Genomic DNA, 144,179 nt, shown 5'->3' with positions numbered 1-144,179 from the left:
AACAAGTGCGGTCAGCGGGAGCAGGCAGTTCGAGAACAGCCACCGGGGGCCTTCATCGGGCTGTTTTCGGAACTGCCTGCTCCCGGTGACCGCATTTGTTTTCAGACCGTCTCGCGGCGCAGAAAAGGGCTTACCTGTACTTCGCCGGACTTGTGAAAATAGATGGCAGCCCGCGTATGTTCGCAGGCGAACAATGCGAACTAGCCATCACTGTTCATGAATAACCATGACTCTTCTCAGGTGGCCGTGACTCTTTTCCAGGCGCAGTCTGCAATGATTGTGATGTTGGTTCTCGGCAACCACATGCGGAGACCGGAAGAATGGATCTGTCAAAGCGGCAATTTAATGCCGGATTCGACACTAATACATTTCAATGGAAATTAATGCCAGAGCCGGCATTTCGGAAAGTGTTCAAGATTTTTGGCCGGAGAGAAAAATGCAGCATGCTGCGGTATTTTCTCCGGCCAAAAAAAACATAAGAGGGACTGAACTGATGCATCCTGATACATACTGAACTGATTGCTCTCCATTCAGAATGCATTGGGATAAAACTGATCAGTTTTTTTTACGGTATTGAGCCCCTAGGATGGAACTCAATACCGGAAAATAAAAACGCTAGTGTGAAAGTACCCAAGTGGTGCAATTTGGTGCAGCTTGGTTTTCTACAATTTTTTCCGTCATGATCAATAGATGGGGGGCTTGGTCGAAATGGCGGGACCTAAGGTACTCCATTGTAGAGTATAAACCTGTCTCAAAGTGAGCCAACCAATAGTTGCTATAGATTCAATGGGGGTCATTTATCAAAAACTGGCATACCTGTTGGTGAATTGGCTGGGGATAATGGCCCTGTCTCCGTCACACCCCATCTTTTCTCTCGAATGTGGAGGGCGGTGTAAAAACACGACTTTTTTTCTATACAAGTGGAGTAGGGAGTCATAATGAATGACCCCCAGTGAAAAGTATCCATCCCTGCGCAGCGCTACGTTTATCATCCTGCCTGAGCCCCTGTGATAAATCTGGTGCAGGTCTAGACGGTCTGTAGATTAGTAAATCCGCCTCAGAGTTTCTTGAACAGACCCCAGCAGAACTCTGAGGTTCACCCTTGAATTCTGTGGATTTGGAGTTTGAATGCCATGGATATGACCATGACTTAGGCCCCATTCACACGACCGTAAGGCCGCAATGCCCGTGTTGTGGGTCCGCAAAACACGTGCACTGGCTGTGTGCACTCGGCATAGCGGTGCATACACGTTGACTTCCATGGGTCCACAAGGTGCAGCAAAAGACAGGGCATTCTCTGCCTTTTGTGATGCGGAGGCACGGACCTGGAAGTCAATGGGTCCGCACTGTGAAGCAGAGTGCACGCGGCCAGTGTCCGTGCCATGGACCCACAACATGGGCATAGTGGACCCACTGTCGTGTAAATGGGGCCTAAGAGCTGATCGTATCTGTGGCATTCAAACTCCAAATCCCCGGATTTCTAGGGTGAACCTCAGATTCTGCAGCTAATGCACAATGGCCCAGATTTCTAAATATTCAATGGCTAATCCACATTTGGACACCTCCCTCTGGTTCCCGTGCACATACCGTGCCAATAGGGCTATGTCTCCACGACGACAATAAGTCGCGCAACAGATAGGGCACAACTACACTGCAACTTTTGTAGCGCAACATTTTGTTGCACCAATGTCACGCGACAATTTTTATAATGGCAGTCTATGGTGTCGCACTGCAACATGCAACATGCTGCGACTGCGACGCAACAGTCGCAGAAAAATCCATCTCAAATGGATTTTCTGCGACTTTTGCGTCGCAGTCCTAACATGTTACATGTTGCAGTGCGACACCATAGACTGCCATTATAAAAATTGTTGCGCAACATTGGTGCAACAAAATGTTGTGCGCCAAATGTCGTGTAGACGTAGCCTAAAGGACGCGTCCTTCCTTAATATCTACACTCGTGGATTTGCTGCGGTTTCCTAAGAGGAAATCCATGTATGAACACACCCTAATACATCTGCAACGTAGGTCTGTCTGCCAAAGGGAAAGTAGCTGCTCGTTGGCGGCTTGGCTCAGGCTCATAGGGTGGGTTCTCAAGGGGGTGATGCTCTCCCCCATGACATTCTGGCCCTATTTGACATACAGGCAGGCAGTGTCCTGAAGAGACCACCCGTATTCTGCAGAAGAGAGACGTATCAGTAATAATTCTAGCACTCGTCTATTGGGCAGTATAAACCCTGTGCTTCTTGTCACTGCAGCATCCTGCTGTGTAATACATATACATATCACTCAGTATACTGAAGGGTGATGCGCGCAGAGCTTCCAGCAGAGGGCGCTGAGCAGGAATCGCCTCAGATGCTGCAGCCACAGCTCACTGGTGGTGACGAAGGACGGAAAGCCTAGTGGGTCAGTCCGTGACTGTGTACAGACGGCGTGCATATGGCAGGGCTGGAGGAAAGTGCGGAGATATTGTTCAGGCGTGGAGCTGGTCAGGTAAGTGGAAGTGTAGACTGAGCGGCCAGATACTTACCTCAGAGCCGGGTGGTGGCACAGCGGACTGCTTACAGCAGTGTTCCTCACCTCCAGTCCTCAGGGCCCACCTACCGCTCATGGTTTGAGGATATCCCACAGAATGAATACCTGTGGTAAGTCCTGATGCACTGACACTAATTATAACTGAGGGAATCCTGAAAACCTGACCGGCAGGAGGCGCTGAGGACTGGAGCTGAGGAACACCGGCTGCCTGACATGCTGTAGTCAGCTCAGAGGGAGCTAGTCAGTAGGAAGTCTTTGGGACTTGCTGCGATTTGTAGTTCTCAACATAGCTAAACCATGGCTTCCAATAGCTTTCCTCTATAAGAACTTCACCAAGTAGTCATTTACCATGTAAAGTATAGTGGCCATTTATGGTAATGGATGACGACTAGAGATGAGCGAACTTCTGTTTTAAGTTCGGCGTCTAAAGTTCGGGTTTGGATTAGCGGAGAATCCCGATCTGGATCCGGATATGGATTCCGACTTCCGTTGTGGTCCGTGGTAGCGGAATCAATAATCGGCCATTATTGATTCCGCTACCACGGACCACAACGGAAGTCGGAATCCATATCCGGATCCAGATCGGGATTCTCCGCTAACCGGAAGCCGAACTTTAGACGCCGAACTTAAAACAGAAGTTCGCTCATCACTAATGACGACTGTCGAAAAATGTTAATTTAAAATCCATAGAAGAAAATCCCATTGGTAATAATGCAGATTTCACATGGGTTTCGATGCATATTTTGCATGTAAATACCGTTGTGTGTACACTGTACCTTCAGACCGCTGTCACGCTAACATAAGGGCTCCGTGCCCGTGCTGGGGACCACATACGGCGGTTCCGCAATACATGGGTCATCAGCCGTGTGCATTCCGCATCCATTCACTTGAATGGGTCTGCAAATCCGGAGTTACGGAACCCCACAGAGTGCTTCTGTGGTGTTCCGTGCCGCAAAAAGATGGAACTTGTTCTAGAATGTATTGGATAACACTGACATAATGCTGTCAGTGTTATACAGTACATTCCAGACCTCTAAGGGTTACATATCACCATAAATCAGTATAGTTCTATGCGACCCTGTTAATGCTGGAAAGGCAGAACAGGTCCTCTCCCTGACACACACTGTGAGTCTGCACCTGCTCACAATCACTGATCAAATGCTGACTGTGTGAAAGTGGCTCAAAAGGGTTCTCCAGGATTTTACTATTGATGACCTATCCTCTGGAAGGGTCATCAATATCAGATTGGCGGGGGTCCGACACCCGGCATCCCCGCTGATCAGCTGGTTGAAGAGAAGGCCAAGCTCCTGCCATCGCTGCCTTGCCTTCATAGTTTACCTGCTCGCCGTCAACATCGCAGTCAGCAGTTATTACAAGAAGCCGTTCCATTCACTTCTACAGCCTGCTGTACTTCCTATGCACAGCGGATTTACAGAGAATCCATCATCTGACGGGAGCGCGCATGGTCTCTTTCTCCCTGCTAATAACAGCCCCAGTCTGCAATGTGTTTTACAGCTCCCAATACACATCCCAGACGTCGGCCCTTTGCCATGTCTATTAGGGGCTGTAAAACCGATCCCAGGCCAGTGCTGTCATTATCATATGATAATGACATACAGTGCAGTCACATTGGGGGACTGCTCCCTGCCCCTTGTTCATCCTTCCATTCCTACACAATCAATAAAAGAAGGCCGCCCACTCTACCCCCATGATTCAGAAGCCAGTGCCTGCCACGTGCCGCCAGCTAGAGAACAGTACTAGCTGTCAGCGCGCCATGCTCACCAAGTTCCTGAAAACCAGACGGAGCGGCAGACAGGAGAAGCAGTGAAGAGGAGCGGCACACATCGCTTGCTTTTTCAGTTATGTGCCTGCTGCCTTCGACCCTCTGGCCCATGCCTGCAAATAAGTTTGGGGGCATGAGGAGGAGGTATATTTACAGAGGCTGGGTGTATGTATATGTATATATATATATATTATAATATAATTTTTTTATTAATTAGGGCTGAAACGATTACTCGAATTAATCGATTAACTTGACACAAAAGAATCCTCCAATCGATGATTCGTTTGTGCCATGTGACCACAGAGTGTGAGTGAAGAGCTTGCTATTACTCATGCTCTGTGGTCAACCGCCTGCTCGCACAACGCTGCACTGGATCCTGACATTGTCAGGACATTTTAGTTTAGGAGCTGATGGCAGTGTGGTGGGGGGGGGGGGGGAGCTGATGGCAGTGTGGTGGGGGGGGGGAGCTGATGGCAGTGTGGTGGGGGGGGGGGGGAGCTGATGGCAGTGTGGTGGGGGGGGGGGGAGCTGATGGCAGTGTGGTGGGGGGGGGGGGAGCTGATGGCAGTGTGGTGGGGGGGGGGAGCTGATGGCAGTGTGGTGTGGGGGGTGGTACGCTGATGGTCAGTGTGGATTGGGGGGAGCTGATGGCAGTGTTGGGGGTGGTGGGGGGGGGAGATGCTTGCAGTGTGGGTGTGGTGGGGGGGGGGGAAGCTTGATGGCAGTGTGGTGGGGGGGGGGAGCTGATGGCAGTGTGGTGGGGGGGGAGCTGATGGCAGTGGGGTGGGGGGGGGAAGCTGATGCAGTGTGGGTGGGTGGGGGGAGAGCTGATGGCAGTGTGGGTGGGGGGGGGAGGAGCTGATGGCCAGTGTGGTGGGGGGGGGGGGGAGCTGATGGCAGTGTGGTGGGGGGGTGGGAGCTGATGGCAGTGTGGGTGAGGGGGGGGGGGAGCTGATGGCCGTGTGGTGGGGGGGGTGAGCTGATGGCAGTGTGGTGGGGGGGGGGGGGAGTCTAGATGGTCAGTGTAGGGTGGGGGGGGGGGAGCTGATGGCAGTAGTGGTGGGGGGGGGGAGGCTGATGGCAGTCGTGTGGGGGGGGGGGGACGCTGATGGCAGTGGGGGGGGGGGGGGAGCTGATGGCAGTGTGGGTGGGGGGGGGGAGCTGATGGCAGTGTGGGGGGGGGGGGAGCTGATGGCAGTGTGGGGGGGGGGGGAGCTGATGGCAGTGTGGGGGGGGGGGGGAGCTGATGGCAGTGTGGTGGGGGGGGGGAGCTGATGGCAGTGTGGTGGGGGGGGGGGAGCTGATGGCAGTGTGGTGGGGGGGGGGAGCTGATGGCAGTGTGGTGGGGGGGGGGGAGCTGATGGCAGTGTGGGGGGGGGGGGGAGCTGATGGCAGTGTGGTGGGGGGGGGGAGCTGATGGCAGTGTGGTGGGGGGGGGAGCTGATGGCAGTGTGGTGGGGGGGGGAGCTGATGGCAGTGTGGTGGGGGGGGGGAGCTGATGGCAGTGTGGTGGGGGGGGGGGAGTGATGGCAGTGTGGTGGGGGGGGAGCTGATGGCAGTGTGGTGGGGGGGGGGAGCTGATGGCAGTGTGGGGGGGGGGGGGAGCTGATGGCAGTGTGGTGGGGGGGGGAGCTGATGGCAGTGTGGTGGGGGGGGGGGAGCTGATGGCAGTGTGGTGGGGGGGGGGAGCTGATGGCAGTGTGGTGGGGGGGGGGAGCTGATGGCAGTGTGGTGGGGGGGAGCTGATGGCAGTGTGGTGGGGGGGAGCTGATGGCAGTGTGGTGGGGGGGGGGAGCTGGTGGTGGTGGGGGGGGGAGCTGATGGCAGTGTGGTGGGGGGGGGGGGAGCTGGTGGTGGTGGGGGGGGGGAGCTGATGGCAGTGTGGTGGGGGGGGAGCTGATGGCAGTGTGGTGGGGGGGGGGGAGCTGGTGGTGGTGGGGGGGGGGGGGAGCTGATGGCAGTGTGGTGGGGGGGGGGAGCTGGTGGTGGTGGGGGGGGGGGAGCTGGTGGTGGTGGGGGGGGGGAGCTGATGGTGGTGGGGGGGGGGAGCTGATGGTGGTGGGGGGGGGGAGCTGATGGTGGTGGGGGGGGGGAGCTGATGGCAGGGTGGTGGGGGGGGGGAGCTGATGGCAGTGTGGTGGGGGGGGGGAGCTGATGGCAGTGTGGTGGGGAGCTGATGGCAGTGTGGTGGGGAGCTGATGGCAGTGTGTGTGGAGGGGGGGGGAGCTGATGGCAGTGTGTGTGGAGGGGGGGGGAGCTGATGGCAGTGTGTGTGGAGGGGGGGGAGCTGATGGCAGTGTGTGTGGAGGGGGGGGAGCTGATGGCAGTGTGTGTGGAGGGGGGGGAGCTGATGGCAGTGTGTGTGGAGGGGGGGGGGGAGGGGGAGCTGGATGGCAGTGTGTGTGGAGGGGGGGGGGGAGCTGATGGCAGTGTGTGTGGGGGGGGGGGAGCTGATGGCACTTGGGCTTATCGCACAGGGGGGGTCTGATGAGTTTTTATAAAGGAAAACAGTCTATTAATTCATTTTTTCTTATTAGATTAATCGGTAGAATACTCTATTTCTAAAATATATATATATATATATATATATATATATATATATATACACATATACACACAGAGCTGGGGGTATACAGCTTGGCCACATGGTGCCCACTACACACACAACTCTGCCACATGGTGTCCACTACACACACAGCACTATTAGATGCTTCCCACTGCACACACAGATTTGCTACATTGTGCCCATTGACACACGCCTCTGCCGCACGGTGCCCACTGTACACACACGGCTCTGCCGCACGGTGCCCACTGTACACACACGGCTCTGCCGCACGGTGCCCACTGCTGTACATAGCATTGTGTGTCGTCACACTATATTAATCTGTGTGGGACAAGTGACCGCTCACTGTGCGGACTGCACACAATACTGGTGCCGGTAGTGAGAGCTGTCAGTAATGAGATCTATATCCTGCTTATAACGCCATGGTTCTGACTGTGGATCGCTGGACTAACATTACCAGCAGAAATATCTATTGCAAGCATGTCAAACTCAAAGGCTAACATGGGCCAAAAAAACTAAATTTAAGTTTGTGGGCCGCATAAAAAAAAAAACGCCTGGCCGTGCGGAGGCGTGCGGATCCGTCCAGACTTACAATGGAAGTCAATGGGGACGGATCCGTTTGAAGATGACACAATATGGCTCAATCTTCAAACGGATCCGTCCCCCATTGACTTTCAATGTAAAAGTCTGGACGGATCCGTTCAGGCTACTTTCACAGTTAGAATTTTTTTTACAATATAATGCAGACGGATCCGTTCTGAACAGATCCACCGTCTGCATTATATGAGCGGATCCGTCTCAGACGGATCCGCTCTGAACGCAAGTGTGAACGTAGCCTTAGGGGCGAGAACCTGGGATCTTTCATCCCTTGTCCTATTCAGCTCTATCAGGGTGAATAGGACTTCACACTGTCCCTGCTGCTCTGTGCCTTGTGCACACAGCATCAGGGATGTTACCATGGCAACCAGGGCTTCTGTAGCGTCCTGGCTGCCATGGTAACTGATCGGAGCCCCAGGCTTACACAGCTGGGGCTCCGATCAGAAGCTGCCACTGCACCACCAATGAGGGGAGAGGTCCCTGTGGCCACTGCCACCAATGATTTCAATACTGGGGGGGTTGAGAGGGGCTGGCGCACTGTGCCACCAATGATTTTAATGGGATGGGGGGGGGTTGAGGGGGGGGCACACTGCACCACCAATGATAAATTACCCCTTTATACAGGAGGCGGGTACTGGCAGATCAGCAGTTAACCCCTCAGGTGCGGCACCTAAGGGGTTAACTGCCTCTGATCGCAGCTCCCTGTCAGGGGCAGGGTGTCGGCAATGCGATTCTGCTGCCGGCACCCGCCTCCTGTATTGTGTTAAACTTCTTTCACTATCAGGCCACACAGAGCGGCGCCCAGCGATGTCTCAGCACTCACCATTAGTCCTGGGCACCGCTCGTTCGACTGCAGTTCTCTATTACTGTCTCCTGCTCCACATGCTGTGAGGGCAGCGCAGGGAGAAGGAACGCCCACTAGTGAAGCTGATGTCTCCCCCCATCGCTCCGATAGTAAGCAGCATGTGGAGCAGGAGAGGAGACAGTAATGGGGCACTGCGGGCGAACGGAGCGGCGCCCAGGACTAATGGTGAGTGCTGGGCGCCGCTCTGTGTGGAAATAGTCCAATCATTGGTGGCGCAGTGCGCCCCCCCCCCCCCCTTTATTCTCATTGGTGGCGCAGTGCGCCCGCCCCTCCTCCCCCCCTCTATTCTCATTGGTGGCGCAGTGCGCCCCCCCCCCCCCCCCCCCAAACGAATTTGGAAAGCACACAGAGTGCTGTCTGCATCTTTTGCGGCCCCATCGAAGTGAATTTTATTATGTGCTGCATTACAGTAAGATATGGGGTTATTGATTTTTAGTGCACAAAGGTGTCCATAGCCTTTAAAGCAGGGCTGTGGAGTCGGTAGATAAATACTCAGACTCCTCAGTTTTTGGTACTTCCGACTCCTCTGTATTTAATATGCAAATGTATTGTATACATTCCTTGAAGGAAAGAGAGGCAACATACGGCTGTTCCACCAAGTTCTTCTAAGCTCTTATAGCAGAGAGGTAGTTGGGCAGAAGCTGTTGCCTTCTCCTTTGTGTGCTGATCTTCTGCTGAAGATAGGGCAGTGGGAGGATCTCGCCCGCGTGATCATCAATCTACTGAGGGCAACAGCCTCAAAAGTCTCACTGGGCAAGCGCCGAGCCCAGTGACGTAATCTGAGCGCTGTTGCCTTAGGAGCTTGATGATCGTGCAGGCGGTACTGCGCCTGCGCAAGATTTCTGGTGGCCGACAGGAAGAACAACGGAGCATTTCTTGAAGGTAGAAGATGACGTGGCGAGGGGGCGGAACCGCTTGCCAGGGCTGTGGGAGGTTATTTCAGGATCAGGAGGCGTTCTTGGGCTTCAAATTAAGGCGGGCTGGGCACTGCAGGGAGGCGTCACTGGGCTCCAGAGCGGGGAAAAAACGCCCCTCTGGGCACCTTGGAGCTTCATTAGCATATCAGAAAAATATCTGACAAAACGACAAAACAAAATAAAGTAGGAAGACCACTGCAGGAAATAAGGTACTTTATTGAACATGGCAATGGTGATAGCTTAAAATGCTAAAATCAGGTGACAGATTCCCTTTAATTATAACTTTTTGTGAATTGGGACATTTAACCCCTTAAGGACTTGGGGCGTACCGGTACGCCCTGTTTCCCGAGTCCTTACGGCGGGGGTTAATAGGAACAGGATGCCAGCTGAAATCATTCAGCGGCCATCCTGTCACAACGCCGACAGGATGCCGACCTTCGGTTTGCGGCTTTTACCTTATCCGGCGGGCAGGGGCGGTGCCATCGGGTCCCCATGCGGCTGTGGGGGGGACCCGATGGCATAGAAGGCAGTGCGATGTCTAAGGAAGGCATCGCGCATCGAGCCCCGGAAGCTGTATGAGTAAAACACACAGTATTACTCATACAGCCAATGCATTCCAATACAGATGTATTGGAATGCATTGTAAAGGATTAGACCCCTAAAAGTTCAAGTCCCAAAGTAGAACGAAAAATAAAGTTTTCTACCCCAAAAAATTTAGTTTCAAGTAAAAATAAACAAAAACATCATTTTCCCCAAATAAAGTTAAAAAAAAAAAAATAGGGGGGGGGGGGGGGGGGAGTATACATATTTGGTATCACCGCGTCCGTATCGACCGGCTCTATAAACATATCACATGACCTAACCACTCAGATAAACATCGTAAAAAAAAAAAAAACTGTGCTAAATAAACATCACTAAAAGTACAACAGCAAGCGATCAAAAAGGAGTTTGCCCACCAAAATAGCACCAATCTAACAGTCACCTCATCCTGCAAAAAATGAGCCCCTACCTGAGACAATCGCCCGAAAAAAGAAAAAAAAACTATAGCTCAGAATATGGAGACACTAAAACATAATTTTTTATTTTTTTTATTTTTTTTCAAAAAAAAGCTGTTATCGTATAAAACTTACATAAATAAAAAAAAGTATACATATTTGGTATCGCCGTGTTTGTATCGACCGGCTCTATAAAAATATCACATGACCTTACCCCTCAGACGAACACCGTAAAAAAATTTAAATAAAAACTGTGCTAAATAAACAATTTTTTTGTCACCTTACATCACAGAAAGTGTAATAGCAAGCGATCAAAAAGTCACACGCACCCCAAAATAGTGCCAATAAAAGCATCATCTCATCCCGCAAAAATCATACCCTACCCAAGTTAATCGCCCAAAAACGGAAAAAATTATGGCTCTGACTAAACATGATTTTATTTTGCTTCAAAAAAGAAATCATTGTGTAAAACTTGCATAAATAAAAAAAAAAAGGATACATATTAGGTATCGCCGCATCCGTGACAACCTGGTCTATAAAAATTTCACATGCTCTAACCTGTCAGATGAATGTTATAAATAATAAAAACGGTGCCAAAACAGCTATTTTTTGTTACCTTGCCTCACAAAAAGTGTAATATAGAGCTACAAAAATCATATGTACCCTAAACTAGTACAAACAATACTGCCACCCTATCCCGTAGTTTCTAAAATGGGGTCACTTTATTGGAGTTTCTACTCTAGGGGTGCATCAGGGGGTCTTCAAATGGGACATGGTGTAAAAAAAAAAAAAAAAACAGTCCAGCAAAATCTGCCTTCCAAAAACCGTATGGCATTCCTTTCCTTCTGCGCCCTGCCGTGCGCCCGTACAGCAGTTTACGACCACATATGGGGTGTTTCTGTAAACTACAGAATCAGGGCCATAAATTTGGAAAAAATTATTAAAATGGAAAATCTGCCAAAAAAGTGAAATTTTGAATTTGTATCTCTATTTTCCATTAACTCTTGTGGAACACCAAAACTGATTTTACAAACTTTGTTAACCCTTTAGAATACGTTGAGGGGTGTAGTTTATAGAATGGGGTCATTTTTGGGTAGTTTCTATTATGTAAGCCTCGCAAAGTGACTTCAGACCTGAACTGGTCCCTAAAAATTGGGTTTTTGAAAATTTCTGAAATATTTCAAGATTTGCTTCTAAGCGTTCTAACATCCCCAAAAAAATGTGACGAAAAAACAATCTCAGAATGGCCTGGATAAGTCAAAGCGTTTTAAAGTTATCAGCACTTAAAGTGACACTGGTCAGATTTGCAAAAAGTCCTTAAGGTGAAATAGGACTGAGTCCTTAAGGGGTTAAACTTGCATTTTTTTATTTCTTTTTATTCCAATTCATCCAGTTCATTTTTGCTGACTCCAGGTACCCAAAATTGCCTCCGACTCCACAGCCCTGCTTTAAAGTGTTTTTTTTGCTGGACTCTGCAGGATAGAAAAGTGTAGTTGTTGACTGTGGGACAAATGCATGATGTGGACAGCTCCATACTCGTGCCATCATAAGTGCCTGAACCCTGAATGGAAGCGCTGAACCTCAGTGTGGACAGAGCCCAAATGGCCCTTTACATGGACTATGCAGGCAATTATCAGGGACTAACAGATTGTTCCTGATAATTGCCTGATTCTGAGTGGAGGTAACATTCAGGAATCCTACTACTACTGCGATCACTTGTCTCCATACATTTGCTCATTCATTAGGTGATCATTGGCAACTCTATAGAGGGCAATTATCGTGACTGAGCCTTCTTACAATTCCTTTTTCTGATAATTAGTCCTATTTGTTATGTTTAAATGCAGGAATTTCCTAATTGCTTATTTCTGCTCAATATACAACAAATCGGCCACAACTTTAAAACCACGGACAGGTGAACGGAATAACATTGATGAGAGGTCACATCTATGAAACAGCAGGGAATTTGGACAGACACAAGTAGCAAGTCTGACAAAGACCAAAGTGTGAAGTGTAGACATCTCAGGCCCCTTTCACACGGGCGAGTTTTCCACGCGGGTGCATTGCGTGAGGTGAACACATTGCACCCGCACTGAATCCATTCACTTTAATGGGGCTGTTCAGGTGAGCTGTGATTTTCACGCATCACTTGTGCGTTGCGTGAAAATCGCAGCATGTTCTATATTCTGCGTTTTTTCATGCAACGCAGGCCCTATAGAAAAGAATGGGTCTACGTGAAAATCGAAAGCATCGGCAAGCAAGTGTGGATGCAATGCGATTTTCACGCATGGTTGCTAGGAATTGATGTAAGTAAATTGATAAAAGTCAATTTACTGTATTATTTTACCTTATAACATGGTTATAAGGGAAATAAAATAGCATTCTTAATACAGAATGCTTATTAAAATGTGGCTTTAGAGTAGGGATCGACCGATTATCGGATTTACCGATATTATCGGCCGATATTCAGGATTTTGAACGTTATCGGTATCGGCATTTATTTTGCCGATATTCCGATAACGTCCTGGGAACACAGATCGCGCTGCTGACAGCGCTCTCCGTGTTCCCTCAGCAGCAGCACAGGGGAGAAGGAGCAGTGTCTCCTCCCCCTGTGCTGCTGCTGCCGCTCCAGCCAATGAAAGTACAGGGGACAGGAGGAGGGGAGGAGCTATGGCCACTGCTCCACCAATGAAGCTTAATCTCACATTAATTCATATACAGGAGGCGGGAGCTGCAGGATCACATAGCCGGCTCCCGGCCTCTATGAGCTGTAGCTGCGATCTGCGGTAGTTAACTCCTCAGGTGCCGCGGATCGCAGCTACAGCTCATAGAGGCCGGGAGCCGGCTATGTGATCCTGCAGCCAGCTCCCGCCTCCTGTATATGAATAAATTAGAGATTAAGCTTCATTGGTGGCGCAGTGCGCCCCCCCCAAGCCCCCCAGTATCAGACATTGGTGGCGCAGTGCGCCCCCCCCCCCCAAGCCCCCCAGTATCAGACATTGGTGGCGCAGTGCGCCCCCCCTCCCCCCCAATATTAGGCATTGGTGGCGCAGTGCGCCTCCCCCCCCCCCCCCCAAGCCCCCCCCAGTATTAAGCTTTGGTGGCGCAGTGCGCCCCCCCCTCCCCCCAGTCGCAGTGCGCCCCCCACACAGGATTCCCTCTCCCCTGCTCCTCCGATCGGAGCCCCAGCAGTGTAATGCTGGGGCTCCGATCGGTTACCGTGGCAGCCAGGACGCTATTGAAGCCCTGGCTGCCATGATAAGCTCCATGCTGCTCTGTGAACAAAGCACAGAGCAGCAGGGACAGTGTGAGCTCCTATTCACCCTGATAGATCTCTATCAGGGTGAATAGGACAAGGGTTCTAGTCCCTAAGGGGGCTAAAAGTTAGTTAAAAAAAAAAAAAAAAAGTAATAAAAACACCAAAATATTAAATATAAATGAAAAAGAAAGATTTACAAAAAAAAAATACACATTAACAATAAACATTAATTTTCAGCAGATTTGTGGGAATTTTAATTTTTTTTTCAAAAATGAAAATTCCCAGAATATCGGTATAAATTATCGGCTATCGGCCTGAAAGTTCACAAATTATCGGTATCGGCCCTAAAAAATCAATATCGGTCGATCCCTACTTTAGAGGTTAAAAAATAAAAATTAACTCTTCTCATCCTTTTGTTCGCGCAGCCGGCATTTCTTCTTCTTTCAGGACCTGCAAAAGGACCTTTGATGTAAGGCTACTTTCACACTTGCGTTCGGGGCTCCGCTTGTGAGTTCCGTTTGAAGGCTTTCACAAGCGGCCCCGAACGGATCCGTCCAGCCCTAATGCATTCTGAGTGGATGCGGATCCACTCAGAATGCATCAGTCTGGCACCGTCTGTCCTCCGCTCCGCTCAGCAGGCGGAGACCTGAACGCTGCTTGCAGCGTTCGGGTGTCCGCCTGGCCGTGCGAAGGCAAACGGATCCGTCCAGAGTTACATTGGAAGTCAATGGGGACGGATCCGTTCGAAGGTGACACGATATGGTGCCTTTTTCAAACGGATCCGCCCCCCATTGACTTTCAATGTAAAGTCTGGACGGATCCGTCTGAATACAAATTGTACTTAGACTTTTTTAGTGAAATATATAGCAAACTGTTCCGTCTGAACGGATACCATCGTTTGCATTATAGGAGCCGATCCGTCTGTACAAATACCAGATGGATCCACTCCGAACGCAAGTGTGAAAGTAGTGTAATCGGTCTCACCACATGGTGAGCGCGGTGATGTCAGCGCAGGTCCTGCTGAATGAAGATAGAAAATCTTTCATTCAGCAGGACCTGCGCGGACGTCAACACGCTCACAACGTGGTGAGCGCGATTACATCATCAAAGGTCCTTTTGCAGGTCCTGAAACAAGACTATCCCGGCTGCACGAACAAGAGGATAAGGTGAGTTATTTTTTATTTTTTTTTACCCCCTCAAGCCACATTTTAGTAAGCATTCTCTATTAAGAATGCTATTATTTTCCCTTTATAACCATGTTATAAGGTAAAATAATACAATTAATAGAAAACCTTACCCGAACTTCTGTGAAGAAGTCCTGGTTCGGGAACCACATTCAGTTTTTTCTCACGCCTGTGCAAAACACATTGCACTCGCGCAGAAAAAACTGAACATCGGAACGCAAACGCAATCAAAACTGACTGCAATTGCGTGCCTACTCGCGCGGGGTTCCCGCAATGCACACGCGACGCCTCCGGAGCAAATCCGGGACGCTGTGTGAAAGAGGCCTCCCCAGATCTTGATCAAGCATCGATGGGATGTACTTTCACATTAGTGTTTTTTGCGGATCCGTCATGGATCGGCAAAAAACTGCTTCCGTTACCGTAATACAACCGCATGCATCCGTCATGAACGGATCTGGTTGTATTATGTCTTCTATAGCCATGACGGATCCATCTTAAACACCATTGAAAGTCAATGGCGGACGGATCTGTTTTCTATTGTGTCAAAAACGCTTGCAGTGTCCGCGATGGGCGCGCAACCAAACCGAACGGAATGCATTTTGGTGCATTCCGTTTCGGTCAGTTTTGTCCCCGTTGACAATGAATTGGGACAAAACTGAAGCGTTTTCTTCTGCTATTGAGAACCTATAAAGGATCACAATAGTGGAATTTAAAATGCTAATGTGAAAGTAGTCTTATGGTACTTTCACACTTGTGTTGTTGGATTCCGGCAGGCAGTTCCTTTGACTGTGTCATCTGGAAAACCGGATCCGGTATTTATTTTTTTCGCATTTTTAAAGGTCTGCGCATGCTGCAGTATTTTCTCCGGCCAAATATCGTAAGAGGGACTTTACTGATGCTTCCTGAACGGATTGCTCTCTATTCACAATGCATTAGGCTAAAACGGAAGTTTTTCTCTGGTATTGAGCCCCGAGGATGGAACTCAATACTGGAAAACTCAAGTGTGAAAGTACCCGAGGTCCTAGTGCCCTACTTACATTACATAAAAAATCTGCTAGTAACATTGAGCTGTATTGTCGATACGAGGGGGCAGTATCAGGCAGGTGGTTGACTTGTTGTGGCTGATCAGTGGATAAGTGGATATGCCATTAAAAACTCTCTGGGGGGTCATTTATTAAGACCGAGGTTTTAGCTGCCGTTTCTTTATAACCCCTTGTGCTGGCAGTAGATCTGCCCAAATTTTGTAGAGGTGCTGGATCCACCACCGGTGTAAATGTAAGCCGGCTTCCTTGTTGGCTTAAATTAAGACCATTATCTATGCCTAAAACAGGCGTAGAAATTGATAAATGACGCAGGCCTGTCTCCGCCTACGCAATCTGCGACAGATATACGCCACAAAACTGGTGTATATCACTTAGTAAATGACTCTCTTTGTGCATATTTCTCAATTCTATATTTTTTCATATAAGCATTTTCACTTTTTTTACTTTTCTTAATAGAGTGATGATTCTGATCTCTGGGATGATACAGCGTTGATCAAGGCTTATGACAGGGCAGTGTCATCGTTCAAGGTTTGTGTTGTGCTTATTATGTTTAAAGAGGTTTTCCAGGACTCGGATATTGATGACCTCTCCTGAGGATTAGTGTCCCATGGGTAGGGACTTGACACCCGGCAGCCAGGCTTATTAATTGTTGGGCGAGGACTGCGGCCTCTTCATGGGCACCCATCAGTCACATGGCCATTATACCGGTCAGTCCTATTCAGCTGTGTTATACAAAGAGGGTGCAACAGCAGCCCCTGCAAATAGCTAATCGGTGGGGGTATCGGGAGTCTGATCTTCACCTATAAGATATTGATGACCTATCCTGAGGATGAATCATCAGTATTTGAGTCGCAGAGAGCCCCCTTTGAAGAGTAATTGTATATGTGTTGCTTTAGGTAGAGCATATGTAAATATAAGAGAATCTGTACCATATGCATAACGCATCACTGTCACATTTTATTACACAATAAAATGTAATGTGGTCTTTTTTGCCATATGTATTGTTGGCTATTTCTTTTCTTTTGTTAAAGGGGTTGTCCAGCCAACATTTTTATGTTTTTTTTTTGTTTTTTTTTAAGTTTCAGAATGGCATAGCAACAAAAAAAAATTAAAAAATAAACGGTACTCACTGATCCCTCTGTTCCACTAAGTTGACATTTCCAGCATGTTAAGAGGGAACAGAAAGCAGAGACCAGGGGAGACTTGGTAAGTGTCAGAACAGGAGTGGTGGGGATCGGTGATGGGATTATAACATTCTGACCCCCCTTTTTTTTATAAAAAAAAATAAAAATTATTATTATTCAGACAACCCCTTTTAAAGAGTAGCAATGCTAGTAAATAGACTATATGAAGCCCGCAATATGGCAGCAACACGGTGTGTAACAAGAATGTATGGTGATGTATACTGTACCTTCAGAAAGCCCTGAAGAATGGAGGCGACTGTCCTATGGAGCCCGAGTCACCAGAGCCAAAAAACAAAACGAAAAGGAAAAATAACAAGAAAAACCGGAGCCGGAAGAAAACCAACTCTGCTCCTGTGAAGAAGGTAGTGCGGTTATACTCATATTTCTATACATTAACAGTATGTTTGCTGGTATATTATCAAATATTCTAAACCATCTAACTCCTGATCATATAGGTATGTGTTTGATCACAGAGAGCTGACATTAGCAATGCGCAAATCTGGAAATCTGCTTTGGGGGCACCCATGGCATTTTGGATCAACGTGCACGGTGTGTGTCAAGTGTGGAATAGATAGGAGGTTGAGCTGAAAATCCAAATACATAGACACCGCAGTGTTTCAGACTAAAAAAAATACGTAGTAGCCATTGGCTCCTGAACTGAAAAATTTAGGAGCCAAATTCAATTTTTAGTCGCTAAATCGAAACCTAAAAAAAAAGTATTGTGATACTCAATACCACGCAAAAAAAAAAGTGACAAAAAAATGGCAAATTGTATGGTTTTTATTTATTTGTTACTGCGCTTACCGCATAGGAGATATTTTTTTATAATTTAATAGTTTGGACTTTTCGGACGCAGTGCTATGTAATATGTTTTATTTATTGTTTATATATTTTATATGTTAAATTGGGAAAGGGGGGATTTAAACTTAATATTTTAGGGTACTATTACACTAGCATTTTTCATTTCCGGCATAGCGTTTCGTCCTAGGGGCTCTATACCGGAAAAGAACTGATCAGGCATATCCCCATGCATTCTGAATGGAGAGCAATCCGTTCAGGATGCATCAGGATGTCTTCAGTTCAGTCATTTTGACTGATCAGGCAAAAGATAAAACCGTAGCATGCTACAGTTTTATCTCCGGTGAAAAAAACTGAAGACTTGCCCGAATGCCAGATCCGGCATTCAAAATACCGGAATTCCGGATCCGTCCTTTGGTAAAAATGTAAAAAAAGATACAAGACGGATCCGTCTGTCCGCATGACAAGCGGAGAGACTGATCCGTCCTTGCAATGCATTTGTGAGATGGATCCGCATCCGGATGCGTCTCACAAATGCTTTCAGTCACATCCAGATCGGCGGATCAGGCAGGCAGTTCTGGCGACGGAACTGCTTGCCGGATCACACTGCCGCAAGCTTGAAAGTAGCCTTAGTGGGTTTTTTTTTTTTTTTTTACTTACTATTAGCCCCCTTAGGGGCTGGAACCCTTGTCCTATTCACCCTTAGGCCCCTTTCACATGGGCGAGATTTCTGCAATGCGTGAGGTGAACACATTGAACCCGCACTGAATCCGGACCCATTCATTTTTATGGGGTTGTGCACATGAGCTGTGATTTTCACGCATCACTTGTACGTTGCGTGAAAAACGCAGCCTGCTCTACGTTTTTCACGCCCTGCAGGCCCCATAGAAGTTAATGAGGCTGCATGAAAATCGCAAGCATCCACAAGCAAGTGAGGATGCGGTGTGATTTTTCACGCATGGTTGCTAGGATGAAAGTCTATTCACTGTATTATTTTCCCTTATAACATGGGTATAAGGGAAAATAATAGCATTCTTTAATACAGAATGCTTAGTAGAAGGTCAATTGAGGGATAAAAAATATTTCAATTGATCGCGTAGCTGCCGGTCTCCTGCTCTTTCTTCAGGACCTGTCAAAGGACCTGTGGTGACATAACTGTGTTCATCACATGGTACATCATATGATCTATCACCATGGTAATGGACCATGTGATGAGCTCAGTGACGTCACCACAGGTCCTGAAGAAATAACAGGAGACCGGCAGCTGCGCGATCAATTAGAGGAGGTGAGTTAATTTATTTTCTATTTTTTAACCCTCATTGGCACTGCGCCACCAATGTTTATTATACTGGGGTGTTGGGGGGGGGGGGGCGCACTGCGCCACCAATGAAGATAACTGACCTGTTAATACAAATAATAGGAGGCAGGTGCCGGAATCAAATAGCCGGCACCCGACCTCTGACAGGGAGCTGCGTTCCGCTGCAGTTAACCCCCTCAGGTACCGCAGCTGAAGGGTCAACTGCGGCTGATCGCAGCTCCCTGTCATAGAGGTCGGGCACCCGCCTCCTGTATTTGTATTAACAGGTCAGTTATCTTCATTGGTGGCGCAGTGGCCACAGCCCCTTCTGCTCCAGTCTCTCTTCTTATTGGCGGCAGCACAGGGGGGAGGGAGAGACTCCTCCACTGAGCTGTCAAGAAGAACATCGGCGGCGGGGCAGAGAACTATCAGCTCCTGTGCCCCGCCGATGTATTCAGAGCTGCGGCGGCGGGTCTAGTTGCAAATGAAAAAAGTCTTGTTGCCATTTGTAAATTCTAAATAGCATGTGCCGGATCCTCATCCTAAAGATCGTGCTGAGGATCCGGCACATGTTCTGTGGCTCAAAGATAAAAAAAACAGTGCTGTTCCTTTGGCATGTTAAGCTTGAGGCAATTGGCCGTTTTTAGGGTAAATTCTTCCTAGTCTAGTATGGAAATGTTATATATATATATATAATATATTTTTTAAAGTTTTTAGATGAAGAATTTAAAGGGAGATGTCATCGATATCATATCAGCAGAGGTCCGACTCCTGACAACCCTGCTGATCAGCTGTTTGAAGGGATTGCAGTGTTTGTGTGAGCCTTAATTCCTCTTCAGCATTTACCTGCGCAACATCTACTTTGCAGTGAATGGGATGAGCAGCGGTAATTACACTGTGCCGATGCTGCAAAGGAGACGACACACAGGTAAACTTTGAAGAGGAAGTAGGATTCACACGAGCGCCATGACCCCTTCAAACAGCTAATCAGTGTGGTGCCAAGAGTTGGACTCCCTGTTCTGATATTGGACTTCTCCTAAAGATAGGTCATCAGTATTATGCCACTGTAAAGTCTGACACTGTCCAGTCTGTACTTATAATGTCAGACTGTGAAGGAGCAAACGGTGTTGGAAAATGGTTACATTCGTCAATTTATTTATACATTTCCAGGAGGAATAACAGAGTAATGTTGCGACACAGACTTCTAAGCAAAGGTGCTCCAGAATCTATATTTTATATAGAAAACATATATTTATTAAACCAGATATGTCAGGTGCATTGACAAGTCCTTTTTAGCATTTAGAGGAATCAGACAAGCATGACAAATTCTCTCTGGCTTCCCCTTTAGCCCTTTGAAAATCACAAGCTGTTTTAATAGGATGGGATATACAGGACAGTGAAAGGAATTCCCTGTAGCACTCATATCCTATATAAAGATTGGCTATTTATTCCTTTCCTGGTCTTTTATTACTCAGTTTTAGCCTCTTGTTCTTATATACCTGCTTTATTGTAGTGGCGAGTTGGAGACTCATGTAATGCGATCTGGTCAGAGGATGGCAACCTGTATCCAGCCACCATTGATTCCATTGATGCTAAACGAGGGACTTGTATAGTCACATATACCGGCTATGGGAATAGTGAAGAGCAAAGTCTGGCTGATTTGCGTTTCCCAGACAGTTCAGAAGCAGAAAGTGACCCTAAAGATGTGGTGCAGGTAAGAATTCACATAATACAGGCTTAGGCCTGTTTCACACTAGCTTTACTCGTTACTACAGGCTGTTTCGGCATGGAATGCCACGGTTTTTGTCCGGCCCCCTCTCTGCATATTTGCGGTCCTGCGGCCGGATCTCCGCTGGTCCCCATTATAGTGAAAGGGGCTGGGCGGACTTCGGCCAGCTCACGGCTGTACACGGTAGTACGGATCGGGCATGCTGTTCCCCTGCCGGAGCACGTGACACCAGTGTGCAACAGGCCTTAGTCTGGCACAATGGGAGAGATGTCTTGAAATTTGTGCAAAGAAAAGTGGAGTCTGTGTCAGCAGCAATTGCTTTCATTTGGTAAAGGGGCTTTGAGAAATTACAAGCTGATTGGTTTTCCATTCTCCTTTGCACCAGTTTTGATAATTCTTCCCCACCTTTTTATAAAACCTGATAATAAAACCAAGTTGGTTAATACCAGTCTCTCTACGGATCCTCAAGAGAAAAATCAGAAAATGTTACTGTTAATTTGCCCATCCCAGACATTGATGGCATATCGCTAGGATATGCCATCAATGTCAGATAGGGGCATAACAAGATAATTTTATATGTGAAATTATGGGTTGCAAACATGTATATAGTGAGGAGCATACAAGTCTCTGTGACCCAAATCCCGTCAGTGAAAGCCTTGGTATTTACCGGGGAAATGTCTGTAGTGAAATCTGTCAATGTCTATGGCTAGCTTCTCTCACGTAAGTGTTCTTGTTTAAGGACTTGAATGGGGATGAACATTCAACAGATGAAAGTGACAAGTCCTCCAGAGCTTCTGGCAGCAGAGATCACAGAGCAGCCGCCCCAAAGTCCTCCTCCTGGTATCCTCCCTTCCCGCCAGCTCCACCCCATTTTATGCCTGGGTTTGGACAGGTAAGGATTGAACAGAACCAATCACCATGTTAATAAATGTAAACCAAAACTTTGCACCTTCTTTTTCCAGCACCCCCCCCCCCCCCCATAGCTCTGTGCGATTTAGGATTTTATAAATGGATTACAGGAACACAGACATTTCCAAGCCTTTAGTATCCAATATAATAAACCACCTACAGTTTGTGCATCAGCAATTCTGTGTAATGTATAGTAATATTTCTCCCGTAATCATTCATATTCTACTAGATTCATGATATTTTATGTATTAACAGCACGGGGAGAAATCTAATCAAGCACATCCCTTTCTTCCTGGATGTCCTCCGTCATTTCCACCAGGTCCTCCTGTAAGTCATTATTTTATCACATTACCCTAGAGTATAGTGCAGTATAAATGTGTGTGGTATGCATTGAATGTCTCATACAGCACATGCCTAATGATTAGGACAGGGATCAGCAACCTCTGGCACTCCAGGTGCTCTGAAACTACAACTCCCACAGTGCTCCATTCACTTCTGTGGGAGTTAGAAGAACAGCTGAGCATGTTTGCATGCTGGGAGTTGTAGTTTCACAGCAGCTGGAGTGCCACAGGTTGCTGATCCCGAGATTAGGAGATCTGACACTGAAGGATGCAACTCTCTTGAGATTGCCAGTGATCAAATAAAACTCTTTGTTAGAGGTGCTCCCTATTGAGCAAAGGTCTGGCAGCTCTCTAGAGGATATAGGTGCAAATCTCCCAGTAGACATTATGTGCTGAGTTCACACTTGTGTAATGTCCTTTACACAGAGCATCCACCGCACGAAAAGTGGAGTCTGTACCATTATTCTTGCTTATAAAAAACATTAGAACCCTATCGAACCCCATAAATAGGGTCCCAAAAGGCTTGGTCAGGATCCTTGTGAACACAGATCCTGCAGTGGTGTCATGGCTACTTAATATAACAGAAGCCTTGCATGACATGTGGGAAAATAGTGCTGTACCTAGACATTAGCAAAGAAATAATCAATAACAAAAATGGGGCACAGAAATTAATTGGGAGCGCAGATGAAGAGGAACATGGTACCATGAAGTTGCTATCCTGAGAAGTAGAAGAAGAAAGTTCTAGCAACATTTTGTCGACCTATAGCTTTGCATGTATTTACATGTGATTTTTGCAGGGGTTTTACAGGGGGTATTAGTGCAGTTTCCTGATGGAATACTACAACCCCAATTCCCAAAAAAGTTGGGATGCTGTGTAAAATGTAAATAAAAGAATTACTCATTTAGAACTTGATGGCAGCAACATCTCCAAAAAGTTAGGATAGGGGCACTAAAAGGCTGGAAAAGTGGTACCAAAAACTGAATATAAAGGGTATAAAAAAAAGAATATTTGAAAAAAAAAAAACTGGGTGCCAGCTTCTTTTTCATGTATTCCTCTATTGCCCTTTGCTTTGGGCTATTTCGGACAGCCTATTAGCTAGAGCCACCCACATTATCCATATTGCAATACCAGTGAGCCAATATCCAGAGCATATTAGGGAGGCAGAGTCTGCCTGAAGCAAAGATGGGCAGACGTTCACCAATCTGAGAAAAAACTGAGTCTAAAAATTGTTGACTAGTTTTAGAAAACTGTTCCTCAACGAAAAAGTTTGAAGATTACTGTACGTAATATCATCCAAAGATTTGGAGATTTTGGAGAAATCCATGTGTGCAGGAGAGAAGGCTGGTGATCAATATTGGCTGCTGGTGATCTACAGACCCTCGGGTGGCACTGCATTAAAAACAGACCTGATTCTGTACTGGAAATCACTGCATGGGCTCAGGAACACTTCCAGAAATCATCATGTCTGTGTCATGCAGAGAAGAAGCCATATGTCGGCATGATCCAGAGACTCCATAATATGGGCCAAAGCTCATTTAAAATGGACTGTGGTAAAATGGAAAACTGTTCTGTGGTCAGATGAATCCAGATTTTACATTCTTTGGAAACCATGGATGTCTTCAGACTCTAGGAGAGGGACCTTCCAGATTATTGTTATAGCACAGTTCAAAAGCCTGGTATCTCTGATGGCATGGTTGCATTAGGGTCTATAGTGTGGACAGCTTACACATCTGGAAAGGCTCTATCAATACTAAACAGTATATAGACAACGTCTCTTTCAGAGAAGGCCTTGTGTATTTTAGCAAGACAATGCCAAATGCCAAAACTGCATACTGTGTCCTTCACAGAAGAAGAGTCCAGTGCTGAACTGACCTGTCTGCAGTCCAGACCTTTCACCAATCTGATGGGTGTTCTATGATCTACTGTGAATAAAATATGGCGCTATGAGATTGGCAGATCATTGCAATCTGTTTGATTTACATTTTACAGTGTCCCAACTTTTTTTGACTTGGGGTTGTAATGCAACTATAAAAATACTACGTTCCCATCTATGTCAGAGCTTCTGTTAGGAGCCTCCATCACAGATTCAGTCAAAAATGCCAGAGAAAACTATGATGGAGCCACGATGGAGCTCACTATACTCAATGAGTGTCGTTGATAATATATGGATCTTGCAATGCTTTTGTTTTAGTTTTTTTCTTCTGTCACTATAAACTATTGAAATTACGAAGCAAATGTGAACGTAGCCGAACAGTGAGGCGGTTAAATCTTTTCATATTGCAAATGAACTTATTGCCATTTGGACTTGGATACCACCTGCCAATTGAATTTAATATACAGGAGACATGTTTGTAAAAGGAAATGTTTAGAAGCAATGAAAACAATAGGACATTGACATGATTTGATGTTTTGTGTGTCTAGTTGATCCCTCCTCCACCTCCCATGGGTCCTGATATTGCCGAAGATGATGAGGCCCTAGGAAGCATGTTAATTGCCTGGTACATGAGTGGCTATCATACTGGTTACTACTTGGTAAGTGGAATCAATTTGCTTACTTTACATTACATAAATCTTAAAGGGGTTTTCCAGGGGAATAATTTAAATTGAAAACAGGTTTTAAGCACAAGTAAGAAACCTTTATTACTCGGCTCACTAGTCTCTTACAAACACTCCTATTCCAGCTCCTCTCCACTTCATGGTCTTGGGCTCAACACCCTAGAAATGCTTCAGACTGGCCACTCGACAATTCCAGCCTCGGGGCCCCATAGCACATGGCTATAGTTACGCCCCTGCACAGTGGTAACCCACCTCAGCCAGTGATTGGCTGAGCAGACAGTACAAGCATTTCCTGCATGTCGAGCAAAAACTGGGAAGTGGGGAGATTGGTGAGTAATGGTGGTTTGCTATCTTTAGCCCGCTCAGAACCATGTTTTATTGAAATTATTTCCCTGGAAAACCCCTTTGCATTGACATAGAATACTTTTAGGCTGTGTTCATACCATGTTTTGCTAGGCTTTTTTGTTACTTGAAAAAGAGCATCTAGAAACTCTTATTGTAACATTCTTATTGCTCTCTTTTATACTTTCCTATTTTGAAGCTGTCTGGGTAATTTATACTCTAATTTAAAGGAGTTATCCAGCAATGGATAATCATGAGATATTCTCAGGATAGGGCATCATTATCAGATCAGATGGGATCCAAGTCCTGGCACCCCTGCCGATCAACTGTTTCAGAGAGCAGTGGTGCTCACCTGAGTGCATTGTATAGTGGTTGTGCCAGGTATTGCATCTCAGCCCCATTCACTTGGAAAGGCCATGCGACCAATGTACGATGGAGTCATATTAGCCTAGGAAGAGGCCGCTGTGCCCAGCCTCTTCTAACACCTGTTCCGCGGGGGTTACAGGTGTCTGACCTCTGCCGATCTGATATTGATGACCTATCCTCAGGATAGGTCATCAATACTAATGTCAATCCGCAGCTATAGATTCCGCTTTAGAAATCCAGTTTTATCTGTATTTCTACAACCTAGGGCCTCATGCAAAATGTTTATCTACAAAATACGGATGACTTCTGTGTTGCATCCGTTTTGTTTTATTGTGGATCCAATGACCAATAGATCTGTGGACTGCACTTTTAGGCCAGGTATAGGACATGTTCTGTCTTTTAGTGGAATGGACATACAGAAAGCACACAGATAATCCATGTCCTTTCCACATCAGTATGTAATTTCTGCTAAAAGATAGAACATTTCCTATTCTTGGTCGCAAAATGCGGTCCACTAACCTATTGAAGTCAATGGTTCGGCAAAAAACTGCAAACGACATCTTCTGTATTTTGCAGATGTGTGCTTTGAGGACCACAAAATACATATGGTTGTGTGCATAAGGTCTTCTATATACTTTGCATAGAGTGTATAGATTTAGCTCGAGCGAGAGATATAATAAAGTCAAAGCTCTGGTTATTTCAAGTGTCATTGTCTTTTAGGGATTAAAGCAGAGTCGAATGGAATCCTCATTTGGAAAGTTTTCACATCCCAAATAAATGTAATAAACTACAGCATGTAAGTATTACAGTATTCAGAATTTATATAAATTGAATTATCTGTAGTTTTCTTATGCTTCTCAGATGGTTTACCAGTCTCTAAATTTAACAGATGTAATTCAACAAAATTCAGCTAAGGCTACTTTCACACTGGCGTTTCTGGGTCCCCTTGTGAGATCCGTTTCAGGGCTCTCTCAAGCGGCCCAAAACGGATCAGTTAAGTCCCAATGCATTCTAAATGGATAAGGATCCGTTCAGATTGCATTAATTTGGCTGCGTTTGGTCTCCGTTGCGTTTTTGAGACTGTCACTAAAACACAGCTTGCAGCGTTTTGGTGACCGTCTGACAATGCAGAGCCAAATGGATCCGTCCTTACTTACAATGTAAGTCAATGGGAACTGATCCGCAATATGGTGCAATTGAAAACAAATCCGTTCCCAATTGACTTTCAATGTAAGTCAAGACGGATCCAGACTTTTTTTTTGAATGAATAATGCAAACGGATCCGTTATTAACAGATACAATCGTTTGCATATACAAGACGGATCCGCACAAAACGCGAGTGTGAAAGTAGCTGTAAAACCAAGAAAGGTCATCACTATATGATCAGCAGGGGTCCGACTCCCTGCACCCCCATCCAGTAGACTATGAAGATTTATATAAAGAGGCTCAGACACACCACTTATAATATACACTGACTACTTTATTAACTGTAAGGTATCAAATGTACAGTAGATGTTCTCATTAGAAATCAGGGCACTGATGTTAAATGTGGCCCTGTTGATGATGGGCCTTTGACTCATGAAGAGTCGGGTCTTCAGCACTAAGGAGAGGAAAAAACCCCAGCGGAGGAAACTGCCAGGGAACCATGGCTGAAGGACTGCCCTTCCCCTAGGCGGTGGAGGAAAATGATGGCACGTGACAAGGACGGTAGATTTTTTTTTTTTTTCCTTGAATCAATGGTGAATGTCTTGCACACAGCAGCAAAATTGAACAGTCAATACTGCAGTGTAAAGCATGAGGGGAGATACAGAACAGCAGACCAAGTTTATATGGAGACGGGACCTATACACAATGCAGCTAAGCTGCAGTCACTGATCATCAGGTTGTCTGATGAAGGCAGTCACTTTTTAAGTAGAAGCTAGACATCTAACCCAGAGTGATCAGCTGATCACCAAATATTTCATATGCGGCCGCTGATTGAGTCTGTTTGAATGGAGCTGTTGTCACACATTCACACTGCTGTCCATTCATTCTCTATGGGATTGCTGGAGATAGCCGATCATTCCACACAGCTACCTCCGGGAGTCCCGTAGGGAATGAATTTAGCAGCAGTGCTTGTATGGCCATTGCTACATCCAAATGGGGGACGAGATGCTCATTCTTGTGCTCAGCGGGGTCAAGCATATTTGTGGGAGGGGAAAAGGCTTTCAATTTTTTGGGCTGTGGTTTCCTTAGGTTTTTAAAGTTGCCAGCATTTCTTCAATATTGTCAGACTCCTGAATGATGGTGCACATTTATTATTGCTGGTTCCTTTGTGTCCATCCTGTACCTTGCAAAATAATTTGGTGGCTGCCTGTGAAACTGAAATGTAAATACAAATTTGCACAGTTGATTATGACACTAAAAATATTTTTTTAGTTAAAGGGGCTGTCTGGGTCAGGAAAAAAGAAACACATTTTCATATTCCCTGTTAGGTAATTCTGAGCCATAGCAGAGCTCATTTACTGCAGGAGTGAAGGAGCTAGAGCGTCTCTCACTGTGGAAGAGACACATGCATTGTATGGTCCAGTGGAGCCTGTGAAATACTTCAATTCTGCTTGGGTACCAAACAAAATCACAGAAATATAGTGGCAAATATGGGGGAACTGCTCAAACCCCAAACACTGTAGCGTGTTTCTCATTGGGGGAGCAGTCCCACCGCATGTGGACCACAGCAAACGACCATCCCCAGCAAATAATGCGTACAATGGAGGATGCCGGCGCGGTCCACATGCACCACAAAGGCATCCTACACAAAACGGAGCATTGTGTGGATGAAAATATAATTATAGAAATCACAGAAAAAAATGCACCAAACGGATATGCCACTGACTATACTAGCTAGTCATGCAAGCAGATATTAAAAGCTGAGACTTTTGCCAATATATTCCTGTCAGGAACACATCGGAAACCATCATGCACCACGTCATGGTCTCTCAGCATGGCAAGGGTCCTACCATTACACTAACTATGGTGTGAACACGATCTGAAGGTGATGAAATCCAGCTCACAGCCAAGCTTCTACACAACCGCATAGCAGGACAACTAATGCAATGTGAATAAAGCAAGACTGTAAGCCACACCCATATCAGACCGTGTGATGGAGGTTACCAGGTGCAAAAGAATGTTTAAATGCCAGGTAAAGGCACATTCAATACATATTGGGTACCACCATCGGGGAATAGAACCCTTGGTGCTATGGTCCCCCATAAATTGCATCACTTTATGATCAGCTTATTGAAGACTGTTCTGGGTTGTCGACGATTTTATTTTTATTTAATCAAATATATGTTTTTTAATATAAAGACATGCACATATAAAAAAATATATAGAAACTAAAAACGGAAGGATTGGTCAATCAATGCAATAAGGCACACATGCACAATAAGATGTTACTTGCAGTTTAAAAAAATAACAAAAGTAGCATAGATAATGCCGAGCATGCCATATATATAAAGGTGTCCACAGAACCCAGAGGCACCACAAGCGATCGATCTATAGCAGGAAAGAGGTGGAGGACAGCCTAAAGGGGAGGGAAGGACCCAGAAAAAACTGAAGGGAACTACTAAGGCATGGATCTTTTGAAGTGCAACCAAGCCATGAACGTTCAAAACTGTCATGAGTGCCACTGATCCATGCAGTGAGTTTCTCGAATCTAAAGATTTGATCAACCCTGTCCATTCACTGACGTTTGGTCGGTGGTTTAGAACTCCACCATTTATCTGGTATCAGTAACCTGGCCACAGTGATAAGGTGAGTTGGAAGGAAGCTTCTGTGGGGCCTAAAGTAATGAGAATCCATCCACAAAAGAATAATCTCCTTAGATAGACTTAGTGACAGTCCACAGACCTGATGTATAGTATCCTCCACCTCTCTTCAGAAATTCCTGATCCCATCGCACTCCCAGCAAATATGCAAAATAGTCCCTCAGTCTGTATCACATCTCCAGCAGCGAGCCATGGGACTTATAGGAATTATTTTTATGAATGGACACACCGGGAGAATCTGTGTGAGCGAAGCAAGATTTGTTTACCTCTGTGTTTGGAAAAAGTCCTACCTAATTCCTCTTCCCACCTCAATATAAAAGGCGTTGGGTCAGAGTTATCAGAGGAAGACAATGCTCTATAAATCTTCGAGATTCCTTTTCAGAGCGGCTTACCAGCTACCACGGCTTGTTCAAACCAAATGAGGGGACGAAAGGAGGGGATAATGCATAAAAAATTTGTAGCAAATTAACCTAAATTGATTATAGGGTAGGAAACTAAGAAGTACCTAAGAGAGCTCCTAGTGCTGGTTGGGAAGGTATCTCGCCCTCGCCTAAAAGTGTAGAGATGGGCAGGTCCAGCCTGAGCCAAAACTCTGCTGGATCCCCAGGTCTTATACCTGGGATTAGATAGGTAAGGTATTTAGCAGGAGTCAGAGACAAGGGGAAGGAACCAAAGGGAGGGGATCTGCACTGCTTTTGCCAAACACTAAACATTACAGAGGATTACAGATAGTACATAGGTTATGCATGGAGTCGGTGACCCATAACAGGTAATTGAGTGAGGAGTCTAATAGCCTTAACGGCCAACTACGCATTTGAATTGCAGTATAGTACCTCTGGAGGTCCAGGAGGCCAGTGCCTCCAGAACCCCTAAGAGTAGACAAATAGCAATATGCATAGGACAGGATCTGCCCCAAAGAAAATAAGAAAAGATCCATCTTACCGTAACGAAAAAAGTGTTAGGAAGATGAATAGGCACCATCTGCATGAGAGATAAAAACTTTGGCATTTTTTAATGGTGTTCAACTGAGTAGAAACTGAAGTTAGCAGGGGTTGATAATAGAGGGAGGAGAGGTTTCGGGAGAGCCGGACTCCGAAGTATGTAATGTGTGGAAGCCAGACAAAGGGTGCCAGAGATTGAGCAATAGCTGCATCAGAAGGTGACAAAGAATCGAGAACAGTGGATTTGGCCTAATTAATCTTGAAATTAGAAGGCTATCCAAACTAGTCCATTAGAGAGCGAACATGAGGGAAAACTTCAGTGGGGTTAGTAAGGAATATAAGTAAATCCTCTGCATACGCAGCAGAAGTTCTTTGAGGAGTAGAGAGCCCTTTTATATGCTCATGTTGGCGGATAGCTTAAATCGGAGGTTCCATGCAGAAAACAAACAAGCTGGGCAAAAAATCCCTGCCTTGTACATTAGTGATAGAGAATGGTTGCGATAATAAGCCATTAAATTGAGGGGGAATTCAAATTGTTGTAATACTGCTTTGATATACAGCCAGTCAATCCCATCAAATGCCTTCTCGGCATCAGTACTGAGAAGGATAATGGCAGATTGTGGCGTTTAGCGTAATGAACAGCATGCATAACTTTAGTAGAATTGTCTTTGCCCACTCTGCTGGGCACAAAGCCAGCTTGTTCAATGTTTATCAAAGAGGGAAGCAGCAGTTGAACCCGTTTCGCCCAAATTTTGGCTGAAAGCTTGTTCGGGAGTGAGATATCTTGGTAACTGCTACATAAAGTCTGATCCTTGCCCTTCTTTGCCAACACTGAAATACGGGCCTCAAGTCCTAATAACAGACTGCAGTGGTCCTCTTCCCCAACCGTTCCAAAGCTGCAATGTGAGACAGCAAAGGGTTCAGCTGCTTGCTTCTATTTTTTTTTTTTTTTTTTGCTGAGACTCCAAAGCAATAAACTCTCCATTGGGTATAAGCCTTATAAGCTTCCCAAACTATGGGGAAGGGGACCTCCCCTGTATCATTATCCTGATGGTAAAAAGCAAGTTTGGAGCAAAAGTCTTTCATTACCTCATCACTCCCTAGCAGAGTCTCATTTAATCTCCAGAAGTAACCCTTCCTCTCCGCACCTGATAGATTACAATGTATCTTTACTGGGACATGGTCAGACACAGTAATACAACCTGTATCAATACAAACTTGTACAGGAATAATGCCTCAAAAGGCTTATACCAGTAATAGGAAATTAGAAAGAATAGGAGACTAGAGTCCCTAATAGTCCAACCTAAAAGATAAGTAAATACGCGTGGTAGGGCAAACCACTAGGCAATAAAAAAAACTAGCGATACTGGACCGCCAGGTCTCGCCCATAACTGGCATGGAGCAGTGCAGCAGAGAAGAAATGGGTCCAACACAAAAATCTGGGAGCATCAGTCTCCAAAATCAGCCTCTGTAGACTGGGGGAACGTCGCTTGTAAGTGACCAACTGCTACTTGCCTGCTTCAGGTAGTGGGGGAAGGTCATCTTCTATGGGGATGTAGAGCCAGGAAGGGACGTCTGTCAGCGGTAGGCCAAATTTACTCAAGGCCGCCTTGAGATCTCCCAGGGCCCGAATCGTTACAGGTTTGTTATCCTTCATAACTGTAATCCCATATGGAAACAGCCATTGGTAGGGCTAGTTACGAGCCCGGGGAGGTGATCTAGTAAAGGACAATAACACCAAACGAAAAATTCAAGATAGGGAAAATTACTTCCTACAGTCTAACTGAATATATCAAAGAATCCTTGCCCGGGCCGAAAATGAAGTTTAAGCTAAGGTATAACTTTTATTGTGATCATTATAAAGTCTGGGAGCACCAGCTATCAAAGGACAAACATACAAAAACAACTAAAATACTCAAGTCCCAGGGGGGACAAAATCGTACCAGAGGTTCCAATCAAGAACAGATAAGACTATACACAATTCTAGAAAAAAGGAACAGTCTTACCATTGATGCGATTGGGGACCATTCGGTAACTGTACAGCCCGAGGGGTGACTGGCAATTGATAGTGAGTCACTCTGTGCAGGGCAGCTGTGGTGAGTATCTATTCCTAAAATAGACCCTGACCAACGAGGACCAGGGGAGGTAAACTGCAAGGGCCCTGCCTTACTGCACAAACAAATGCCCCAAATAGGGTGACCTTATCTAGCTGTCTAAACCTATTGGGTGCAAAATCCCACAACAATGCCCTATAACCTAGTTTACAGTCACATGATCTAGTAAAGGCTTTATAGTGCGTCGCTTTGCCAGTGTAGTGGCAGACAAATCCTGATAGAGAGCAATGGCTCCATCACGTGTAATCCGATTTTAGAGCTGCAGTATCGCTCTAATTGATGAGCTGACTGACATCTTGTGGTGGGTCTCTGGAGCGAGGTTTAGGGTGTAGGGCTCTGGATGCGCTCGATAACAAAGTTCTGGACACAGTTTCGACCCAGGAGAGATCCAAAGATGGAGGCCGCAGATTGGAGTAAGGAGTCGGGAGCGACTTCTTCCAGCAGGCCCACGATACGGAGATTCTGGCGCCGGCTTTGATTCTCCTAGTCCTCAATATAATTAAAGGCTATGTTCAGCTGTCATTGCTATTCCATGAACTTCTGGCGGACCACTTTGTCAAAGGTAAGCAAAGATGTTTTGTACCGACTCCTCGTGGTTACCCTGTAAAGCATATCTCTAAATGCTGATAACAGTAGCTCAGGCAAGATGGCTGCCCAGTAATCATGTACAGAGTATTAAAAAACAAACCAACACTAGAATGAGAAAATAAATGAGAAAAAAGGGAATATATTACACTATCTGATTAGAATTAATTTTAAAAAAAGTGAGACGTTACCTTTTTAAAGGTTATAATTATCTTGAAGGTAAGTTTTATTTCTTGTTGTGTTAACAAGGTTATTATAACAGTATTCCCTTTTTTATTTTATGTCCTTGCAGCTGGCATCTCTCCCAGGGAGAGCACGGGGCTATCAGCGACAAGAAGACTGCCATTTCTTTTTTCCTTTTTGTATTGGTTGTCACGAGATGTGTATGATTAGTTTGACATCTTGTGTAATTGAACTTTCCATTCTAGAACAATTCTGTACACTTTTAAGATGCTGCAAATATAATGTATAATACTGCATAATAACTAGAAATCACGTGAATCCAGCAGAGCTGAAGAAATAAAAAAGTAATTGCAAATGCCATGGGAGGGATGTCCAAAGGCAAGAACCTCTTCAATTGTTTTCTACATGTTTCCAAAGCAAAAGAAACTCGTTACTTGACAAAAAAAAAAAAGTAAAGACTTCTGATTGTGTCCCCAGCTGACAGTCGGAGCCATGTACAGTCATATCTTACCCTCATAGGGTATAATATAAAGATATAACAGATGTCAGGTGAGTGTAGTCATAACCGAACTCCTCTCTTGTATGGATCATATGTAGATGAAATTCTCATTTAAAGGGATTCTGTCACCAGATTTAACCCTATTAAGCTAGCTGATAATTAGCATTGTGCTAATGTCAGCTAAACCTAACTAGCCTATTCCTTCTTTTATCTATGCCCCCATTACGCCAGAAATCTAACATTTATAATATGCTAATTAGCCTCTAGGGGGGAGGGGGCTGCCAGCTTCCTCACCGCGCCTGCGCCGGAGATTTCACCAGAGCACAGGGCTGGCAGACAGATGTGAGTGCTGCTTGGCCCTGTCAATCAGGACTTGGAGGGAGGCGACAAAGGTGGGAGAACAGGGCATCTAGCAGCAGGAACAGCGCCCCCCCCCCCCCCCCCCCCCCCGCTCCTAGAGGCTAATTAGCATTTCTGGCGTAATGGGGATAGGCTAGTTAGGTTTAGCTGACATTAGCACATCGCCAATGTTAGCTAGCTTAATAGGGTTAAATCTGGTGACAGAATCTCTTAAAACAGATCGATGCACTTATACCATATTTTCAGACTCTTTCAGGATCCTACCTTGTGTGCAGTGTTTGCCGTATATAGCTTTTGTTCTGTGGGAGGGCTCCATTTGGACGTCTTGCCACATAAACTTTTTTGATTAAGCACTGTAAAGATCTTAACATTTCTTTAAAATGAAAGTTTTCTAATAAAGTGAAGACACTTGTCTGTTTGTAATTTGTCTTATTTCTGTTCTGGTATTTTTTTATTTATTTTTTTCAGTACAATTAGGTCTCATGCACACAAATGTTTCTGTTTTGATTTCCGCAAACTGTGGCTCTGCAAAGTATGGATACCATCCATGTTGCATATGCATTTTTTGCAGACCCATTGAGTTCAATCGGTCCGTGGTGCGCATTTTGCAGCCAAGTATATCCTTTTTCTATATCCTTGTTCTATCCTTTTGTGGAAAACACATGGATAATCCATGTGCTTTCTGCATCCGTATGTCTGTTTTGCTGAAAGATAGAATGTGTCCGCATAATGCAGACCACAGACCCATTGAAGTGAGCAGGTCTACAAAAAAAAAATGCAGAAGGCACACAGACTGCATCCGTATTTTGCAGATACAAAATTTGTAGGCCTCTAAACAGATACAGTTGTGTCCATTAGGCCTAAAACAGAACATTCCACTAAACCAGGCATGCTCAACCTGCGGCCCTCCAGCTGTTGCAAAACTACAACTCCCAGCATGCCAGAACAGCCTGCAACAGGGCATTGTGGGAGTTGTAGTTTTGCAACAGCTGGAGGGCTGCAGGTTGCGCATGCCTGCACTAAACATACCCCCTGCATTTTATCAATGCTCTTTATGGAGTGATTCAGGGAATCTGTCAGCAGTTTTATGTTGTCCTGTCTGAGGGCAGCATAAAAAGCCCTCAGATTGAGCTGTTTTGCTCTGCAAATTCTAAGTTAGCTGAGAAAAAAATTCTGTAGTTCACAGGAAATCAACCACACAGGAGAGACTGTCCACCTGTCTATGGGAGAGAGAGTGCAGGACTTGTGGTCACATGACTTAACTGGCGATAAAAGGGTTCAGCACATATAGATGTTTCATCCTCAGCTCAATTACAAGTTACACTTCTAGAATATTGCTTGCAGTGCTTCTTCAAAGTGATTCTGTCACGCATTGATAAGCATGGAGCTCTCACAGAATTGTCGCATTTCTTCAACTTTTTAGAATTCAAATGTATAAAAGGTTAATATCCCATGAAATGTTCTTCAACAGTTCTGAGAATGAAGTATTATCTCCCAATATACACATTTTTATCATTAAAGAAGAACCAATTATAGTCAGGTCCATAAATATTGGGACAACGACACAATTGTAAAATGTTTGGCTCTATACACCACCACAATGGATTTGAAATGAACAAGATCTGCTTTAACTGCAGACTGTCAGCTTTAATTTAAAGGTATTTACATCCAAATAAGGTGAACGGTGTAGGATTTACAGCAGTTTGCATATGTGCCTCCCACTTGTTAAGGAACCAAAAGTAATGGGACAATTCATTCATGGGAGTTCATTCCCAGTGTGCTATTTGCATATGTTGCTGTCAACTCTCAAGATGAGATCCAAAGAGCTGTCACTATCAGTGAAGCAAGCCATCATTAGTCTGAAAAAAACAAAACAAACCCTTCATAGAGAGAGCAAAAACATTAGGCGCACCGGTGAGCTCAGCAACACCAAAAGACCCGGAACAACTGTGGTGGATGGCTGAAGAATTAGTTGCCTGGTGAGGAAAACACCCTTGACAACAGTTGCCCAGATCCAGGAGGTAGGTGTGTGTCAAAATCAACAATCAAGAGAAGACTTCACCAGAGTGAATATAGAGGGTTCACCACAAGATGTAAACCATTGGTGAGCCTCAAAAACAGGAAGGCCAGATTAGAGTTTGCCAAACGACATCTAAAAAAGGCTTCACAGTTCTGGAACAACATCCTATGGACAGATGAGACCAAGATCAACTTGTACCAGAGTGATGGGAAGAGAAGAGTATGGAGAAGGAAATGCTCATGATCCTAAGCATACCACCTGATCAGTGAAGCATGGTGGTGGTAGTTTCATGGTGTGGGCATGTATGGCTGCCAATGGAACTGGTTCTCTTGTATTTATTGATGATGTGACTGCTGACAAAAGCAGCAGGATGAATTCTGAAGTGTTCCGGGCAATATTATCTGCTCATATTTAGCCAAATGCTTCAGAACTCATTGGACGGCGCTTCACAGTGCAGATGGACAATGACCCAAAGCATACTGCAAAAGCAACCAAAGAGTTTTTTAAGGGAAAGAAGTGGAATGTTATGCAATGGCCAAGTCAATCACCTGACCTGAATCCGATTGTGCATGCATTTCGCTTGCTGAAGGGAAAATGCCCCAAGAACAAGCAGGAACTGAAGACAGTTGCAGTAGAGGCCTGGCAGAGCATCACCAGGGATGAAACCCAGCGTCTGCTGATGTCTATGCGTTCCAGACTTCAGGCTGTAATTGACTGCAAAGGATTTGCAACCAAGTATTAAAAAGTGAAAGTTTGATTTATGATTATTGTTCTGTCCCATTACTTTTGGTTCCTTAACAAGTGGGAGGCACATATGCAAACTGTTGTAATTCCTACACCGTTCACCTGATGTGGATGTAAATACCCTCAAATTAAAGCTGACAGTCTGTAGTTAAAGCACATCTATTTCATTTCAAATCTATTGTGATGGTGTATAGAGCCAAAAATTTTACAATTGTGTCGGTGTCCCAATATTTATGGACCTGACTATATGCCAAAACGAGGGGATTATAATTTCCTGGGGCACTACGAGGACGTGTTATAAGTACTGGGCCACTATAGGAGACGTTGTATAAGTACTGGTGGCATTAATAACTATTAGGAGCACTATGGGGTCGGGATAAATACTTGCCTACTATAGGGGACATTATATTAGTGCTTGGGATGTTATATTATGTACTGTATATATTAATATTCTAACTATATTAACTATTAGGAGCACTATGGGGGGGGGGGATTATAAGAACGGGCCACTATAGGGGATATAAGAAGTACTGGGGCCATAATAGCAGAATTATAACTATTGGGAGCACTGGGGGGGCAGCTATAAGCATGTAACCACTATAGGTTACATTATAAGTATTGGGGAAACTATAACTACTGGAGGCATTTCGAGGGGCATAATAAATACTACAAAAGGGGGTCATTATAACTACTGGGCCGCTATAGGGGGGCATACCTACTCGGGCACTTTGGGAAAAGTTATTTCTATTACGGGTACATTGTTATTGGGCACAGTATGGAGTGCACTACTAATAATGGGGCACTCTAGGGGTGCATTGTCACTATTGTGGCACTGTTACTAATGAAGGCACTCTGGGAGAGAATTATAACTATTGGTGGGGCTTTTGGGTTTGTTATTATGGGAGGAACTATCTGTATAGCACTATTTCTGCACTATAGTATTTGGCAGCATGTGGACAAAATAATGGGGGTAGAAGGAGGATTATTGAAAAGTGAAAAACCCAAGAAGTCTGTGTGACAAACTCTGCAGGGATGAGACATGCCTGAGAGAAGTCATAATGGCAGAAGATGAGGAAGGAGAATATGTATAATCAGAGGAGATATCACTGGATGTAATAGGTATGCGGTGCTGTATTGGCCTACATGCACACAAATGTTTGTGTTTTGCGGTCCGTAAAAAAAAAAAGGTCAGTATGGCATCCTTTTTTTGTGTGGATCCATTGTAACAATGCCTATCTTTGTCCGCAAAACAGACAAGAATAGGACATGTTCTATTTTTTTTTTTTTTTGCAGAACGGAGCAACGGATGCGGACAGCACACTGAGCGCTGTCCGCATCTTTTGTGGCCCTATTGAAGTGAATGGGTCTGCACCTGAGCTGCAAAAAATGCGGCGCGGATGCGAGAGAAATTTTACCTAGAAACTGCACTGACCAGGACTATCTAGCTGCATGTCAGGAGGTGGCCTTCTCACTTCTGTCTCCACAGACTCCTGACTATGACCTAACCCCTCCCTGTCTGGGCCTGGATATTTATACTAGGGGCTCCCTATCTCTCTCTAGTGTCTGGAATGTTTAATTACACCCAACTAGGCCTGATAAGCATATAACAGGGAAACCATACACGTAAGAACACACAGAAAATACATTACAATGCATGGATAAATACAATATCACTGTCCCTAGTGGGACACTACACATTCACCGTTGAGTAGGGAACCTGTTAAAAATTTGAATCCCACCCCTGACCACAACCCCATCAGACAGCTACATAGCAGGGCTCCCATAAAATCTGAGGATCAGCTATCAATATTCACAACACTGAAAACCCATTTAATAATAATAATTACATGATATGATACATGCCACACTCAATGTTTATTGCACTGCATCAATGTACACAATACAAGCAGTATAACCGACCATTAAATCACTGACTAGTGGAGGAAAAATATCATACTGTACTGTTTGATGTGCCAGGTCCTATTGCAAGCCCCTTAGGTGTCAGGCCTCATTACATCTTTAATGAATCTCACTGGAAACTATAATTACTGCTTACAACCTATTAATGAAATGTGTAGGATACTGGGAGGGTACCCAAAGTATTGCATAAAGTCATTGTTTTTTTAAATTAAGGCGTGAATAACCTTTTAACAAACTTTGCATTAATCAGTAGTACAGTGTCTGTACATAATGAATAACATTATTGTGGCTACTCCCTATCTATTTATTGTGTGGCATTCTATTAGTATCGAGCCTCCTGACGAAGAGAATTACAGCGAAACACGTGTTGAGTTACCTGTTGTGTTGGTTTCCCATTATTTTTATTAATATTATATCACATCACAAAAAGGAGGTAATGGTACTAAACCAGAATCACAAGCTGCCTCTCTGAGGTCATGTTTTTTTCCATTCTATTGGGGGATGTGTGGTTTACCAATCAAACCTTTTTATTCTGTATCATCTGTGCTATTTGTACGATCTTGCCCCCTGATGTATATTAATGATAGAATTATTTATTGATTTTTTTTAGTGTTCGTATTTTTGGGTATTTATCAATAAACTTTCATATAGTTTTAGTATTAATGCAGACTTTGCCTCTTTCCCTGGTCGGATGGATTATTATATATATATTTTTTTGCAGTATATAACTTGTATCTGGCATTTTATTTAGCAGTTTTCCCATGTGCATGCTGAATATCTGATTTTTAGTTCTCTGACATGGTAGGTGGACACTAGCTGCCATCCACTGCACACAGAAAGTGGAGGAGCATCTGCTTCCTAACCTTCTCTTACTCCGAAGCAGCCCCAGATCATGGAGGATATTACAGAGAAGTACTGACCTGTGTGATTGGGAATTTACTTGTGCTGAAATATAAACTTCCCATTTAGTTGCAGCAGGCTCTTTGTCTGCGCCTTGCTTTCACTGCTCCCCATCCCCTCTCCTAGACTTGTACTGATATACTTAATATGATCCTTCAGTGTAGCTGATCTGACCTGGTTGGATTCAAAGCATATTTCATACTAAAAAGCAATTAGTAAGGGAGAGGGGGTGTTAAACAGCTGATAACATGAGAACTAGGCATATATCTCTGATAAGATATATTACAAAGTATCTTATGGTCACTTGTACTATTCATTTAGAGACAATGTCGCACGAAACATGTTGCCATATAGCACCAGCCTTATATTTCACTATTATCCAATATAACCACAAAATAAAGTACATTTGGGGCAGATTTACTAATAGTTCCAACCTTTGCACTGTCTAAGAATACAAATTGCAGGCTTAATATTAGACTAATTTACTATTTTGGCACTTGGACCTTTATAAATTTGGAGTATGACAAGTCCTACGCCAGATTCTTTACTTACGCCCCTTCAAAAAACATGTCAAATTTACTCCAAAAATGCACCAACATTTTGGCACAAGGAGGTGTAATTAGGCCACGCCCCCTTATTGATGAAGCCACACCTTTTCCCATGAAGCCACGCTCTCTTGCTAGATGAGGAAGTTGGTAAATACGATGCAAAGCATGCACTATCCGTTTGGTGCAAAATGTGCCAAAGACTTTCAATGGTAAATCAAACCTGCTTTAGGGCTGTTTCACGAGCGGATGCCGTGAATGACAGCCAAGACCCGATGCAGACTGCAGAAGCACGGAGCATTAACATGATTGATAATGCTCCGTGCCTCTCTGTGATCTCTTTACTACGAAATCACAGTGAGATAAAGTTGTCATTGTGATTTTGTAGTAAAGAGATCACAGAGAGGAACGGAGCATTATCAGTCATGTTAATGCTTTGTGCTTCTGCAGTTCGCATCGGGTCTTGGCTGTCATTCACGGAGCGGATGTCACGCACGGCATCCGCTCGTGTGAAACAGCCCTTAATCGTCAGTTTTCTTATATGATACAGTAATAATAAAAGACACATTTAATTCTCTATATTTGGTGTTAAGTGCAGTGGTATCTGCCAATTAAGTTCTAAACTCTTGGACTGGGGGTGAGTCTTCTTCATGTTGTCGAACATACTGAGGTCATCTTTATCCAGCTGCCACCCCATCATCCATATGGTAATGAGGCCTGGCATGCGAGACACAAACCGGACAAAGGAAGTGACGGTGGTGGCTTGACACTTAATGGGTTGAGAGTGCATTCTGGCTATATGGAAGACATTTAACTCTGGCATGTCTGCAGCCGTTTCAAAAAAAGTCGCCCACCCAGATTCTGTGACTCTGTCATTAGAATGCAACTCAAGACTGTGAAGCCTCTTTAGAAATCCCTTTCTTGCTGCTTTCCCTGTGAAAGTTAAATAAGTATAACTTCATTAATAATGCATTTTTATAGTAAAAATGTATCCAAGTATATTATATACAGTACAGACCAAAAGTTTGGACACGCCTTCTCATTCAAAGAGTTTTCTTTATTTTCATGACTATGAAAATTGTAGATTCACACTGAAGGCATCAAAACTATGAATTAACACATGTGGAATTATATACATAACAAAAAAGTGTGAAACAACTGAAAATATGTTATATTCTAGGTTCTTCAAAGTAGCCACCTTTTGCTTTGATTACTGCTTTGCACACTCTTGGCATTCTCTTGATGAACTTCAAGAGGTAGTCACCTGAAATGGTCTTCCAACAGTCTTGAAGGAGTTCCCAGAGATGCTTAGCATTTGTTGGCCCTTTTGCCTTCACTCTGCGGTCCAGCTCACCCCAAACCATCTCGATTGGGTTCAGGTCTGGTGACTGTGGAGGCCAGGTCATCTGGCGCAGCACCCCATCACTCTCCTTCATGGTCAAATAGCCCTTACACAGCCTGGAGGTGTGTTTGGGGTCATTGTCCTGTTGAAAAATAAATGATGGTCCAACTAAACGCAAACCGAATGGAATAGCATGCCGCTGCAAGATGCTGTGGTAGCCATGCTGGTTCAGTATGCCTTCAATTTTGAATAAATCCCCAACAGTGTCACCAGCAAAGCACCCCACACCATCACACCTCCTCCTCCATGCTTCACAGTGGGAACCAGGCATGTAGAGTCCATCCGTTCACCTTTTCTGCGTCGCACAAAGACACGGTGGTTGGAACCAAAGATCTCAAATTTGGACTCATCAGAGCAAAGCACAGATTTCCACTGGTCTAATGTCCATTCCTTGTGTTCTTTAGCCCAAACAAGTCTCTTCTGCTTGTTGCCTGTCCTTAGCAGTGGTTTCCTAGCAGATATTCTACCATGAAGGCCTGATTCACACAGTCTCCTCTTAACAGTTGTTCTAGAGATGTGTCTGCTGCTAGAACTCTGTGTGGCATTGTCCTGGTCTCTAATCTGAGCTGCTGTTAACCTGCAATTTCTGAGGCTGGTGACTCGGATGAACTTATCCTTCGCAGCAGAGGTGACTCTTGGTCTTCCTTTACTGGGGCGGTCCGCATGTGAGCCAGTTTCTTTGTAGCACTTGATGGTTTTTGTGACTGCACTTGGGGACACTTTCAAAGTTTTCCCAATTTTTCGGACTGACTGACCTTCATTTCCTAAAGTAATGATGGCCACTCGTTTTTCTTTACTTAGATGCTTTTTTCTTGCCATAATACAAATTCTAACAGTCTATTCAGTAGGACTATCAGCTGTGTATCCACCTGACTTCTCCACAACGCAACTGATGGTCCCAACCCCATTTATAAGGAGCGAAATCCCACTTATTAAACCTGACAGGGCACACCTGTGAAGTGAAAACCATTTCAGGTGACTACCTCTTGAAGCTCATTAAGAGAATGCCAAGAGTGTGCAAAGCAGTAATCAAAGCAAAAGGTGGCTACTTTGAAGAACCTAGAATATGACATATTTTCTGTTGTTTTACACTTTTTTGTTATGTATATAATTCCACATGTGTTAATTCATAGTTTTGATGCCTTCAGTGTGAATCTACAATTTTGATAGTCATGAACATAAAGAAAACTCTTTGAATGAGAAGGTGTGTCCAAACTTTTGGTCTGTACTGTATGTAATATTTTATCTACAAAGTACCAACTGGAATGAGAATCGGATGATCCTAAAGCATGGCCACTTTTTTTCTAAAAATAGTGCTGCACCATCAAAGGGTTTTGTTTGATATGACAGCTCAACTCAATTGAAGTGAATGGGGTGGACCTGCAATTCCATACAAGCAGTCATGTTTTTCTAATCCTGGATATCTCTATATGGTTGATCTGATATGTTTGCAGTATACATGCTCATACAGGCAAGCCTATTAAAAGCACTCATTCCAATGCAGTGCATAAAAACATGTGCAGCTCCTCTGTTACATCTGCGTTCTTCTTTCCGGTATTCAGATCCGTCATGGGATCTCAAAACCGGAGTAGAGCGCTTCAGTTTTGTCCCCATTCATCGTCAATAGGGATAAAACTGAACTGAAGGGAACGGATTGCACCAGAATGCATTCCATTCAGTTTGGGTGTGTCATGGGATCGCTACCAAAGGCGCTGCAAACAGCGTTTTTGAGTGCATCATGTGATGCGGAGCAAGACGGATCACAATGTAGGTCGATGATGCCGGATCAGTTTTATCGGACACAAAACGTCTTGGTCATTTCAGAGATAATACAACCGTATCCGTTCATAATGGATGCAGCTGGATGTATTATTCTAATGGAAGCGTTTTTGCTGATCCACGACGGATTCAGCAAAAAAATTCAGATGTTAAAGTAGCCTTACCTGTTCTGGATCGAATACCATGTTTAATCCAGTAGACAATGTTCAAAGTGAGACTCCATGGAAATTTTTAAAATGTATTTAAACTATGGGCACTAAACAGAGCGGAGCCATTAATATCCCCTTGTATTTGCTATAAGCAAGTTTCCAAGGTGCTCTGAACACCAGAAGTCCTTTACACCACAGGTAATAACTAAATGGCTGCATACTGTTGGGCTGTACAAGAGGAGTTGCTAAAATGATGTCACCTTCTCTGACATCACTTCCTGGTCTGCAGCTATTGGCTGAAGCTGCACCCCACAGACTTCCTGCTCTGCCCGCCTCCTGCTTGCGCTCTGCACATTATACTGTGAACTCTCTGCTCCTTTATAAGCGGCTTTATCCTGCATATAGACCAGAATGAAGGGATAGTCATCCAGAAGAGAGGGTAGAGTATAGTATGTGCAGTACATGCAGGGGTTCGGCAGACCAGGCAGTCCATGAGGTACAGCTTCAGAAAGTAGTTGGACACCACTAAAACATATTAGGTAAGAGGCCATTTTTTGCCAACTTCTCCTGTTCAATTGTGTTATTGAACATTTTGTTATTACCTGTGTTGTCAAGTTCCTTTAGCATACAGACCACCTTGGAGCAGCATGCAAAATTTACTGACTGGTATGTTAAATGACCCTAGTTTAGTAGATCCATTTACAAATACAGGCCTAGTTGCCTTGACTTATTATTACTGATACAACTCCATTTTGTACTGGCCAGAGCTAGTAACTGCAGAGCTGCTCCCATTCATTTCACTTCTGTTAGGCTACTTTCACACTTGCGTTCAGAGCGGATCCGTCTGAGATGGATCCGCTCATATAATGCAGACGGTGGATCCATTCAGAACGGATCCGTCTGCATTATATTGTAAAAAAATGTCTAAGTGTCAAAGTAGCCTCAGACGGATCCGTCCAGACTTTACATTGAAAGTCAATGGGGGACGGATCCGTTTGAAAATTGAGCCATAGTGTGTCATATTCAAACGGATCCGTACCCATTGACTTACATTGTAAGTCTGGACGGATCCGCTTGCCTCCACACGGCCAGGCGGACACCCGAACGCTGCAAGCTGCGTTCAGGTGTCCGCCTGCTGAGCGGAGCGGAGGACAGACTCTGCCAGACTGATGCATTCTGAGCGGATCCGCATCCACTCAGAATGCATTAGGGCTGGACGGAAGCGTTCGGGCCCGCTTGTGAGAGCCTTTGAACGGAACTCACAAGCGGAGCCCCGAACGCTAGTGTGAAAGTAGCCTACCCGTCAACTACAGAAAAAATGTTATGTAGTTCAGACAATGTTCAAGGCAACCAGCCAATCAGAGGGGATTCAGGGTATTGGACCCCCACCATTCTGATAGTGATGGCCTATTCTGATGATATGTCAGCTGTATCATAATCCTGGAGACCCCTTTAAAGTAGACTAGGCAGAAAAAACCTGGAGCATCTTGATTGACATGTTAGACACTTTCTTGCCACCTCTTGGTTGGCTTACTTTTTAGTCCAATATTCTAATACTCCTCTGAGCCTCACCCCTCTGAAGAGGCATGTACGCCTATTTTTTATTAGTTTTTTTTTTTTTTTGCACAAATGAAAAGAGTTGTGCTAAGTTTAGAAGTTATCCTCTATTCATTATCTATGAGACCACCAATGATAGCAGAGCGCTGTACTCAGCTATTTTTGACAGTCCCATAAAGAATAACTGGAGAGGCAGGATGCATGCCCAACCTGCCCCTCCACCAGGGAGAATGGGACCCTTGTTCTTCAGATCTGTAGGGGTTGCAGTGGTTGGACCCCCAGCTATCAGTTAATTGTCCCTTAACTAGAATTCTAGAGCTTATAGTAATCACGCATTTAGTGCCCTTCAGTCATTTCATGTGTTTAAATGATTGCTAGGATAGGTTGGTTAAAATTAATAGTTATGGGCTTCTGGCTAATAACTGGGCGAGAATGTTTTTAGAACTGGAAACTAAATTTAATCTTCCTCTAATCAATGCAAATCAGTGACTCACCTAATAATGCAATACTTGCATCATCTAATATCTCCTTCATGGATAGGAAGTGGAGGTTGGGTAGAAACCGAAACTGTTCAATAATCAGTTCAGCAGCACGAGCCATTCCTTCTCCTACAGGCAACCACAATTTCTCCATATGAATGAGGGATCCCAATGATACAGCTATAGACAAAAGATATTTATATACATTAGCATTTTAAACTGTTTTTGCAAACCAGATTTGTATTCAGTTGTATTATTCCTTTAAATGGTGTGTCTCATGAAGGCATTGTAATTTTAAATTGAAGCCAACCCAAGCAATCATGGTTGTATCTCTGGCTGCAGAAATGTTGTGTTGCCTGCTGGCCATGAAAATAAATATCTGGCTGTAATGTATGGATGGGCTGGGTCTGGCAAAACGAAAATGATTCTCTGCACTGCCTAAAAGATGGGGGTCTGAGAGCAAATGGATAAGGGTTGTCTGCATGAGATGCCCCCTTTAGTATATCAATAAAATAACTAGGAGATACAGGGGTGAATTAGGCTAATCTACAGTACCCAATATAGCCCATAGAGAAGTATGGTTCTTTTCCTAGGACAAATGCCATCTGTTTTCTCATCCTGGACAACCCCTTTAAGGTTATGTTATGTTTCCAACCCCAGGAACATAAACAGTGGTGCCAGAAAGTTTGTGAACCCTTCAGAATTTTCTATATTTCTGCATGAATTTGACCTAAAAATATATCAGATTTTCACACAGGTCCTGAAAAGCAGATAAAGAGAACCAATTCAACCAAGTGAGTCAAAAATATTGAAATATCATGGGTATAGCCACTTACTGTTTTATTATCTCCACATTTCTTTAACTCTGTTTGGGAACAGGATTATGGGTGTGTATTAACAGATGAACGATGTTCAACCGTGTACAACCTTCTGTAAAGAATCTTTTACTGCATTAATCATCTTGAAGCATCTAGAAAATTACTCTACTGTTGGTATTATACTCCTTTCTAAAAATGTATCCAGATGCGGAGATCAGATGGGCTCCCTTAAGCATATATGGTGGACATGTGTGCTCCTTATACCTTTTTGGGCGACTAACTATAGGTTACTTAAAACAATTGTGGGTTCAGATTTGCCATGGGGTCCTGAAGTGGCACTATTGTCCTTTCAACTTGACAATTTTCCTATTGAAGACCTTACCATAATTAACCATATACTATTCACTGCTAGAACCAAATTGTTATTGTTGAGTTGCTTTTTTTTTAGGATATCCCTTGACTTATTGTCATTTGATGGCTAACATCACTCGCAGATGGAAGTCTGCTATACTCTCACATGTCGATTGCCTTGCAGACTTGGGAGAGCCAATCTCTTTCTGTACTTACCTTTGCTTTTACTTTTTATGCTTTGCGATCCTTTTGCCTCAAGTATATATAATTCTGACATTTTGTAAGCTCTATGTACCTTTTTCTTGGACCCAGAACCCTGTCTGTATTGTTATTATTGTTCTTGATATGTTTTTTCTAATTACTGATCCACAGCATATAAATGCCTTTGTACTTTATTGAATAAAACATATATATATATATATATATATATATATATAAATAAAAAAAATTACTTGGTGTTTTTTATAATTTGGATGACAATCAGGTGTGAGTGGGCGACCGGTTTTATTTCAAGAACAGGGATCTTCAAAACACGAGTGAAAGTATACCATGGCACGAACAAAGGAGGATTCTGAGGAGCTCAGTAAAAGATTTGCTGATACTGACCCGGGCTAGAAAAGGTTACAGAACCATCTCTAAAGATGTTGGACCTTTGCCAATTCAAAGTCACACTGACTGTACAAATAGGAGAAATTCAAGAGCATTATAACCTTCTCTCGGAGTGGTTGACCAACCAAGATCACACCAAGAACAAGGTGTGTAATAGTCTGCAAGGTCACATAGATACTCAAGGTAACCTTTAAGCAAACTAAGGGCATTTCTCACATTAGCTAATGTTTATATTGATGAGTCCGGCATCAGGAGGACACTGAACAGCAATGGTGTGCATGGTAGGTATGCAAGTAGAAATCTGCTACTTTCCAAAAAGAACATTGCTTCCCATCTGCAGTCTAAAGATCACATGGACTAGCCAGAAGGCTATTGGAATAATGTTTTGTGGATGGATGAGACAAAAACTAAACTTTTTGGTTTAACCCCTTCCCAACCAGCTCTGTACATGTACGGTGCTGCAGAATGTGACCTGCCGCCCAGCACTGTACTGGTACGGCGCACTGATTGGGCAGGTGCAGAAACTGTGCCCGCTTAAACAGCAGCACGGGTCCGGCTGTTTGTGGCAGCTGGCCCCTGCTGTATACGCCGGCATCAGTGAATACACAGATGCTGGCACATTATCCCCTTCTATGGGGAGGGTTTGCAGAGGTTACTGGCACCCTCTCCGTCCCCACTGGGTCCCTGCGCTGCTGTAACGGGGACCCAATGGCTGGGTGGGAAGGCAGCCCGATGCCTTTCACAGGCATCAGGGCTTTCCTTCTATGGAAACCTATGAGATCCAGGCCCCCAGGCTGGGTCTCATAGGCACGATGTCAGCGTAATACAGTATAAAGAACAGAAAAAACAGCGGAAGTTAATTCAGACCCGTAGGGATCACAATGTATCCCAAAATCCCAAAGGAATGAAGGGTTCGGGCGCCGACAGGGGTGATTGGGATGAAGGAAAAAAAGGAGAAACAGGAGAAAGGAAAGGTGAGGCAGCTCTAAAAAGTGTCTGTAACAGGATAGTAAATAAATGTGCAGGGTGATATTCTACAGTGTTGAATAGACCCCCAAGACAAAACTAAAAATAAAGGAAAAAGAGCGCCAGACCTCGTCTCAAGTACAGTAGGAAAATGGAATGGGAGTGGAAAACACCACTACACAGTAATGAATTGTATATCGCACAACAATGTGTCGTAAAGCATGGTAAGAATTATAAAAATAGTAAAAGTGTGAAGTGCCCATGTAGGACAATATCACACGAAATAAATGAATAAATAACTGAATAAATAAATGAATAACACTCACATCACTGGGGGGTAGTCATCAGGATAAGCATAAAACACCTGTGACTTGAACCCCCCCGGCCAGGATCGCATGTAGAGTCGTAGTGATGGAAGGCAGCAAAAAGTCCAGTGCTTCTGATCAATCACCTTTAATGTGTATATGTGGCTCGACGCGTTTCGGGGACAACAAATCCCCTTCTTCAGGAGCATTACATAAGCAAATGACAATAGAATCAAACAATTTATACCCCAATGGCCCTAAAAAGGCGCGTTTTTCAAAGGACCGGAAGTGGTATGACTGCACTTCCGGTATTTGGAACGCATATGCGTTTCATGATGTAATTACAAGTAAATACATGAATAAATAAATAAATAAAGCAAATAAATGAAGCATCTAGAATAATGACATCAAATAAAGTATATATATATAAAAAAAAATGGGCAAAATGGACTGAATGTATACATATAGCCGGAGAAGTTCGGGCATATCGGACCGGAAGTGACCCCGACTTCCGCTCCGTGGAACGCAAGGTGTACATCGTCCTATTATCTTTTGGGAGACACCTATGTCATTTCCCATCAAAAAGTAACTTTAAGTCCAAATTTGCCAGGGGTAGGAATAATTATGGGCAGCACTGTATATTGTAATGCACTGTAGAGGGGATTAGACACCCAAAAGTTGAAGTCTCATAGTGGAAAAAACAAATAAAAATTAAGTGTTTTAAATTAAAAAATAAAAAAGTTCCAAGTAAAAAAAGCGCAAACATATGGGGAATATTGATAACTATTTAATGAGGTATTACTATCTATCTTAACGGTAGAAAAATTGACATTTAGAAAATTGTGATTTATTTACATTTTCTGTAAATTATAAAAAAAAGTACAAATGAAGGAAAAAAATATTTAACCAAATTTACCGCTAACATGAAGTACAATGTGTCACCAGAAAAAAATCTCTGAATCGGTTGGATAAGTAATACCACTTCAAACGCAAAGTGACATGTCAGATTTGCAAAAATAGGCCTGGGCAGGAAGGTGAAAACTGGCCTGGGGTTGAAGGGGTTAAATGGGAATCATTCCAGCATAAAAACCACATACCATCTATGGTAGCTTCATGGTTTTGGCCGGTTTTGCTGCAAGTGGACCAGAACGACTTCCCATCATTGAAGGAACACTGAATTCTGAATTTAACAAGCAACTTCTAAAGGAAAATGTCAGAACACCTGTCCATGAGCTGAATCTCAAGAGAATGTGGGTCATGGAGCAAGACAACAACCTTAAAAACACTCTACCAAAGAAGAAGAAAGTTAAAGTTTTAGAATGGCCAAGTCAAAGGAAGGAAACCCGCCAACATAACAGAACAGTTACTGGAAACGTTTAGTTGCAGTCATTGGTGCACAAGGGGGTCACACCAGATACTGAAAGCAAAACCTTACATCCGTTTGCCACTCACAGAAATGTGATATTGGATAATTTTCCTCAAAAAATAAATTACCAAGTCTAATATTTTTGATTTATTTGATTAGGTTCTCTTTATCTACTTTTACAACTTGTGTGAACATCTGATGTAGTTTTAGGTCAAATTTAAGCAGAAATATAGACAATTCTGAAGGGTTCACAAACTTTCAAGCACCACTGTGTGAGTTGAAGCCCAATACCAGATAAAGTATGAGGGTGTCAATGGATGGTACACAAAGCCTGCTATATCTCAATCAACTAAGGGCCCATTGGCCAGATTACTCGGCCCATGTAAATGTGTCAACAACTGAGCGAAACGCTTGTTTTTTGGGTAATGCAACTTTATGTGACACGTCAACATCTGTCGTAGTAATGATCGTTCATCCCTTTACAGAGCAGATGATTGCTGCGTGTACAGTAAATGCAGTGGAATGGGCGGACAATGATTGGACACATATGGTTTGTTCCCAATCAGTTTTCTTTTTGTATAAGCCCATGTAAATGTGCCCCTCAGTCATGGAGGTTATTGAAGGTCCTTGAAATGTCTTTGTTTTTAGCTTAGAAAAAATAATATACTCTACTGACCAAATATATTAAAGGGACCTGTCACCCTGAAAATACAGTGCAGTCTGCAAGCAGCAAGTTATACAGTAGGAGAAACAGATTGTGTATAGTTTTGTGAGAAAAGATTCAGCCAAACTAAGGACTCATGTAGGTGGTCTTATCAGTGATTGGTAGGTATCTATGTAGGCGCACACACAGGGCATGCTGTCAGTCACTGAGTCAGCCCACCCACATGACTCATTTGCTCAGAACGAGAAGATATTTAGATTAATAAAATCTACTATAACCAGGGGCGGATTGGAAACCTAAAGTGGCCCTGGAAAAAAATACCTAAAATGGCTCCATATTGTAGGAGGGTCTAAATTGACTGGAGGCGGTACAACAAAAGTTGTGGGGTCAGCAATACCATAGTGCAAAATACCACATACCACAGTGCCGCACAATATATTGCCCTAGTAACTATCGCTCTGAGTTGGCCATCCATAGCGGCCATTTTATTTCCTCCTCTTCCAGTTGTCTCTGATTAGGATATGGAGCAGGGTGCTTAGGAGGTGAGATGCGGGACATAGTTGAATTCAGGAGGACATGTCGCTGGCCGGGTACATGAGTAACTGATTCTCACTGAGTTAATCACCACTGATGGCTTATTATGTACCTGGCCAGCGGCAGAGATGGGGGCTTGGGTGGCCCCCTGGGAAATTTCCCTGTAAGGTCTATGGCCAATCCGCCCCTGACTATAACTATAAATCAAACTTCTCAGCTCCTTCTGCTCTGTACCCTGCAGACTGCGCTGTATTTTCATGATGATAATTTTCCTTTAAAAGATCAGTTACCAAACTGCTCATTTTCTATCTCTTGGATTAATCCTTTTAGACCAATTTAAGGGCTCTTGCACACGACTGTGGATTTGGTCTGCTTCCGATCCGCATTTTTTGCGGATCGGATGTGGACCCATTTATTTCAATGGGGCCACACTGTGTCCGTTCCGTGGTCCTTCAAAAATGGAACATGTCCTATTGTTGTCCATTTCACAGACAAGAATAGACAGATAGACAGCTCTAACAGAGGGCAGGACATACCCTTCACACGCGGCTGGTATCTGTGTTTTGCGGATCCACTAAAACAGCTAAGGCTGTGTGCATGAGCCCTAATACTTATATTCTGGGTTATGTGAGGTTTTTTTTTTTCTTCCAGTAACATTCCCTGTGATCCTTCTGAATTTTGTATATGTATTTTAATCAGAATAGCTGCTTGTGCATTTTCATTAGGGGTTAACTCCATCAAGCCAAGCTCTGTTAGAATAAATGACAACGCAGCTTCCAGCTGATTGGCCTGTCTCCTCACCTTCCATGCACTATGACCTCTCTGCGGTGATTAGCGCTAAAACTGACAGCAACTTAGCAATAAAAGAGATACCATACTGTGCTTGCTGCAACCGCAGAAATGAAAATGTGTCTGTCAGGGGGGATAATTTTTGAAACTGGTGCAAAGTAATTTATCTAGTAGAACGTTCAAAAAACCAGTGTGTACTATACCGAACATCTCAGCGGCTTCTGTTCCAACAATTATATGTCTGTCCAAATTTAGAATTTTCAGAGATGTAAAGTTCTTCATTGCTGCAGCTGTCATAGAGACACCAAAAGTAATACATTTATTAACTTGTACAGTATCCATACTGTAAGGACGTAGAGCAAATTTTTAAAATAATATACAGTAAACTTTTTGATTTCGTTTATCCATTTAAGGTTCGCTTTCACCCATGGGTGGCTGCGTAAAAATAACGCCAGAGAAAATTCATGTGTGAGTTATCCAGCTTTCTGGACTTTTTTAGCTTTCAACCCCAGCCTGTTCTACCTGTTGAAAAACCATCTCTGCTTACCACCACTCCATACTGGCTCCCTGGGTCCCTGGCTCCCTTCAGCAGTCTTCCGGTCCCCACCATGTAAACTCCCAGACAGATGGGGTCATGTGTGCCACTGCTGCCGATAACTGGCCACAGCATTGATGTGTCCCCAAGTAGAAAATCACTGCTGGGTCACCGCAGCGGCACACGTTATTCCATACATCTGGCAGTTTACAGGATGGAGACCAAGACCCCAGAGGGAGCCAGGGCTCTGGATGGCCCACTCAAGGACATTCGCAAAGCTGTCCCTAAGCCACTCGTGTGTTGTCTTGGCTGTGTGCTTAAAGGGTGTATTACACCTGCCGATTTTTCGGCAGATAAACGCTAACGAGCCTTCATAGTTATGCTCACTAGTGATCATCTGGCAGTCTAATACCGCTGCCGAATGCCCAATGAACGAGCAAAATTATTGTTTGCAGACAGCAGATCATCGTGTCTAATCACGATCTGCTGCTGGCAAACAAAGATTCAGTTTACGGAAGAGCAATGGTATAACAATCGCTCCTCCCTATACTGAGGAGGAGATTGCTGCATGCAATAGCAGCGGTCTATTCTGCTAGCGAGCAGGCGGTTTCCGGGAAGGAACACTTTACCTGTTAAATCAAGCTGTCTAATATACCCTTAAGGTCATTGTCTTGTTGGAAGGTGAATCTTCAGCCCAGTTTGAAGTTCACAACACTCTGGATCAGGTTTTCATCAAGAATATCTTGGTACCATGCTCCATTCAGTTTTTCTTCAACCCTGACCAGTCTTCCTGTCCCAGCTACTGAAAAAGCCCTCACAACATGATGATGCCACCACCATGCTTCGCTGTATGGATTGTATTGGACCATGCCTGGTTTGCTCCAGATATGACGCTTAGAATTTAGGCCAAAAAGTTTAATCTTGGTTTCATCAGACCAGAGAATCTTGTTTTTCACAGTCTGAGAGTCCTCTAGGTGCTTTTTTGCAAACTTTAATGTGTCTTTTACTGAGAAGAGGCTTCTTTCTGGCCACTCTGCCATAAAGCCCAGATGGATTGCTGCAGGGATGATTGACCATCTGGAAGTTTCACCCATCTGCACACAGTGTATTTGGAGCTCAGCCAGAATGAGCATTGCATTCTTGGTCACCTCTCTAACCAAGGCCTTCTCCCCCAATTACTTAGTTTGGTGAGGCAGCCAGCTCCAGGAAGAGTCCTGGTGGTTCCATACTTCTTCCATTTAAGAATTATGGAAGCCACTGTGCTCTTGGGAACTTTCAGTGCAGCAGAAATGTTTTTGTGCCCTTCTCCAGTCTGTGCCTCCACACAATCCTGTCTCTGAGCTCTACAGGCAGTTATTTGTTCCTCGTGACTTGGTTTTTGCTAAACTAATTGTTGTGAAATCCACAATGAAAATCTGTGAAGAATCCACAAAAGAATGAGCATGCTACGAATTTGAAAACCTGAAACTTGCTTGTTTTTCCACATGTGAAATGTCTGCAGCATGTAGATTTGTAAAATCGTATCCAGTTTTTTGGTACTTTAATCCGCTGTGTCTTACAACTGCACAAATCTGCAGGTAAAATCAACAACAAATCCACCTTGTCTGAATCAACTCCTCTCCTTCCCACTAGAAGTAGACATAGAATGTTCTTATTCAACTACAGCAAGCAGGGATTTTAAAATCTGTGAGGATCTGATATGGAAAGTATATTGTAAACTTGTATAACTTTTTTAAATACAAAGAATACCATTTAGGGTGGGTTCACACTAGTGTTAGGGATTTCGTTATGGCTTTCCGTTATAACATGGTTATAACGGAAAATAATAGAATTCATAAGACGGAAGGACGGATCCGTTCTTCTGCCCATAGACTTGTATTATGACGGAATGCAAAACGGAAGCGTTTAAAAGGCATGCCGTTTGCTCTCTGTCCTAATAGAAGTCTATGGAAATCAAAACGGATCCATCTGGGTCCTGTTATGCAAGACAGAAAACAAAGCCCTGGGGACACAGACGGATCTGTTATGCTTTCCCATAGACTTCTATTAGGACGGAAAGCAAACGGAATGCCTTTCAAAGGCTCCCGTTTTGCATTCCGTCATAATACAAGTCTATGGGCAGAAGAACGGATCCGTCCTTCCGTCTTATGAATTCCATTATTTTCCGTTATAACCATGTTATAACGGAAAGCCATAACGGAATCCCTAACGCTAGTGTGAACCCACCCTTACTTGTGGAAGGATAATGCCCTTTTTTTTTTTAAATAAATGCTTTTGTAGTTACGTTGTAGGGTGGCAACTTTAAAATAATAAATATGTGAATTAAAAAATACATCTGATATTCTGCTGGAAATTTACACAAAATTCTTAATTCCATATTATTGAGAAGCATTACCAAGAAAAGCCATGTCATCTTCACGAAGAAAGGATCCAAAAAAACTCAGTTCTTGCAGCTTCTTACATTCAGAGATTGAGTTCATCAGACCACTGAAATCTGCATAATATTTAAGTGATAAGTGCAGGACCTCCAAATCCACAAAGTGTTTAATGATTGGAACTGTAAATCAAGATATTTAAAAACATAAATACAGTGGAAATTACATATCTAATATATCCAATAGTAACACTTTTTATGTCTACATAGACATTTCATTTTGTAGTTAAAGGGGTTCTGCACTTTGTTTAAACTAATGATCTATCCTCTGGACCCGGGACCCCCGCCGATCGGCTGTTTGAGAAGGCAGCGGCGCTCCAGCAGCGACGCGGCCTTCTCACTGTTTACCGCAGGCCCAGTGACGTCACAACTAGTATTACTGGCCTGGACGCGGCTATGCTCTGTTCCCTTGAATGGAGCTTAGCCCTGCCCAGGCCAGTTGATACAAGTCGTGACGTCACTCGGCCAGTGGTAAACAGTGCGAAGGCCGCGGTGCTGCTGGCGCTCCGCTGCCTTCTCAAACAGCTCATCGGCGGGGGTCCCGGGTGTCTGACCCCTGCCGATCAGATGCTAATGATCTATCCAGAGGATTGATCATCAGTTTAAATAAAGTGCAGAACCCCTTTAAATATTCTCACCAGTCACTGAAGTCATCTTTGTGAGAGGTTAGCTGTGTGTCAAGGCTGTCCCTCATTAGGTTGTGAGAGTTAATATTCTATATTGTGTATATTAATGATGACTAGAGATGAGCAAAGTTTAAAAAAATTCAATTTATCCGCTTTGCTGAATTTTCCCTAAAAATTTGCTTCGTTATGAATGAATTAGTCACGAAGCACGTTAAATCAGGTCTATCCCGGCCTGCAGTTAAACTTTAGGGAGAATGTATCCTGGTGTACATCACTGTGCTGTGCAGCAACATGCATAGCTAGTTCTTTCTTTTAGCGAAACAGTTACTGTGCGTCAGAATGACAGGCAGGTAACATATATGGACGTGTGCATCATTGTGCAGGCCACCAACATTCCTAGCTAACCCCTAGCTAAACCGAAAAAAAAACCATACAGCATCCTTCAGTAAAGCCAAAAAAAATAAAAATACGCTGCGCGCCCCTGCAGGTGTCGCAATTACTCTTTAGTGGAACAAAATAATGACGTGAAGGCAGCTCCAACAAAGTAGTAGAGAAAAAAAAAGGTTATTTTAATCCATATTGTGGCAGTGCAAACACATGCGTTTGAATCTCTTCTGTTAGCTGTAGAATGACTGTACATCACTATTAGGCTTAGTTCACACTTCACTTAATTGGTCAGTTATTCTTATCAGTTATTGTGAGCCCAAAGAAGGTACGAGTCAAAACCACAGAACAGGTGCAGATCTATTCATGATACCTAATCCGAGAGTAGGCTTGGCTCCTGAATTTGCCTCACAATGAGTGATGGAAATAACTGACCAAATGTGGTGTGAAGTGTGAACTCAGTCTTACAGGTCAGTGTTAGCTTCAACTCTAATTTATCTGCGTGGACTAAACCATGCAGTGGCCCAAGATTCAAGTAGTGGCCCCATGAACAGGCCAAAAAAAGTGGATCCTGTAGTTTGAGCATCCACCTTCACACCATCAGTATTTGGTGAGCATTTGATCAGTATCGGTAAAGCAAAAACAGGAGTGGCTCCCACTCCTGCTTTTGGCTTCAAAATCATTATCAAATCCTTATGCAAAATATTGACCACATGATAGAGGCCTTATGGATGCTCAAACGACAGGACCATTTTATTTTACTTTTTGTTGTTGTTATTTTTATGTTCTTCTGACAGATCAGAAGAACAGAAAAATAGACGGTGATGTCAACATGGCAAAACAGGAACACTGGTGGCCCCGGAACAGAGTGGGGATGGGGGGATTCAACAGCAGGGGCAGTAACAGCACAAGATGGTGGCAGATCACAGTAGGAGCAGATAGCAGTAGAGGCAGCAGAAATGTGGCATCAGGCGGGTGACAGCATCAGAATAATGGCAGCAGCATGTGGGCAGAAGTAACGGGCCATTTGTCACAATGTTCTAGTGTGGCAGCACACTACAGTCAGATCATTACTGGAAATCCTGGTTGATCCAGGACTGATTCATCTTTATAAAGGTTAGTCTCTCAACATTTTGTGTTGAAAGGTGAGTTCTCCTTGAGGCAACAATGCCACCCGCCGCACTAAACATTACTGGCTGGGCAGGAAAGCAAACTCGACCAGTTGTGGCCACAATTCAAGTTTGGCTGCCCAGTAGTCCAGGGGATCTTGGATCTGGGGTGACAGGGTGCAGTCCAAATATGCCACCATCTGCTAGTTCAGGTTCTGCTCTATGTCCTGTTGCTGCTGGGTGGTTTCTTCAGTAGGCAGGTGAAGAAAAGTGCTCATCAGAGACTCAAGACTGCTGATGGAGCTGGTACTGCCCCCCACCCCCACCTCCCTCGAGCAGTCATGACAGTGGAGAGTGAGAATTAGCAATGGCGCACGTAGGCAGCGACCAACTGACTACAAAGAATGTCTCGATAGTAGTTGAAGGCCCCCATTTTGGACCAGTAGTAAGTGTCCATCATTGTGGAGAGCCAGTTGTTATCCCTCTGTCGAATGGTGAGAATGTGGCTGTCTCTACGCAAGCAACTCAACACACATCTGGCCATTTGTGCAAGGGACTTGGAGGGACTCCCTGCTTCCATCTCCACTGCATACTGCCACGATATGTCAGGGTAATCTGTGTCATCTTCGTCGTCATCCTCTAGATCCTCCTGCTCCTCTCCTATTGCTTGGGCAGATAAACCACCTAGTTCTGTATAGAATTCCTGGGTGTTTATGTCTTCCTCCTCGTCCTCCTCCTGCTCCTGTGCCAGTTCAGCTTCCACAGGGCTCAGGTGGCCATGAGATGTAGGTGCCACGTCTTCTGTCCCCTCGCAAGTCAGATTCACCAGCATCCCCTCCAGGACATAAAGGAGTGGAATGACATCATTCATCCCTTAGTCCTGGCGGCTGATAAATAAAGTAGCCTCCTCAAAGGGCCTGAGCAAGTGGCAGGTGTCACGCATGAGCTGCCACTGTCTAACGTCAAAGTTACACTGGCGAGTAGTTCTGTCTGTCATCAAGAAGTCGGTCACTGGTTTCTGCTGCTCATACAGTTGGTCCAACATGTGGAGCGTGGAGTTACAACGTGTGGAAACGTTGCATATAAGGTAATAGGGGAACATCATTTTGCCTTTGCAGCTCAAGGAGGGCATGTTTTGCACGGTAAGAGTGGCTGAAGTGCATGCACAGTTTCCTTGACCTTTTTAAGACGTCTTACTGTTGGGTGGAAGACTTCAGGGATCGAGTGACAACCAGTTTGAAGATGTGCGCCATTCAGGGCGCATAGGTCAGCCCTCCCTGATGCAACGTAGACCGAATGTTCTTCCCATTATCAGTGACCATGGTTCCTATCTCCAGTTGGAGAGAAGACAGCCAGGATTTGATTTCTTGGTTGATGATGCGGGGCAGTTCCTCCCCAATGTGACTCCATTCGCCCAGGCTGTCCAGGTGCAGAACCACGTGACAACGCCGTGCTTTTCATAGGTGGTATGCTGGAAGACCACTCTGAACTGTGCCTACAGTGGAGGCTGAGGACAAGGTGGAGGATGAGGAGGCAGAGGAGGACATTGGAGCAGATTACAACATAGAAGCAGCATTTGCAAGTTGCTGGTGTGCCTGGGCTGGAGCCACATTTACCCAGAGGGCTGTAAAGAACACATATTGTCTTTGAATATAGTTATATCTCCACATGCCAGCGCTGGCATAACCTGCACCAGATGCGAACAGGCTCAAGGACTGGCCCACTTTCTGCTTCATGTGTTGACGCAGCGCCATGGTGCCAACATTAGCACCCTGACCATGCTTTACCTTATGTCCACATATCTTGCATACCACTATGCTAACTTCCTCTAGCAACCTGATAAAAATGACCACACTGCTGACATTTTACCCCCAATACTCTGTGCTGACTAACTGCCACTGTTTTTATGAACCCATGCACCGCTAGTTGTTTCCTGACAGGTATGCTCCTGAGTAGAAGACGGTCTACCCTGGGCATATTTGGCTCCAGATCTCCCACTGCTTCCACCCTGTTGGCTGATCAGCATGCTGCCATCCTGCTGCTGTCTCATGGGCCTGCTGCCACCCTCACCCCCTGATGATGCCCCCTCTTCATCCGGTTCCCATGTGCGATCAGCTAAATCATCGTCCACTACTGTCTGTTCATCACTTATGTCACCTTCACCAGGCTCATGGCCACGTCCCTAACCACTCACAACACGTGTTCCCAGCAGACCTCTCCTTCAAGTCTGTGCTGGCCTGTAGCTGCTGAATGTCCTCACTAAGCTCATCCTCTTTGAAAAGCTTAGCAGAGACGGCATCACACATTACTTCCTGAGCAGAAGCAGCAGCAAAAGAAAGTGGCAGTTGCAGGACAGGTGAGGTCACAGAGGTTGTTCCTGGGCAATGCCAACTAAGTGTGGTGTCCCACCAATTCCTGGCTGTGTGTATCTGTTGTCAACTGAGATGATGTTGAAGAGCGAGTTAACCATTCCAGTACAGCTGGATTGTTGGTCAAAGCATGACCAGAGGATGACAGTGGCAGCTCTGGCGTGTTGCTGCGGCTGCAGCTACCACACCTCTTCTTCTACTGCTACTTGTGCTGGCTACAGCAACTTTTTTGCCACTGCCCATTCCTTTTAAGGACCCAGTGAACTGTCTATTGGCCATAGTGTACAGTAACTGAATCAGAAATGTGACAAATTATTTATGAATGGCACATGAGTCTGATGCACAATAAGTCTATGTACAACTGAACAGATTAATTATTAAAGGCGCAGAAGATGAACTAGCTAAATGTGCCTATATATTAAACCGCTTGTTGACAATGAGTATGATGCAAAGTAAGTCTATGCATAACAGAAAAGATTAAAGGGGTTGGTCACTTTCAGTACTTACTAATATAGCCTTTGTTGAAATTCTGTACCATTTTCTATATTTCATAAGGTATGCTCCCTTGTTTATAACATCTTTAGTTCTGTCCACAAGATGGCCGCTGATGGAGGGCCATTTTATGGACAAGACTTATGTGCAGACAGAACAAAAGACTTGGAAAACAAGGGGACATGGCTTATGAAATATAGAAAATGGCACAGAATTTCAACAAAGGCTGTATTAGTAAGTGCTATATAATCATGTTACAAAAACATTGGTCAACGGTAACCAGAAAGCGGCCAACCACTTTAAGTATAAATGGCGCAGCAAATGAACTAGTTAAACGTGCCTATATATTAGACCACCTGGTGAGACTAAGCCTGATGCACTGCACTGTCCCTGCAGTCTCCCTATGCTCTCCCTATGATCTTCCTACACTGTCCCTGTACTGTCCCTATCCAATATTCTGCAATTAAAAGCTTTGTTAACCACTGTCCTTAGCACTTGGCACATCTGTCCCTATGCTCAGCTCACAGTAAAATGGCAGACACTGGGCGGGATGAGGCTTTTGTAGGGCTGTGACATCACAGGGGATGGCTATGTTCTGATTTGCTGGCTGCACGGCATTATGGGTCATATCGTGTTCCCAGGCTTCTTACTTTCACTTTGTAACACATTTATCTGCCATTTTAGGGGGGAAAAAATGATTAGTTACAACAAAGCAAGAGGAAATTTGGATTTTGGCAATTTATTTCACTTCAATTCATTCAACACTAGCAGTAGAAAAGCTTTAAAGACGACTGCTTGCAAAATTACTACCTCACTTTATTTTTGATAAATTTAGAATAAGGCCTCATGCACACGACCGTTGTGTGCATCCGTGGCCGTTGTGCCGTTTTCCGTTTTTTTTTCGCGGACCCATTGACTTTCAATGGGTCCGTGGAAAAATCGGAAAATGCACCGTTTTGCAGCCGAGGCCGTGATCCGTGTATCCTGTCCTATTTTTTTGACGGACAACGGTTCACGGACCCATTCAAGTCAATGGGTCCGTGAAAGAACACGGATGCACACAAGATTGGCATCCGTGTCCGTGATCCGTGGCCGTAGGTTGCTTTCATACAGACGGATCCGAAGATCCGTCTGCATAAAAGCTTTTTCTGATCTAAGTTTTCACTCCGTGAAAACTCATTTCCGACAGTATATTCTAACACAGAAGCGTTCCCATGGTGATGGGGACGCTTCTAGTTAGAATACACTGCAAACTTGGTACAAGACTGCCCCCTGCTGCCTGGCAGCACCCGATCTCTTACAGGGGGATATGATAGCACAATTAACCCCTTCAGGTGCGGCATCATATCCCCCTGTAAGAGATCAGGGCTGCCAGGCAGCAGGGGGCAGACCCCCCCCCCTCCCCAGTTTGAATATCGTTGGTGGCATAGTGTGCCCCCACCATCGCCCCCCCTCCCTCCCTCTATTGTATTAAATCGTTGGTGGCACAGTGTGCCAACCACCATCGCCCCCCCCCCTCTATAGTAGTAACATTGGTGGCAGTGTGCGGTCTCAACAGTAGAAGATTCATACTTACCTGCTTCTTGCTGCTGCGATGTCTGTGTCCGGCCGGGAGCTCCTCCTACTGGTAAGTGACAGTTCTTTAGCAATGCGCCGCACAGACCTTTCACTTACCAGTAGGAGGAGCTCCCGGCCGGACACAGACGTCGCAGCAGCAAGAAGCAGGTAAGTATGAATCTTCTACTGTTGAGACCGCGCACTGCCACCAATGTTACTGCTATAGAGGGAGGGAGGGGGGGGGGCGATGGTGGTTGGCACACTGTGCCACCAACGATTTAATACAATAGAGGGAGGGAGGGGGGCCGATGGTGGTTGGCACACTGTGCCACCAACGATTTAATACAATAGAGGGAGGGAGGGGGGGGGGGCACACTGTGCCACCAACGATATTCAAACTGGGGAGGGGGGGGGCTGCCCCCTGCTGCCTGGCAGCCCTTATCTCTTACAGGGGAATATGATAGTACAATTAACCCCTTTAGGTGCCGCACTTAACCCCTTAAGGACCGAGGACGTACCGGTACGCCCTATTTCCCGAGTCCTTAAGGACCGAGGACGTACCGGTACGTTCCGACTTAAAATCTGCATTCCGGCGCCGCGGGGGTTAATCGGAACGGGACGCCGGCTGAAATCATTCAGCCGGCATCCCGTAACAATGCAGGGGGGGTCATTTGACCCCCCGTGTCGGCGATCGCAGCAAACCGCAGGTCAATTCAGACCTGCGGTTTGCTGCGCTTTTTGCAGTTTCTGATCCCCGCGGTCCCTGACCGCGGGGATCAGAAACTTCAGAGTGCCTAAAATCAATATTGCGCACCCCCCCCTGCACCCCTGCATGATTTGATGTCGGCGGGTGGTGCAGGGGGGGTGTCGCAGGCGGTGGGGGCGTTGCGGGAGGCGGGCGGTGCGGCAGGCGGGATCGCGATCCCCCGCCCGCCTCCCATTGCATAATCGTTGGCGTCTAGTGGGTTATACCAGGGTGCCAGCACATTGCTGGCACCCTGGTATAAACGGCTGACATCGGTGATGCGATGTCAGCCGTTTAACCCTTTCCATGCAGCGGTCCGTACGGACCGCTGTATGGAAAAGGTTAACAGCGCAAGGAGCTCCCTCCCTCTCCGATCGGGGGGCTGCTGTGCCTTTGCAGCCCCCCGATGGGAGAGGGAGAGAGCCCCCAGAGAGCCCCCCGAAGCCCCGTCCTCACCCTTCCCCGTCTGCGAAGTTGTGACAGACGGGGAAGGTTCCCATGGCAACAGGACGCCTGCTCAGGCGTCCTGCTGTCCATGGTGCTGAACAGATCTGTGCTGAAAGCATAGATCTGTTCAGTGTAAGTAAAATACAGTGCAGAAACCTATATAGTTTCTGTACTGTATTTTACAGACATCAGACCCACTGGATCTTCAAGAACCAAGTGGGTCTGGGTCCAATTTTTTTTAAAAAAAGTGAAAAAAGTTAAGATAAAATAAAAAAACATTTATCACTGAATAAAAATAAAAATATACACTACACATATTAGGTATCGCCGCGTCCGTAACGACCTGATCTATAAAACGGTCATGTTACTTTCCCCGCACGGTGAACGCCATAAAAATAAAAAAATAAAAACTATGAGAAAATTGAAATTTTGCCCACCTTACTTCCCAAAAAAAGTAATAAAAGTGATCAAAAAAGTCGCATGTACGCCAAAATAGTACCAATAAAACCGTCATCTCATCCCGCAAAAAATGAGACCCTACTCAAGATAATCGCCCAAAAACTGAAAAAACTATGGCTCTTAGACTATGGAAACACTAAAACATGATTTTTTTTGTTTCAAAAATAAAATAATTGTGTAAAACTTTTATAAATAAAAATAAAGTATACATATTAGGTATCGCCGCGTCCGTATCGACCGGCTCTATAAAATTATCACATGACCTAACCCCTCAGGTGACCACCGTAAAAAAAAGAAAAAAAAAAGTGTAAAAAAAGCTATTTTTTGCCATCTTACGTCACAAAAAGTGTAATAGCAAGCGATCAAAAAGTCATATGCACCCCAAAATAGTGCCAATCAAACAGTCATCTCATCCCGCAAAAAATTAGACCCTACTCAAGATAATCGCCCAAAAACTGTAAAAACTATGGCTCTTAGACTATGGAGACACTAAACAATTTTTGGGTTTTAAAAATGAAGTTATTGTATAAAACTTACATAAATAAAAAAAATTGTATACATATTAGGTATCGCCGCGTCCGTGACAACCTGCTCTATAAAATTACCACATGATCTAACCTGTCAGATGAATGTTGTAAATAACAAAAAAAAAAAACGTGCCAAAAAAGCTATTTCTTGTTACCTTGCCGCACAAAAAGTGTAATATAGAGCAACCAAAAATCATATGTACCCTAAACTAGTACCAACAATACTGCCACCCTATTCCGTACTTTCTAAAATGGGGTCACTTTTTTGGAGTTTCTACTCTAGGGGTGCATCAGGGGGGCTTCAAATGGGACATGGTGTCAAAAAAACTGTCCAGCAAAATCTGGCTTCCAAAAACCATACGGCGCACCTTTCACTCTACGCCCCGCTGTGTGGCCGTACAGTAGTTTACGGCCACATTTGGGGTGTTTCTGTAAACAGCAGAGTCAGGGCAATAAAGATACAGTCTTGTTTGGCTGTTAACCCTTGCTTTGTTAGTGGAAAAAATGGGTTAAAATGGAAAATTAGGCAAAAAAATGAAATTCTCAAATTTCATCCCAATTTGCCAATAACTCTTGTGCAACACCTAAAGGGTTAACGAAGTTTGTAAAATCAGTTTTGAATACCTTGAGGGGTGTAGTTTCTTAGATGGGGTCACTTTATGGAGTTTCTACTCTAGGGGTGCATCAGGGGGCTTCAAATGGGACATGGTGTCAAAAAAACTGTCCAGCAAAATCTGGCTTCCAAAAACCATACGGCGCACCTTTCACTCTACGCCCCGCTGTGTGGCCGTACAGTAGTTTACGGACACATATTGGGTGTTTCTGTAAACAGCAGAGTCAGGGCAATAAAGATACAGTATTGTTTGGCTGTTAACCCTTGCTTTGTTAGTGGAAAAAATGGGTTAAAATGGAAAATTAGGCAAAAAAATGAAATTCTCAAATTTCATCCCAATTTGCCAATAACTCTTGTGCAACACCTAAAGGGTTAACGGAGTTTGTAAAATCAGTTTTGAATACCTTGAGGGGTGTAGTTTATAGAATGGGGTCATTTTTGGGCGGTTTCTATTATGTAAGCCTCGCAAAGTGACTTCAGAGCTGTAGTGGTCCCTAAAAATTGGGTTTTTGTAAATTTCTGAAAAATTTCAAGATTTGCTTCTAAACTTCTAAGCCTTGTAACATCCCCAAAAAATAAAATATCATTCCCAAAATAATTCAAACATGAAGTAGACATATGGGGAATGTTAAGTCATCACAATTTTTGGGGGTATTACTATGTATTACAGAAGTAGAGAAACTGAAACTTTGAAATTTGCTAATTTTTCCAAATTTTTGGTAAATTAGGTATTTTATTATGCAAAAAAATTAATTTTTTTGACTTTATTTTACCAGTGTCATGAAGTACAATATGTGACGAAAAAACAATCTCAGAATGGCCTGGATAAGTCAAAGTGTTTTAAAGTTATCAGCACTTAAAGTGACACTGGTCAGATTTGCAAAAAATGGCCTGGTCCTTAAGGTGAAAATGAGCCCGGTCCTTAAGGGGTTAAAGGGGTTAATTGTGCTATCATATCCCCCAGTAAGAGATCGGGTGCTGCCAGGCAGCAGGGGGCAGTCTTGTACAAAGTTTGTAGTGTATTCTAACCTGAAGCGTCCCCATCACCATGGGAACGCCTCTGTGTTAGAATATACTGTCGGATTTGAGGTTCACGAAGTAGCTCATATCCGACAGTATATTCTAACATAGAGGCGTTCCCATGGTGATGGGGACGCTTCAAGTTAAAATATACCATCGGATTGGAGAAAACTCCAATCCGATGGTATAAAAGAACTCCAGACTTTACATTGAAAGTCAATGGGGACGGATCCGTTTGAAATGGCACAATATTGTGTCAACATCAAACGGATCCGTCCCCATTGACTTGCATTGTAATTCAGGACGGATCCGTTTGGCTCCGCACGGCCAGGCGGACACCAAAACGACTTTTTTTTCATGTCCGTGGATCCTCCAAAAATCAAGGAAGACCCACGGACGAAAAAACGGTCACGGATCACGGACCCACGGACCCCGTTTTTGCGGGCCGTGAAAAAAAACTGTCGTGTGCATGAGGCCTAATAAAAATAATTGATGTGAAAATGGATAACAAGTTTATTGGATTGAGATCTGGGGAGGCAATTTGTGCAGTGTGGCAGGACACATTATCATGCTGAAAAGGACATTGCTATGAAGAGGTGTATGTAGTTAGTTGGTACAATATTTCGGTAGTGGCATGTGTCAAAGTAACACCCACATGAATGTTAGTAGCCAAGATTTCCCAGCAGAACATTGAATAGAACATCTCACTGCCTCCACCAGCTCTCCTCCCATAATGCATCCTGGTGCTATTTATTTCCAGTGAAACTGTGATTCATCAGGCCACGGCACCTTCTTTCACTGCTTCATGGTCCAGTTCTCATGCTTACTTGCCGATTATAGGCACTTTTGGAGGTGGATAGTGGTCAGCTTGGGCACTCTGACTGGACTGTAGCTACACAGTCTCATACACAACAAGCAGTCAGGAATTAAAGTAATGTATAACTTGTCATTTCACCCACACCACTGTCCCTAACTAATTGGATGATCCACCCTAAACGGCAACCCCGATCTGGGCGACGGTCCCTGACCTGACTAAGTGTGCAGGACCTACAGTACTTAGGGGAGACAAAGGGGAACTCAGACAGTCCAAACCAGAGAATACCTTCAGAACCAAGGAAGAAACAAGAGCAGAGTAATATACTAAGCAGGGTCAAAACCAGTAGATAATGTCTGAACCAGAATCATGGGTATGTACATGACGTCATGTTGATTTTTTACTACTAATCTATTTTTATTTTCTATGCATTTTTTAAAATTATATTTCCTGTATATGATTATGAGGGCAGCCATCTTGACTGAGCTGTTTTCAGCTTTCTGAGATATAATTACAGCAGCCACATGAAGGAACCTGTAACTGAAGGTGACTGTTGACTATAGGAAAGATTTCTAGACATCATCTGTGACTTATGCAGAGGTCATTGTGTAGGGAGAGGGAGTAGATAAACTGTAAATATCACCTGTTGTGAACGATGTTCCTGTGTTATCTATTTATAGGTTTTACCTTTCATCATAATCCTGCCTGTGATGATAATGACATGACTAATGAAAATGGATCTGTACAGAAGAAGTTTCAGCCTATTACAAAGCTAAGTGGTAAGTGTAAAAACTGCATTATGTTTGGATTTTCAAATACAGATGGAACATTTTAAAAATAATTCTTAAAATATATTTAATATAAAAACTTGATTTAAGCTTTAGGTCATTTTCAGATTATGCATTCCCTTTAACTTTTTTTTATAGCAATTTGCACTGCAATATAGCTGTTCTAAGGGATTGGATCAGATAGACTACTCTGTTCTCCTCACGTGCATCAATGAGCGCCTTAGGCAACCATATATTATGTCATAGGTGAGTTGTAGTCAATTTTAATGCACATGTAGCTTGCAACCTGGACCAAGTATCTTTAAGGTTTGGATTGTTTGAGACTGTCATGTTGTGGATGTGTTATGTTGTGTGTCCCATCACAACCACATTGAAAATGCAACTTTGTGATCTTCATGTTGCACCATGTAGCCCAAGCCTTAAAGGGAACCTGTCATCCACTTTATGCTGACCGTACTGAGGGCAGTATAAAGTAGAGACAGAAATGCTGATTTCAGAAGTAAGTGGTTGCTGAGAACCAGCATCATAATCACTGCAGCCCAGGCCTTGAGAAGAGTCAAATCTACCTGAGAAGAGTCAAGGTTATTCATAATCTCCTGCTCTCTCACCCATCTGCTGATGATTGGCCGTTCTCTCCTAGAGGGAAAGGGAGAAAACTAGGTAGAAGCCTGTCAGTCATCAGCAGGTGGGCGAGAGAGCAGGAATTCATGAATAACCGTGACTCTTCTCAGGTGGCCGTGACTCTTTTCAAGGCCCAGTCTGCAAGGATTGTGATGTTGGTTCTCGGAAACCACTTACTTTTAGCTGATGAGTGACACACCTCTGAAATCAGCATTTCTGTCTCTACTTTATACTGCCCTCAGTACGGTCAGCATAAAGTTGATGACAGGTTCCCTTTAATCATATTCCTAGTTCCCACTGAAGTCTTTCTCCTAATGTAAAGCTGTATTTTTCCTATAAGAACTACTTACCAAATTTTATTGATCCAGTACTAAAACTTATGCAACCAAAAGCAAGTTTTTTCAATCGCTTCAGTCTTTCAAATTCAAGTGGAAGGTGGTCAAGCACCTCAGGGTTTTGCAGCAGATAGATAGTCACTTTTGTTAAGTTAGAAAAGTTATGTATGCCACGAATCAAATGCTCTAAAACAATAGGAAGAAAATTAAATACAATAACATTAAGACAGAACTTTAAAAATGGACATATTTATATGGTCATAATTCAGAACATATGATATGATGATGTTGTTATTATTATTACTACATTGTTATGTGAGAAATAATATTAAATTGTTATGTGGGATTTATTATTGGCATTATTATTATTACATTATTGTTTGGGATTGGTTTCAAATACATTTAAAGTTGTTTTCTGGTTTGCGGGTTCCCTCTGTTCAAGTTATTTTGGTAGAGTTTGGTGTCGTTCGTGGAAACATGATGAAAATACTTGATTTCCCTGCAGCATTACAGGACCCTTTCCTAGGATTTCTTACAAGTGAGAAATTGGAAAGGAGTCTTCCTAAACCAGAGAACCCTTTAAATGACTTGTTATTCAAATTTGGTTATTTAGCCCAACCAGTGACCTGTCAAGAACAATATAAACCAGCCAGGGTATACTAAGCTATACATGAAGTCTACTAGGAAATTAAAAGTTTGCACTATGCCTATTTGATCAGTTAAAACGATAGTTCAGCATGGACAGAGCCTAAATTCACAAGACAGATCACTGGTGGGTGGAAGGGTAAATCCCGTCACTTAACATCCAGTTACCCTCAGGCTAATAATACCCCTTTTGCACTACCTACACCATTTAAAACATCATTTTTGCTACTGTACTCTAAAATCACTGTGAACTATTTGCCCCCATCAGCAGAAAGGGTTAAAAGGACAGTATCCTGATACCAAGTCAATATGCAGTGTATTTCACAGTACAAAGTCATTAAAGAGGACCTAAGAATACAGACATGTAGAGCGGTGCCCGGGGATCTCACTGCACTTACTATTATCCCTGGGCACGGCTCCGTTCTCCCGCTATGCCCTCCGGTATCTCCGGCCACAAAATGATGGTAGGTGGAGTCTGCCCTTGTTCTTCTGTAGCGCTGGCCAATCGCATTGCAGAGCTCACAGCCTGGGAGAAAATAACCTCCCAGGCTGTGAGCTCTGTGCTGCGATTGGCCAGCGCTAGAGCAGAACAAGGGCAGACTCCGCCTACCATAACTTAGTGACTGAAATCTCCGCCTACTATAACTTAGTGACCGAAGATACCAGAGGGCATAGCGGGAGAACGGAGCGGCGCCCGGGAATAATAGTAAGTGCAGTGAGATCCCCGGATGCCGCTCTCCATGTCTGTATACTTAGTTCACAGTGTCATAATTGGTGAAAGGTCCTCTTTAACAGTATGGCTGCAAGAATAAAAATGAAAACATGTTAACTCAGCCCTCCTATCTCTAAGTGGAAAGCATATATGCCAGATTTGGTGGATTTGCAGATGAGTGAACTAACTTTTACCTGAAGGTCCACAGTGATTAGTGCCAGGACCCAGCTTATACATGGTTACATATGGTCTACCTCACACTGGTTACAGTATTCCAGATGAATCGAATCTCGAGCCCTGTGTGCACTAGGTGTGATATCCTGTGAGGTTCTTTGTTTCAAAGGTGTGGCTATGCCCTGTTATTCAGGGGTACGGGCAGAATATTTATAGCTTTCCGAACTCAAAGTGGGGGTTCCCTGATGTGTGCTCTTCCATAGGTAGCTTGTTGGGTTTTGTCTTGGATCTACTTTCTTCTAAATATGAGAGGAGACTTTACCATCTCCTAATGTTTTATGCCAGGAAAGTCATTCCTCTGAATTGGAAGCCCCCCCAAGACTCCATCTGTTTCTCGGTGGATACATTTGTTAAATATAGACTTGCCGCTTTATAAGCTGACCTGACTAGAGGGGTCCCAGTTTCAATCTACTGTTATAGTCCCGTAGTAGTCTGGTGTGGTGCAAGTGTGTGTTGGTGTAAGTGTTATCATGGATTATCATGGATATCTCCATGCTATTAGAGAGCTCAGTGCCTTCCTCCTGAGGCCTCCTGTGTATCATAGTACCCTTAAATAATTAGTCAAGACTGGGTTGGGTACCCAGAACTCATTTTTTTGTGAAGGTTCATAATGTTCTCTGGTGGTTTGTGTTGAGTTTGTATTTGTTTTTCCTTTGATATAACTTTAAAATCTCCAGTAAAATGTGACTGTGTGAGTGTTAAAAAAACTCAGCCCTCCTCCCCATGTCTTGTCAACTATATTTGAGAATATCTTGCAATGTGTTGTGGTAATCTCCTGACATTTTAGGATTAGAATCGGACACTATAAACTGGCATTGAACCGTTCTGATCCTCATCAAGTTTCAGCCAGGTGAGTAATTTGAAAGAGGATTACCCTAAAACTGAAACCCTGAATATTTCCCTACTCGGGAGAAAGAAGAACATTTTAAAAAGACATTATTATTCAAAAGGCAGCGTAATACCTAGACCTTAAAGGGCATCTGTCAGCAGATTTGTAGCTATGAAACTGGCTGATCTGTTACATGTGCACTTGGCAGCTGAATGCCCCATTGCTCCAAGAGGCTCATTTGCATATATTAAAATAACATTTTTCTCAGAAATACGGGCACATATGAACACTGGACCAACACGGATGTCTTCAGCTGCCAAGCACACATGGAACAGGTCAGCCAGTTTCATAGGAACAAATCTACTGATAGATGTCCTTTAACATCCTAACTGATTTATTAGATCTGTATGCACTTTCTACCACTATAGCAATGCATGGTCCAAAACCTTAAAGACCTACAACCGGCCTCAGTTGTCTTAGTTTGCTCACATGAACAAAAAAATGGTCAAGATGGATATCCTGACTCACTTTTTTTATGTGTTCCACGTTATCCCAATTCTTATTTCAACAGTATGTCTTGATTGGTCAACACATTAGTTTGGGGAACAACGAAACCCAAGCTCAGTCACAAAACAAGGACCCACCTTAAATTACAAGGAGATGCAAGACCCCATGACGTTGTCATTTAACGAGATCTGCATATTAGGATATTGTCAAGATAAATACTATACTTTCTGCTGGTGAGGGCACATAGTCATGGGTGATTTTAGATTACGGTAATAAGAGGGAAGCCTTAAGTGGTGTCGTGGAAGGGATATTATTTGCCCTAGGGCAATAGGATTCTGATTATACAATTTAATGCCAATAAATATTCCTGCCATTTGAAAGTACCTGGGTAGTTTGCACCATAGTTACATCCAATATCAAGGCATTCTAAAGAAGACATCTTGAGAATCAAATGTTGTTCCTCTGCTGTCAAATAGGAGTCACAAATACCTATTTTTCTGAAAGAACTTGAGTGCTGCTCAATTGCTGGTGCCAGGTGGCTCACAAAATCTGTGCAATTATTCAATTCCAGCTCAATTCTATCCGATATTGAAAAAAGGACCTTAAAGTGTTCACAATCTACTTTAGAGAAATTATCATGATTTACTTCAATTACTTCGATTTTTAAAACTGGCACTTTATGCCCCTTAATAGACTTGAACGGGTTAATAATGGAGTCCACTATTATAATGTGACTGGGAAAAAATGAGTAGAATTCAGCACAGTCTTTTTTTAACTTTTCATTCTCTTTCTTTATATCATTGAGAGGAAGATATGCATCTGCATAATCCTTTTCTACGGTTGGGACACCAAAACTTTCCAAACATCCCTCCAGCCTTGAAAAATCTGGTGGTGTTTTCTGTGTTTCTGCATTAATGCTGAACTTGATGCTGCTCAACAAGCTAAGACATTCCGGGTAATTTTCTATAAAAGTGAGATTTTTTTCTGCAAGATTGTTGTTGATCAGACTAACAGCAAACACCAACGATTTCCCTGTAAGAAACTGCATTATAATGGGAGCACAGTCTGGTAGACATTGACTCTCAATGGCTGCTTCAGTGGCAAATGTCATCAGTGCATTCGTAAGAACCACATCAATGTCTGCAGGATTGTATGTATGTAGTATCAAAAGAAAAGTTTCTTCTTGGAGTTTAAGTTCTGGGTGCCGCTGCAAGTGTTCTGAACTGTCTAGATGGCCATCCAAAGCTTCAGGGTTGCCATACAAACTGAACAAATATGAGAGAATCTTGAGAGTTGCTTTTGTAGAAACCCTGGTTGCGTACTTCAGGAAATAGCAGTAAGGTCCAATCATTTTAAGAATAGTATTTATCTGATGAAGGTAATGGAAACCTTTGTCAAGATCTTCAGGTTTCTCAGACTCCAATAATTCACTGAGTCTCTTTCCAGAAATAAACTCCTGGTATGAGGGATCATAGAACTTATACATTGAATGAAGTCTCTGTGCTGTAAATTTACTCAAAAGTCCAAATTTTATAGCTTTGTCGCCATCCACACCAGCTGCTTTTAAATCATCCTCTGTGAAATGAAATTGGGACTTGAACAGTCCCTTGAGGGCAAGTTCTCCACAAGAAGAAACCTGGGAATATACTGATTCAGCCTCATGAGGGAACTTTGTGGTGTTATATTTTATGTATTCTTTAAATACATGGATGTCACCTGTTGTATTCTCATTAGGATATTGAATCCAAGAGGAACACTGAGCAAGAATCATAAGAGGAGTTTGTAATATGGCCTGTAAATTTTGAGATGTTTGTAATTCTAGAATAAATGCATCTATCTGTTTGCAATCATGTGGAAATAGCTTTTTGACCAGGTAAATTGAACTGTATAAAGGAAATCTCTGGATGCTCATTATGGTTTTTGCATATTGTCGCAGCCTTAACCCTTTATCAGTGCTCACAGTGACTGCCAGATTCAATCTGTTCCAAGGGTTCTTCAGTATTAGTTCTTCGATAGTTTCTGGAACCGAGTCTACCATAGCATAGTCATCTAGGAGAAAAAGCACCTTATCCTTTAATTTCTGTATCATTTCCCTCAGACTCTCTTCTGTCAGAGATGTTGAGAATCCAATTAGTTGTTGACAGATGATGTCCCTGAGAGTCTGAGGGCTCTTGGTAGAAGCAAGAGAAATGTAAAACACAAGAGTATATCTGTTGAGTATAGGACAGGACTTGGAGGCCCACAGAATGGCAATCTTTCTAAGAAGAGCTGTTTTCCCACTGCCAGCTTCTCCTTCTATCATGGTGATGTCACTCAGCTCAGACAGGATATCTGGTAATGTCAGCTGCCTCAAAGGATGGTTTTTTATGTCCTTCAACACAATACAGATATCAGCAAAATGTGAGTTTAGGTCTACAGTAACAGAATCTCCAAAAGGAGTCGCACAGCAAAATGTAGGCTCATGATACTTTTCAATGAGATGTTTTTTCAAAGTATCTACTTGTTCTTGGATCTCTGTTTGTCCATTTGGTAATTCTTGAAAAGAATTAAAGAAAGTGAAAAAGTAAGCATGCATTAGCATTGTCTTAGTATGTCATATATTAATATATTATATTAAAAGGGTTATTACAGAGGTATCTCACTTCCACCCCCATACTCATACACATTCAGCTTGGTTAAGTGTATTTGTACACCTCTAGCGCAGGCTTATTTCCCAGTGAAGGAAAGGACTGGCTATACACGTTAGATGGTTGGTTGGTCGTGCTGAATTCTAATATGTTTGGCCAGCTATAGTCTCCAAAATTGAATTATTAAACAATTTGCTAGTATTACACAACTAAATCAGGAGATTGATGTGATCATATTTTGTAGTCCATATTTTGGGGTCTTCTGAAAGCTGTTTGCATCAGGGCAAGGTTCATAGTAAGTAGTAACCATTCTTTCTTCTAAAGAAGACATTTGTTAGTACCCAGGCTTTGTATGCCTTTATTTGTGTGCCTTTTTACAGTGGTGACTACCGGGCCTTAGGCTAGGCTGACGCCTTTTTACGGTGGACTAGTGCTGCACAAGTCGCCTATGCAGAGCAGAAAAGCGGCTCTCCCATGAGAGCCAGGCTCCTGCTCTAATGTCTTGGACCAGCAGAAGCACCAATCTGGGCCATTTAACCCCTTAGATGCTGTGACCAATAGCAACCACAGTATCTAAGTGGTTTAGTGGTTTAGAGGAACGGACCTCTGTCAGGCATTGGCACCCAAGCAAATGACATCGAGGGGAGGCGATATCTCAGCATGGCAGCTGAGGGCGTCAGACTAAAGCTACCATTAGGCTGTTCCTCTCTGGCACAGCCTGATGGTGCCTGTCAGTATGGCACTGACAGTATAATACACTGTACAGCATAAGCAGTATTACAGAAGTGATCAAAAGATCACCTGTTAAAGTCCTTTTGTGGGAATAGTAAATAGTAAAAAAAACAAAAACGTGAAGTTTTATTAAATAAAAATCTGCAAGTAAAAACAAAATGCACCTTTTTTCCATTGAAAAATGCTTTTTAAAGGGAGTCTGTCACCTAATCTGAGCCTTTTAGACTCCTCAGTCAGGTTATAGACTCCTCAGGTCAGGTTATAGACTCCTTTGCCCACATTACAATGTTACCTTTATTTGTGCTGTCCCTCGCCAAACTCTTCAAAAAAAAAAACTACTTTTAAAACTTATGCTAATGAGGATCATCAAGTGCCCAGGGGCGGCGTTACTGCAGCAAGTACCCAGGCCCCTCAGCAATGTGCCCAGAAAACCACACCTCTTTCACCCCTCTGGCCTGCCCTCCTTTCCTATTATTACTTTCTCCTCTGCTTCACAATTCTCACGCCTGCTAGAGGTAAGATGATGCTGTGCTGACCCGGCCCTTCTTTGGTTTCACTGCAGTCCTCTGCTGTGGCTGGTTACTTCCATACTTTTGAGCTACAGACCCGCGCATGCGCAGTCCAACTCCCTTTTCCTCTGCCCATAATGGGCACAGCAGTGCGCAGGTGCGGGACAAGTGTGAAGCGGAGCAGGCGCGAGGGACAGAACAAATAAAGGTAACATTGTAATGTGGGAAAAGGAGTCTATAACCTGATCTGAGCGGTCTAAAAACTATATGTATGTGGTATTGTTGTAATTGTAGTGACCAAGAGATTAAAGTTATTATGTTACATATGGCAAAAATTGAATGCCACAAATTTTTAACATAAAAACTCAGTGGCAGTATTGCTGATTTAAGAGTTAATTAAAGTTAATCAATAAGTTATGTACCCTAAGATGTGTGATGTTATTTACATGGGACTGTATGGTGGAGGGAGGAATATAACAACAGGGGGCACTGCAAATCCATGGGACATTAGGTGGTCTTATTACTACTGAGTGCTCCATAGGAGGGACTTATAGATCCGCCTTATATCTACTAAGAGCACAATGGGGAGCCTTACTACTACTGAGGGGTCTGTAGAGAGCTTTATTACCACTGGGGGAACAATAGGGGGCCTTATTTGTACTGGGGGCTCTGTGAGGGTATTATTAATACTGGAGTGCTCTTCTACTAATGGGGGCACTCTTGGGGAGCATTATCACAGTTGGGGGCACTGTAGGGGGCAGTATTACTATGGGGGCACTAATTCTTCTTCACGATAGTATCTAGGAACACAGTGAGCAGCAGGATAACACTGTTGGGACACCAGGTTGGGGGATGATGATAGAAATAGGAGGAAGCTAAGATGTCTGTGTGTCACACTCTGCAGAGAAGAGGCGGCGGAAAAGATGATGACAGAGAAGATCTACATCCGAGGAGACGTCACCTGGGAGGCCCTGGATGTGACAGGTATGTGCTGCTGTATAGCAAGAAAAGTAAAATGTGGTGTGGGGGAGGGGGGGACGTAGAGAACTGGGCCATATTCATTGGGGCTTGGGCCCCGAATCTTTCGAGACCCTAGCAACGCCCCTGGACACAGGTCAAATTTGCAAAAGTGGGCCTGGTCAGGAAGGGGAAAACTGACTGTGTCTTGAAGGGGTTAAATTGTGTTTGTGTATAATTGGAATTTAGATAACAATCCGACCATCATTTCAAAGGATTTACATAGATAGACAGATAGATAGATAATAAGATAATAACCTGTTCCTGGGTAAATTCTATTTTCGGAAATATTTGTGAAAGATGTTCCCTGCAATAAACATCATAGATCATAAACATATGATGGAGAAGTAAATCGTAAGTTAAAGGAGTATTGCAATTTTGCAATTTTTTGTATAAATTGACAGAAAACAACACATTACTGATAGTGTAATGCCTTGTTTTCCTGCACTCTACTGCAGACATTTTCCACTATGTTGGTTACCTATCCCAACGACAGCACGTCTTTATCTGAAGTTGCGCAAGGCTTTTAAAGATTCTCCATTTACATACAACATCAATGACCTTGCCTCCTAGGGCCTTGTTCTGCTCATTCTCCTGGTTCCTGCATTGTAGACATGATATCTGAAATGCTGCTGTTTTTAAGGGTCCATTCACACATCCACATAATGGGTCCGCATCCGTTCCGCAATTTTGCGGACCCAATCATTAAAAAAATTAGAGCATGTCCTATTCTTGTCCGCAGTCATGGACAAGAATAGGCATTTCTATCATAGTACCAGCCATGTGCGGTCCGCAAAATGCGGAACGCACATGGCCGGTGTCCGTGTTTTGCGGATCCGCAAAACAGTTGCAGACGTGTGAATGGACCCTTAGGATGGAGATTTTACAACAGGGCTAACAAGCAGGCTTGGATCCATGGCTGCCATCAGTAATTTCAGGGATCCATACAGGCAAAACGTATTTCTGCCTCCCTCCCCCATCCATTTTTATTTACGCTGTTTACCAATCACCTATGTCCACTATATTGTACAGCTTAGTATGATTACAGGTATACCAAATACTGTTTTGTGATATTTCACAAAAAAACTAAAAACTGTAATCTAAGGCATAAAAAGTCCCATGAAAAGCAGAGCTTTTTTTCATAGAGGAGTGGGTACGACCGCTATTTACTGTATAGGAGGAGGTCTGGGGTTCAAATCACACTGAGACATGTAAAATAATCTTTATGGTAAAAGTTATGGCAGAAAAATATAATTTTTACTTTCCAGCTTTTTTCCTTTATGGTAAAGTTTACAATTTTCTGCAGTTATTTAAAAAAAAAAATATTTTTTTAAAAACCATTAAAGTTTTTGTAACATACATACTATTAAATATCACAAAACATATTTGGTATCCCTGTAATCATAATAAGGCTGAGTTCACATTACTGTTTATTTTTCTATTCTTCTGATCCATCAGAAGTACAGAAAAAGAAAAAAAATGAAAAAATGTATCCTATAAAAAAAGGATTCTGGGCATCAGTTATGTACATTTGGCATACGTTATAGGCATTCCCATCTGAGATTCAGGACTTTTGTTTTCCGTCTAAAAAAACTGATTTGTGACGGAAATGGCTCAAACGGATGCCACATGTGTATAACTGATAAACAGGATCCGTTGTTTTTTTTTTAAATATAGGATACAGTTTTTTTTCTGTTCTTCTGATGGATCAGAGGAATGGAAAAGGAAATGTTGATGTGAACCCAGCCTTAGGCTACATTCACACGACGGTATGAATGAGTCCGCAAAATTGGGGAACGCGTGTGGACCCATTCATTTTCATGGGGCCGCAAAAGATGCGGACAGCACATGGTGTTCACGCTTTGTGCTGCGGCCCCACAAAAAAAATAGAACATGTCCTATTTTTGTTAGTGGCGGCATGTGCAGTCCACAAATTCCGGAATGTACATGGGCTGGTATCTATGTTTTGCGGATCCTCAAAACACCACGTTTTTGTAAATGTAGCCTTAGCGGTACAATATAGTGAACACATTATTTATGGTGTCGCTGCAATTTAGGACAAGTCCCAAACTAGGGGACTACAAAAAGTGTTCTTCAAAAATCATGTATAATAAAATCCAAGTGTGACATCATACAGAAAGGATAAAGTTATAGTCTACACGTTTCGGATACCAAAATACGATTATTACTCATGACATAAGCTATGTGATGCTAAAAGTCTTATATAACCAATCCCCCATCCATCAATTGATGGCACCACATAGGAAGTTAAATCTGTAACTTCCACCGCCAATGGTAACTTTGCTATTAGACAGTTTATAAACTGCAATACTAGATATGCAATTTATGTGATCACCTACAAGAGCTGCAGTGTGCAATATGTCGGCTGCACCATGGTGGATATTAGATCGAGGATCAGGAAACACATATCCGATATTCCTTATAGCCAAACTAGAAATGTTTCAGTGATCACTTTACATTTTGCCAATAAACATAAAGGCAGTACTTCCTCCTCGGTAGTTCAGGGAGTTGAGCGAGTCACTGCACGATCAGAGGAGGGGACCATAAGAAGAAACTGCCCATATCGATCATATTCTGCAATACAATTAATGTAATGTTATTTGTTTTTTTTTTTGTTTTTTTTCAGCTTGTTTTTTTTTCTGAAATTTTTTGCCATGTTTTATGCATACAGTCAGGTCCAAAAATATTGGGACATTGACACAATTCTAACATTTTTGGCTCTATAGACCACCACAATGGATTTGAAATGAAACAAACAAGATGTGCTTTAACTGCAGACTGTCAGCTTTAATTTGAGGGTATTTACATCCAAATCAGGTGAACGGTGTAGGAATTACAACAGTTTGCATATGTGCCTCCCACTTGTTAAGGGACCAAAAGTAATGGGACAGAGTAATAACCATAAATCAAACTTTCACTTTTTAATACTTGGTTACAAATCCTTTGCAGTCAATTACAGCCTGAAGTCTGGAACGCATAGACATCAGCAGACGCTGGGTTTCATCCCTGGTGATGCTCTGCCAGGCCTCTACTGCAACTGTCTTCAGTTCCTGCTTGTTCTTGGGGCATTTTCCCTTCAGTTTTGTCTTCAGCAAGTGAAATGCATGCTCAATCGGATTCAGGTCAGGTGATTGACTTGGCCATTGCCTAACATTCCACTTTTTTCCCTTTTTATAATTGTATGTTTATTATGGTATATAAAACATAAAACGTGAATACACTCTTACAAAGTCATAGTGCACAGAAGTTCCAAGGAGGAGCAATACACAAAACACATCACATACATATTGGACGAGCATATGTAACACTTGATAATATTCAGTGATGGAGCATTAAAGACCAGACAAAAATAAAGCGTTGAATTGATCCAACTGAGATTGTGTCCATCTCTAACTAGTCTAAGAGGCAGAAAAAAAAAAGAAAAAAAAAACTGCTGTGCAAAATATCTCAAACAAATAACCAACAGATAGGACAAGCGACATGAACAAAGACAGAGAGGGAAGGAAGGGGGGGGGGGGGGGGGTGAGAGGAACCAAACCCTTCACCATGATTCCTCAAGGTTGCCTAGTAGCCCAATAAGTGTCCCATATGTCCCATACAGCGTTGAAGAGTGTCATTTTGTCCTAATACATAGCAGTGGAATACTCCATTGTTCGGACCTCCATTACCCTGGCATACAAGTCAGAGACCCGTGGTGGGTTGGGGCTTTTCCACGATCGGGAAACTAGACAACGAGCTGCTGTTAGTATCAGTAAAAGCAGTTTGAGTGTGTTTTTTTTACTTGTTTGGGGATCACATTAAGCAGGAAGGACACGGGTTCCGGTCGGATTTCGATTCCAAAAATGTCGGTCAGGAGAGCGCCAACCTCAGACCAGTAAGGGCCTATCTTGGGACAGTCCCAGAAAATGTGAGGCAATGTACCCCTATGTAAGCATCTCCAACAATCACCCGGAACCACTGGATTCATTCTATGGAGGAGGTCAGGAGTGTGATACCAGTACATTAAGATCTTATATTGATTCTCCTGATGGAGTACCGACATAGATGATTTCGCTGCCCTCCTCCATATAAGGTGCCAGAGCGAGTCCGGTAAGACCCTCCACAAGTACTCCTCCCACTTCACCATGTAGGAATGCCTTTGGGCCCGGTCAGGGAAGGGAGTCAGCAATATAGAGTAAATCTCAGAAATTAAACCTTTCGCATGTACCCCTTCCCTGCATATGCGCTCAAAGGAGGTCGGAAGGGAAACCGTAACCCCCTCGAAAAGATGGACTGGGCAAAGTGCCTAATCTGTATATAGAAAAGGTTGGAGGAAGGTGGAAGATCATATTTGGCCTGCAAGGTAGTGAACCGGAGGAGGACCCTAGTGAAGGGGTCCACAATATCAGCGTATCGAAACACCCCCCGTTGAAACCACGGTCTCGTTGTGGACGTGACAAGACTAGCAGGAAGTGTGGGGTGATATAGGAAGGAGATCATGGCGGAATGAGTGGACTCCAGAGGGAATTTACTACTGCACTGCCGCCAGATACGTCTAGTACACGCCATGGGCCCAAGGAGATCCTTGTCTGGCTGAGTCCTGTCAGGCCCAGCCCAAAGCATGGAGTTAGGGTGTACAGGAGCTAGCCAGAGTCTTTCTACCTGCATCCAGACAGAATAAGGGTGCAAGGAAGCCCAGGCCATAACGGAGCGTAGCTGGGCTGCCCAGTAATATTTAGTTAGGTCCGGAACCCCCAGACCGCCCTGAAGCCTACTAGATAGAAGAACCGACCTCGGGATTCTGTGCCGCCCTCCCGCCCATATGAATCTGAGGAGGTGGGATTGAATGGATCTCAGGTCCTTAAGAGGGACTTTAATCGGTAAGGTCTCAAAAAGGTACAAAAGCTTAGGTAGAATCGTCATTTTAGTCGCAGCAATACGCCCCAAGAGAGAGAGTGGGAGAGGGTGCCACCTATCTAAAAGACCCCTGATCTCCGTGTATATGCGTGGGAAATTAGCCTTGTAAAGCTAGCCATATCGGGGAGTGAGGTCAACCCCCAAATATCAGTGAGTCCGTCTTCCAATGGAAAGGGAAGTTCACTTCGAGAGATCTCAGGGCCGTCTGAGAAATATTGAGAGGGAGGGCCTCAGTTTTATGAGTATTGACCTTATACCCCGAAAGGCGACCAAATTCCTGTAATATGGAGTGGAGGAAATGTGAAGCCAGGTAAGGGTAAGGAGAATGTCGTCAGCATATAGCGATAGCTTAAACTCCCTATTCTTGACCATAACACCCCTAATATCCGGGCAAGCCCTGATCTTGGCCGCCAGGGGTTCGATACACATAGCAAAAAGTAGAGGAGATAGGGGGCAACCCTGCCTCGTTCCATTAGTAATGTTTATGGGTCGGGATTGAGCATGAGGAAGTCTGATCGTCGCTGTGGGGAAGGAGTATAGGCTATGAATGGCTTTAACAAATGGGCCAGAAAGGCCGTAAGCCTGGAGGGTAGCAAAGAGAAACGGCAAACCCAAACGGTCGAAAGCCTTTTCTGCATCCAAACTAAGAAGTAAAGCCTCCTCCCCTGAGCGAGATATGACATCTATCAGGTCAATGTTTCTTTGCGTGTTGTCGGCCCCCTGACGGCTCGGGACAAATCCCACCTGATCTTTATGAATCAGGGAGGGGAGAAAGGCATTTAGTCGGGTAGCTAGGATTTAAGTAGAGCAATGGGCCTATAGTTAGGACATTCGTGCGGATCCTTCCCAGGCTTCGGGATCATCGTGAGATAGGAGTGAGACATTGGGGCAGGGACAGCGTTGCCCCCTAAGAAATGATTAAATAGGATAACTAAGTGAGGAATTAGCTCAGCCTTAAAGGTCTTATAATATTTGTATGAAAAGCCATCAGGCCCTGGGGATTTACCCTCAGGTAGATGTTCCACTATCTCCTCAATCTCTTCCGATACGATCGGACTATTAAGGGCAGCAAGATCCGAAGCTGATAGGGTAGGAAGGTGACAGGACGCCAAATAAGACCGGAGTATATTATCTCTCAGTCCTTCATCTGTGGGAAGGTCGGAGGGTAAGTTATATAGGGAAGAATAATAGGCTGAGAACCGCTCCGCAATCACCCTGGGGTCATAGTGGATTGTCCCATCAGATCCCCTAATAGCATTCGGCCCCGCTTGGGAGCTGTGGTTCCTAAGTTGTCTGGCCAGCAAAGTGTGAGGTTTGTTTTCCCAGGCATAATAGCGCTGTCGAGTGTAAAGTAACAACTTACTGACGCAACCTAAAGCTAGAGTTTTCAATTGGGTCCTAGTATCTACAATTTGTCTCAGTGTGCAGCGTGAGGGGTTAGCAGCCATCTTGCCTTCTAGTGACTGAAGGTGGGACTTAAGGGTCTTGACTAAGGTAGTCGAGTCTTTCTTTAATTTCAAGCTTATTGCGATACAATGGCCCCTCATGACCGCTTTATGCGCCTCCCACAAAGGGCGGATATCCCCCACCGATCCCTCATTAAGTTCAGGTGTTCACGTAGTTCCTCCCTAATGGTAGTTTGTTTCAGGAGGGAGTCATTAAGTCTCCAGTGGCAATGGCGTACATGGCCCGACCCACTACTAATGTCAACTAGTACAGGGGCGTGATCTGGTCAGATCACTTTTTTCCCTTAAAAAACTCTTTGGTTGCTTTTGCAGTATACTTTGGGTCATTGTCCATCTGCACTGTGAAGAGCCGTCCAATGAGTTCTGAAGCATTTGGCTGAATATGAGCAGATAATATTGCCCGAAACACTTCAGAATTCATCCTTTTTTCAGCCTAATGATCACTTGTTTCACTGATAGTGACAGCTCTTTGGATCTCATCTTGAGAGTTGACAGCAACAGATTCCAGATCCAAATAGCACACTTGAAATAAACTCTGGACCTTTTATCTTCTCATTGTAATTGGGATAATGAGGGGATAGCACACACCTGGCCATGGAACAGCTGAGAAGCCAATTGTCCTATTACTTTTGGTCCCTTAACAATTGGGAGGCACATATGCAAACTGTTGTAATTCCTGCACCGTTCACCTGATTTGGATGTAAATACACTCAAATTAAAGCTGACAGTCTGCAGGTAAAGCTAATCTTGTTTGTTTCATTTCAAATCCATTGTGGTGGTGTATAGAGCAAAAAATGTTAGAATTGTGTCCATGTCCCAATATTTATGGACCTGACTGTATCTTGTATAGCCATTCCCCATCGTAGGTGCCATCAATTGACAGATGGAGGTTGACTATATAAGACTTTTAGTTGCACATAGCTTATGTCATGAGTAAGGATCGTATTTTGGTATCCAAAACGTGTAGACTATAACGCTATTCTGTCTGTATAATGTCTCACTTGGATTGTAATATTCATGATTTTTGAAGAATAAAGATACAACACTTTTTATTGAAAACAGGACTTTTCACTTTATTTGTATTTCAGTCTTACCTGATCTGGGTTTATGGTCCGTGCCTCCATTAAAGGGGTTATTCCATGAATAATGTGAAAAAAGAACCAGCCCTGTACCTCACATAGGTCCAGAGATCTCCTCATTCATTGGTCTGCTAGATTTATATCAAGCTGACAGCTCAGGGAGAGTGTCTTTTCTGCTGCAGCTAAGGGGGCGTGTCCATGCTGTACCTATCACAGCTCAGGAGGCAGTTGAAGGATGAAACTGAGCATGTGCGGCCATTTCAGTGAGCAGGTCAAAGAAATAAGAAATTAAGTGGCACTATGTAGATATATTTTATTGAATAACTCAGTAGCTATACAAAATTTTTAATTAAATGCAATTGCAAAAGTATTCAGATCCAGGTGCTGGTTTGAAAACTGTAGAATATTTTTCGCGGGACAACCCCTTTAAGCAGGACACAGGTGAGTGTAGCTATTTTTCCTCATTTGTGTTCGTTAATTTTAATAAGTCCAATCGCAAGTATTTATTAAAGCAACCAATTAGAAGCATAATATTATGAAAAAAAACATATAAACATTATGCCCCCTCCACACACTATATTTCATGATGTCTCAGTGTCTGAGAAGGTCCCTATTTGCCGTGTCTAAAGTTCCTTAGAAATGTTACAAAACAGAACACTAAGAAAACAACAAACTATATTTCCTAATTCAACCTAAAAATTAATGCTCTTCATGGATGTTATATAAACCCAAAACATTTAAGCATAAAACTTAAAAATGGAGAATACTTGACAATTAAGTACAATTATCACAATTTATATTCATTAACCACTTAATTTATTTGGTATAAGGCAATATTTTTTCCCCTTTATGTCAGTATTATATTATTTATTTACTGGTATGCCTGTAAAGAAAACGTGTTTTATTTTCTGTAGTGTAATTCTAATGTTAACTCTTCTGTCGCCCATACAGAAGATCTGGGGTTAAAATCCTGATGAACTGTTAAATAATTTCTCATACCCAGCAGAGTTTCATTAGTATTTACTACACTGACTGCTAGTCCTGCTTGGATCTGTGATGTTGGAGCTGGGAAGGGAAAAAGGTAGAGACCTGAAGATGCAGACACTCCCTTTGAGCCATGTGCTGGGACAAAACACTCAGAACTTCATCATCTGACGTATATAATGCAGTAAGGTCAAATGCTGGTGTTATTATATATATATTTCTTTTGTGTAACAGGAAAACTCCTTTAACTGTTCTGTTGCTATCACAGCAGCACCCTGACGGATTCAGTGTAAAACAAAGCTATCGCCTGCAGATACACTGAAAGTGAAGGTTGTAGAACAAAAACTGTTGACAAATTTAATAAAAAATCAATTGGAAAAATAATTTTTGTGCAAAATGAGTAAGGTGAGAATGACTGCAGCTATGCATGGCTGTGAATGATCTTCTTTCTAGCTCAGGAATATATCTCTCATAACATATATAGGATTGGACAGTATATGGGTATATTTGATATTTACCGTCATTTCTGCGAAACCACAGTAATTTCTTACGTATTGCTGAAGCTTGTTGCTAGTTTTGTTGCTCTGGAGAAATGTACACCTTAAAAAATAGATAGGCATTTTTTCAATGATAATATAATATAAGGCTACAACATCAGTAGGGCATGTAACATGAAACTCACATAGGAAACCATTTTGCATGCTCTTTCCAGGGGTCGTCCTTTTCTTCCCAGTTTCCTAAACATCCACCACAGGAGAAGCACTGGACATTGTCTCTTGTTCCTGGGGTGATTCATATAGCATACATTAATCAATTGCATATGCATTAAATGAACTTAAACTTCTCACTCCTATTCTATTTCAGTTTGATGTACTTTACCCCATTCAGCCACTGTGACAAACCTGTACATCACAGTGGCTGAGGGCTTGTATGGAGCAGGCTGCTGTGGTGAGACCGCTCCATAAGTGTATAATACAGCTGGCACCGGACCATAATGACAGGGAATGGCGATCACGCCAAACCCCATTATTTAACCCCTCAGATGCTGTGTTCAACAGCAATTGCAGCATTTGTGAGGTAAGACAAAGGGATGCGGTTCCCTCTGCCTTCCGATCAGAGCCCCAGCAGTGAAACAACTTGCATGCTCCTGAAGCTTCCCAGGCCTCTCATGGTAAGCTTTCTCCTAAGCTGTGCACAAGGTACAGCTCAGCAGGTAGAGCATCAGAATCCCATTCACCATAATAGACAGTAATCTTTGAGACTGTGGTCCCAGCTCTTGTCAGGTCATTGACCAGGTAATCCGATGTAGTTCTGGGCTGATTCCTGACCTCAGAATCATGCTTACCCCACGAGGCAAGATCTTGCATGGAGCCTGAGACCGAGGAAGATTGACAGTTATCTTGTGTTATTTCCATTTTCTAATAATTGCGCTAACAGTTGTTGCCTTCTCACCAAGCTTCTTGCCTATTGTCCTGTTGCCCATCCCAGCCTTGTGCAGGTCTACAATTTTGTCCCTGGTGTCCTTAGACAGCTCTTTGGTCTTAGCAATGGTGGAAATGTTGGAGTTTGATTAAGTGATTAATTATACAGGTAATGAGTTCAAACAGGTGCAGTTAATACAGGTAGAGAGTGCAGAGTAGGAGGGCTTCTTAAGGAAAAACTAACAGGTCTGTAAGAGACAGAACTTTTGCTGGTTGGTAGGTGATCAAATACTTATTTCATGCAATAAAATGCAATGTAATTATTTAGAAATCATACAATGTGATTTTCTGGATTTTTTTTAGATTCTGTCTCTCACAGTGGAAGTATACCTACGATAGAACTTACAGACCTCTCCCTTCTTAGTAGGTGGGAAAACCTGAAAAATCACAGTGTATCAAATACTTATTTTCCCCACTGTGTATATATATACCAACATACACACATTTTCCCCCTTTTTCTTTATAAAAAATAAAAATACATTTATTAATTTTAGCAATAGTATAGCTATGTGTGTAAAATATATAAATGTATACAGATTTTCTTTCCTTTTCAGTAAAAAAAATCAGTAAAAGATTTTTTTTAATATAGGCATTTATATATATACATAAAATATATAAAAAGGGGTTCATTTATAAAGGGGGTTATTAGGGGGTTAGCATTTTAAAAAAACAGTCATTTTGAAGGAGTCTCTAATGTTTTTGCTCGGGCGGCACCTGTACTCTGGAATGCACTAACTCACACCATCCACAAAAGTAATGCTTGCTCTGAAAACTCACTTCGTCAGTTATGCTGATAGATTCTCTTAAAGGGGTTGCCCATCTCCTTGAAATGTTTTACCAAAGGCTTAGAATGCTTCGAAATAACAAGTAATACTCAACAAGTAATAGATAAGCAATACTCATTTTACCAATCCCCCATCCTATCTGTACTGGCGCTTCCTGCCCCCCCCCCCCCCATTCCTAGGCTCTGTATCCTAGCCTCCTGAGATTATATTTTGAAATGGATGTGCGACCACTGAGGTCACTATTGCCAGTAGTGACTACAGTATATACAAACCGAATTCCAAAAAAGTTGGGACACTATACAAATCGTGAATAAAAACTGAATGCAATGATGTGGAGGTGCCAACTTCTAATATTTTATTCAGAATAGAACATAAATCACGGAACAAAAGTTTAAACTGAGAAAATTTACCATTTTAAGGGAAAAATATGTTGAATCAGAATTTCATGGTGTCAACAAATGCCCAAAAAGTTGGGACAAGGCCATTTTCACCACTGTGTGGCATCTCCCCTTCTTCTTACAACACTCAACAGACGTTTGGGGACTGAGGAGACCAGTTTCTCAAGTTTAGAAATAGGAATGCTCTCCCATTCTTGTCTAATACAGGCCTCTAACTGTTCAATCGTCTTGGGCCTTCTTTGTTGCACCTTCCTCTTTATGATGAAAGATCTGGACTGCAGACCGGCCATTTCAGTACCTGGATCCTTCTCCTACGCAGCCATGATGTTGTGATTGATGCAGAATGTGGTCTGGCATTATCTTGTTGAAAAATGCAGGGTCCCTGAAAGAGATGACGTCTGGATGGGAGCAGATGTTGTTCTAGAACCTGAATATATTTTTCTGCATTGATGGTGCCTTTCCAGACATGCAAGCTGCCCATGCCACACGCACTCATGCAACCCCATACCATCAGAGATGCAGGCTTCTGAACTGAGCGTTGATAACAACTTGGGTTGTCCTTGTCCTCTTTGGTCCGGATGACATGGCGTCCCAGATTTCCAAAAAGAACTTCGAATCGTGACTAGTCTGACCACAGAACAGTCTTCCATTTTGCCACACTCCATTTTAAATGATCCCTGGCCCAGGGAAAACGCCTGAGCTTGTGGATCTTGCTTAGAAATGGCTTCTTCTTTGCACTATAGAGTTTCAGCTGGCAACGGCGGATGGCACGGTGGATTGTGTTCACTGACAATGGTTTCTGGAAGTATTCCTGAGCCCATTCTGTGATTTCCTTTACAGTAGCATTCCTGTTTGTGGTGCAGTGTCGTTTAAGGGCCCGGAGATCACGGGCATCCAGCATGGTTTTACGGCCTTGACCCTTACGCACAGAGATTGTTCCAGATTCTCTGAATCTTCGGATGATGTTATGCACAGTTGATGATGATAGATGCAAAGTCTTTGCAATTTTTCGCTGGGTAACACCTTTCTGATATTGCTCCACTATCTTTCTGCGCAACATTGTGGGAATTGGTGATCCTCTACCCATCTTGGCTTCTGAGAGACACTGCCACTCTGAGAAGCTCTTTTTATACCCAATCATGTTGCCAATTGACCTAATTAGTGTTAATTGGTCTTCCAGCTCTTCGTTATGCTCAAATTGACTTTTTCCAGCCTCTTTTTGTTACTTGTCCCAACTTTTTTGGGATTTGTTGACACAGTGAAAATTTAAATCAACTATTTTTCCTTTAAAATGATACATTTACTCGGATTAAACGTTTGATCTGTCATCTACGTTCTATTACAAATAAAATATTGACATTTGCCATCTCCAAATCATTGGATTCAGTTTTTATTCACAATTTGTTTAGTGTCCCAACTTTTTTGGAATCCGGTTTGTACAGTGGTCTCACATACGTGTTGAAATGTCATGGTTAGGATACAGAGGGGTGACACAAAAAATGGCAGGAGACTGTTATGGTAGTACTCAGTTTATTTAATAAAATGCTTAAGCTTTTGGCAAACATTAGACAACTTCTCCAATTCTTTAGTCCACTTTTGCATTCCTCATTACTTTTACCACCGCCTGCCTGCCACTTATCTACAGACTAAGAACATCAAAGTCTTATAGCTGATTTTATTCTTTATACTCTGTGCACTTTATATTTGTCTTTGCCTAACTGGTGGCTGGGCTGAAAGATTGGCCTTTAAAGGGAGTCTTTTCCCAAATATGACCATTACAGACCACTCAGATCAGGTTCTCCATTACTTTCTCCAAATTACTATGGTACCTTTCATATTGCAGTCCATCGCCAATTTACTCCAAAAAACACTTTTATACCATGTGGTAATTAGGTTCTGAAGGTGCCCAGTGTTCATGCGGCTGGGGCCCAGGCCCCTCGGCGCTTTGCTTATCAAACTCCTCCTCTTTCACCCCTCTGGCCCGCCCTTGTTTAATCTGATTACCTCCTCCTCTCCGTCTGAAATCCCGTGCCTCCGCCAGCTGGATCGGGTTGCGCAGCCTGGCGCATGCGCATTGAAAGTCCCTGTTCCTCTGGAACGTGTGGAGCGGCTAGGACGCGAGATTTCAGACAGAGAGGAGGAGGTAATCAGATTAAACAAGGGGGGCCAGAGGGGTGAAAGAGGAGGGGTTTGGTAAGCAAAGCCCCCAGGGGCCTGGGCACCGGCCACATGAAAGCCGCCCCTGGGCACCTTCAGAACCTAATTACCATATGGTATAAAAGTATTTTTGGGCGAATCGGCGATGGACTGCAATATGAAAGGTACCATAGTAATCTGTGGAAAGTAATGGAGAACCTAATCTGAGTGGTCTGTAATGGTCATATTCGGTGAAAGACTCACTTTAACTACACGTGGCTAGTGAACTATACACAGAAGCAGGTTTACTGACCTCTCTAACATGTTGTGTTGTAAGGGTATTTTTTAATGAAGTACTGCTTGGGTCTTTCCCCTTTAATTATTATATTACCTTTTCATATTCCTCATAGTGTAGTTAGCAAGTTCTGTGGTTAAATCACAGGACGTGTGTACTGCACACTAGGAAGCATCTCAGGGGGTCCAGAAGGTGTAAATTTTGGGTCTGTGCATGGCCAGGACGATCAACAAGAGGGTTGGCTATCAAACTGTTCCCGCCAGACAGACGAAAGGAGCCTACCCAGTGATCACAAGTCAGAATGATTGTTTTTAACTATGTATATGAGTTGTTTGTCTGTTTTATTTCTAGTATATTTAATTACACTTAGCCTGTGTAAACCTATTTATTCTCAAATCTTTGAATTCATGTTAAAAGATATGTAGACAACATAAACTAAGGAGGTAATGTATAAAGTGATCTGAGCTAGAAATGTGGAGTGATTTTGCTTGTTTTGTCGATGCAGTAGGCATTGGTGCCAAATTTATGAGGTATTTGTCTCATTTTAGTGTGGTTTGCGCTATGCATGGCAGTTTAATTTTGCTATGGGGAGGCCAGACGGTATGTGGTAGGACATACATTTTTAGCCAGATTTATTTAAAAAAAGTTGCAAAAATGTGTACTCCAGTCCTCTGGTGACATACAATTTGATGGAACATTTGTAATAAATATGATTAGATTGAAAAATGCATAGGTATTTTGTGCAACAAATGTAACAAACAGGCACTCCAAAAGAGGAAAGGTTTTGCATATTGATAAATTACTCCCTAAGACTAGGCAGCCTAAAGATATGCCAAATTTATCAAAGTGGTCCATACTGGATTACAAATTTAGTGCATCTTTTGACACTTTCATCACTTCCGTTATGACTTTCTTTGTGGCAAAAGTTTGACACAGTGGATCTTTAAGGGATTTTTCCAGGAATGATATAAAATGACTGTCAGCAACCTGTCCTAGAATGTGATCAAGACCGGTTGCCATCACTTGCAGGGCTGCCAAGGTGCAGGGGGAAGGGCGGAGTTAGGGGTGAGGCCTCACTACACATGCACTGTACAATAGATGGTAATGATCCGGTCCTGGTTATGATATGCCATCATGGCTGAGCGGCCTGACAGGAACTCTCACCAATGTGAGTGTAGTGTGTAGTGAGGCCCCAACCCCTCACCTCTCTAGGCAGCTCTGCAAGTGGTGACAACCAGTCCTCCTCACATTCTAGGCCAGGACCTGCCGGCCATTAGAAATCATTCCCAGACAATCTCTTTAAAGGGGTTTTCTGTGTGTTCAATATTGATGACCAGTTAAAAGGGCATTCCAGTTGTTGATGGTTATCCCCTATCCACAGGGGATAAGTATTAGATTAGCGGGGATAACTTTTTTACAACTTGAATACCCCTTTCATTCAAGCTCCTTTTTAACCCGTAGAGGACCTGCACCGTACATGTACATCGCAACCGGATATGACTTAAGGACCAGCGCCGTACATGTACGGTGCTCTTACCGACAGGCAGCCATGCCGGGTAAGGGCAGCATCTGGTATTTTGGCCCCCTGCAGCTCCGTGCGCTGCGATTGGCTGATCAGTGAAGACCGGCACATCGCAGCGCCGAAAGCACATGTAAGCTGCGGGGCGGGGCGGGGGGGGGGGGGTAGTCAGGGAGAGGTGGCCGGTGCTGAACTTGGCAGCACCGGTCACCTCCGAGGTGAGGCAGGGGACACCAGTGTTTGGAGTCCCCTGCCAGCGCTGCGATTGGCTGGAACAACGCTCAAGCCAATGGCAGCGCTATAGCTGCACAAGAAAGGGAAGAACCTCCCTGCATGCAGCCATTCTTGCTGATGACTGCATTCTAAGAGGTACTGTGCTCAATCTGCTGGGATTTGTGGTTCTACCACAGCTTTCACTACCTTTACTGCTCCTGCATGGAAGAAGTACATCTGGAACATCTGTTGCAGTAATTTATTTTTTTCCAGATCCTTAATCCACCCCCCTTCCCAAACCCTAATCCCTGTCCCTATCCCCACTCTCCCCGTCCGATTCTTCCTGCGTCGAAGAAATGTTGACTTTTAACTTTTCCCTGCTCTGCAGCACTTTTTCTGTGTGCGAGCTGTGAACACCAAGTGCTGATCAGTCTGTACTTCACTGCTCAGCACCTGGGCTCTTTTTTTTGGGGCGCAGATATATATATTTTTTCATCTGTCCCCTTTTTTTTTTTTTAAGAAGTAATAGTTAGAATCATATATATACAAGTTAATTTTTAGCTAGTGTTCTTTTTTTTGTATTTGCAGTAAATTTTGATACTGCAGTGTCTGCACGAACGCATCAAACGTCCGCTTGAGTGCGTTCTGCAGCCCTGAGCACCAATAAGTACCATTCTTTTACTGGTCGCTTTTGTGCTCTGTTTTTTGTTTTTTTGGGGGTGTAAAAAGTACTTTTAGTGTTAGATAGAAATCAATTTTAGTTAGGTACTTTAGTGTAGTTTTTTGCACGCACATAATATCTGTGTGCGTCCTGTTGAGCGCTGATCAGAAACATCAATTTTTCTGATCGATCTACTCAGTTTACTGTGCATTTTTTTTCATATGCATATGCTGTGAAGATACGAGATGTGCAGCACCTGAAACTATGGATACTGGAAGCCTGTGCTAGCATTTCTCCTGCGGTGTTGCAATCAGTGTGTGAAGAGTGGGAGAAGAGGGTTGCATTGAAATTTCAACACAACGGGCAGGACATTGAACACATTTTATAAGTGGTCAGAAACTTGTAAATAACTCATGAAAGAATAAAGTTACGTTAAAACCAAGCACACTATTGTTTTTCTTGTGAAATTCCCAATAAGTTTGATGTGTCACATGACCCTCTTCCTATTGAAAAAACAAAAGTTGGATTCAAAATGGCCAACTTCAAAATGGCCGCCATGGTCACCACCCATCTTGAAAAGTTTCCCCCCTCACATATACTAATGTGCCACAAACAGGAAGTTAATATCACCAACCATTCCCATTTTATTAAGGTGTATCCATATAAATGGCCCACCCTGTATATCCATATCCATATATATAAAAATCCATTTTAGTTAGGTAGTGTTAGTGTAGATTTTTGCACGCACATAATATCTGTGTGCATGCGTGCATCCTGCACCTTCTGAGCACTTTTTTTTTTTGTGTAGTTAGTTTTATCTGTATATATAAATCTCCATATACATATATATAGAAATAAATTTTAGTTAGGTAGTGCTAGTGGAGATTTTTGATCAGAAACATCCATTTTTCTGACCGGTCTGCTCAGTTTACTGTGCACATTTTTATTTTATTTTTTTGTGTACAGTCGTGGTCAAAAGTTTTGAGAATTACATAAATATTGGAAGTTTTTATAATAGCAATTTGCATATACCCCAGAATGTTATGAAGAGTGATCAGATGAATTGCATAGTCCTTCTTTGCCAAGAAAATTAACTTAATCCCCCCAAAAACCTTTCCACTGCATTTCATTGCTGTCATTAACGGACCTGCTGAGATCATTTCAGTAATCGTCTTGTTAACTCAGGTGAGAATGTTGACGAGCACAAGGCTGGAGATCATTATGTCAGGCTGATTGGGTTAAAATGGCAGACTTGACCTGTTAAAAGGAGGGTGATGCTTGAAATCATTATTCTTTCATTGTTAACCATGGTGACCTGCAAAGAAAAGCGTGCAGCCATCATTGCGTTGCATAAAAATGGCTTCACAGGCAAGGATATTGTGGCTACTAAGATTGCATCTCAATCAACAATTTATAGGATCATCAAGAACTTCAAGGAAAGAGGTTCAATTCTTGTTAAGAAGGCTTCAGGGCGTCAGAGAAAGTCCAGCAAGCGCCAGGATCGTCACCTAAAGAGGATTCAGCTGCGGGATCGGAGTGCCACCAGTGCAGAGCTTGCTCAGGAATGGCAGCAGGCAGGTGTGAGCGCATCTGCATGCACCGTGAGGCGAAGACTTTTGGAAAATGGCCTGGTGTCAAGAAGGGCAGCAAAGAAGCCACGTCTCCCCAAAAAACCCATCAGGGACAGATTGATCTTCTGCAGAAAATATGGTGAATGGACTGCTGAGGACTGGGGCAAAGTCATATTCTCTGATGAAGCCTCTTTCCGATTGTTTGAGGTATCAGGAAAAAAGCCTTGTCCGGAGAAGAAAAGGTGAGCGCTACCATCAGTCCTGTGTCATGCCAACAGTAAAGCATCCTGAGACCATTCATGTGTGGGGTTGCTTCTCATCCAAGGGAGTGGGCTCACTCACAATTTTGCCCCAAAACACAGCCATGAATAAAGAATGGTACCAAAACACCCTCCAACAGCAACTTCTTCCAACAATCCAACAACAGTTTGGTGAAGAACAATGCATTTTCCAGCACGATGGAGCACCGTGCCATAAGGCAAAAGTGATAACTAAGTGGCTCGGGGACCAAAACGTTGACATTTTGGGTCCATGGCCTGGAAACTCCCCAGATCTTAATCCCATTGAGAACTTGTGGTCAAACAAAAACCCACTAATTCTGACAAACTCCAAGAAGTGATTATGAAAGAATGGGTTGCTATCAGTCAGGAATTGGCTCAGAAGTTGATTGAGAGCATGCCCAGTCGAATTGCAGAGGTCCTGAAAAAGAAGGACCGACACTGCAAATACTGACTCTTTGCATAAATGTCATGTAATTGTTGATAAAAGCCTTTGAAACGTATGAAGTGCGTGTAATTATATTTCACTACATCACAGAAACATTTGAAATATTTGTGTCATTCTCAAAACTTTTGGCCACGACTGTATAATGTGATGGAAAAATGAAGTGCCTTGTATTAACTTTCTCTACATGATAAATACCGTTTGCTGAAGTGAGACAACCCCTTTAAGCTGGAATTCTGGTGCATTTAGGTTCATAATTCTCCCCCACTGTATGTTAGAAATGTAATTTCCCATTGATGCCTCAGTCTGCTAACTAAAAGTTGAACAAAACATAAGCAATATTATATTATTATAATAGATATTACCTGTGAAGAAAAATCCAGCCTCTGCTAGCGTACAGGGTTTTATTAAAGCATACACAGGCCAAAAGGTAAAGGACTGTAGTCTAACGTCTTCCTCTTCCATGGATTCCATGACATCTTCTGGACTAATCCCCTTTGGCTGCACACGAATATCATAAATCGGAATATTACCAACATCTTTGCCCTGAATGAATGCACAAGAGGGATTAAACTTTTTATGCTTTTCCTGTGGCGTAGAGACTGAAGATTGCTTGCACAGGACCAACCCACAGCAGAAACACTGGCAACTGTTCTTTAAGCCAGTTCTGAAGAATCCAGCTGATGCCAACTCTGTTGGGGACCAGCCTGAAAAATCATCTTGAGTCCAATGGCTCTTCAGTCTCTTTATTTCACTTCTCATTGAGTAGTTGGGTTGTTTAGGCAGCTGCTCTCGTATCTTTCTATGGGTTTCTTCTAGCGAACGAACAGCTTTATCTAAATCAACGTGACTCATAAATGGAGGTAAAGGTAGTCCTTGTAACGTATCAAACTCTGATATATTTATTAGGTCCATCTTCTCAAAGTCTTTTAATGCAAACCAGCACCAGACCTTTTGTAGGATTCAAGTTCCTGAAGAATTTTCTATCATCCTGCAAAAAGGAAATAAAAGACAATAAGATAAAACATTTTTGAAACATCCTTACAAGGGTTGTGCAGCCAGTACATTTTGGTGATATCAAGAATGGGGGAAAAGGGGGGTAGGGGTTTTTCACTTTATAGCCACAGAAATGGCAAAACAGTACCATGTATTATCTGTGTATGTGACCCACAGTGTGGTTGTAACAGATTGATATGACTAAAGTTGGTGACAGAGTCCCTTTAAATTAGTGGTTATAAGCTGTCAAGGAACAAGAGATAAAGGATACAGATCAAGCCATCGGTGCAGCTCCCTCATAGATTCACTGCCAGATACAGTGAAACTGAATGCTGCCGAGGAAAAATGGTTGACCTTTTTTAATTAAACCAAGTGAAAACATTTTTATTTTTTAAGTCAGATAATTTTTATTGAAGTAAAAGTAAATACAAATGTATTCAATAAATACAATAACAAAATCCCCCATAACCCCAACATTATAGGAAAAGAGCAGCAAATCTAACATAATAGTCAGATACATTAGAATATGTGCAAATGCACAAATCACAGTAATGAATTCAATAGTGGAGACAACGGAGATGTCGGCAGACCCGCAATACCAAGCCCATAGACAGACTAGCCAAAATGACAACAATGGTTCAATAGCAAAAGTAAACGAAATAACATTGAACTCCCCCCACATTTTTCAATGAGTGACCTGTACGGTCGATAATCTTGGCCCCTGAAAAAATTATTTTAGCCCAAATGAATAGCCTTTAAGACCATGACCCACATTTACTTATTTGATTGTATCTAGACCTTGAATGACCTGAAACTTGGTGCATTTCTGGTGCAAATGTCCCATCAAGTTTTAGACACGTTTATTAAACGTTTTGTACACCTTCGGAGGCAATTTTTTTTTTATGATTGCATGTTGCTGATTTTTAGCATTTATTAAAAATGTTGAGCTGTTCTGTTACAAAGGGTTAACTGTTTTTCTAAATGTGTGACTGATTGTAAAGGGAAGTGCCAGGTAGGAGTATATATATATATATATATATATATATGTAAATTTCCCATATGTATATATATTGTGGGGATTCACTCTGATAGTTAGGACTAGCGGATGCAGTATAGAGGCAAAGTACACAGTTCTTGAATCAAACAGCTGTGTTTATTCACACATTGGTGTATAGCAAAATGCAGATAAGATGTATCACAAAACACAGGTGGCTTGGTGTTTGTTCACAGACAAGGAAAGTCTATAAACAATAAAAGTCACCTTTTCTCCTGGGTATTAATTCCCACCATGTTAGTAGTTGTAACAATACAGCCTGGACCGCAGCGGCTCCCTGTGACGATACGCTGGCTTGCGCTCCAGCGTGGAACGCACCGGCCGTCTGCGATGATACGCTGGCTTGCGTTCCAGCGTGGAACGCAGCGACCGCCTGTGTTGTTACGCTGGCTTGCGCTCCAGCGTGGAACGCAGTGGCCGCCGGGCCTTCTGTGACTCCGCCCACTTACCATTCAGCCCTTATATTGAAGACAGGTGCTAAGCAGGGTGTTCCACTAATGGAGTGCGCACCCTGCTAGCTCCATTGTATCTGAGGACTCTGTCCACATATCCAAACCTGGATGCCTAACTACATCGTGAAGGACTGTCTACCTTCTTGCCACTGGCTTTCTAGCCAGGACCAACTAACCGCAAGTATATACCAAACTGTGGACATGCTATACAAACTCTGAACCTACTGCATAGTATATATCAAACTGTGGACATGCTATACAAACTCTGAACCTACTGCATAGTATATATCAAACTGTGGACATGCTATACTAACTCTGAACCTACTGCATAGTATATACCAAACTGTGGACATGCTATACTAACTCTGAACCTACTGCATAGTATATACCAAACTGTGGACATGCTATACTAACTCTGAACCTACTGCATAGTATATACCAAACTGTGGACATGCTATACTAACTCTGAACCTACTGCATAGTATATACCAAACTGTGGACATGCTATACAAACTCTGAACCTACTGCATAGTATATATCAAACTGTGGACATGCTATACTAACTCTGAACCTACTGCATAGTATATATCAAACTGTGGACATGCTATACAAACTCTGAACCTACTGCATAGTATATATCAAACTGTGGATATGCTATACTAACTCTGAACCTACTGCATAGTGTATACTAAACTATGGACATGCTATACTAACTCTGAACCAATGGCATACTATATACTAAACTGAGGATATGCTATATACTAACCTTGAACCTATGGCATACTATATGCTAAACTGAGGACATGCTATATACTAACTCTGAAGCTATTGCATACTAGATGCTAACTCTGAACGTTGCACAAGCTTATACTAGCTCGGGACCCCTGTAATTCTGGGAGTCCCTCCTTACCATTAGTAAAACGAATTAGATGGATAGCGGTAAATGATTTTGTTACCCCAAACTCTCCGCCTAAGACTGAGAGTGACGCCTGGGGTACATAATGAGTAACCGCGAATCCCACAGCCAAACACAAGGGTGGTGGGATAATAGTGGATGTCCATTGCTTCCGCAGTTGAGATCCTAACTGATCAACTAGGTGCGTTACATATTAGTGGAACCCAGATGGATCCAGCGAAGGTTGCAGGTCACCTCGTCACCCTCAATGTGACTGTACAACATCTCCAGCTTGAAAACCAGGCACTACGGCAACTTGTCACTCAGGGGCCAGGACACCACCGTGATGGACCTGAACCCAAAGTAAGCCCACCTGAGTTATTCTCGGGTGACCGAAGGCAGTTCAGGGATTTCCTGAACGCATGCAAATTAATGTTTGAGATGCAGCCCCGGACTTACCCAACTGACAGATCAAAAGTACTTACCATGATCTCATACCTCAGGGGGGAGCCCAGAGCATGGGCCAATGCTTATTTAGAAAAAGAAGACCCAGTCCTGGAATCCTTTCCTCTGTTCCTTGAAAAAATGGCCCTTCTCTACGAGGACCATAGTAAACAGCTGACCGCTGAGACCGCTATACGCAGCCTTAAACAAGGGAAACGACCTGTAGAGGACTTTATTGCGGAATACACTCGCTGGGCCCGGGAGACTGAATGGAATGATATCACTCTCAGAAATCAGTTCCGCCTAGGTCTTTCTGAGGCCCTGAAGGACAAATTAGCCCGAGGAGAATTACCACTTACACTTAATGCCTTGATGCAGAAGGCCACCACCATTGACAGACGGCTGAGGGAACGCAGAGCCGAGAGAGTCTCAGGCTTCACACCGAACCCAAGACCGTTCTGCCAGGGTCCTGCTGTAGAGATGATGGAGATTAGGGCGATCCGAGGACCTCTGACCGAGAGAGAGAAAGCCCGGAGACGTAACCTCAAGCTCTGTCTATACTGTGCGTCTGCTGACCATACCGTTGACGGATGTCCCGCGATACGTAAGAAGTGCGAAGGTAAGACCGGCACGTCTTGTACCATAGGCAGTACAAAAAATAGTACTGGTGGTTACATTTACACGTCTCTCACCTTACAGTGGGACCAAAACTGGATTACCGTTGAAGCCATGGTGGACACGGGAGCTTCGGGGAATTTTATCGACACGCATCTGGTTGAGCGAAATAAAATTCCCCACATGAGAAAAAACGTTCCGATATCCGTGAGTTTCATTGACGGTACCACTTCTAGTTCTATCCACAGTCAGACTCAACCCCTCATGGTGACATGTGAAAATAACCACACAGAATTCTTATCCCTTGATATCATACACTCTCCATTGTTTCCCGTGATTCTTGGGTTGCCATGGTTGCAAATACACCAGCCAACCCTCCTATGGAAACAGGGGAGAGTTCAGTTCACGTCACCTTATTGTATGGAGACCTGTTTTCCCCTCAAATCTCTCATGCACGTGGGAGTGAACCAGGTCCCCAGCCAATACGCAGACTTTGCTGAGGTGTTCAGCGCAAAGAAATCGGAATCTCTTCCGCCCCATAGATCTTACGATTGCCCCATAGACTTGCTGCCGGGTAGTGAGATACCCACGGGTAGAATTTATCCATTGGCACAACCAGAACTTGTTCACCTCAAACAGTACTTAGAAGAGAACTTACGAAAAGGTTTTATTCAGCCTTCAACCTCCCCGGCAGCAGCAGGGATGTTCTTCGTGAGAAACAAAGATTCAAGCTTAAGGCCCATTATAGATTACAGAGCCTTGAACAAAGTAACAATCAAAAATCGGTACCCCTTGCCGCTAATATCCGAACTCATAGAAAGATTACAAACAGCAACAATCTACACCAAGCTGGATTTGAGAGGCGCATACAACTTAATTAGGATCAGAAAAGGGGATGAATGGAAGACAGCTTTCCGCACTCGGTATGGACTCTTCGAGTATACAGTGATGCCCTTCGGGTTGTGCAATGCCCCTGCCACATTCCAAAATTTTATTAATGACATCTTTAGGGATCTACTGGACGTATGTGTAATCATCTATCTTGATGATATACTAGTGTATTCCGATAACTTACACGATCACAGGAAACATGTCCGTTGGGTTCTCGCACGGTTAAGTGTTCATCGTTTATACATCAAACAGGAAAAATGTGTATTCGAGACTACCTCTCTTCCCTTCCACGGATACATAATTTCACCCAAAGGTATCCAGATGGATCCCTCAAAAATCACTTGCATCCAAAATTGCCCGATTCCGGATTCCAGGAAAGCTCTTCAACGGTTCCTGGGGTTCTCAAACTTCTATAGGAAATTTATTAAGGATTTCTCCGCTACCACTAAGCCACTAACCCGTTTAACTAGTGTCAACACGAAGTTCGTTTGGTCCAAGGACGCCCAATCAGCGTTTGAGTTATTAAAGAACAGGTTCACTACGGCACCGATACTGACTCTCCCAAATCCGAACCATCAATACGTGCTGGAAGTAGACACATCCCAGGCAGCCATAGGAGCTGTTCTGTCCCAGCGAAGCTCTTTTTCAACTCCGTTACATCCTATCGGGTTCTACTCCCGGACGCTAAATACCGCCGAATTCAATTACCCCATAGGCGAAAAGGAACTCCTCGCCATAAAATGCTTCCTGGAAAATTGGAGGCATTTACTAGAAGGATCAATACACCCCATCACAATTTATACGGATCACCGTAATCTACAATACCTGAAAACCAATAAAACATTATCAGGCCGTCAAGTACGGTGGAGTTTTTTTTTTGACAGGTTTAACTTCCAAATTACATACCGACCAGGCTCAAAAAATGGGAAGGCCGACGCCTTGTCACGACTGGCTGAAATTCGCACCTCAGACACGGCCCCCACATGGATCATTCCACCGAAGAAACTCGTCCTTGCCACCATAACGTTGGAAACCCAGCTCAAGGATGCTCTAATTAATGACCATGCTAATACTCCCCCTGGTCTTTCGCAGAATCAACAGGGTCTCCTTTACAAGGACAGCCAACTGTATATACCACCCTCCCTCACCAATCAGGTGATCAAACTTTGCCATGATTTACCCCTCGCGGGACATCCCGGCATTGCTAAAACCACAACCCTGATACGCAGGAACTTCTGGTGGTCAAAGATGACCAAACAAATTGAGGAATACGTTTCCACGTGCGAGACCTGTGCCTCATGTAAAACTGACAGGAACCAACCTTATGGTCTCCTAATGAGTCTTCCCATCGCCAACAGACCCTGGGAATGGGTCTCAATGGATTTCATAGTTGAACTTCCCCTTTCCAGAGGAAACAACACCATCATGGTGGTAGTGGATTTGCTGACTAAAATGGCACACTTCGTGCCCCTCAAGAAGTTACCCTCCTCCAAGGACACGGCCGTGGTATTCCTGTCTAATATTATTAAGTTACATGGAATTCCTAGCCAGGTCATATCAGACAGGGGTTCGCAATTCTTATCCAAATTCTGGAGAGCACTTTGTTCCAGACTTCAAATCGACCACAGAATGTCTACCGCCTATCACCCCCAAACTAATGGGCAGACTGAAAGGGTGAATCAGTGTCTGGAACAGTTTCTCAGATGTCACTGCTCATTTCTCCAGGATGACTGGGAGGGCCTACTTCCTCTCGCTGAATTCGCTTATAATAATTCTACGAATTCCTCCACATTACATACTCCATTCTTTGCTAATTACGGATTTCACCCTAGGTCTCTTCCTCAAACCAGCCTTCCCACAAACGTTCCAGCCACAGACGATTATCTGACCACTTTGCAAACTACCCTTAAGACGCTAAAAGACAACCTTCAACGGGCAAAAGAAAGACAGAAGCGTTACTACGACCGTCGTAGGAGAGAAAGTCCTCCCTACCAGGTCGGGGACTCGGTTTGGTTATCAACAAAAAACCTTCGGTTGGGGGTACCTTCCAAGAAATTGGGAAGACAATTCCTGGGTCCTTTTCCGATAGAAAGGATTATTAACCCCAACACGGTGAGGTTTACAGGTACATCCCACATTCCACGTGTCACTACTGAAGCCGTTTAGACCTAGACCGTTCCCATCAAATGACCCTCGACCCTTGCCTCCGATAGAGGTCCAAGGAGAAGAAGAATTTGAAGTTGAGCAGCTCATTGATTCCAGAAGAAGACGGGGGAAGATCCAGTATCTCGTTAGATGGAAGGGGTATGGTCCCCAGGATGACTCTTGGGAAGATGTGCAAAACGTTCATGCTCCCAGACTCCAAAGATTGTTCCATAGAAGATTTCCCAACCGACCCTCTCCTAGCGGGGTACCCCAGAGGGGTCCCTTAAAGGGGGGGGGTACTGTAACAATACAGCCTGGACCGCAGCGGCTCCCTGTGACGATACGCTGGCTTGCGCTCCAGCGTGGAACGCACCGGCCGTCTGCGATGATACGCTGGCTTGCGTTCCAGCGTGGAACGCAGCGACCGCCTGTGTTGTTACACTGGCTTGCGCTCCAGCGTGGAACGCAGTGGCCGCCGGGCCTTCTGTGACTCCGCCCACTTACCATTCAGCCCTTATATTGAAGACAGGTGCTAAGCAGGGTGTTCCACTAATGGAGTGCGCACCCTGCTAGCTCCATTGTATCTGAGGACTCTGTCCACATATCCAAACCTGGATGCCTAACTACATCGTGAAGGACTGTCTACCTTCTTGCCACTGGCTTTCTAGCCAGGACCAACAAACCGCAAGTATATACCAAACTGTGGACATGCTATACAAACTCTGAACCTACTGCATAGTATATATCAAACTGTGGACATGCTATACAAACTCTAAACCTACTGCATAGTATATACCAAACTGTGGACATGCTATACTAACTCTGAACCTACTGCATAGTATATACCAAACTGTGGACATGCTATACTAACTCTGAACCTACTGCATAGTATATATCAAACTGTGGACATGCTATACAAACTCTGAACCTACTGCCTAGTATACAGTCATGTGAAAAAATTAGGACACCCTTTGAAAGCATGTGGTTTTTTGTAACATTTTCAATAAAAGGTTATTTCATCTCCGTTTCAACAATACAGAGAGATTAAAGTAATCCGACTAAACAAAGAAAACTGAAGAAAAGTCTTTTCAAGATCTTCTGTAAATGTCATTCTACAAAAATGCCTATTCTAACTGAGGAAAAAGATAGGACACCCTTGCCCCTAATAGCGAGTGTTACCTCCTTTGGCTGAAATAACTGCAGTGAGACGGTTCTTGTAGCCATCTACCAGTCTTCGACATCGGTCTGAGGAAATTTTACCCCACTCCTCAATGCAGAACTTTTTCAGCTGTGAGATGTTTGAGGGGTTTCTTGCACGTACAGCCCTTTTCAAGTCACCCCACAGCATCTCAATGGGATTCAAATCTGGACTTTGACTTGGCCATTCCAGGACTCTCCATTTCTTCTTTTTCAGCCAATCTTTGGTTGATTTACTAGTATGTTTTGGGTCATTGTCATGTTGCATGGTCCAGTTCCGCTTCAGCTTTAATTTTCTAACTGATGGTCTCACATGTTCTTCAAGCACCTTCTGATACACAGTAGAATTCATCGTGGATTCTATGATGGTGAGCTGACCAGGTCCTGCTGCAGCAAAGCAGCCCCAAACCATGACACTTCCACCTCCATGCTTCACAGTTGGTATGAGGTTCTTTTCTTGGAATGCTGTGTTTGGTTTACGCCAAACATGTCCTCTGCTGTTGTGTCCAAATAATTCAATTTTGGACTCATCTGTCCAAAGAAAATTATTCCAGAAGTCCTGGTCTTTGTCAACTTTATCTCTGGCAAATGTCAGTCTGGCCTCGATGTTTCTCTTGGAAAGCAAAGGTTTCCTCCTTGCACACCTCCCATGCAAGTTAAACTTGTACAGTCTCTTTCTGATTGTAGAGGCATGTACTTCTACATCAACAGTAGCCAGAGCCTGCTGTAGTTCTCGAGATGACACTTTAGGGTTTTTGGAGACCTCTTTTAGCATCTTGCGGTCTGCTCTTGGGGTGAACTTGCTGGGGCGACCAGTCCTGGGCATGTTGGCAGTTGTTTTGAAAGCCCTCCACTTGTAGACTATCTTCCGGACAGTGGAATGGCTGATTTCAAAATCTTTTGAGATCTTTTTAAATCCCTTCCCAGACTCATAGGCTGCTACAATCTTTTTTCTGAAGTCCTCTGACAGCTCTTTTGCTCTCACCATGGTGCTCACTCTCACTTCAACAGTCAGGAGCACACCAAACTAAATGTCTGAGGTTTAAATAGGGCAAGCCTCATTCAACATGCAGAGTAACGATCTACTAATTATGTGCACCTGGTGTGATATACCTGTGTGAGATCTGAGCCAATTTAAGAGGGAATACATGTGAGGGTGTCCTATCTTTTTCCTCAGTTAGAATAGGCATTTTTGTAGAATGACATTTACAGAAGATCTTGAAAAGACTTTTCTTCAGTTTTCTTTGTTTAGTTGGATTACTTTAATCTCTCTGTATTGTTGAAACGGAGATGAAATAACCTTTTATTAAAAATGTTACAAAAAACCACATGCTTTCAAAGGGTGTCCTAATTTTTTCACATGACTGTATATCAAACTGTGGACATGATATACTAAGTCTGAACCTACTGCATAGTGTATACTAAACTATGGACATGCTATACTAACTCTGAACCAATGGCATACTATATACTAAACTGAGGACATGCTATATACTAACCTTGAACCTATGGCATACTATATGCTAAACTGAGGACATGCTATATACTACGGTAACTCTGAAGCTATTGCATACTAGATGCTAACTCTGAACATTGCACAAGCTTATACTAGCTCGGGACCCCTGTAATTCTGGGAGTCCCTCCTTACCATCAGTAAAACTAATTAGATGGATAGGGGTAAATGATTTTGTTACCCCAAACTCTCCGCCTAAGACTGAGAGTGACGCCTGGAGTACATACTGAGTAACCGCGAATCCCACAGCCAAACACAAGGGTGGTGGGATAATAGTGGATGTCCATTGCTTCCGCAGTTGAGATCCTAACTGATCAACTAGGTGCGTTACAGCAGTTCAGCCTCATCAAGTCCATAGGAGGCCTGTTGGCCTTTAGAGGGGCCTGAGTCCTCCAGCCCGGCTCAAACCTCAAATCCCAGCACAGCCCTCAGTTCACAGCACACAGACTCCTGACTCCAGGCGCCTTCTTAAAATATCTATATATGTGTATGCAGGGCCGGAGATGTTTTGCATTTACAAGGACAGAGGAACAAAGGGCTCCCCTGCCCTTGTATGCCTCGTACCTCCGGAACTGTAATCACAGCGCCAGAGAAACGCGGGCACTTCAAAGGCAGGAGGATCAAAGTGATCCTCCGCCTGGAAGTGGCGATATGCGCGGGCTGGTGCGGTGACATCATACTTGCCTGCAGGCGTGCGCGGGCTGCTCGGGAGCGAGCGCTGACGGTTTTAAATAGTCCGGCGGCACATCGCTCATCAGTTGAGCCCAGTAGCCCCCCCATGGAGAAGTCAGAATAATCCCCAGGAGAAACGAGCTTCCACAGGGGGAATTAACCCTTGGAGGACGAGCAAGATGCGAGGATCATCCCCTGGGACAAGCATTTACCCCTGGAGGACAAGCATTATCCTGAACTTGGCTGAGTAACCCTTTCCCCTACCCACTAGACCAATGAGCATTAACCCCTCCAATATTAACCCCCGATTAACCCTTTCCTTATACCCCTGCTCACTGTCACCAATCCCTACTACCCTACAATATTCCATAATATATCCCGGTACCCCTACCTATCTATACCCCTGCCCTATACTGGTATCCCTGACCTGCATCGTATTAACGCTTGCAGTGCCGCCATTAACCCTTTATAACCCATAGGGACAGCGTATAGCATCCGGAGGGAGGGTGTTGCTGCTAATATGTGTGTATGTAAGTGTATAGTTAAATAGAGTTTGGGGTGGAATTTGGATTGTATTGTGTAAGCCTAGTTAGTCCGTTTTTTTTGTGTTGTTAATGTATTGCGGTGTGTGTCTATATCTATATATATTTATATAACCAGTGATATAAATATATATAGATATAGCTGTAGACTTGTATTTGTATAATAAATACCTTTATTGTTCAATACACAGGTTATAGTCCTTTTGGTCACAGAAAGGTATAGCAACAGGTAGTTGTATTTATAGTATAAATAGGTGGAGTCATCAATAGATGACTCACGCCTATTTATGAATATTACTTATTGATATTAACCCAAAATATTAATAATTAATCTTTCCATTAACATTGGCGAGTCAGGCCCACTGCTAAGAATTTGTGTCTGTGTTTGGCTTTGGTGAAGAAAATCGCTTACTCTGTGGACTAGTCAGGCAAGAGAGACGCGGGCAGTGGTTTCTCTGCGTCCAGAGCCTGATTTTCGGACAGGTAACGCGTTTTTTTTTTCAATCAGAGCTGAACACAGAGCAATATCTACAGCAGAGAACCTAAATCTTTTGATTTTTGTAGTTTAAAGATTTTTTGTTGCCTTACATGAACCTTGAACACATGCAAGCGTCACAGAAGAAGTCGTCGCATACAGTCGCTTTGAGAAAACCATCGCCATTTGAGCTGATCAGAAGAAGTCCGGCTGGGCGGGAGAAGGCGTTCCGGCTACTCGAGGACCTCCTCCAAGCAGCAAACCAAGGACAGGAAAAGACAGCACTAGAGAAGATGGTTTCTCAAAAAACTTGAGTTTGGAGTTCTCAACACTACTACACTTAGCTAAACATAGCACATTTAACCCCATCCTCCCCTCCACTTACAAGTCAACAGAAATGCTGTGATCCGATTTGTTAGAACAGGCTTGTAGTTACGACAAGCTCTGTATTAACAAATGGACGGTATTGAATAAGGCAACGAAACAGCTTCAGATGCTAGCCAAACTTGTGCATACATTTGAGGATAGCATCTGCAAGCCAGAGCATGTTGCACTGGCGTCTCGGTCACAGAGACAATTCCTCCGACCATTCATTGCCAGTGCTGTGCCAGTAATTCGAATCAGGTTTCAGCATTCCGGGCACAGCTGGCGGAGTATGTACAATCTACGGTGACGCACACAGGTGGCTAGATTAGAGTCACAGTTAGTAGAGCTGCAGAGGCAGAATGAGGAAATTGAGGCTCAGTTGACTCAGTCGTATCCTGAGATCAAGGCCTTCAAGGAAGGGGCTGCCCCATATTAACGTGATGGTAGCCAAATTGAATGATGAGGTTGCTGTAAGATCCCAGCTATTGACTGGCATGCAACATGTCATCAAAAATGTTTCCGAAATGGTGCCAGCCCTTTCTTTTTCCTTAAAGTCAGGGCCAGAATCTCCAAAAAGTTTGCCCTGTCTAGGGCAAAAAGGGGGAGATCAGTCTGTGATATGCAAAATTTCCCAAAATTTTAGCCTATCCAGAATAACAGAGATTGTTCCATGACTTTGGGAAAAAGAAATATTGTGAAAAGTGCATCCCTGAGAATGGAACAGTTCAAAAGTAAATGTCATGATGGCAGTGTAGACAGACCTAAGCCATGCAGGGCAAACGTCAGATGTTTTGCATGTGCTGGCTTAGGTCATATAGCGAAACACTGCAAAGCAGATAAGGACAAATCACACAGGACAGGAAGCCAAGTCAGGTGTTTCAGGTGTGGGACCAAAGGACATATTGCAAGGAATTGCCCTTGTGCAAGTAATTGCAATGTGTCCAGTAGCAGTAGCCAGGTAACAAATCGTGCAGTGGGGCCTAGTCAGCTTGGCCATAAAGGGGTTACCTCTCAGCAGCATACTCCTCACCAGGCGCTGAGGGGTCAGAATGGCCAATCTAGGCTAGAAAATAATATTTGACACCCCTGTGGATCCTCTGGATCAACTTGCAGGATGACAGGCCGAACTGGATGGACAAATGTCTTTTTTCGGCCTCACGTACTATGTTACTATTTGTTACACCGTTTGCTCCCCATGTATGTCCATGTCATGTGTTTTTGTTATCTGTTTGTATGTTTTTTCTTGATGTTGAAGGTGGTAGTCCTTGTTTACAAATGTGTTTCACCCTGCTGATTTTTGTAGTTTGCATTCCCCGCTGTGAGTCTAGTCGCTGCTGTTTTTGATTTATTCTTGCATCTCCTTTGAGTAGAAATGTGTTATACTGTGGACTGAGGAAGGTGTTGGTTTGCGAAAAAGGTAACATTTTCACACGGTATAGTGTGATGTTATTCTGTGCAGCCAAGGTCTCAGATGCGGATGGGTAACACTGTTTTGCTCAAGGTTTTCAGTAGGGCTATGTTATACTGGGGACTATAGGCCGTGGGTTGCAGACAGGTAACCTTGGCACTAGGTTCAGTGTGAGGTTACACTCTGCACTCTCATTTGTTAGTCCAGACAGGTAACATAGCGCTGATTGAGGTTGGACGCAGAGTGATTGACAGCAGAATGTGGCCTGTTGTGGAGTCCTAAAGAGTCAAGGCATGACCTATGCCATGGACTCTGCTGGACTCCACAAGACAGGTTAACAGGTGTATGTCAAGTGTATGTCTAGATAGATTGTGGGGTGGAATAAGTAGATTGTATTGTGTTGGAGTAGTCAGGTTTTATAGTGTTAATGTATTGCAGTGTATGTCTATATGTACAGTTGCAAGAAAAAGTATGTGAACCCTTTGGAATGATATGGATTCTTGCACAAATTAGTCATAAAATGTGATCTGACCTTCATCTAAGTCACAACAATAGACAATCACAGTCTGCTTAAACTACAGGGAGTGCAGAATTATTAGGCAAGTTGTATTTTTGAGGATTAATTTTATTATTGAACAACAACCATGTTCTCAATGAACCCAAAAACTCAATATCAAAGCTGAATATTTTTGGAAGTAGTTTTTAGTTTGTTTTTAGTTTTAGCTATTTTAGGGGGATATATGTGTGTGCAGGTGACTATTACTGTGCATAATTATTAGGCAACTTAACAAAAAACAAATATATACCCATTTCAATTATTTATTTTTACCAGTGAAACCAATATAACATCTCAACATTCACAAATATACATTTCTGACATTCAAAAAGAAAACAAAAACAAATCAGTGACCAATATAGCCACCTTTCTTTGCAAGGACACTCAAAAGCCTGCCATCCATGGATTCTGTCAGTGTTTTGATCTGTACACCATCAACATTGCGTGCAGCAGCAACCACAGCCTCCCAGACACTGTTCAGAGAGGTGTACTGTGTTCCCTCCTTGTAAATCTCACATTTGATGATGGACCACAGGTTCTCAATGGGGTTCAGATCAGGTGAACAAGGAGGCCATGTCATTAGATTTTCTTCTTTTATACCCTTTCTTGCCAGCCACGCTGTGGAGTACTTGGACGCGTGTGATGGAGCATTGTCCTGCATGAAAATCATGTTTTTCTTGAAGGATGCAGACTTCTTCCTGTACCACTGCTTGAAGAAGGTGTCTTCCAGAAACTGGCAGTAGGACTGGGAGTTGAGCTTGACTCCATCCTCAACCCGAAAAGGCCCCACAAGCTCATCTTTGATGATACCAGCCCAAACCAGTACTCCACCTCCACCTTGCTGGCGTCTGAGTCGGACTGGAGCTCTCTGCCCTTTACCAATCCAGCCACGGGCCCATCCATCTGGCCCATCAAGACTCACTCTCATTTCATCAGTCCATAAAACCTTAGAAAAATCAGTCTTGAGATATTTCTTGGCCCAGTCTTGACGTTTCAGCTTGTGTGTCTTGTTCAGTGGTGGTCGTCTTTCAGCCTTTCTTACCTTGGCCATGTCTCTGAGTATTGCACACCTTGTGCTTTTGGGCACTCCAGTGATGTTGCAGCTCTGAAATATGGCCAAACTGGTGGCAAGTGGCATCTTGGCAGCTGCACGCTTGACTTTTCTCAGTTCATGGGCAGTTATTTTGCGCCTTGGTTTTTCCACACGCTTCTTGCGACCCTGTTGACTATTTTGAATGAAACGCTTGATTGTTCGTTGATCACGCTTCAGAAGCTTTGCAATTTTAAGAGTGCTGCATCCCTCTGCAAGATATCTCACAATTTTTGACTTTTCTGAGCCTGTCAAGTCCTTCTTTTGACCCATTTTGCCAAAGGAAAGGAAGTTGCCTAATAATTATGCACACCTGATATAGGGTGTTGATGTCATTAGACCACACCCCTTCTCATTACAGAGATGCACATCACCTAATATGCTTAATTGGTAGTAGGCTTTCGAGCCTATACAGCTTGACAACAAGACAACATGCATAAAGAGGATGATGTGGTCAAAATACTCATTTGCCTAATAATTCTGCACTCCCTGTAATAACACACAAAGAAGTAAATGTTACCATGTTTTTATTGAACACACCATTTAAACATTCACAGTGCAGGTGGAAAAAGTATGTGAACCCCTAGGGCCTAGACTAATGACATCTCCAAGAGCTAATTGGAGTGAGGTATTAGCCAACTGGACTCCAATCAATGAGATGAGATTGGAGGTGTTGGTTGCTTACAGCTGCCCTGCCCTATAAAAAACACACCAGTTCTGGGTTTTCTTTTCACAAGAAACATTGCCTGATGTGAATGATGCCTTGCACAAAAGAGCTCTCTGAAGACCTACGATTAAGAATTGTTGACTTGCATAAAGCTGGAAAGGGTTATAAAAGTATCTCCAAAAGCCTTGCTGTTCATTAGTCCAAGGTTAGACAAATTGTCTATAAATGGAGAAAGTTCAGCACTGCTGCTACTCTCTCTAGGAGTGGCCGTCCTGTAAAGATGACTACAAGAGCACAGCGCAGACTGCTCAATGAGTTGAAGAAGAATCCTAGAGTGTCAGCTAAAGACTTACAAAAGTCTCTGGCATATGCTAACATCCCTGTTAGCGAATCTACGATACGTAAAACACTAAACAAGAATGAATTTCATGGGAGGATACCATAGAGGAAGCCACTGCTGTCCCAAAAAAAACATTGCTGCACGTTTACACAAGAGCACCTGGATGTTCCACAGCAGTACTGACAATATATTCTGTGGACAGATGAAACCAAAGTTGAGTTGTTTGGAAGAAACACTCAACACTATGTGTGGAGAAAAAGAGGCACAGCACACCAATATCGAAACCTCATCCCAACTGTGAAGTATGGTGGTCGGGGCATCATGGTTTGGAGCTGATTTGCTGCGTCAGAGCCTGGACGGATTGCTATCATCAAAGGAAAAATGAATTCCCATGTTTATTGAAGACATTTTGCAGGAGAACTTAAAGCCATCTGTCCACTAGCTGAAGCTCAACAGAAGATGGGTGTTGCACGACAACGACCCAAAACATAGAAGTAAATCAACAACAGAATGGCTTAAACAGAAGAAAATACGCCTTCTGGAGTGGCCCAGTCAGAGTCCTGACCTCAACCCGATTGAGATGCTGTGACATGACCTCAAGAAAGCGATTCACACCAGACATCCCAAGAATATTGCTAAACTGAAACAGTTCTGTAAAGAGGAATGGTCAAGAATTACTCCTGACCATTGTGCACGTCTGATCTGCAACTACAGGAAACGTTTGGTTGAAGTTATTGCTGCCAAAGGAGGTTCAACCAGTTAATAAATCCAAGGGTTCACATACTTTTTCCACCTGCACTGTGAATGTTTACATGGTGTGTTCAATAAAAACATGGTAACATTTAATTCTTTGTGTGTTATTAGTTTAAGCAGACTGTGATTGTCTATTGTTGTGACTTAGATGAAGATCAGATCACATTTTATGACCAATTTGTGCAGAAATCCATATCATTCCAAAGGGTTCACATACTTTTTCTTGCAACTGTATATATATTTATATAATCAGTCATATAAATATATATAGATATAGCAATAATATTAGACCGTAGACTTGTATTTGTGTATTAAATTGCTTTATTGTTCAATACGCAGTGTATAGTCCTTTTGGTTGCCGCCGTAATAATCCATTGCACGTAGTTCACAAAAAGGTATAGCAACAGGTAGTTGTATTTATAGTATGAATAGGCGGAGTCATCAATAGACAACTCACGCCTATTTATGAATATTAATTATTAATATTAACCCAAAATATGAATAATTAATATTCCCTTTAACACTTTGTGCTCGGTCATCTAATAAACCTTATCTTTAAACTACTAAGAGGTCATAAACACTTATTTAAGCCATATTCTGATCAGTCAGATAAGAACTGCGCTATAATGAGCGTTTATATTGTCAGAGAGCAGAGATGAGGAGTACATCTGCTCCCCAAATGACAGAAAAGACAGAAAATCCACAGGCTGCTACTAGAGCATCTCGGCTCTGTACAGAAAAAGGATGCCGTATTTTTAATAAGGACCAATGTAAAAATAAATAAATAAATAAAATGACCCCAAAGGTGTACATAGCCTTTAATGAAATGTACCAAAAAGAATATATCACTGTGCCTCTCTCAATAGGTGGTGTGGCTTCGCAGGAAAGTTTAGTGAAAGGGGCATGGGCAAAGATGCAACAACTTACACCAAAATTGCAAGATACATTTTGGCACACAATGAGATAGTATATAGTCAGACAAACATGTCTAGCCATGGGCCAAACTTATTATCCAGCCTGAGCCACTAGGATAAATTTGGCAAATGTTTAGACTGTTTGAGTTTACATTGTCCACATTTTAGGCAGGATTATTAAATCTGTCCTTATGTTTTTCATCTAAATTGGAAGCACTTGGCTTTCAGAGAGTATTCCGGGTTTAGCACATAAATGCTATTGTTTGTATAATTAAAAAAATGGCATTATACTTCCTTCATCCATTCCTTACAGTTTTCAACATCTCTGCTTGCTGTCCTTCTGTATGAACCTTTATTGTTTACCTTCAATGTGGGTATAAAAATGTGCTCTTGTCGTAGTCACGGACACAGGTGCACAACTGATTGCAGTTATGGTAAAGTACCAGTAAGCAGCGCTGTGTCTTGTAACAAGCCATGCAGAAACTGGAATACCTCTTTATGTTGGGTGTTAAGGGGTCTCATGCAACAGGGACGCGTTTCATTCCACTGTAGAATAAGCCATGCTTTGCTATTAATGCTGGGTGGAGTAGGTGTCATTAGACAAGCTTCTGCACTAACAGTTAAAATCACAGAAATACATTTTTGGAAGTAAGCATCTATGCCTTTTAATTATATATATATATATATATATATATATATATATATATATATATATATATATATAAGATTTTTTACTTTTGAATGATACATTCCTGCTGGCTGCAGTCACTACTAAAGGGAGCTTAAAGGGGGAGCCTACTGCCTATATTTTATTTATAGCTACAGATTTATGGAGTTGATGACCCCTATAAAGATATATTAACCCCTTCTTGCCCAGCACTAGACTATTACATTGCTGTAAGTGGCAATGTAACGCTCAGCACCATAATAGTATGGTGCTGTGAGGGCACAGGCTCAAGAGCTGAGCCCACACCATGCAGAGTTGCAGCCAGCTATAATGGCCAAGATTGGAGCTAGCTCCAATCACAGCCATTTCTGTTCTGTTGCCAGCTATTTAATCCCTAAAATGCCATGAGCAATAGTGGCTGTGATATCAAAGAGGTTTACACCAGAGCCTCTGAGATGTGACCCCACCAGAGCCTCAATGACGTGAATGCAACATGGTGCCCAAATCCGTTCCAGCAAAATCCATACTTCAGAAGCCAAATGGCGCAATTTCCCTTTTGAGCCCTGCAGTTTTCCCAAACGGCTGTTTATCACCACATATGGGATATTTCTAAAAACTTTAGAATCAATGTAGTAAACACTGAGTTTTGCTTCTCCGCCGTGTTACAGAAAAAAATGGATCAAAACTGAGAATTGGCAAAAAATATTTAAAAATTTGATCTCTATTTAGTTTAATTCTTGTGAAGCACCTAAAAGGATAACAAACGTCCTAAATGTCATTCTAAATACTTTGAAGGGTGCAGTTTTTAAAATGTCCTATCAGAGTCTCTAAAAAAAATAGGATTTAGAAAATTCCTTGAAAATTTAGAATGTTGCAGTTAAAGTTTCAAGCCTGTCTTTCATCAATGCGTGGTAATGAGACCTTCAAATCACCCCCCCCCCCCCACCAAGTTTCTACTTTACCGTCAGCCCCCAAATCAATATTTAGAAGTATTAGGAAAAATGGTTTTAAAACTCTTTCGAGATGGTACCATACTCCTGCAAAAATACACAGCTTTGACTGAGTAGTTCAGGATAATAAATGAACCCCATAGTACCTCTATATGTTCAGATTCCTTCCTCTCTAGAGAATTTGACCTGGCTAAAATTCTCCTAGCCGCTGCCCATCACCTTTTTTCCCAAACCTGGAGGTCTAGGCACTCACCAACTGTTCCAGAATGCACACTCAGAGCAGACCAATTATATAGACTGGAGGAACCGGCTCACTGGAAACATATGAAAATAGCTAAGTGTAATACAACAAGGTCAGCCTGGGCTACATTTAGAAATTTTAAAGCTTGACTCTCTCAAATCCAACCTTCCTAGATACCACTGCTTCCTCTCTTAGTTTATGTGTATAGTTAACAGGAATCTCCATAGAGGCAGCTGGAGCAAGCTCAAACCTTCCCGCCCTCTACCCTTGTTTTGTTTCGGTAGGTTTATTTGCTGACAACCATTGAGATCCAGGAGCGTAACTTCTTACTTTATTTTTCAATCCACATATATTGCTCAGAAATTATAGAAAATGTTCTTATCTTATCTCATATATACTTCAAATGGTCTGTAAAATTAATGGCTTGCTTGCATTTCTTTTTTAATTTTTTTGAACTGTAATTTTTGTTAATGTGTTTTCCAAGTACGATAAAAGAAAATATACAGTACCGAGTATCATTCATAGCTGATACAAATGAATGCTTGCATTTTATTGTACACCTTTGATATCTTATGATAACTTTGTATATGTTGAATGCTGTATATACTTGGACTTAAAGGGGATTTCCGGTTACACACACGCACAAAAAATTGTGAAGTTCTGAGTGACTCCTCCAGTGTAATTGTCATCTGTACAGTGTCCTGAAACACACTGCTTAAGGGTCCATTCACACCTGGCAGGGCACCCCCATAGAAATGCCTATTCTTGTTCTCAATTGCGGACAAGAATAGGACATGCTCTATTTTTTTCCGGAGCTGCGGACCGGAAGATCGGGGACGCTCTGTGGAAATGCGGATAGCACATGTGCTCTCCGCATCCATTCAGTTCCCATAGAGAATGAATAGATCTGCACCCATTCCGCACAATTGCGGAACGGGTGCGGACAACTTGCGGACGTGTGAATGGAGCCTTATACTGTGATTGTGTTTCATGAAAATCTGCTTGTGCCTGAGTTCCCATAACGTTGCACAGGGAGGGGGAGGAGAAGAAGGAGGAGAGTGTCATGAGGAAAAGCTGCACCTCAGCAGCCATGTTGCAGAGTTATCAAATCTCTAGAGTTAGTTCCATGTACCAGCACATAGAGGGGAAAGATTACAGAAGATCCAGGCAACCCAGAGAGGGTGTGAGAATATTCGCAAAAGAAGGTAATTGTCGTTTATCAGGCTCTAGTCTCCTTTGCATTAGGTGGAGAGATTCTAAGCTACCAGCTGCCCACCATAACCAAAGACAGAAAGGCCACCTGTCAGGAGATAGTATTCCTAGAGAGGATACAGAAGTATATGACTATACAGTACAGCAGAGATAGTACATCCCTCCAGCCTGGAGAAGCAAGTGATTGATTGTTATAGACGAAAAATTTCCCCTTATGCATCTTTTGGGAACTAACCTGAACCATTGTAGAAGCTGCCTTGCTGTAAATGACTTTTGCGCACATTGATGACCTTTGGATCAGCTTCAGTAAAGTACTGGGAGTTTGTTAAGAGAACTGGTCTCCTTATTGTTCGCACTTATCACCTATTTGCACCTTACGGTGCTGACGTCATCATGAACACCAGGGACCCTGCCTCCACGGCACCTGAAACCCACACCACCCAAGGAACCTCAACCACCATCTGGCGGGACTCCCTGGACAACAGAGTGTGCCTCGAAGGAACTGGTGCTGTCCTTCCATTCACTGCACGCCGTCCCAGGGAGCTCTGCTAACCGTGAGTCAAACTGCTACTACCCCCATCGGCCCACCATAACTCACACATATTGCCCCTGTGGCCCAGTCGCTACATCTGTGACCCTCACCCTGTGTTTACACCCCAGCATAATACTCACAGGGAGCGTCTGTGCCATCAGGTCTCTGCCTCTCCTTCCCCTACCAGCTCAAAGGTCACAGATCCAAGCCTGCTTGAAGCTCTGCTGGAAAAAATCACAGCCTAAGACACTCAGCATCAGGAGTGTAGCTAGAACTGACTGGGCCCCACCGCACACACACACTTCTTTGCAATCCCCTCCTCCCGCGCAAATCCCATCATGTGGCTAGTCAAGATCGCTCTATCACACCAGGCCCAACAGCCACTTCATCTGTTTCCTACACATATATACTGTATGTCATGTCACTGTATAAGGTCTCATGCACACGACCGTTGTGTGCATCCGTGGCCGTTGTGCCGTTTTCCGTTTTTTTTTCGCGGACCCATTGACTTTCAATGGGTCCGTGGAAAAATCGGAAAGTGCACCGTTTTGCAGCCGAGACCGTGATCCGTGTATCCTGTCCGTCAATAAAATATGACCTGTCCTATTGTTTTGACGGACACCTGAAGGGGTTAATTGTACTATCATATCCCCCTGTAAGAGATCAGGGCTGCCAGGCAGCAGGGGGCAGACCCCCCCTCCCCAGTTTGAATATCATTGGTGGCCAGTGCGGCCCCCCCCCTCTATTGTAATAATTCGTTGGTGGCACAGTGTGCACCCCCCCTTCCTCCCTCTATTGTAATAATTTGTTTGTGGCACAGTGTGCTCCCCCCCATCGGCCCCCCCTCCCTCTATAGCATTAACAACATTGGTGGCCAGTGTGCAGCCTCCCATCTTCCCCCCGATCATTGGTGGCAGCGGAGTTCCGATCGGAGCCCCAGTTTAATCGCTGGGGCTCCGATCGGTAACCATGGCAACCAGGACGCTACTGCAGTAATACTGGAAAGTCTTTATTGCCAGGAACAAAATATATTGCATTTCCAAGACTACTGTACACCATTGTACAGTTACAAATTCTGGTAAAAAATTCAATGTAAGGATTTGAATTTTCTGGTCGCTTTTCCCATAGACCATAATAGAGAACTATTATGGTCTATGGCAGGGATGCTCAACCTGCGGCCCCCAATATGTTGTAAAACTGCAACTCCCACCATGCTCTGCTGTAGGACGATAGCTGTAGACTGGAGGGCAACAGCTGGAGGGCCGCAGGTTGAGTATCCCTGGTCTATGGGATTCTGATGCTCTGCCTACTGAGCCATGCACAGGCTTTACAGGCAGTTTACGGTCATACCCTGTTTCCCCGAAAATAAGACAGTGTTTTATATTAATTTTATATCCCAAAGATGCGCTAGGTCTTATTTTTAGGAATGTCTTATTTTTCCATGACACAGGGGGATTAGTGGGGGAAATTAAAATGACACAGGAGAATCTGAGTGGGGATTACCATTTTAGTACCCCTTTCTTATCCTCCTGTGTCATTTTGATTCCCCCCTCTGATCCCCCTGTGTCATTTTAAATGATCCCCCTCCCCACCCTGATCACCCAGTGTCATTTTAAATGATCCCACTCCCCACCCTGATCACCCTGTGTCATTTTGATTCCCCCCTCTGATCACCCTGTGTCATTTTAATTACAGTTTTTAGTCTCCCCCCCCCCCATCTTCACCAGACATCCCCCACCTTCCATCAGATATTCCCCCCCCCCCCCCCCACCTGTCACCCTGTCCCCTGTGTGTCCGTGCCAGCCAAGTTGTGAGACTCCATCAGGGCAGAGCGAGCAGCGGGCGGAAGAAGGCGGCAGCTTGTCCTGGCGGCAGCGCGGGCTCTCTGATTTAAAGAGACCTCGCACCGCCTGCGCTGCGGCCAATCAGTGAGCTGCGTGGCGACGCCTTACGGTACCGTAGCTGCGGGGTCCTTACATTCTGGGGTGGCTTGCTTTATAATCGGGGAGGCATTATGTTCGGCGGATGCTTTATAATCGGGGAGGCATTTGCAACACACCAGACCTGCAGGGTATAGCGACAGTGAGGTCACGGTATGGGCAATCGAGGGTTACTCACTTTCTGGAGGACCCTGGACAGGCATGTAGCAGTGAATGAGAGGCAGACACTAATTCCTCTGGGGCACACTCTGGGTGTAGAGACCTGGCCTGATGTTGGGTGAGGTGCCCTGGTTGTTGCAGGTGTTTAGAGTGCCTGAGGCAAGGTCCCTTTAAGGTTCGTGACGCCAGTGCCTGTAACGGTGGCACACCGGTTTTCACTAGCAATAAGTGAGGTACACGGATGATATGGTGAACCAAACGTTGCTTTACTTGGTGAAAACAGTCCAACTTTATACATCAAGATGGTAATGCAGTTCCTTATATCAAGTACTTCACAAGCAGGCCTCAATACAAATACTGGCAGTTATAATTCGGTGCAAGATACTCAGAGGGAAAATCCACAATACACTCAGAATCAGGTTGTACCTTTCCTAGGAAATAGTGTACACTGTTCTTTTAGAACTCCTGTCTGGTTTCTACCCCAAGGCCCTGATGCCTAAATGCTGGCTTAAATCCTTGGTAAAATATATCTTCCTCCCGTATGGATTCTTGCTTTACTTTTATAGTTCCTCTGCCCATTAGCTTACTTATCTGAGTTGATGACACTGTCTCTGCTTGACTTGAGGGTAACTGCAGGTTTTCTCCCAGGAGGTGCTTTCCTACTACTGGGGTATCTCAACTGAGCTATCCTTAGCCTCAGGAGCTTTAGGCTGAAGAGGTAACTCCTCTAGTCCCCTGGAATACACTACGGTCTCCAAGCAGGCTGTGACTCCATCTAGCCCCTTGGTGCAGCTAGAAACCAGGACTATCCAGCTGCATGTCAGGAGGAGGCTCTCAGCATATCTTGGGCTGGTGCCTTCTCACTTCTGTCTCCACAGACTCCTGACTATGACCTACCCACTCCCTGTCTGGGCCTGGACATTTATACTAGGGGATCTCTATCTCCCTCTAGTGTCTGGGAGGCTAAATTACACCCCACTAGGCCTGCAAAGCATATAACAGGGAAAACCATTGCATGTAGAAACACACAGTAAATTACATTAAATGCATAGCTCAATACAATATCACTGTCCCTTGTGAGTAGAAGTAACACGCTACCCAATTGACCCTTGTGTAGTGCCCACTCCTACCTAGTGGGACACTACATACCCCCACACTTTGACGTTGCCCGTCCTCGGCGCAACATGGAAGAGGCCCTGCCCAGCTGGATACTGCACCTGTAATAGAAAAACAATGCAAAGCAGGAAAATACATCTACATTTGCGAAAATACATTATATGTATATATCAGGCAGTTCCACTGGCTAAGGAGCAAGTTCGGTGAAAAGGGGCGTTGTTCTCTTCTCTCAGGATCATGTAAGGGAACAGGGGCGCTGACCTGGCACAGCGTAACAATAAATACCAGGATAGTCCATAATAATACTTTAAGTGCAAAGTGTCCATAATAGAACAGTAAAAAAAAATGTAAAACAATTTAAAAGTTCTTGGAGGCTCAAAGAACAAACATGAGTCCGTACCCAGGTTCCTTTCTTATCTGCAGCAAGTATTTCACCTCAAGCAGTGACAAAGGTACAAGATCACAGAGGCTCGCATACAGTGGAGTCCATCTCTGGGCACATTTCTTTAAAATGGTAGCAAAATCTCAGAGGCTCTTGTACATTAGAGTCTATCCCTGGGCGCATTCTTTTCAATTCGAGTTGCATAATAAAAGTGACAGCACATAAAATAGTCCACATTATTTAAATGGCATACATAAAATAAGTGCCGCAATACCCTTAATCAACCTGAAAAGGGGGTTAAAGGGTTAAAGGTGCAACGTACACAAAATAGGCACAACTGGGATTTTTCTTCACTCTGAGAAAGCAGGCAGGAGGTCCTGTAAACAAGATGGCCTTGCTGCAATTGGTATTTCAGTGGCCGACCATCACCACTGAGCCGTGGGTAACTGGCAGCAGCAACAGAGGGCCAACACAACGAAGGACTCCTGTCCTGAAAGGGTTAATCCACTTTACTTAGGGTCCCTTGGCAAAATAAATCAAATCAATGGCCTAGCAGGCCAATTCACAGGGGCAAGTCATACCCACTTGGCATCTCAGTGGTGCTCCCTGGCTCCATTTGCAGACTGGGCCTGTACTGAGAGTCAACAGGAGGATGTGCCCACAACACAGTATTGGGGGGCAACTGCAGCATGAATGGACCCCTAATAGGTATTGGCCCCATAGGCCTAGGGGTAACCAGGGTTGCTGACCGCACCGGTGCTGGCATGGCAGTTGGAGGTTGCTGCACTGGCCTGGGTACCGCTGCTGCAAGCGGTCTGGTGGGTTCCTGGACGACTGGCTCTGTGCGCCGGTGCACAGCATAGGAAGACCTCACCGCAGGTGCTGACACTAAGGAGGGCCGGCTGGAAGGGACAGGTACTCTCACCTTAGACCCCGAGACGTCCGAGTCCTTAAGTCCTTTTTCTTTCAGGTCAGGTGGAGTCTGGATCCTGGCGGAGGCAATCTGGCGCAGCTCACGTAGTTTCTTCTCCAGCCGCACGATCTGGTCGCCCAGGCTTTCGGAGTTGGGATCGCTGTCCTCCGCTGTCGCTGCCGGCACTTGTACGGGAGTTGGCGCATCCTGTGCAGCCGCTGCAGGTTCAGGTGAGGCGTCCGCTTTTCTTCCTCTTCTGATGTTGTCCAGGGCAGCACGGAATCTTTCGGCATCTTCCAGTTCACGGACAGTCTTTTCCCTGAGAGGCAGCTCAGGTGAGGGCCATGGGCTTACCCTCTTCTCCACCACTGTAGGTTGCCAAAAGACGTTCGGGCCAATGAAGGAGCCCCGTTCTTGGAAGGCATGATGGGCCGGTTCTGGAGAGCGCACCGGTTCGCGCTTGCAACCAGGGTGGTCCTCATCAAGGTCTCAGTCCTCCGTTTTCTTTTTAGGACGGGACACGGCAGTGGCGTAGGGGCCTCGCAGGCCCTCGGCAGGGGTGAACTCTACTTCCTCTCCCTCGCGGAGGTTATGCAGATGGTCTGGCAGGTAACTCCGCTTGACGGACCTCCGATTCACGTATAAGTCTCTGCCGGTGATATAGTCTTTGATGAAACCGAAGCCTCGGTCCTTGTCAAAGGCCACAACCAACCCCATTCTCCTTTCCAGGCGGGGTTGGGTGTCAGTGTGGCACTCATGAACGGTCTTTGCCAGTTCTTCATAATATATTTTGGTCTTGGTAGTTTTCTTTATTGCGGCCTCCCGAATCTCTGCCATCAACGCTGACCACTTGAATGAGGGCTGGAAAAAGTCTCTCCAGGAGCCATAGTAGGTCTCCGGTTGCGTCCTCGGTGGCGGGGAGGTGGGTCTCTCCGGTCCCGGAGAGTAGGCCGGTGGAGCGTCCTTTTGCTCTACACCAATAACATCCATCTTTAACAGATCAGGCGCAGACATCCCAGCAGAGCAGTCTTCACTCTTCAACATGCTCGATCCTTCTCTGGAGAGCGACAGGGTGGCGCCAACAATTTCAGACAGATCCTCCCATTGCACTGGGAGGCCGCCCCCCAAGTACTCCAGTTTGGGGGAGGCGGAGTCCATTTCAACAGACATGCAAATGTCCAGACGGGGCGGTGGCGCGGACATATAGCCTTTTGCGCACTTTTCAGCAGTAGGCGCCAATTTTTACCGCCAATTCAGTATGAAGATGACGCAGCAAACAAATCCAGACAAGCTAAGCGTCCATCTTTGTGCAAAATCGCTGTCTATTCACTGACAGCAAGCGGTGGCTCAAATAAGCAGAAAACAGTCCAGATAATACAATCTTCACACCGCAATTATCACAGTTCACTTTGGCCCAGCAATTTTCAATAAAGCAATTAGGGCTTGTCACTTTAAGGCAATTAACAGCACACAGTTTTTGTATCCGCAATGGTGCAGGAATGTTCGTATCCTGTTCGTGACGCCAATTTATGCAACACGCCAGACCTGCAGGGTATAGCGACAGTGAGGTCACGGTATGGGCAATCGAGGGTTACTCACTTTCTGGAGGACCCTGGGCAGGTATGAGGTGCCCTGGTTGTTTCAGGTGTTTAGAGTGCCTGAGGCAAGGTCCCTTTAAGGTTCGTGACGCCAGTGCCTGTAACGGTGGCATACCGGTTTTCAGTAGCAATAAGTGAGGTACACGGATGATATGGTGAACCAAACGTTGCTTTACTTGGTGAAAACAGTCCAACTTTATACATCAAGATGGTAACGCAGTTCCTTATATCAAGTACTTCACAAGCAGGCCTCAATACAAATACTGGCAGGTATAATTCGGTGCAAGATACTCAGAGGGTAAATCCACAATACACTCAGTATAAGGTTGTACCTTTCCTCGGAAATAGTGTACACTGTTCTTTTAGAACTCCTGTCTGGTTTCTACCCCAAGGCCCGGATGCCTAAATGCTGGCTTAAATCCTTGGTAAAATATATCTTCCTTCCGTATGGATTCTTGCTTTACTTTTATAGTTCCTCTGCCCATTAGCTTACTTATCTGAGTTGATGACACTGTCTCTGCTTGACTTGAGGGTAACTGCAGGTTTTCTCCCAGGAGGTGCTGTCCTACTACTGGGGTATCTCAACTGAGCTATCCTTAGCCTCAGGAGCTTCAGGCTGACGAGGTAACTCCTCTAGTCCCCCGGAATACACTACGGTCTCCAAGCAGGCTGTACTCCATCTAGCCCCTTGGTGCAGCTAGAAACCAGGACTATCCAGCTGCATGTCAGGAGGAGGCTCTCAGCATATCTTGGGCTGGTGCCTTCTCACTTCTGTCTCCACAGACTCCTGACTATGACTTACCCACTCCCTGTCTGGGCCTGGACATTTATACTAGGGGCTCTCTATCTCCCTCTAGTGTCTGGGAGGCTAAATTAAACTGCAAAACATATAACAGGGAAAACCATTGCATGTAAAAACACACAGTAAATTACATTAAATGCATAGCTCAATACAATATCACTGTCCCTTGTGAGTAGAAGTAACACGCTACCCAATTGACCCTTGTGTAGTGCCCACTCCTACCTAGTGGGACACTACACATTATGTTCGGGTGATTCTTTATAATCGGGGAGGCCTTATTTTCGGGGGATGCTTTAGAATCGGGGAGGCCTTATTTTTGGGGGGATGCCTTATATTACAGCGATAGGCAAAACTAGAGGTAGGTCTTATTTTCGGGGGATGTCTTATTTTCGGGGAAACACGGTAGTAACCGATTGGAGCCCTGCAATTTCACTGTGGAGGCTCTGATTTGAAGGCAGAGGGAGCCCCCTCGCCTATTGACTGTGGTATCTGAGGGGGTAAATGCCAATCCCAGTCATTACAGTCAGGTGCCTGCTGTATTATACAGCCGCCATGTATGGAGGGGGTTTACAGCAGCAGCCTGCTCCACACATTCCCACAGCCACAATGATGTAAGGTACATCATTGTGGCTGAAGAAGGTTAATAGTTCAGACGTTTTAAGAGACAATACCTTTTTTTTATCATTATTGTTTATTTTTATATGTAAAATTGGGATTGTTTAAATTTTGTGCCACTGACTTAAATACAATGCACTGTGCCCCTGAAATAAATAATACAATGCACTGTGTCCCTGAAATAAATAATACAATGCACTGCGCCACTGACATAAATAATACAATGCACTGCACCACTGAAATAAATAATACAATGCACTGCGCCACTGAAATAAATAATACAATGCACTGCACCCTTGAAATAATACAGTGCACTGCACCCCTGAAATAAATAATACAGTGCACTGCACCCCTGAAATAATACAGTGCACTGTGCCACTGAAATAATACAGTGTACTGCACCCCTGAAATAAATAATAAAATGCACTGCGCCACTGACATAAATAATACAATGCACTGCGCCACTGAAATAAATAATACAATGCACTGCGCTACTGAAATAAATAATACAATGCACTGCACCCCTGAAATAATACAGTGCACTTCGCCACTGAAATAATACAGTGCACTGTGCCACTGAAATAATACAATGTACTACACCCCTGAAATAAACAATACAATGCACTGTGCCACTGAAATAAATAATACAATGCACTGCACCCCTGAAATAATACAGTGCAGTGCACCCCTGAAATAATACAGTGCACTGCACCCCTGAAATAATACAGTGCACTGTGCCACTGAAATAATACAATGTACTACACCCCTGAAATAAATAATACAATGCACTGTGCCACTGAAATAAATAATACAATGCACTGCACCACTAAAATAAATAATACAATGCACTGCGCCACTGAAATAAATAATATAATGCACTGCACCCCTGAAATAATACAGTGCACTGTGCCACTGAAATAATACAGTGCACTGTGCCACTGAAATAATACAATGTACTACACCCCTGAAATAAATAATACAATGCACTGCACCCCTGAAATAATACAGTGCAGTGCACCCTGAAATAATACTGTGCACTGCACCCCTGAAATAATACAGTGCACTGCACCCCTGAAATAATACAGTGCACTGTGCCACTGAAATAATACAATGTACTACACCCCTGAAATAAATAATACAATGCACTGCACCCCAGAAATAATACAATGCACTGCACCCCTGAAATAATACAATGCACTGCACCCCTTAAAAAAGACTCCTAAATAATACATAATTTTTACATAACGGATCTGCCCAATCCTGGTAACAGTTGAAGGGTAGGACCGGGCCCCTATTGTACTATCTAGCTCTGGGCCCCATACAGCAGTGGTAGCTGCACTGCCCTGATGACAGCCCCGACTGCTCCCGGGTCTCTTCTAAGCTCGGGCCCCAAAGCAGTTGCTTCCCCTATAGCTATGCCACTGCTCAGCATTATTGCTGACATCATGTTTACGGAGCAAAGTCCAGGAAAATGAGAAGAACCCCACCCTCACAGGCAAGGTTATTGATGATGTTGTGTCTACAAGGCAGAGCCTTACAAGCCCTGCCACATCTCAGATGTAGACTTGATGTCATCAGGAAGAAACACAGTGGAAAAGGTCATGAGACGGGGGAATTACAGCTAAACAATCACTATTAGTCAATGATAATGTGTTGCTTCCTGATAATGTGTTGCTTCCTGTCAATTGATGCTGAAAATTGCAAAACCGGAATACCCCTATAATACTTGTAGAATCCTGTTATCTATGTTTAAAAATCAATAAAAGAAACAGCCCAGCACTGTACTCAGCTGTTTCGATAAGCCCCATAGACAATGAATAGACATTTTGGCTGATCCAATCTTATAAATTAATAACTAACAAAAAAAAACTGTTAATACCTACACTGAACAAAAATATAAACGCAACACTTCTGGTTTTGCTGCCATTTTGCATGAGCTGAACTCAAAGATCTGAAACATTTTCTACATACACAAAAGACCCATTACTCTCAAATACTGGTCACAAATCTGTCTAAATCTGTGTTAGTGAGCACTTCTCCTTTGCCGAAATAATCCATCCTACCTTACAGGTGTGGCACATCAAGGTGCGCTATACAATGTACAGTGCAGTGCTTCGTAAGCTGCGAGAATGCCGCGGCGCTCACAGGAGTGCCAGTGCCTTCTCAAACAGCTCATCGGTGGGGGTCCCGGGTGTCAGACCCCAACGATCAGAAAATCCCAGAAAACCCCTTTAAAAGGGGGGGATTTTCATCTTCTTGAAAAAAAAACATCTAGCCTTGTATATTAATACAGTGGGTTCCTTTCTGTCACAGGACATTTCTAATAAGCTACTAATGTAGACAGCCCTATGATTCTACATATACAGTGGGATGCGAAAGTTTGGGCAACATTGTTAATCGTCATGATTTTCCTGTATAAAACGTTGGTTATTACTATAAAAAATGTCAGTTAAATATATCATATAAGAGACACACACAGTGATATTTGAGAAGTGAAATGAAGTTTATTGGATTTACAGACAATGTGCTATAATTGTTTAAACAAAATTAGTCAGGTGCATAAATTTGGGCACCACAAAAAAGAAATGAAATCAATATTTAGTAGATCCTCCTTTTGCAGAAATTACAGCCTCTAAACGCTTCCTGTAGGTTCCAATGAGAGTCTGGATTCTGGTTGAAGATATTTTGGACCATTCCTCTTTACAAAACATCTTTAGTTCATTCAGGTTTGATGGCTTCTGAGCATGGACAGCTTTCTTTAAGTCACACCACAGATTTTCTATTATATTCAGGTCTGGGGACTGAGATGGCCATTCCAGAACGTTGTACTTGTTCCTCTGCATAAATGCCTTAGTGGATTTTGAGCAGTGTTTAGGGTCGTTGTCTTGTTGAAAGATCCAGCCCCGGAGCAGCTTCAGCTTTGTCACTGATTCCTGGACATTGGTCTCCAGAATCTGCTGATACTGAGTGGAATCCATGCGTCCCTCAACTTTGACAAGATTCCCAGTCCCTGCACTGGCCACACAGTCCCACAGCATGATGGAACCACCACCATATTTTACTGTAGGTAGCAGGTGTTTTTCTTGGAATGCTGTGTTCTTTTTCCTCCATGCATAACGCCCCCGTGTTATGGCCAAATAACTCAATTTTAGTTTCATCAGTCCACAGCACCTTATTCTAAAATGAAGCTGGCTTGTCCTAATGTGCTTTAGCCCACCTCAAGCGGCACTTTTTGTGCTGTGGGTGGAGAAAAGGCTTCCTCTGCATCACTCTCGCATGCAGCATCTCCTTGTGTAAAGTGTGCCGAATGGTTGAACGATGCACAGTGACTCCATCTGCAGCAAGATGATGTTGTAGGTCTTTGGTGCTGGTCTGTGGGTTGACTCTGACTGTTCTCCCCATTCGTCGCTTCTGTCTATCCAAGATTTTTCTTGGTCTGCCACTTCGAGCCTTAACTTGAACTGAGCCTGTGGACTTCCATTTCCTCAATATGTTCCTAACTGTGGAAACTGACAGCTGACATCTCTGAGACAGCTTTCTGTATCCTTCCCCTAAACCATGATGGTGAACAATCTTTGTCTTCAGGTCATTTAAGAGTTGTTTTGAGACCCCCATGTTGCTACTCTTCAGAGAAAATTAAAAGAGGAGGGAAACTTACAATTGACCCCCTTAAATACTCTTTCTCATAATTGGATTCACCTGTGTATGTAGGTCAGGGGTCACTGAGCTTACCAAGCCAATTTGAGTTCCAATAATTAGTTCTAAAGGTTTTGGAATCACTAAAATGACAACAGTGCCCAAATTTATGCACCTGCCTAATTGTGTTTAAACAATTATAGCACACTTTCTGTAAATCCAATAAACTTCATTCCACTTCTCAAATATCACTGTGTGTGTCTCCTATATGATATATTTAACTGACATTTTTTATCGTAACAACCAACGATTTATACAGGAAAATCATGACGATTAACAAGGTTGCCCAAACTTTTGCATCCCACTGTAAGGGTACTAGTGTCCGCACTTACTACTGGCTTTGGCCTCACTCACATTTCCGCATTTGTTCGAATTCCTTGAAAAAATCCATTTGTGTTTCATCTGTAAAAATATCTGTGAATATTCACATGTGTCCGTTTTTTGCCCTCCGTGTGTCATCCGTATAGCACAGACACTGCTCAGCTGAAAATTAATTTCCAGAGCTAAGGGAGGACTGGGAACTTAAAGAAAAAAATAAAACTAAAAGTGGCCCTATGCTGAAGGTGTCCAAACTAGCAGAAGGCAGAGCAACAGCTTAGTGCAGCACAACATTCCACCCCAGCAGAACCAGATACCACAATACAGCCTACAATAGGGATCCTAGCATAACCAAGTACTACAGTGGTGCACAAAATGAATGATGAGAGCATAAGGTTGTTATGTACCTGGCCGGTAGCCATGAGGAGGCCTCAGGCGCCCCCCTGGGCATCGGCCCATCGAGAAATTTCCCTGTAGGGTCTATGACCAGTCCCCCCCTGTCCAGAGCATCTCCTATGAGTGGTCAGTGAAAAACAATGCCATCCATGTTGTGTCAGTGATTTTTCACGGGCCCATGGACTATAATGGGCATGTTTGGTCCACCTCAGGGACTAAAGTAGTGCATGTCTTCATGACTTTTTTACTGACCCACAGCCAGTAAAAAAAACTACTGATGTGAACAGACACATTAAAATCAATGAGTAAAAACAGAAATATAATAAGGTATTAAGGCTAGGTTCAACTCCGCAGCCAGGGTTCCATGACAGATACAGTTCCATGTAGAGGTATTTTGTGGAGAAAAATTTCCAAATCGGGCACTTCCGTTTTTTTTTATTCCTTCAACAGAAAAATGGAAAATGTGCTGTAAATGTGAACCTAGCCTAATGCTAACAGTGCCTCGCTGCTGATAATATGACAATAACCACTCTGGATCTCCTACGAAGAACTTTAAAGGGATTGTGTCACTTCAGCAAATGCCGTTTATGATGTAGAGAAGGTTAATACAAGGCACTTACTAATGTATTGTGATTGTCCATATTGCTTCCTTTGTTGGCTATATTCACGTTTGCATCACATTATACATTATGGTCGTGCTTGCACACTATGAGCAAAAAAGCCAGCTTCTCTGGTGGCCAAGACTGTGGGAGGCTAGTGCCTTTTCCTATAGTGTGGTCATAACCATGGAAATGAGCAGTGTATAACATGATGGAAAAATAAATCAGCAAGGGAAGCAATATGGACAATCACAATACATAATACAATAGTAAGTGCCTTGTAGTAACCTTGCCCATATGATAAATGCCATTTGCAGAAGTGACACAACCCCTTTAATGTGTTATATTGTGTAACAAACTGAAGCAATAAACACATTTATTTGAGAAGACAGATTGATACAGATATGTTCATTATTTTATAGGACTTTAGGACCTAGCAGAGCCAGGCTGTATGGCAGTGTGTAAAGAGGCTCCACAGTTCCTTTATTCTGTTGGATTCATATGAAAACGGAGGCATGTGGCAATGCACCTTTTTATCAGTCCTCTTTGGACCCTTTGCAAAAAAGCCCTTATAGATAGTGTGTCAACCCACTCAGCAATAAGAGATGCTTGTACAGGATTACATGTGAAAATCATGAAGTAGTTCTCGATGGTCCATACATAGTCCTTCCTTCAAATGTTATTAAATTAAACATGCATAACCTCAGATAGCTTTTATGTTTACTCAGATTTTTATTATTTTCATAGCATGACAAAGATGACATGACAATCTCCTGAAAATGTATAAATGATACTACTATAGGATCGCGCAGGATCCTCACAATTAAGCTTCTGCAGTTGAAACCACTGGGAGAATTGCTGTGAACTTTGTGCAGTAATAAAATCACTTTTTAAATCCGCCTAGTCTGTCATAGTATGTGAATAATTACACAGAGACTGACAAACAGGGGGGGAGTCAATAGAGTGAAGAAAAGGGAGGGAAAGATATTGGGGGGGGGGGGGGGGTATTCTATAAGAACGGTCAAACGTCTCAAATGAGTCATCACAAATGTTAAAGGGTTACCCCACCACTAGAATTAGAGAAGGTTCCATGAGCTAAATGACAACATCCACCTCAACGTCAATTGCCACAGAGAATTCAGAGGAGCCAAGGAACTCAGGGAGACGACGCCATCTGCGTTCGAATCTCTCGCCCTGTTTATTCGAAAGAGCGATCAACTCTTCCATTCTCAATAAGTGCCTAAGTTCCTTAGCCCATTCACACCGAGAGGGAATTCTGACAGATTTCCAGTGTCTTGGAATCGTCATGCGAGCTGCTGTGAGGAAGAATCTAAGCGCATTTTTCTTCACTTGCGCTAGAGAACCAGGCACCAGCGGGAGAAGGGTAATTTTGGGAGTGTTCTCCACCTCATTCCCAGAGAACTTTTTATAGACCCATAGCACCTTATCCCAGAACTATTTGATCATCGGGCATTCCCACCAGATATGTAACAATGTACCTTCATCTGCCTTGCACCTCCAATATAGATTGGAAGCAGAAGGAAACATTTTATGAAGGGTCGAAGGACCATCTCGAAAGAATCTTGAAGTTTTTTTCTGAGCCGAAGTCGATATGGACAATCCATGAGAGAATGTACACATTTTGTCAACCTCTTCAGGCAAGAAAGACACTCGGAGATCCAATTTCCATTTTTGGAAATAGGGCACTAAATCATTATTACATTGTTTCAATAAGATTTTGTAAAGCTGTGAGAGCAATTTGTCATGTGCATCGGGTTTGAGAAAGATGGAGTCAAAATCCGTCATTGATGGATATGGGGAGTGTGCAAATAATTCAACAAATGCTTTCAATTGAGTGTAATTGAGCCAAGAACTCCCCTGTCTCACATCCGGGGGCACCAGGACATCAAACCGAGTCACTGTAGAATCCGACATGGTATCCCTAACTCTCGGACACGCGGATTGGGGCCATATTAGGAATCTGTTCACTTGACACCCTGGGGAAAAAGCTGGGTTACCCATAAAAGGAGTCATTGGACCTGGTCTATGAGATAATTGAGAGTTTAGGAGCCATCTATCCCATTGAGTGAGGGTATGACGCACTAAAAAGGGCCATTCCTCCATCAGAGGTCTGTCTACAACCCTAATGCAGGGCGCTGTTTTTAAATCCATTGGAGAAAGATCAAATTCTAATTGAACCCAGTGCTTCGCACCTGGCCCTTCAGACAAATTCAGAATCCGCATGAGCAATGCCGATGTATGATAAAGTTTCAGGTCCGGCATGCCTATGCCTCCTCTGTGTTTGGCTTTAGTCACTGTCCGATTGCTCAATCTAGACTTGCCAGAACCCCAAATGAAATGTGTCTCAGATTGCATTTAAAGGGGTTCTCCGAGTCTGGGAACCGATGGTCAGGTAGCCATGCATTGTATAAAAGTAAAAAAAAAATGCTGAACTGGAATCAACTGCCCTAGTGGTGACTTCGGTCATGTGCCGTTCCTGCGCAGGTCACAGCGGATGCCATAGCTATGTTTACATGAAAGAATTGGCGACCGGAGCTGGAACTGGAACACTCTGAACAGGGAAGTCTTTTTTAAAAAAAAAAAAAAAAACTTTTATAGCATGCCTGGCCCCCTGCCCATTGATTCCCAGTCATGGAGAACCCCTTTAAGTACATGTCCAGATGAAAAAAAGATATCCATAATCACATGATACATGAAATAAAGTCTTTCAAATAACCAGAGTAATACTGTTTAGGAATTCACCGAACCTATGATTTCTGGTTAAAAGAACAAACATAAGTATAGTAAAATGAAATAGACAATAATCACACATTGTACTTACCACAAGGAGAATGTCACCAAGAGCAATGTCACAGAAGCTCTGTCACCTCTCCAAGAGACTGATGTGTGTGACACTGATGATTTCTTCCTTATAGTCACATGAGAAAGTGGAAGAAGGAGGACTGAAAAAAAAACAAGCCTGGTGACACTAATCTTTTCTTCTGAGACATAGGTGGTGTCAGCTAAAGAGCTGTCATTAACAACTGCAATATTTCCTGTTTTCAGATGACATAGGTGACATAACCTTGAGAGTGACTTGTGCCTTGTGGGAGAGATAAAGCGAGTTACAGAGGAATAATTAATAGTTTGTGTTCAGGGCTGCCATTTGAAATTTCCAAGCCCCATACGAACTCTCAATTATGTCCAGCAACCACCATCTTGTACCCTATTGTGGCCACTTGAAACTGCTAATTCTTCTCAAGAACAGTGACCCTCTGAGCTTGAAATGGAAGGGAATACCATGATCTTTAAGCAGTATTCCAGGCAGGGGTCGAGTGGAGGGGGAACGCATGGGAACGGCGTTCCTGCACTTTTTTCAAGGCAGGAACGCCGTTCCCTTTCAGCCTCAAGTCAGGAGAACACGGCTGAATCAGATTCACAGGGGGAGACGGAGCGCACTGTGCAGGGCAGGCTAAGGGAGGAGGGGCAGCTTCAGTTGAGAGGAAGCTGTCTGTGCGGTGCCGCTGCCTGCGACTCCTCTCATGGCGCCCCGCCCCCTAACTACGAGATCATTTAGAATGTCTTTTAGAAAAGTTTGTCCTGGGATTCGAACTCACGACCTCTACACATCAGAGGAAGGCATTTAACCTCACAGCCATGAAAGCTTAAAAAAAAAAAATATAAGACTTCTACTTATACCTAGTGTACTGATACCTAGTGTACAACCATACACATGACAGCTGCCCACTGTGTATGGATGTAGCAGAGCTGGGTGTGTTGGGGCAGCTGTCACGTGTATGGTTGTACACTAGGTATCAGTACACTAGGTATAAGTGGAAGTCTTAGTTTTGTTTTTTTTTAAGCAACTACCTCAACAGCTTTTATGGCTGTGAGGGTAAATGCCTTGCCTGTAATGTGTAGAGGTCATGAGTTTGAATCCCAGGACAAACCTTTCTAAAAGTGTTTTTTTTTTTTTTTCTGATACTTCTACTGATACCTAGTGTACTGATACCTAGTGTACAACCATATGACAGCTGCCCCAACACACCCAGCTCTGCTACATCCATACACAGTGGGCAAAGTTACCTACAGTAGAAGTCTTATATTTTTTTTTTTTAAAGTAACAAGCTAGACAGCTTTCATAGCTGTGAGGGCATATGCCTTGCTTCTGCTGTGTAGAGGTCATGAGATCGAATCCCAGGACAAACTTTTCTAAAAGTGTTATTTTTTTTATTTTATTTTTTAGTCCGCAGCGGCACAAATTACAGCATGCTAGATTTTCTGTGCTTTTTTATTTTTTGGAGGGGGGGGGGGGGGTTGCAGTGGATCTTGGGTGAGTTCCCACACTTTTTTTCCCAGGACTTGACCCCTGATTCCAGGCCCATATATTTGTAGGTCTATGGAGAAGAGGAAACAGAATTCTGATTTTATGCAAAATGATGATTTGCACATAATTGTAGATAGCAGGATGGTGCCAGACTGGTGAGTAGCTGTCGGGTTGCAGTCGCAGGATATCATGAGATGTCTTTTCCACTGCTGCTAGGATTATACATCTACTGATAACTGTATCTATTACACAATTGCATATTCCTATATCGATAAGTTCACATCTCCACTAAAGGTAATCCTGGTAGTCTGTTCCGGCAGAAGAACAGACTACTGGAGTTACTGTATCTAGCATAGCTGAATATTGCTATACACTGCCAGATCCTGAGTGCTGTCAATGGGAAGAGGGGGATAAGCTGCCGATCAATAACTCTGCAGGAGACATCACTAAATGTACATTATTCTGCCACTGACTGTGCTTGATCAATGCTGTAGTCATTTGTATGGTAACATAGTAACTTAGTTTGTAAGGCTGAAAAAAGACATCTGTCTATCCAGTTCGGCCTGTTATCCTGCAGTGTTCATCCAGTGGTAGGCAAAAAAAAAAAAACATGAGATGGAAGGAAATTTTCCTCATTTTAGGGGCAAAAATTCCTTCCCGACTCCAATCAGGCAATCAGAATAACTCCCTGGACCAACGACCCCTCTCTAGTAGCTATAGCCTGTAATATTATTATGCTCCAGAAATACATCCAGGCCCCTCTTGAATTCCATTATTGTACTCACCATCACCACCTCCTCAGGCAGAGAGTTCCATAGTCTCACTGCGCTTACCGTAAAGAATCCTCATCTATGTTTGTGTACAAACCTTCTTTCCTCCAGACGCAGAGGATGTCCCCTCGTCACAGTCACAGTCCTGGGGATAAATAGATGATGGGATAGATCTCTGTACTGACCCCTGATATATTTATACATAGTAATTAGATCTCCCCTCAGTCGTCTTTTTTCTAAAGTGAATAACCCTAATTTTGATAATCTCTTAGGGTACCGTAGTCCCCCCATTCCAGTTATTACTTTAGTTGCCCTCCTCTGAACCCTCTCCAGCTCTGCTATGTCTGCCTTGTTCACTGGAGCCCAGAACTGTACACAGTACTCCAAGTGTGGTCTGACTAATGATTTGTAAAGTGGTAGGACTATGTTCTCATCTCGGGGATCTTTGCCCCTTTTGAAGCAAACCAATGGGGGAGATATATCAAGACCGGAGGATCCATCCACCAATCTTGATCCCTCTGTGCTGGCGTGAGATGCGCCTGATTTGTTAAGAGGTAGAAGCACTGGTTCTACAGCTTAGTTTGCTGTCTACTAAAATTCCTAAGTCCTTTTCCATGTGAGTTTTACCCAGTGTTTTACCATTTAGTATGTACGGGTGACTTACATTATTCCTTCCCATGTGCATAACCTTACATTTGTCAGTGTTAAACCTCATCTGCCACTTCTCTGCCCAAGCCTCCAATCTACTGTGCAAGCCTTCTACAAGATCATTAATAAATATATTGAAGAGAATAGGGCCTAATGAGGTACCCCACTAGTGGCAGTGACCCAATCTGAGTGTGTACTATTAATAACCACCCTCTGTTTTCTATCACTGAGCCAGTTACTTACCCACATACAGACATTTTCCCCCAGTCCAAGCATTCTCATTTTTTATACTAACCTTTTATGTGGCACAGTATCAAATGGTTTGGAGAAGTCCAGATATGCGACATCCATTAACTCACCCCAGTCAGGTCTAGAACGTGGCTCCTCATAGAAACTGATTAAATTGTTTGAACACTGTGTGGATTAAATTAAATGTTCTGGGCTGACATTCTGCTGTTTGGCCGCAAGATGCCGCTGTTTCCCAAGGAACAGCTGACTGAATGCATATATATTTCCATATTCATGAGAGGTATAGTTTTTCAGAGCATGAAGAAGAAGAGCAGCAGCCATATTGGAGGGAGGTGAAGCTAAGGAGCTGTGTGATCAGAGAGTCGGACGGCATCCAGGTGTGAGGGCAACCCTCAGATAACAGAGCTGCAGCTGAGTGAAGCTGATCATGTCCAAGACCCTGATCCTGTCCAGAGGAAGGAAGATTTCGGTCAGGAACGCTGATGAGAACAGAGGAATAAAGCAACATACACTGTGGTTGTGATGCTTGTTGGAGTAACGTTTGTTCTGTTCAGAGTCACCAGAGGATACAACGCAGACCCGGATCGGTAAGATCGTGCACGCACCTCATTACAGCGTTGTCACCTAGAGACTGAGACCAGGCCTGTAGTTAGTTAGGGTCTCTGTTTGTGTCAGGCTACAAGTGTTAATACTGTTCATTGCAAGTACTCTATAACGTAAAGTGACATTTCGCATTGGAGAGCTGATAAAATTCCCACAAACGCAAGCCAGGCTGGCGTTTTGCTCAGAAGGAATACTGAGGCATGTGCTACAGGACCAGTTATGGGAGGGGGACTACTGTAGATCTGTGTAAGATTGTAACTTTTGTGCTGCACCGCAGGCTAGCCTGTACCGTACACCCATACAGTGATTATTGGTCTCTTAGGGTAATAACAGGGAAGGTGTGGCAGTTTAGTTGTGCCTGCCAGTAGGTAAATTACAGCATTTTCCTCCTGCACCCATCGGAGGGCACCATGCTGTGCAGCACAAGGGTCTCAGCCTTCAGGCTAGGTGTATGTAAATTTATTTTATGTTCCCAGCATTTGTGGTTGTGTTCAAAAGCTGGTGTTGGAGTTACTTTCCTAGTTCGTGACTTCGCTGTATCCTGGGGAGCCCACCCCAGTACACTGCTTACAACAGCATTATTCCAAAGACATACTGATAGGGAACGTAGATTGTGATCCGAACGATGGGGAGATGCAGCGACAGCTGTGCCAGGATCAGATGCCAGGAAGTGGGGTAAATATAACCTATATGAGGTACCCGGGCATTGGGTGTTGGATACCTCCTTTAAGCAATTTTTAATAAAAATTGAAAAATGTAATAAAAAGCGACATATTAGATATTGCCAGGTTCGTAATGAGTGGCTCTATAAAACTATCACATAACCTTCCCCCTGAGGTGAAGGGTGTAAAAAAAAAAAAAATGTGCCAAAACAGTCATTTTTTGATTACCTTGCCCCAAAAATCTGTGATATTAAACTATCAAAAATCATATTTACCCAAAAATGTTACCAATGAAAATTTCAACTCTTCCCGCAATAAACGAGTCCCTACCCAAGACGATCAGCAGCAGAAAAATATCTATTCTGTAACACTGAAATAAAAAATAAAAAAAAAATAGACATGGCATTCAGGTGGACAGCAGATAAATAAAGCCTCCAAGTCCCTTCATGAACAGAAACCACCTGGCTCATGTATGACTGAGAAAACTACCTACGAACCTGCCAATTGCAGAAGACCAAGAGCTGCTCAGAACAATGGCCCAACAAAGACCATCGATTACAATAGACTTCCTCTGCAAGAGCACATCCAGCACGGTGTCTGTACATGGCATTCGGATTCTAAGGAAGTAAAGAAATAGCAAAGATCTCAAGATAAAAGCCTTGAAAAGAAAGTTAGCACATCCTGCCTGCTTGATAAAGACTCCATCACTACACCAGCCAGCACTTCTCTCCACGGGAAACAAAGGCAATAGAAGACCTACTGAATCCCAGAGGAAGGAAGCAATCAAAATGGACTACAACAATCATCACAATCATCCTCCTCGTGTACGCATCTAATATAGTGTCTTACCATGGCAGTCAGGTGGGCACTAGATGCAGGCCAGGGGTGAATATTTAGAACATCATGTCTACCAACCCCACACAACCATCAAATGCTATTATTTTTTTATTTCATTTCAAAAGAGATAAATAAAATATAGAGGTAAAATCTATTCATAAGAAACTATTAATCTGATCATGTAGGGTTTGGCACCTGTGACAGGGTGTCCCTGAAACTGAGGATGCTCCCCCTGACACATGATTGACATTAATGGACGTCTCAGCCGGCCCTAACAATCTCGTGCTGCTTCTCCGAATAGTGGCAAAAGCGCACAGGCTCTTCTCCTACTGGAGAAGCAACAGCACATGCATCGCTAGTGTTCCGGGTAGCGGCACATGAACAGATTGCTGCATAACTTGTGAAAGCAGAGCCTCTCCGCTGTTACTTGGAATAGCGTCGTAGGATGAGATTATCAGGGTCAGCCGAGATGTCCAGTGCTGTCAGTCAAGCAGTGGGGTAAGTGTCCTCAGCTTCGGGGACACCTTGTCGCAGGTGCAGAACTCTGCACAACGGAAAAGGGACGGATCCATGTTGCAGCCCATAGACATCTATATATTCCGTTATGCATTACATCATAGAATTGCGTTATGGTCCGTGGTAACGGAATCCATAGCGCAGTTCACTTTTTACCACTAAACGAAGTGTGAACAAATTTCATAAGTGGAAATTCGTTCATCTCTATATAGAATGTATGGGCTGGAGGGAGCGCGCTGGCCACTTGATCGGGACAACACGAGATGCGGGTGGAACGCATATGTTCCATAATGTTCCATAGCGTCATCACATGACCCAAGAGGAGCGCTCTATGTGTTCCATTCAAGATACTTGCTACTACATGTGGGGAAAAGTGACGCTGCTCCATTACCTATAGCGGTCGCCCCATTGTATGATGTTATATCAAAAGTTATATTCTTGTTATATTCTTTAAAGGTTTCACCTTTCAAATCTCCTGCAACTGCCAAGCTGACAGCTACCGTTTTTTTCTGGTTTGACCTTTCTTTAAACCACTGAACTGCATATCCCATCACATTACTACAGCAACCATTCAATGGCTGTTTCAGTGACGTCAGTAAGGTGGATGCTACAAAGGTAACTTCAAAGATCTCATAAAACAGGAAACCAGTGTAGGGGAATTTGCAAGGCGAATAAATGTTCTAGTGTTGTTTTAAAACACACACAGTGCATTAAAAATGTTTCCAAGCCTGATACCAAGTTGCAGCCATATACAGCGTACAGTATATAGTAATAACCAGACCTATTAAAGGGCACCTGAGACATTGATGGCCACCTTCTCTATAAGCGATCATAAGGGAACTTATCAGGATAGCTTGGTTAGGATACCATGTCATGTATAGAAATAAAGACAAGAGATGATTATACATTTTAAAAAATAAATCATTTATTAGAACAAAGTCCCAGCGGAAGAAAATTGTGATCCAGAAGAAGGCAAAAACGTGGACATGTTTAAAGTATACAGTATGCAGGGGCGGATTGGCCATAGAACTTACAGGGAAATTTCCCAGTGGGCCGATGCCCAGGGGGCCACCCAAACCATCCACTCTGCTGGGAATTTGCAAGGTGTATAAATGTTCTAGTGTTATTTTAAAACATATACAGTGCATTAGAAAAATGTTTCCAAGCCTGATACCAAGTTGTAGGCATATACAGTGGTATTAACCAGACCTACTAAAGGCTTGTCTCACCTGTGACATTGGTGGCCACCTCTGGGACCCACACCTATGTCTAGAACAGAGCTCCCAAAGTGGAGAGCGCACAGAGCATGCGCAGCCGCCCTCTATTCATTTCTATGGGAGTGGCGAAAATAGCTGAGCAGCACACTCTGCTATATCCGGAAGTCCTATAGAAATTAATAGAGAGAGCACAGCACAAGCGCGGCCACCTCTCCATTCACTTCTATGGAATTGATGGCTCAACTATTTTCGCCATTTCCATAGAGATGAATGGAGGGTGGCCGCGCATTTAGCAACTGATTGGCCATGCGGCTACTCACGCCCAGGGTGATTAGCTCTAACACAGCATGGCAGTGCTTTTCTTTACCCATATGATAGAAGGGAGGGGGAGTGCTACTCTCGGCCCTGCTTCTGCTGGGGATGGTAGGATGTCGATGGATGAGGACGTTGAGGAGTCGGATAAAGTGTCTGTTGTGGGAATAGGACCTGGCCTTGTTGCTGTGCTGATTTGCCACTGCTGCAAAAAACATTGGACAGGTGGCCCGTGAAAGACATGTTCTGTCCCTGCCAATAACAGCTGCTCCAGGTGTCCACGGTGGTGTGCACCTAGCCGCACAGCAAGAATTACAAGGAGTGGTCCACATTCTCTGCCCCATGACAGTACAAAGCAGGGATGGCTTTTTTTGAAAAATACTGCTGGTTAAGTATCTTCCAGCGAGGTACAGCAAAGACTGCACAGAAGTTATTGATGATGATGATGGTAAGGACAATGTGCTGCATGTGGATGCAGCCTGGCTGCTGCAAAGGAAACCAGTAGGAGGACACTCTTGTTCCCATTGCTAGCGGACAATTCTCTTTTGCCACTGATTCAGGTGATGCCACTTCATGTGTTGCAATAGATTTGGTGCCTACGTTTGTGTTTGAATGCCATGGCTTATGTTAATTATGCAGATCGTACACACAGCAATGGTTTTGTCTTTCGGCACTGTGAAGAAAAACTGCCAGATGGGAGATACTCGCATACACGCACTTGGCTTATGTCTGGCACATTTTGAGCCTGCACCCACAGTATTATCGGCATCACCAGTCTCCAAGCTGAGCATAATAAAAGCAGATCTGGCCCTGGAAGTTTTTTGGGGAGGTTCTGACCATACGTTGCCTCTGCCATACATGGCCACCACCATCCTCCTCTGATGTCACCTCCTCCTCGGCACCCTGATATGGCTCACGGTCCAGTCCAACATGCAACACAATCATAGTCTTTGTCAACCTCACCCTCCACGCTACTTTTATCAGACCGCGATATACTGTACACTTACAATTTTCTGAATCATCTTTGGCTTTCAACACTGCTTGAATCCTTCTGGGCATGCTAACAATCAGATTCAAGCATGTCTGATCCGAAATATGCTCCCAATGTTGGTGCATCCTGGTCAACTTACTTGTGTACAACTACAGCTTTTTCTTCAATTCTACCCACAAGTGTTCATTTGGGTTGAGGTCTTGGGACTGTGACCAATCCAGAACCTGTACTTTATTGTCATTGAATCATTTCTTTGCCAATCTCAACTTACACTTCACATCATTGTCCTGCTGGAACACTAGGTCATCTTTTTCATACCCATAGCACTCGAGTGTACAAAGTAACTCGTCTTGTAGGATACTCACATATAGGTCAGCATTGAGACCACCATCAATCCTGGTCAAGTATCCAACTACTTTGTCTGTGAAACAACCCCTCCACCAAACTTGACAGTTCCTTCAATTTCCCTTGTTTCTTCCAGACCCATTTGCACCCATCAAAGCCCAGTCTATTGACTTTCGTCTCATCATTCCAAATCATCCGTTTCTAAATTCAAGCCGCCACTTCTTATGACGATATTGAAGTTGAGGCTTCATCACCTTTTTTCGGGCCACCATTCCAGATTAGTGTAAGGCTCGTCACACGGTGCATGGATGTCTGTGATCTTACTATTACGAAGCATACGAGCCACCTCCACTGGAATGGATGGACGGACTTCATTTTGTATTCTTCCAACTGTCATGGCACTCACATGATGCAATTTTATTGGCTGAGATACCACTATCTGGATGGTGCTGTTTCTCTTTTTTTTGGGAAATCTTCTTCATGCCTGCTATTGGATTCGAACCAGTGACCTTTCACTTGGGAATCAACCTAATAACACACTGAAGTATTCGGAAATGTGAGAAAAGGTTGTAATTTGTAGTATAGAAAAAGAGAAAGATTGTTCCACCACCAGGAACAAAACAGTAACAATGCAGTTACATGACAAGAATCTGCATAACTAATCATATGTCAAATAGTTGCAAGTCCAATTTATGTATGAGATAGCCAAGATGATTGTCTAGAAAATTATGGTAGTCTCACGTTCGAAGCTGTAATGGATAGTGAGATATGGAGCCTGAAAGTCAAAAGTTTAAAACATTGTTACCCTTTTGCTCGTCAGTGTATCTTCGTGGGCTCCTTGGTCCAACTCCTGATTTCTTACTCTGTATTTGCCCAGAGTGCCACTGTCACAACCACTTCCCCTTCTGCCAACACTGAAGCTACAAAAGACACTACTTCCACCACCATCTTAAGCTATACTTTGGGTCTCCTGCCTCCTCTGAGCCTCCTTCTCAATGCAATTAAAACGCTGACTGTTCTTATACAAGTCATCAACCAGGAGACTTTCTTGAGCATCTTTCATAGCACATGGTGGGGGTTTCTTGCTTCTTAGGGAAAACAAAAAGGTGCCCCACTGGGAGGGGGAAATAAAGACAAAGATGATGCAAGTGAAAGGTATTTATGGGGTTGTAAGGAGGAGGAGCAGAATTGCTGTGACCCCTGGCTCCAAGGCAGAGGTGACATCCACATCATCCTGCTGTGACTAAGAGGGGAAGTGAACCATCAAGTCCAAAATCACATCCTCTTAGTTTTTAATAATAATGTAGTGCCTATAGGCATTGAGGGACAACTGTGGTCTGCTGCTATTACTAGTACTACTACCCACATTCTGACTCTCAGATGATGAGTCATGTGTAATTTGTTTTGCAGTCTTCCTTTTACCAAACATTTTATTATGAGGCCTATAAAATAAATTCCCAGGTTTGGTACACAGATTATTAAATGCTACTAGCAAAATTGCAAGTGTTTTTCCTGTAATTTAAAGACATAGTAACATAGTATATAAAGCTGAAAAAATTCATTTGTCCATCCTGTTCGGCCTGTCATCCTGCAAGTTGATCCATAGGAAGGTGTTAAAGATGTGTGAATTTTATTCTATATTTTTGTATCTCTAGGATTGTAATGAGTTAACTTTTTCTTGTTCAAGTGTCTCCCACCCCCCTCTTTGTTACAAGACTGGAGAAGAGAGGGGGGGGGGGGCAAAGGGCTGTGCTGTGAGAAGTGTCTGTTTTCTCATCTTTGTACAGGTGTCCCAAGGGAGTCATATAGACTGTGGAGGAATGCATAAGCCAATCATATGGGTTGATGATATATACCTATTTTTCACTGCCTATAGAGAAGCACCTCCTTGAAGTGTCACACATGACGTATGCAGTATTCTTGTTAGGATAAACTCCATTACAAAATGGCGACGATAACCAGATGTTTACATTAGTTCACATTCCAAAGTAGTGCCCAGTGCACAGATGCTAGTGTATTATCTCCTCTCTCTTATCTCTTCTTCCTTTTGAGCCAATGAAATAATGCCTGGGCCTCAGAAAGTACTGCCCTTTTCTGAAGATACATATACCACTTACTCTGTGTAATAAAAGTTAGAGATTGCTTTGACCAACTTCTGTGTCAGTGTCTAGTCTCTCAACCACACGTGGATATTAACCCCTTGGGGTACATTGATTTGGAGCACCGGAGTGCATCTCAAATGCTCTAATTTAGGGCTACTTTGACAAATGGCGACCATGAAGGGACCCCAAGGCGAAGGGAGCATCAACAGCCAACACACAAGAGGCCCCAGAACTTGACGAACGGCAGAGAGGAGATGGCCGGCTTTAATAGAATGGTAAGAATACTCTTACCCGCCTTTCTGCCATTTAGTTCATCACTTCATGTTGGCTTAGTCTGCTGTGAGGTGGTACCCATGTAAGTATAGTAGTCGGCTAATATGCTGAAAGCCTGGGGTCCATAGAACCATAATCTGAATTGATAGATCACTCTGGTGTGTATATGTGTTTGTGTGTCAGTATGGTCCGAGGAGTGAATTGAGCATGGACAGTAAGACCACAGACAAAGGGAGGGGACAGTAACCTCCTGGTTTGGAAGGGGGCGCTGTAGCACCAAGGTGTGGGACAAAGTAAGCTCCGGCTGACCTGGCCAGGGAGACGAGTGGAGCCGTATGATTCTTTGAGATAAGGGAAGACTGCGGAGATATTCTCCACCTGACCTGACCTCAGGAAGACGCGTGGAGCCGTATGACTCTTTGAGATAAGGGAAGACTGTGGAGATATTCTCCACGTGACCTGACCCCCAGGAAGATGCGTGTGGAGCCCGCCTGACCCCTGGAGCAGGGGAAGACGTGCGGGGAGTCCCAGCTGACTAGTCAGACGTGATAGTCAGATTTGAGCCAACCAGAGGGGAGGGTGAATCCTTTGTCTGTGGAGGAAAGGGTTAAAGGTGCCTCTTTACTCCTCTGTTTTGTGTGTGTCAGTCTGAAATACTGCTGTTTAAATGGGTCAGTCCCAGTATTATGAAGAAGGAGAAAATACAGCCCTTAGCTAGTAGCGAGGGAAGAGGGAGATTATAGGATGTGATATTAATGGAGAATTGAAAGTTAAAATGTGAAAAAGAATGTTAGAGAAAGTGTGGCCCCGGACAGAGGTCGCCCGGCTGGCAACAGGGATGAAAATCTGTGAAGTTAGAGCTTACAGACTGTGGGCATCAGAACTCCTGTGATGTTGAGGAGGGGGGTTCTAATGAGTGAGAAAACAGAGCAGTGTCAGGATGTTAATTGATGGCATTAGCAAGAAAGAAAGTGCCCCAGTGTCTGCAATCAGAACGGCGCTTGTGTTAAATGTTCCGAAATGAATTGGTTAAGTTTTGTTACCCTAATGATATGTGTGTGTTTAAATAGGGAAGATCCTAGAACAGTGATGGCGAACCTATGGCACGGGTGCCAGAGGCGGCACTCAGAGCCCTCTCTGTGGGCACCCGCACTCTGGAAAAAGTCTATGGTGTACAATATGCCTTAGACTATTCCTGCATTTATCAGCACAGGGCACACTATGAACAGCACAGGCAGTGCACTGAATGTAGGCAGGCTATTATAGCTAAATAATAAAGTACATAGAGGATATAATATACTGGACTGTAGTATTCAGGTTAAATTGCTTTGTTGGCACTTTGCAGTAAATAAGTGGGTTTGGGTTGCAGTTTGGGCACTCGGCCTTTAAAAGGTTCGCCATCACTGTCCTAGAACTAGCATTAGAGATTACAGCAGTAAAAGATGGTCAGTTAAGGGATAAGTGTTGTATCCAGTGTGAGCTACAGAGACTCACTTCCCCCACCTTAACAGAAACATTCCTGAGATAAGAGGAGCGGGCGAAGAAAAAAGGGAATCATGCAGAATAAGTGATGTGTAATATATTATACAAGACGAAGAATTGTTCAATAATTTTCTTTCTTCTTTCCCAAGCAGTGTAATGTGGAAATCCAGCTTTTAACAAAATGACTGTATGATTATAAAATGTATTGTTACGCTGAGCGCTCCAGGACCCCTGCTGGTAGCGTCTCGGCGTGTGCGTCCTCGCTCTCTAGGGCGCGCTCGCACCAGGAATCTTAGATTCAAAGGGCCAGTGCACCAGTGATTGGTGCCTGGTCCAAAGGGGTTATTAAGGGTTAAGGTTTGTGAGAGGCAGTGCTGACTTAATTAGGCTGCACCTGTGCACTGCCCATATATACCTTCTCCTCCCACAGCCTTCTGCCAGATCTTTGTGCCTTGTGCCTCAGAGAAAGCGTTCCCTACTGTGTTAGTTTGCCTTGCCTGTTGCCGAACCCGTTGCTACCGTCTACTCGCCTTTGAACCTTTGCCGCCTGCCCTGACCTCTGCTACGTCCGACTACGCTCTTGCCTTCTCCCTGTGTACCACGCCTTATCAGCTGCCAGAGAGGTCGAGTTGTTACTAGGGGACACGACCTGGTAGTTACCGCCGCAGCAAATCCATCCCGCTTTGCGGCGGGCTCTGGTGAAGACCAGTAACTGCTTAGAACCGGTCCTTTAGTACAACCCGCGCCATCGCCTCTCTGGTCCAAAGGATACACTACCTGTCCTGCCGGTATGTGACATGTATATTGTCTTCTTATAAGAGTTGACTAATCACAGAGTGAAGACCAGAAGACATTGGAAAAAAAAAAACAGCACAACAGAGAATATCAGCAATTCTGGGTGTGGTGTGGCTATATGTTTCCAGGAAAGCTGTGTTTGTCTGTGCTGCAAGTTTTGGGATGAAACAAAGAAAGCTGTGTGGCTGGGTTGGAAAACATAAATGATTCAGTGGAATGTGAATGGGTGTGGCTTTGAGTTGTAGTTGAGGCGCATATGTGTGAAGACTGATGGATGTTTTTAGCAGAGCTGTGAATGAAATTCACATTTTATGTATGAGGGCGTGGTTATGAGCTGTTTGTGGAAATGAGTACATGAAAATGTGAAT

The 144,179-nt window shown here is 43.7% G+C and overlaps 2 protein-coding genes across 2 annotated transcripts; one reads left to right on the top strand and one right to left on the bottom strand.

The window, feature by feature from the left end:
* Positions 1–2,365: 2,365 nt before the first annotated feature.
* On the top strand, positions 2,366–33,390 carry LOC122924696 (survival motor neuron protein 1-like). The gene is made up of 9 exons (XM_044276042.1): positions 2,366–2,493; positions 16,195–16,266; positions 17,156–17,284; positions 20,531–20,731; positions 21,486–21,638; positions 21,911–21,982; positions 24,419–24,529; positions 25,982–26,057; positions 33,000–33,390. Exons 1-8 carry the CDS (start codon positions 2,440–2,442, stop codon positions 26,036–26,038), a joined length of 849 nt encoding a protein of 282 aa, XP_044131977.1. The 5' UTR covers positions 2,366–2,439; the 3' UTR covers positions 26,039–26,057; positions 33,000–33,390.
* Positions 33,391–40,349: 6,959 nt separating this feature from the next.
* LOC122935822 (baculoviral IAP repeat-containing protein 1-like) lies at positions 40,350–130,583 on the bottom strand. The gene is made up of 11 exons (XM_044291727.1): positions 130,525–130,583; positions 93,927–94,552; positions 84,462–84,561; positions 84,298–84,379; positions 75,592–75,640; positions 70,833–72,983; positions 67,537–67,707; positions 54,577–54,738; positions 51,850–51,936; positions 45,260–45,424; positions 40,350–40,811 (listed from the first exon to the last, which is right to left on the bottom strand). Exons 2-11 carry the CDS (start codon positions 94,474–94,476, stop codon positions 40,447–40,449), a joined length of 3,882 nt encoding a protein of 1,293 aa, XP_044147662.1. The 5' UTR covers positions 94,477–94,552; positions 130,525–130,583; the 3' UTR covers positions 40,350–40,446.
* Between the last annotated feature and the right edge of the window lie 13,596 nt (positions 130,584–144,179).

This window comes from Bufo gargarizans, chromosome 1 (assembly GCF_014858855.1).
Source record: "Bufo gargarizans isolate SCDJY-AF-19 chromosome 1, ASM1485885v1, whole genome shotgun sequence".
Lineage (NCBI taxonomy): Eukaryota > Metazoa > Chordata > Amphibia > Anura > Bufonidae > Bufo > Bufo gargarizans.
The sequence above is the reverse complement of the archived record's forward strand: the minus strand, read 5'-3'. Positions and strand labels throughout refer to the sequence as shown.

Bases quoted from the DNA above. Each gene is read 5' to 3' on its own strand.
- LOC122924696 (XM_044276042.1), top strand. From the start codon at position 2,440: ATGGCAGGGCTGGAGGAAAGTGCGGAGATATTGTTCAGGCGTGGAGCT. The intron at 2,494-16,194 runs GTAAGTGGAAGT...TTTTCTTAATAG, and splicing joins TCAGGCGTGGAGCTGGTCAG to AGTGATGATTCTGATCTCTG. The intron at 21,983-24,418 runs GTAAGTCATTAT...TTGTGTGTCTAG, and splicing joins CATTTCCACCAGGTCCTCCT to TTGATCCCTCCTCCACCTCC.
- LOC122935822 (XM_044291727.1), bottom strand. From the start codon at position 94,476: ATGGACCTAATAAATATATCAGAGTTTGATACGTTACAAGGACTACCT. The intron at 75,641-84,297 runs GTAAATATCAAA...TGTTTATTGCAG, and splicing joins GTGGTTTCGCAGAAATGACG to GGAACATCTTTCACAAATAT. The intron at 45,425-51,849 runs GTATAGTACACA...TTTTGTCTATAG, and splicing joins AGAAGCCGCTGAGATGTTCG to CTGTATCATTGGGATCCCTC.